The sequence below is a fragment of the Ixodes scapularis genome, unplaced genomic scaffold (assembly GCF_016920785.2).
Source record: "Ixodes scapularis isolate PalLabHiFi unplaced genomic scaffold, ASM1692078v2 PGA_scaffold6__148_contigs__length_123643588, whole genome shotgun sequence".
Classification (NCBI taxonomy): Eukaryota; Metazoa; Arthropoda; class Arachnida; order Ixodida; family Ixodidae; genus Ixodes; species Ixodes scapularis.
In genome coordinates, this window is record NW_024609881.1 from 16,221,399 (window position 1) to 16,365,577 (window position 144,179).

The 144,179-nt window shown below is 48.2% G+C and overlaps 3 protein-coding genes and 1 pseudogene across 3 annotated transcripts; 3 read left to right on the plus strand and 1 right to left on the minus strand.

Annotated features, from left to right (window-relative positions):
• Positions 1-4,638: 4,638 nt before the first annotated feature.
• LOC115327010 lies at positions 4,639-12,774 on the minus strand (the record flags this gene model as incomplete). The annotated part of the gene is made up of 4 exons (XM_042286087.1): positions 12,510-12,774; positions 12,147-12,421; positions 8,542-8,658; positions 4,639-4,688 (listed from the first exon to the last, which is right to left on the minus strand). Coding segments are annotated over exons 1-4 (693 nt in total), but the record flags the coding sequence as incomplete, so codon positions are not given.
• A 3,064-nt stretch (positions 12,775-15,838) lies between these two features.
• On the plus strand, positions 15,839-49,422 carry LOC120843228 (zinc finger protein 664-like). Its single transcript, XM_040502455.2, has 2 exons — positions 15,839-15,932; positions 48,035-49,422. Exons 1-2 carry the CDS (start codon positions 15,839-15,841, stop codon positions 49,420-49,422), a joined length of 1,482 nt encoding a protein of 493 aa, XP_040358389.2.
• A 25,179-nt stretch (positions 49,423-74,601) lies between these two features.
• Positions 74,602-76,321, plus strand: LOC121838435 (solute carrier family 22 member 2-like). The gene is made up of 4 exons (XM_042294706.1): positions 74,602-74,610; positions 75,224-75,520; positions 75,567-75,975; positions 76,098-76,321. The coding sequence occupies exons 1-4, from the start codon at positions 74,602-74,604 to the stop codon at positions 76,319-76,321; spliced, it is 939 nt and encodes a 312-aa protein (XP_042150640.1).
• A 22,965-nt stretch (positions 76,322-99,286) lies between these two features.
• On the plus strand, positions 99,287-101,174 carry LOC115329458 (annotated as a pseudogene).
• The last annotated feature ends 43,005 nt before the right edge of the window (positions 101,175-144,179 follow it).

Genomic DNA, 144,179 nt, shown 5'->3' on the forward strand with positions numbered 1-144,179 from the left:
TGGCCACCATCCCAAGACAGCAGTTTACTGCTGTCCCTAGGGCAATGGTGACCATTATCATTCGGCTAGTGGAAACGGCTGGAATAGGCAGGAGCTTTCTGGAAACCAGCAAGACAGAATTGCGTGAAATTTAGATGTGAAGATATTTGGTTCAACAATATTTTTTTTATCCTGGATGGATGGATTAATTGGGGCATGGCAGTCTGATTTGAGCAAACCCTTGAGATGCTCTGCCCATAGTAAAACTCAACTTCCTTGTTTTCTTTTGTTTTTCTTCAGTGACCTTTTTTTAGCTTTTCCCATGATTTTCCTAGTATACTCTTCGTTTGCTTAACACCTGGCCTACTCATTTTTTTCCTTTGAAGAACTTACAGCAAAATTTATTTAAATTGGCAATTTGAGTGAAAATAAGACAAAAACATTTCTTCAATTTCCTGGCGTGGTATTTTGCTCTAAAACCGGACCTCTGGTTCAAGTCACACTGACATGCAGACATTGAAGTTGATAGAATACTAGCAGGATTCAAATTGTTTTCATCACTGCTATCAGAAGGTATTGTCCGATTCCAAAAAATTGGATAGGTTTAAGGATGAGTTGTCATATATACCCGAGCATTGATCACTTTCAGAAAGAAGGTTTTGCATCTCTTCGTCGGCTAAAACAACATGGCTCTGGCGTGGAGGGTGCAAGAGCCATGCTGTTATAGCGCAAATGCTCACAAGTGACTTCTTTTTTCGTTCTTTGTTAAATAGAGCGCGCTAAACAAGCGCCGAAACCGAAACAAGAGTCACGCTCATGGTCGAGCTTTACAGCCCATTATAGCCGATTCACACGAGCCGAATCGTGATTTTCGTCTGCAGACCTTGTACCGCGTGACCGTAACATCACTGATTCCTGCAGACGTGCGGAATGATAAAGTTGAGTGCCTTTTCACTAGTGGAATTTTGGTAGGAGATTGACATGAAAAGCATTTAGTCTGGCAACGGTTCAATGTTTTCTCGCTTTTGTGTTTTCTGACGATTAAAACAAAAATGGCGGATTGTTGTGTTTTGTGTATTTGCTCGTTCATATCGTCGCGCTATTCTTGGTTCCACACGACAAAGAAACTGCAGCAACATTGTTCAATTGACACGACGCAGGTTCCGGTGTTCCTCCGGGTCCGTGTCAAGAAGCTTCCGACAAAACTCGTCTGGCACGCCACAAAAATTCTTTTACTGAGCAAGACCTTTCTTGTGGCTGTGGTGTAAGTACTTGAGTGTTCAGTTCGGAGCACGAGAAGGCATTTCCAAAAGCCCCCCCTTCCGCAAGCCCAGAACTTCATCGTCACTATGCCGAAGCCTTCTCGAGCAAGACCATGCCCGTGTCACTGTCATGCCTTGGGTTAGTAAAGCCAGTGTTGATTTGCGCGAAGCCTATCACAGTGTTTTGTCTCAATCAGTGCATAACAGCGGCGTACAGTATGATTCTTTATCGCACTAGCAAACATGAATTTCTCTCTTGAACCACGGTGCAATGTTGGATTTTCAAGGCACTCTGGGGTGGCGAACAGGTTCAGTCCATCCTTGCTGGCGTCTGCTTGTCGTCTCCCTCGTGTGGATGCGCTTGGGAGATGAACGAACCGCGGACACGTCATGTGATCAATCCGTCTGTGGATCAGTCCGTCGTGTGAATCGGCCATAAGGGGTGGCACGAGTGACTCGTTATTAGTAGGCAAAGGGTTAACCTTTTGGAGATCCCCTATCCCTTCATTAGCCCTTCCCATCCTCAAGCAATGAAAAACTTCCCCTCGGTTTAGGTATATGTACAGTACTTACATGCTCCACTGTTGCCTCCGCCTGTGCCCTGAGTGTCTCCTCACATCTCCACCTATAGGTCATGGTCCGTCCCTAGTGCCCCTGTCTTTGCCTCAAACAGCAGCCAATTTAGTTTTTAACTGTTAAAAAAAGCTTTCGTTTCTTAATCTCGATTGTTATGCACAGTAGGCTGGTAATTGGAGTGTCTTTCCTGCTCTCCGTTAGGGCCAGAAAGCCGAACCACGCGTCTGGCTCATGTTTGAGTTTGGAAACTTGTTTCTCCACTTTCCAACAGATGGCAGTGCTACCACTATTTGAGTGTTTCTGTTGTTTATTTCATATTCATTAAAAAAAAAAAAAAACTGCAACTCCCCCCCTTCCCCCCCCCCCCCCCGAAACTGAAAAAGAATTAGAGGCCTGCAACATGGGAAAAGATGGCACGTCCTAAATGAGGAGGTCTTTAGTCAAAATGAAGAAATTCAGGAACTTTTGTTTGCATGTGTTTGTAACCCCCTCGTTGTTGCTCTGAACACTTTATTTAAAACAACAGTTTGCACATACATTAAAAGAAACATTCATTTGCCTTCAGATGCAGTTTGTTGCTCTCTACCTCCCTGAATGCTTTCAACAGTATGACATGCTAAAGAACTACTGAACGGACACATCAGATGGCCAAAAATATATGGTACGAGTGACAAACATCTGAGGACAAGTCAATGTTTTTTTGTAATGTTTGTGCAAATGACAAATTTTATACAAATTTCATGGCACGTTTGTGAATAAAAAAAAACAATGAGGAAGCAATGGCAGACTTTTTACACTGTTCATTCTTTGCCAATGTTAGCCTAGTACCTGGCAAAAATTCCACTTCCTCTATCTAGTCTTACAGAATATAGGATTGCAAAAGTTACTCGTTGACTGGAATTGTTAGTTACGTTTTTGAGTAAAATATCACATTTTCGCATCATAAGAGCAATTCTTTAGACCTGCGGAACCGTAGCGCTTCTCCATCTCGCCTGCAAAAAGCCACTAGGACCCTGCGTCTGGTGCCATCGCGCGGCATCACGAACAAGTGGCACGCATTGAATTTTCTGCTTGGCACACCTCCTCATATGCCACCATAGCCATGTGATTTGCAATCCTAAACAAGTGATGGATCAATGAACAAGGCTGAAGCTGAAGCCTCTGAATCGGTAGACGTCTCACGCCACCTCATCTGTGAGAATAAATAAATATGTTATAGTGTAAAACCTTTTATTTTCGCGGCCTCTATTTTTTGCAAATCAGTCACAGAGGATAGAATCGCGGCCACTAAATTTCGCAAATTCCTGATGCCTGCATTAAAACATTCAAAAACCAAAATTTTTGCGCGCCCTTAAATTTTGCGAATTTTTCAATAAGCGAAAATTAAGGGTTTTACAGTAAATGTATGCTAGAGGCTATCGAGCCTCTAGCATACGAATACATTATTATTGGGTGGTTGCATGCACTACCTTGGCAGCATTACCTCGTAATGTTTGACAGGCGCGTCTTTTAGCAGTCGCGTTTGTGTGCACCTTGCCCTTCACAAATCAACACATAAATAAAAATAAACGTTGATCCTTTGATAGTGTAGGATCCTTTATTGCGTGACAGATAGGTGGGTGTCTGTCACCGTCAAAATCCGGAGTCGTTCTGCTTTGCTCGAGCTCCTGTCTCGCGCCTCTGATTTTCCTAGTTGGCCATCTCGTCGTCTTCTCGTCGGCTCGGATTACCTTGCCGCTACAGGGTTCTCCCCCTCGCGTTGAGGCCCCTCAGAGGGGCCTCGAGCGATATCAATTGTAGGAGCGTGTCATGATGGCAGGCCTGGAGCGTTTCCGAGATCAAAACGAACAGTTCGTTGGGCATGCTTGGGAACGGCGGAAGGGAACTGCTTGACGTTGAACTTGTGATATTTGAGCTCGGGCGTTTTGGGATGGCTTCATCAATGTAAGCTGTTTTAAGACGGTCCAAGGAAACGACCACCTCTTTGTTTTTAATGTCAAGAGTAAAATGCTTTGGACCACGGTGAAGAATCTTGAAAGGGCCGTCATATGGATGTTGTAAAGGTTTGCGCACACCATCCCGACGTACAAAGACGTGCGTGGAGGTTTCTAGCTCGGGGCTGACGAATACACGGGGTTGACGTTCTCTTGGGCTACATGGCTTAATCGCCTGCATCGCTGCACAAAGCCTGTATGAGTAATCAAGAGGATCAGGCATTGTTGTCTGTGTGGAAGAACAAAAGAAATCCCCTGGTAATCGCAGAGTAGTCCCATAAACAAGCTCGGCAGCACTGCACGCAAGATCAGCCTTGATCGCTGTGCGAAGTCCAAGCATAATAAGAGGAAGGCTCTCTGACCAAGTCGATGATGAATCGGTCGCCTTCAGAGAAACCTTTAACTGTCGGTGAAATCTTTCCACAATTCCATTGGCTTCCGGGTGGTAGGCAGTCGTGTGAATGTGGTGAATGCCTAGGAGTTTTGATAAGTTGTGGAAGACAGTCGACTGGAACTGTCTGCCCTGATCAGTTGTGACAGTCGACGGTACTCCGTAACGACTAACCCAAGTGGACAAGAATGCTTGGGTGACAGTTTCTGCGGTGATATCCGGGATAGGCATAACTTCGGGCCATCGCGTGAAACGATCGATGCAAGTAAAAATATATCGACAACCTCCAGAAGATGGAAGGGGACCAACTAAATCGAAGTGCACATGGTCAAATCGGTCGTCTGGTGGTGTGAATGCAGCCAAGGGTGTGACGACCAATCTTGGAACGTTGGCAGCTCAAGCATGTTCGTGCCCAGCGTCTGACATCTGCATTCCTCTTCGGCCACACATAGCGCGTTGAGATGAGGCGTTGTGTTGCCTTGATGCCTGGATGAGAGAGCGTGTGAAGGGCATCAAAAGCTACCCGACGGAATGCAGGTGTTAGGTAAAGTCGAGGAGCGGGACGAGAGACATCACAGATCAGGGGTTGTGGGCAATATGGCAGAGACACCTCTTCAAACACTAGAGACGAGGATTCCTGAAGTTGCCTCAGTTCCGCATCCTTGTTCTGCGCCATAGCAAGAGCTGTAAAGTCGATGGAGTGTCTCTCAGGTGTGCAGGTGTTTATCGCAATTCTTGAAAGGGCATCGGCCACTGTGTTTTGTTGGCCTCTTACGAAACGTATGTCATGCGTAAATTCTAAAATATAGGCCATTTGCCGGATCTCACGTGCTGTATACGATGTGCTGCTAGATGCTAAGGCATATGTCAAAGGCTTGTGGTCGGTAAGAATAAAAAAATCTCAACCTTCCAGAAAGTGATGGAAATGTTTGATAGCAAGGTAGATACCAAGGAGCTCACGGCCAAATGTACTATAACGTGTTTCAGTTTGTGATAATGTCTTCGAAAAGAAAGCAACTGGTCGCCAATGTTCTTCAACGAATTGTTGGAGCACCGCTCCCACAGCGGTATCGGAAGCGTCTACCATGAGTGAAGTTGGAGCGTCACACTTAGGATAAGATAGCAGAGTAACCTTCGAAAGTTCTTTTGTGATGCGAGTGAACGCAATTTCGGCGGCGTCATTCCACAGAATTTTATCATTCTTCCTCTTAGAGCCACGGAGAAGTGAGTTTAGTGGTTGGAGAATTGCGGCGCAGTGTGGAATAAATCGCCTATAAAATTGACGAGGCCTAGGAACTCACAAAGTTTCCGCACCGAAGTCGGAGCAGGGTAGTTTTCAATTGCCTGAACTTGAGACCTGAGCGGATGAATACCAAGTTGGTCCAGGTGATGTCCAAGAAAATCCAGCTCAGATACTCCCAGTTCACATTGATTGTAATTCCATATTCGTCCAGTCGAGCAAAAATATGGCGCAAGTGTTCTTCATGGAGCTCCTTGTTTGGGCTAAAGATTAGAATATCGTCGATGTAGGCGAAGCAGAAGGTCAGCCCTCAAAGCAACTGGATCAGCCCTCAAAGCAACCTCTACCCGGTTACCTCCACATTAGGAAAGTCTACTGGCCCTACACTTTCATGCCTTTACTGAATCAGTCTCGCCTTCCGCTGTTCAGTCACATCAGGGTGAAGTTAGTGAAGTTGGGTGAAGCGACCAACAGCAAGACAAGATCACCAATCTTTGGAGCAGAGAGCTCCACAGAGCCGTATTCACACGAATATAACGCAAGTTTTTTTTCTTCAGAATTACGTGCTCCAAAAGCGTTGCATTCAGAATCGAGTTCAGCCATGAGGCGCGCGAGACTGTAGAAAGCCAGAGGAGAAAGCCATCCCTTCAGCTCAATGCAGGAGATCGGGTGGAAAAGGAGGTGGGGGTGTGGGAGGGAATCTATCAGCTAATGGGCCACGTGAAGAGGGGAATAGAAAACAAAAATAATTTTTATCACTTTCGTGTTTGTACAATGCACACTGAAAAGTGCACCACAGAAGTGCAGTGTGCCGCGTGGGAATGCGGGCACTGGCCAATTCAAACCAAGTCAACACAAGCCAAGCCAAGACCAATGACCATGTTTATGCTATCATGCAACGCGAGGTGTTTGTTTATGCGGAGGGTCAAGAACAAGAATGAGTGTGATCGTGTATCAGGTCTAGCAATCATTTTTCTGACTGTCCATTTCTTAGTTTCTGCTCCAGAACAGTCTGGAGTTTGTGTGTTGGTGCTTCTGCTTCGTACCTTGCTTTGCTTGTGAGCAGCCAAGGAGTTTATGCTGAAGAAAAGGGAATTACCAGACAAGCAGCACCATGCAGCTGCATATCTGCGAAGTCGCTAAATGGATTGCAAACGGAAGGACTTGAGCAGCGAGGATGAGTGCAGTCGAAACAAACTGATATTTCTTCGATTTTCATTGCCTCATCATTTCTGCTATGTTCCGAGTGCGGCCTAAGCTCCCGTTATAATAGTAATAATTTTTTTTTTCCTTTTTGAGTGCATCAAAACTTGCTTTCACATTATATTCGTGGAAGTATGACTTCTTCCTTGCTGTTTCATGCTGGCTACGAGACATCCAAGTTTAGTGGGGGAATCTTGTTATTGGCATCTCACTTGTTGTGCTAGTATACCAATTTTCCAATAGCAGTTTTAACACTCGGTAAGAAGCACACTCAATGGGGCTACCCGCCGCGATAATGCGAACGTATACTGTATAAACAGGAAGTTTTCACAAACCAAATCGCACATCGCACAAAAACAAAAAAGGTTGGTGCCGTTGTGGTTTGCGTCAAAGCGCCCATGAAAGAAAATGATTAGCATTAAGTATAATTAGGGTACTTAATTATTTTGAGTATTCAGTGGTGTAACTGACAAATGGTGATTTGGAGCAGCTCTTATAGCAGGAAACAACTAGTTTAGGAGCAAAGATTCCCACTTTTGAAGCAGACAATTTTGATTTTTCATGTCAAAAACTTTTATACAATCTCTTTAAAAGTTAGCCTGTGGAAAAAACTTCAGTTGTTGGAGTGTTGCGAGATATTTAAGGTATCATACCTACAAGGGACCCGGCCACTACAGATATTTGTTTGTTTATTGAACAATCATACACAGTTTTTTTCTCTCCACACATCTCAATTAACTTATTAGGAGTACCGATGGCATCTTTGGTTCATGTTTGACATGAAAAGTATGTTTTTGGCTACTTTGTAGGGTTTGCATCACGGTGAAGTATTTGTCGAGAGTTTGACATCAACAACACTCTTGTGTTGAACGTGTTTCACGCTGCCCTCACTCGTATTCAATCTGCTATTCTTAGAGCAGCATTGCTACCCTAACCGATCACAACCAGTAGCGATATCTACCGTAATATCTCGAACCATCGCCCACACTCCTGCCGCCTGAAATTCACAAAAAAAAAGTGGAGTGGGCCATGTCTCGGTGGGCAAGTACAAAACGTTGAGAAAAAGCTAAACAAAACGCCAATATTTTTGTACATATCTAGCGCGGCTGCACAAGAGATACATTATACTCAAAACTAGTATTAGTTTCATTCTTTTATGCAAAAAATGCTTCCGAAAGAACATTTGACTATAGCAAGGTCCGTCGCTTCCATACGCGCTATGAACATCGCCGATTGACACGCAGTGCGAACGCTTGTTCTGTGAAAGCACGTTTCTTACTACGCTATGTTCTCTTCTTTAGAAGAGAACATAGCGTTGTTTGCTCGTACAATGATCCTGCGACTAAGTGTGGACAAAAGAACACGGGAAATAGGTGAGGGGATGCGTGTGTTAGTGCTCCGTCGATAAACTGGTCAACAAAAGAACTTCAGTACCTGTACTATTTTTCATAGCATTTTTTCCTCGAAATATCTTCCTTTTTGAATTTTTTAGTACCGTTCTTAACTTTTCTTAGTGTATTTTCCTGCTTTGTTTCTTTTCCTTTATTCTTGTTCTTTATCTTGAATTTTTCCGATATTGTCTTCTTCCTTTCCTTCTCCAGCATATTCTCTCTTCTCCTTTTTCTATGATTTTAGTCTCAATTTTATCTTTGTCTGCTTTTATCCTCTTATAAAATGTCAGTTGTAAGTAGCGCTCTGTCCCGTCTACTCCTTCGTGCGTTCGTCCATTGCGCTAACTTCGTGTACCATGCTTTTGATTGTACGAGAACTCGTGCATAAAAGGCTATTTTCAAAGCCACGTGCTCGTGCCCATGGCTTTGTCTGCACTGCAGATGTTTGTGAGGTGAAGTATAAAGGCAACTGAATGTAGGATGGCAACTTAAATGTCACATTTACCTTTGTGCCACTCCAGGAAGGGGTCTTGCGACTGCACTGCAGACTCGCCAGGAGCCCTTGCGTCGTTGAACACGGTGCGCACAAAGTCCGGGCGGTCCCTGGATCCCGGTGGCCGCCCTAGAATTCAGCGCCACGTTATAATCGAGCAAAGCTCGCCAGAAGCTTACAAAGTCGCATCTGTGATGAAGTGCGCGCTGCAGATCCGGCAATCCCCGCTTGCCTCCCACAGCGAGCCGTCCGTGTTTCACAAGAGTTTCGACGGAAATCTAAAAGTTTGCAGCAAAGATGATTGGTACAACCGCAGACGACACAGTGGTCATTGTCGCAAACTTTTGTCGAACGGCGTCGAATGGCAAGTTAGAGCACTTTGGATCTACGGATTGGATTGTTTTGGTTGAATGCAGCCAACAACTTTTATGCTGGATTTAAGTTCTCTTTTGTTTCAGCCGGCTTGATTTGATTTTACCTTGACTATTCTTTCTAAACCAAAAGTGCTTGCTAAATGCATATTTTTTACTTTTAATATTTTTATTTTTTATTATTACCCTAAATCGCGCGGCGCTCTAGAGGAGCCAGGGTGGTAAAGGTGGGTAGGGAGGGGTGGCATATCCTGTGCAGCGGCATCTGAGGTCCCGAGTGAAAGGTTGCAAAAGGGCGCGACAGAACACGAGAGAAAGAAACCAATGTTGCCAGCTGAAGGACGACAGTTGCAATCGTAATCGCGAAAACTGAAAACTCTCAGCAAAATAAACGGTGATAATTTAACGTTGTAAACTAAATTCTGAGCTATTCTAACGCTGATAAAAATCAATAAAGTCATTACGCTGCATTAACTTGCCTTCTGTCGAAATCTCGGAAATCTGGTGGTTGCGTGGTTTCGTATTCCTGTGGCGCACCCACTTGCGCCAATCAAAACCATAGCACAAAGCAGCTTATCTGGTTTGGTTTTGTGTTGACGCGAGGCCATGTACCTGTGCGCTATGCAAAAAGAAAGCTTTGAAAGAAATGCAAACACCTTTCAACTAGTAGGTGGATTGTTAAAGTTCATGACACTGCTCTGATGATATAATTATGTTCGTGAAATTGAAGGCAGTTGGTATGGAGGCAGACCGCAAAGGTCTGCCTTCATGCTCTGCCGCTTGCGGTAGCCAGAATGCATGGGAAAATGGCGGACATTTTCCACTAGACTTAGTATATATGATCTCTAAGAGAGGAGGGGCAGTGAGCTAAGCGAGCGGTCACGGCTGCCGCACTTTGTGTCGATGGCTCGAGAGGGCGCCCCCTAAAGCATGGGCCGGATTAAGCAGGAGGCCAGGGCGGCTTGCATTGCATTCACTGCACGACTAAACACTCTTTGTTGAAGCTTTTTGGCTCAAAATGTTTGCCGTTTCAGGTCTAAACCCCACAAAAGAGATATGACACACAAGTGACGCAATTCGTCTAGCTGTGCTCGCTTTCCGCGTGGTATGACACAGAAAGTGTGTCTTAATTTAGTTTACTTTGCCATTTGGAAGGATAACGGAAAATGAATGACCAAATTTGTTTTTGCTTTCTTTTGTAATGAGCCGCCTTACACTGCCGCCGCTTAGGGGCGTAAATGGGTGGACCGGATGGGTTAACACATGTCCCACTGATACACACGTGACAAAACAAGCCAAATCGCAGCACACACAAATTGACGCTGTCGCACATCTTCAATTTAGACTCATACCGAGCCCGTGTGGAGCCTGCAAGCTCTTCGAAATAGGAAGGGCAGAACTCATGGCGAATGGCTTTTTGCCATCGCGTTGTACGGGCAATACAAATTCCGTAGCAAAGTCGCGATCGAGCGGCGTACATCCATCGGCGGTAGTGTCTGCGTCTGCTGCTCAGTACCTTCCAATGGCGGCCGGCAGGCGGTAGTAGAGGAAGTGACGTCACGTGAGAACTATGTATAGGAAGACTGGCCACCAAGCACAGCGCCACATCACGGCAAGGAACAGCTGAGGTGCGATAGGCCAAGGAGAGTGCGGATATAACGAAATAACTGCCAGTGTAGCGGCCCTGAAGATGGCTTCCTGTCCGTTACAAATTAACCTCTATGATGGGTGACGGAGACCAGCACCGCTACATAGGCCCGGACCTGGGCTAAGATCGAAGAGCTTCCACTCTTCGGTTAAAATAAAGTTTTTCTCTCTCTCTCTCTCTCAAATGGATTAAGGACACACAACATCTCAAGACGTTGGTACACTGCGGTGGCGATTGTTCTCACCTATTGCTTGCCTGGAAAGCAGTATCAGTGGAAAGTTTCTACTGCTTTGAACATAAGCCACCAGCAGTGAACCCACAGCCAGGTTTCGGATAAACAACACCTACTTTGTGTTGCTATTGTTGATATGCATTTGTTGGTTCAATATATGACAGAAACTATATACAAAAGGCATGCAGTCATTCTGTAAGAGTTCAATACATGGCTTGCACCTACGTCATTAAAATTGCATGCTGGAAGGGCTGTCGCCATCACGCCGTACCAAATCGTCATCGCTGCATAGGAAGTTGCCTAGAGTTGCCGTCAGTTTGCCTTGCTGAGCGAAGGTTTTGCTACGTAGAATGGTTGCATGTGCGGTTATTAATTGTGCAAACAGGACTAAGAGCAACAAGCGTCGTGATCGTAACACTGTCAGTGATGCGAAATTTTTCAAACTACCGAAGGTGATCTGTCAAAGAAGCGAAGGAGCATGTGGTTTGCGAAGATTAACAGGGCTGACCTGGTCGCGAACGTGAACACACAGGTGTGCAGCGAGCACTTTCTTACAGGTAAGAAATGCTTCTTGTCGTTCTCCGTTTTCGGGACGCGTTCACCCGGTTGCTGTCGCAAAATTGAATGTAAAACTCGGCGCAGCATTGTCTGCTGCGCCGAGTTTCGTGAACGTGAGCGCGTCAGCGAATGGCGTCTTTTCTTTGTTTTACAGGAGCTCCTAAGTTGTTCGATGACACGAACCCTGATTGGGCGCCGAGTTTGAAGCTCGGTTACACGGACGAAGGAGATCGCACAGCCTCGAGTCGCAGCGCTCGAGGCTGTGCAAGTTACGTTAGGGAAAAAGGCGGCGTCGAATGTCGTGTCCACGCCGACGCAAAGTTTATAGGGATCCTTGCCGTCGCAAAGTTCCACTTTCTTCGCGTATCTCGCTCTCGTAGGCCCAACTACCTTGTCGAAGTAATCTCCGCAAAGCGGCAACGCCCGCTCCTAAGGCGACGGCATATTTAGCCCTAAGGCGCTGGTAAGAATAGATTAAAATGATTTGTTTACAAATTGTGCAAAAAACAACAAACACACGCAAGAAAAACGCAACGCTCTCAAGCTGCATAAAAATGTCACGGTCGGACGAAACACGCCGTCGACTACGTTTTGGAGGTTCTCCGGTCCTCTGGAGGTACGGAGCAATGGCGATCGAGGGCGGGACATCGCGGCGTGACGTCAGGCGCAAGGCATGTATTAGTAGATGGAAGGGCGCCAAAAACAAAATGTGTTGTTAAAGCCTCGCTTACGCACCGACATTTCAGTGGAACGAGATTCAGCTATAAAACTCAGTATTCGACTATTTACCGCCATAATTAAGACATACCATTTTCGTCCACCAGGTGATCAGCTGCTGCTGCAACATGTTTTTCGTGTGCAGCAGAGGTGGCAGCGTCTCTCATCGCGTGTACCGCGCGCACTTGCGCAGCCGCACTCAACCCCGGACTGGCGGCCGGCGTCGCCTCTGTACCCGTGGTGCCCGTAGGACATGTGGCGGCCCGCCTTGGCAGCAATTTCGGTAGGCGTCCGAATGCTCTGGCCAAGTCGGAGATGTCCTGGAGCAACTTCTCTTTTTTCGCGTACTGCTCCTCGGTCCCCGACCTACGTTTCGAGGAAATCAAAAGGAGAGTAAATGCTGCTCGATTTTCCTCCCGCGTTTGACACGAAGCAAAACGGAATTATAACTTACTTGCGCAGATTCGTGCGGTCTTGACTACGGAACTGGGCTATCAAGAGATCGCATCGATCCTGGACGGCGCGGACGGTAAACGTGTTGTCGGCTGCTTCATTTAGTTTTCTTGTAACCGCTGCCCAGCGCGCCCGGTCAGCAAAGGGAATGATGTCCTGAACCGCACTGAGGAGTAGGAGGTCATCTTCGATAAAAAACCGCCTCCTTGAAGCGCGCCGCGGCGGAGAGACGATGTGTACGTCGTCGTCCATCTTACGGAACGCGGATGGATGAATGGATATTGGCTCCCTTCATCTGGGGCGGTAGCTTGCGCCACCTAGCCTTGAATCAATTCGAAAATTTGTTTTCTTTTTCCTTTTATTTCAGATGGTCCTATTTGATCATAGAGTTATTATAATGTACGTATTTGATGGAATCCCACCAAAAAACCACCAAACGGCTGAGAGGTATGGGCAGGCCGGCGCATCGCATTCACACCGGCGATGTAAGCAATCGCGCGATGCGACTAGATCGCATCGCAACAAAAAATATTACATGCATCCTCCCGAGGGAAACCATGGGGTGATGCGGAGCATCGCGGATCGTTACTGTTGCTTCCATCATCACAGAGGAGTGCAACTTCCTATACCAAACCCTGGTAAAGCCCCTCGATATGTTTTCGTTTGTCTTTGCAAGTAGCGCCAAATGCGCGAGCGCACGTGGCCCAGGTCTCGAGCGGCCCTTGGAAGCAAATGGCGGCGCAGCACTGAAATGAGCGGCCCCTGGAAGCGAATGGCGGCGGAGCACCCGCTCGTGGCACGTGTCCTGCGCATTTCCACAACAATGGTTGGCGGTACTTGTGAAACACCTTTATCAAGGGGCTTTAAACCCTGGGAGGCCGCAGCGCCATTTGAATCCCCTGGTATCTGGTCCCCCGGTCATCGGGACGGGTGGTGCACGAAAGCCCACGATGTCAAAAGCCCCGTGTCATTAGCCCCGCGGCAAGCGCCCCGTTCTTTCTGCCCCGTTTGCAAAAGCCCCCGTTTCAGAAGCCCATGACTCAATTCCCCCGTGTTAACAGCCCCGTGTCCTCAACATCCCAGATTGTTCCCGTGTTTTTTTTTCCTTGCCCTCGAAGTTTTTCAACTCTTTTTACCAGTCTTTGTAACGTAGTTCTATAACGTAGCTGGATCCCTGGCCGGCCCCTTGATGCACTTTGCTTAATCCTATATCTAACAACGCTTCAAAATGGCTGTTAGCATTTCATGAAACCTATTTATTCACAGAACATATTTACAACATTTGCATAGCAACAGAGTTGGTACGCTTAGATGCCGCAGTAGCGTTGGATCTTTTGAAGAAACTCGTTCAAGTTTAGGGCGCCGTCCCGCAAGTCGTCCTCCAGCTCCTCGATGGCGTCGTCCTTCTCGTTCCACTTCTTTAGTCGCTTACGAGCTTGTCCGCCATTGGACAGCTGCAGCAGGGATACTCGACTCGTGGCCTCATCCTTCTTTAGAAGATCCACGAAGGCGAACAGGTTTGGATGAGCTTTTCCAACCATGTTGTTTATTTTCCTGCAATTATTAAATGATTTCTTTGGTTATAATTATAGAGGCAGCAATGGAATTGGTTTTAGAACAAATACTGGGGGTTCACCTGTGCCAGGCCTCCTTCAAATTGTTTGTACGGGCGCCACGGTTCTGATGCTGGTTCCATTGCTGAATGTCGAAGTTTCCCATCATCCAAATGTCCTCAAAATAAAAAAATAAAAAGTGGAATTCGCGCGTCCGTAGGCGCCGTAAGTTTCAGGTTGCCCCAAGCTACTCGCACGAAGTTCGGGGGGACAAAAGCGAGACTGATCATCTTTCTCACGAAGCCGGCCACGGAGGTGTCCAAGCGATAGGCCTTCGAGAGTTCAAGCTCCTGAACTTTCCGCCAGATTGCCTGGGAAAAGTGGAAGTGGCAGCCTCGGTGACGGGCGCCAGGAAAAACGAAGAGGATGGCCTGAATTAGCGCCAGTTCGAAGTCCGTTCGGACAAGGTCGAACGAAACGGAAAGGTTAAGGTCAGTTAGAGCTGTCCTAAAATGTTCGAAGGCCTGTACGTAAACGTCGCGGGATTTGCCAGGTAGCAAAAAAATAAGCGACATTGAAGCTACACCGCTCTTTCACGACGCTTATGGTCAACATCTGATAAAACAAAGATGGACACGAGAAAAAGGTTCCATCGACAAAAACCTCGCTCGCCTCAGAAAAATCTGTGAGTGCGTCGCTTGTGCTAAAACAGACGATGCGACCAGCACTGGTTGACACGTCAAAAAGAAGAAACTCTCTTCCGTCCAAGGTTTCAGTGTATGTTCCAGCTAAGTTTACGTCAGCTGTAGTCTTGGGCAGTGCAGGTTGGTTCTGTCTTTTAGCTCGGTAGATCGTACTGCGCACACTCTCAAAGGTCGGAAGCTGAGCCAAGACGTCTTCCTCGACCTGATAAAAAAAAAAAAGAGAGAGAGAGAGAAAGAAAAGATAGGTTCAGAAATATTACACTTAACTATGAAAACTCTTTCGCTGTATGATTCTTAGATCGACATCACTTGCCTTTCCAACCAAGCTCCTCACATGCTGGTAATACATCTCTGGGGCAGCAGCGTGGGGTTCAGCGATGGCCCTTTCCTTCAAGGTACGCTTCAGACGTGCGCTGTTAACGCTCACGTCATTCGGCGCATGTGTGTGCTCCCCTTCAAATTAAAAGAGGCATAAAATATCATCATGTGCACTGGTTACAACGTCATAATACGCAGCTATTATCGAAGAGCACGCGATGAAGTCGGCAAAAGCTTACCTGGATTCTGAAGCACGCGTCCGTCTTCGGTCAGCACTGTCAATCCGCAATTCATGGCACGATACCTGTCACAGCGCCAGACAACAGTCCCATTCTTGTTACGACGTTGAAAACAGTACTTGTACCCGTCTAAGTAGAGGGCATCCTTTCCCTTCTGCGTCTTAACCACTTCCATTTTGGCAAGTGAGTCCACTGCTGGCCTATGTGGCCTTATATACCATCAGCCTCGAAAGAACTGCAAACTCCTGCAATTGTCTACTTCGTCATTCCCCCAAGGGTTTTCCTGGTCTGTTATCCTAATCTTATTGTTCCTTTCTGTTCCTTTCACTTCATGCACCCTCTGCTGTAGCCTCGGAAGAGTCGAGGTCAAGGATCGGAACAACGGCAGTCGTAGCACAGAGGGGAACGGGGGCAGTGAAGACGAGGGTTTCCAAACCGAGGGAAAATGAAACGGGGTCACTGTGCACGCGTGCACAGTGACCCCGTTTCATTTTCCCTCTGTGAAGACGCGCAACAATGACGGACGAAACACCGTCATTGTTCCGAGCTGATTCGGGCAGAAAGTTGTGCGAGGATAGTGAAGACGCGGCTTTTGGCACGTTTACGCTATGTAGGCAAATATGACTGTGCGCGGGGTGAAGACACAGAACAATGACTTTCGAAGTGCGAAGGGAAATATGGGACGGGGCTTTTGGCACGTGGGGAATATGAAACGGGGCCACTGACCGCGGGGCTTTTGAGATTCGGGGCTAATGACACGGGGCTTTTGCGACAGGGGTTCTGCACGCGGGGCAATCGTGCTACACCCATCGGGACACCATTGCTCGGTCATAGGGTGCACGAATAACGACAGAAAGCGTCGAATACCGCCCAAGGACCTCGTAGCTTGCATAGAATTCGGCAAGGCACGTGCGGCTGCAATGTTTTGAAGCTCCACCGCTTTCCGCGTGACTGGAAATGATGAACCATTCATAAATTTTTGCTTGCAATAGGCCCATTTCAACGCAGCCGTTTTTAGTAATGAACAAGCGATACACGAAACGGGAACCTCAATTAACTTTTGTAAACACCCGGAGCTGTTACATATCGTTTTGCTGCGCTGCTTTTATCTTGCGTGTCCGTGTTCTCATATTTCATTGTGGATGAACGACGGAGACGTTCTAGATGTGCTTATATCGAACCGCAGAAAGCGTCAAAGCAGCCACGAATTATTTTACTATTTGATGCAATATTTTGAGTACTAACCTCCAATTTCTATCCCTCACACGTTCGCTGCCGCTGTTCCCCCCGTTGCCGCACTGGCGGATGCCATGACTCGAACAAAGAAACGTACACACTGGGCTCGAAGACGCAGATCGCAACACGCGAGTCGTACCCTGGAGCGACTATCCAGCGCTTCAAAGCGCCCAATCAACGGAAACAACCCAAACAACCCACCAGCGGCACTCCAAGGAGCGCTTTTGTCGGCTCTCTGGTATCGCACAGGGGATCGCTATTCAGGAAAACCGATAGAACTACCTTTTCAACAATTTCTGGCCTCACCCGACGGCGGAAATAAGCTTTCAACTAAGTGTTGTAAATGATGAAATCGAGTCAGTCACCATCGAAATTATCAATATTAAGATAAATTCAGTTACAAAACTGTAAAAGCTGAAACAGCAATTATCACGAGAAAACTGGCACGCACCTTGCGAGCGTACCCCATGTTCATCGGCGGTACAGCGTTCGGTGCGCGCTCCATTCACAAGCTGTTCCGAGCACAGTCGAGAAGATGGTGTTGAGGAAATGTCTTTTCGGTTTACGAACGCAATCCACTGCCGCCAAGACCGGGGTCATGTGGAAAGCGATGGAGCTTAAAGACATTGCAGCCGCTCTCGCCTTGCCGGATTCATTGCAAGCCACATAGGTCCTCGGACAGTATTCGACGCTTTCTGTCGTTATTCGTGCACACTATGACCGAGCAATGGTGTCCCGATGACCGGGGAACTGTTGCCATCGAAGCCCGTTACTCTAATTAAGTTTGCAAGTTCAAAACAGAAAAGAAAGCGCGAACGAAGTTGGGGCACAGCACACACCCAACACCGGCCAAGCCTCTCATCCGGGACTTTGACACTTTCTACACAATCAGAAAAGGGGAAAGCGCCGGTAGCCCTTTCCCCTTTTCTCTCTCGCCCTCTTTCAGCAAAACGGTCTATATTCACACTTGAAGGAGAGGAGACTAGAGGAGGAGAGTTGCGCATGCGCGCGCGGTGTGAGTAGAATCGAACGCACACGAAGTGCACGCAGCTGGTAGAGAGAGAGAGAGCGGAGAGAGTAACGCGCAACTGTTGGAGAGAGGGAAGGAGGAGAGTTGCGCATGCGTAGTGTGAGTGAGGACTACGACGCCGCGGGACATAGACCCGAGCAAGAGATGCTCCGCATCTAAAAAAAAAAAAAAGAATATAGATGATCACACTGGCGCGCGCTATGTGCGAGTCCAACACCTTCGTTGGAGAGTCGCTTCTCGGAAACTCTGCCCCGAACGCCGTTGATTAACTCAGCCGCTCTGTGACTAGATCGTATCGCAAAAAGTTTTTTTACCGCGATGGTCGCTTTTGCGATAAAAGTTATCGCGCTACTAGATCACATCGCCGGCGTAAACGCGCCTGCAGTAACACACTCCGGGCGTCCAAGCGAGCGAAGAAGCGAGAAAAAGAGCGACCGATGAGCGAAAAAAAAAGAGAAAAGTAGGGTGACGTCACGCGACGTCAAATATGTTAATAACCCATTCCGGCCACTAGGACAGGTACAGCCATTAACAACCATGTTTCCTCGGGGCGCTCTTTCTGCACACAAGCGTACGGTTCTTGTTTCCGCCGCCTCTGTGAGGGCTGGTGGTAGGCCCCAGGAAGAAAGAACAAAGAACAAAGAACAGGAGAAGGAAGGTATGTCTGAGTCAGTGGGACGGGCGGAAGCAACTGGAAGAGAAGAACACGGGCTTGGAGAATTTTGAGGCGAAGAGGCGATGGCTTCGGGGCAGGGGCGAGGGCGAGGCTAGTTTATGAGGTGAGGGGCAAGGTTACAGCTGCGGCGAAGAAGTCGGCTGCCGGGGCGCCGGGGCTTGCGAGCAGAGTCGACTTGGCTGGTGTTTACATTTGGGCGATGGGTAGAACTGAGGGCGAGAAGAATGGACGGTGGTTTGAACGGCGAGGGCTCGTTGGCTCTAGAGAACTCGGGTTGCGGGGAGCAATTCGGAAGGAAAGAACGGAGCGGGGGCGGCAGAGGGGATGGAAGAATAACAGAGGGCTACGGTTAACATATATGCTCACACCTCAAAACCTGGCGTTACAATCGCCGCCTCTACTGCTGTCGGGCCGCCCCTATTTGCCCCTAGATGGCACAAGTTGCACTGTAGCGTCAGAGCCCTTTATAAAAGGGCTCCGTTTAGCGTTACAGGAGCTGTGCAACAATTTCAATGCTTTGCTTAAATAAATTGGGAGTGGTGTCTTGACCTTTCTGAAGTAAAAAACAAAAAACGCTTTTGCCTGCATGTCCTAGTTTTTATTTTAAAAATGGACAAAAATTGAGGTTTGCGGCACCTCTCAACTCCTTTACCATCTTCCGAGTCACGTGTGCTGTGATGTCAATGGGGGTCGTGCGGGGTTCCTGTGAAGCTCTCTCTCTAGAGCAGTCAGTGAGGAATGAGAACTCGTCTGCTCGCGTCCGCGTGACCACGTGCTGGCGCAGCGCGAATATGGTACATGAAAGAAGGAAAGTCTCACCCGAATCCGGCCATCCCCGTCTGGCGCTGCCCTGTTCCCCCCTTTCCGGCTTCTGGCGGCCGTTCGCGGTAGCAGATAGAGCTGACGGTTTTGTGGACCTAGGATAGATGGCGCCACTAAAACTCCGTATAATAAAAGTTTTGTCGAATATACCAGATTTTTGCTGTATTTACATTTATGTTGGAACGACAATATTTATAATAAAGTTACCTTTTATAGAGCAGGCAATCGCACAACTTGCTATCTTTCTACAAGACCCGCATTGACGTCATGGCGCGTTGTTCTCATGGCCGTTGCTGCGGGTCGGGGAATATTCTAATTTTTGCCTCGCGATTATGTGGCAGAATCGCAACATTTCGAAGGAAGGAGGTGTGTTTTCTGTCCTTTGTGACAAGATAAACGATGCCAAAAGTAGAAAATGCCAATTCTTTCAACGTTAAAATCGTTGCACAGCTCCTTTAAGGCCCCTATATGTAGCGTCGTAGGCGGCCGGTTCGCCGCCGCTTGCCTGCACCCCGCCCCCTCCCCCCTTTGCTTGCCTTATTTTATTTCTCCACGATTTCCTTATCTTCTGGGGCTTTGATTATATATATATATATATATATATATATCATAAATTACTATGAGCAACTTCAGAGAAGGTGCTCATCAAGTGGGTAAGAGGCAAGGAGCACACATTTACTTTTCATACATATATTTTATTATTTACACAGATCTTGTACATAGAATAGAAGATGTATACAGATAATATATTTATGGAACAACAGAACGGATAGCACGAGAAACACGTAAGAGCACAAGTAAAGAAATATACGTTTATAAAAGACATTGCGCCACCACAGTTTTGATCAGCACAAACTTGAGTGTTTTCTGCAGACAAAAAATATAATTTTGTTTTGTACTCAGCTGATAGATGACCCGCTTCATAATAAAACTACAAAAATAAACAAATGACCTATTCATAGTACTATGGAAATGTTTATATTCTTTATAACAATAGAATAGCATCACCCTTTCTATTTACTCCACCACAACATATATCTGAAACGAACTGTGCTAGCAAAATATATATTCAGCTACCGTGCATTGTTTTCGTCAGGTTTACACATACAACCGAAGCAAAATTTCTGGCTGCCTCAAGTGACTGAGCCAGCTCATTCAAAAGGAACTCTGTGTTTTATTTTTTGTAAATTCTGAGAAGTGGAGGCTTAATTTAAGCTACAGTGAAATTCAGTTGAATGTCTGACATGGTTTTCATCTTTGAGCTGCATATAGTATAGGTTGTTTGCACATGACGTCAATTCGCCATTTCGTTGTTAGTTTGTTTTTTCAAACAAATTTACTACATTGAAGAATTACATCGTAACCGGTTGAGATGATGTCAGCGGTGCTCTACGCATTTGAGGGGGCATGTAAATCCTTGGAATGCTCGAGTTTGGCACACGCCAGACAGCTCACAACAACAAAATGGTGGACGAAATTACGTCAGTGAAAACACCCTATACTATAATAAAATGGGTGCATTCTTTCTATTGCCCCTTACAGCTGACCATCACTTGCCACAATAAGTGGACATCTCTAATATCTGAAAAGTTAAAAAAAAATAAAGCAAAGAACATATCAGGTGTCTACCCCAGACTTGTAAGCCCAGCGAACCGAGGACGCTTTTCCGCTCTCCGAGCACACCGCAGCAAAGCGGTGAAGCTTGTCATGCGCGCACGTGCGATGCGGTAAAGCCCTCCCTGTTCTGTACCCCTTCTTCATTTGCTCTCGGATCTAGCAAATGGCCATACCCCAGTTTTTTTAAGATTATCTGCAATATTTGGGATGGATTTTCACGTGGCATTTTACAGAAAAAACATAACATTGTTTGTTCATCATTTCTTTGTTCTAACCCGTCGTATTGAGTTTACCGCACAACTATGCTAATTTTTCTGGCCTCCTCTTAGCCTTTATTATAAAGAGGCGCAATTGTTTAATACCACTGTTTCATTTGTCATAAATATGTGAAAGTATCTGGGGCTGTGCTGACTAACAGCACTGTTGTTGTGCACATGACTTCGGCACTTGTTCATGCTTTGCATGAAATTCTACTGCATAAGTTGCTCTGAACGGGCAGTTACAGCCCTTTAGTTCTGAACAAAACACAGGAAAGACTGGCGAGCACTAGTTCCAGCCAACAGTGTCACATACTGTACAGACATAAATGTGTTATTGAAGATAGTAAATGTGTGAGACTAGTAAAAATGAAGCGTAAAAATTGTGGATATCAGTATTAGACCAGCTCCAGTAAAGTATTACATATTTCAATAGATATTTCCCAAACATCCAGGTTAAAATGCAGCGCGAGCATTGTGACTTTATTAATTTGGCATTCCTGCACATGAAGTTCAAGCTCCCTAAGTCAGACCTTCATTAAATAATTATGCCATACTATCTCACAGGCTGCAGCAGACTAATGCAAGGCGCCAACAAGTACATATAAGTCGCCTTGGAAAAAGCTTCTCATCTCGTGTTGTAACTGCTTTAAACGACCAGTTCAATATTGCTCGTATAATTTGAGAGACACCAGTGGTACGGCTACCACAGGGTGCTTCAGTATGTCCTATATGAAATCATTAAGTACCAACGAATGCACACAAAAACAAACCTTGCTTCAGGGACTGCTTGGAGAAGCAGACCATTGGGCTCAGTTCTTACTAAAAAATATAGAAACCACGTATAAGCTTTATTTCTTTGTCGCTTCAAAGGCCTCAACAAATCTTTCGAGAAGGCCCGTCTTCTCTTAATGACGCCTCTCCTTGTTTTCTTCGCCCTGCCGAAGCGAGGCAAGAAACTCTGTGAAGAGCTCCTGGCTGGTGTCTTTCCGGGCCTTTTTGGGGCCTTGCTGGTGCTCCAAGACCGACGACGGCACTCGGCCAGCGTCTGTGCCGTCATGGGCCGGAGACTTCATATTCGTTCCAGCCCCTTTGTCTGCAGGGTTTCTGCGAAAACAAATCCTTCATACAAATTCGAGCCCTATCAATGTTATTGAAGTTTGAAACATCTCTTTGTGTAGTACACAAAGGAAAAAAAGTAAACAGCAGTGCTGTTTTACTATACACCGTTGACACCCAAAGGCAAGAACAGAGGCAGATGAGGAGTTTCCTGCATGACGCCTTTGCCATCACCTTGCCTAATATTGTATGCAACTGTCAGACGTTAGTTATCAATAAACTTATTTTGATTTATCTGTAACTTTGCACCATTCCACATTTAGTCCACGCTGCCTTGTTTAAAGTGTGCGGGTAGTCCATCATAAAACAGATAAAGCACAGTGCTCAACTGCTTTTGCACCGTTCCACACTTGCATTTTCGTGCACAGAACAGATGTGAACAAGTGTAGGAAAATCGTACAAGCCGACTGTTAGTACATATTTGCACTTCATTCCACAGGTAACACACTACGGGCAACACAAAATATATCCATGCTTTTTATAACGGAAATAAAACTACGAAGAAACATGAAATCGTACCGTAGGATCAACATGATGTATTTTGTGAGAAGAGGTTAAAGCATTGTTCTCGAATAAATATACTTGTTGACCTCTTAAATGGTTGCTTTAGATTTTACATATTGGCACTGTGAGATAGTGTGATCTGTCATTTTAAGAACAATAGATTTATTCCCTCTGGCTCCAACTTCCTAAAGGGCTTGCCACCATACAGACCCCTACTTCCTCTTTTGGCTCCTTCGCATTTTGTGGTGTGTTGCTCTGCAGTGCACAATTGCAATGTGGTATAGCGTGCTTAACGGCCACCAAAACTGAATGGAGGCCCAAGCATCCTCAAGTGTACGTTCATTAATGAACGCTCTGGTCCCTTATACCCAGGACTGTCAAAGTCAAGTTAGCTCTATTAATGACGTCATTATGGCTACCAGCTGAGATGAATACGCTGGCATCTTCACATCATTCAATATAATTTGCCCAGCAAATGATGTTTGAAATACTCATGTGGACCAAGTATGGCTGAAGTTGACATTCCCATGAGACCCACACTGGACGAGTCTTGTTTAATGACATGAGTTTTGGTTACTATGACCATATTATTACGACACCTCAGATAGGATTTAGGAAGTTCCAGAAGTAGCTCAGAACGGATACACAAGTTACCGACTAGAAGCATGAAGGTTATGATTGATGAAGTAAAATGCTCTTGCAAAATCAATGAATGCACTTCAATTCGTTGCCTCTGCCTTTTTCTGAGTAACGTTTTGCTACAGAAATATCACTTTATGCAAGTTTTCGAAGTCAATCTCTGACAAACATAGAATGTTATGAGAATATGTGAGGATCATATAGTCCACTATCATTTCCTTACGTTTTTGCTAAATAGAAACACATATTATTCGTCAGACAGCAGGTATTGGTTCAGGTACTTGTGACTTATTCGTATGCCGAAAAACATTTTCGCGTATCGCACAAACATTCTCAGATGAATTGGTACAACTGGAAATAATTATACCTGACGATAAAGGCAGTCTTGGGTAAGTTACTTTTAAAAATTAATTCTTTACAGTTACAGTTACTTTGAGTAAAAAAGTAGTGAAGTTACCGTTACAGTTACTGCAAAAAAAGTAACTCGTTACAGTTAGAGTTACTTTTAAAAGTAATGACGTTACTTTTCAGTTACTTTTCTATAACCCTAAAAATTTACGAAACACTAGAAAACGCCCTCACCAAGTTTTATTGCATAAAATTAAAAATCATGCTTTTTAGTTTATATTGAAACTTAGCAGCAGTTGCTCTTTGGAAATAGTGGCTGAAAGTTTCCCTCGTTTGATGGCGAGCACGTCCCTGCCCTTGCTGAACAGGCCCCGCGCAACCAAAGCAACAAGCAAACCCCGCGCAAACAGCAGTAAATTTTGCCTCGACTGTTGCACCATGCCGGAGTAGTGGCGCAAATCGAAATATGAAACATGCGCAGTGCGAAGTAGTGGCGCTAATCAAAATATGAAACATTCGCAGTGCCCTCCGTGCGTATTGTTGTGTTACGGTTGATTCACCCGATTAAAAAGCCTTTGCACAGAAAAAAGAACAACTGCAACAAAGATAGGGCTTTAAGATATACTAAGATGTAAGTGTTCTGCCACAAAGTACAAGCGCGTGCAAAACATAACTAATTTTTTTTTTTATCACATGTACACGTGGCTATATTCGGGTCGTGACTCGCGAAGAAGAACATGTTCACAAGTTTGTTCAAGGCCAACTTGACACTAGCAATGTCAAAACAGGCAATTTGGAAAGTGCAAGAAATAGCTAGATTGTACCCGTTCCATGGTATATTATTCATAAAGAACTGGAAAGTAATGAAAAAAAGTAACATTGTTACTTTCATCGTTACCTCAGAAAAAAGTAATAGAACTACAGTTACAAGTTACATTTTTAAAAAGTAACTCGTTACAGTTACAAGTTACCAAGAAGTAACAAAGTTACAGTAACGTGTTACTAGTAACGCGTTACTATTCAAGATTGGATAAAGGCAGCTTCTTTAATTTACGAACATAGCTTGGGCGTCTAAAAAAGATAAACGTCGGCACGCAATATATTTAAAGCTACAAATGAGTCGCCCTTGTTTTTTGTTGTAACGTAATGAATAAATAATTTTTTTTTTTTCAGTTTTTGAAATAAAACAGTTTTTCTCGAAAGAGGACTTTCGAACAGTCGCGAATTTACTACGGAAATTTGAATTTGCGTGCCCAGCCAGATATTTTTAGAAACCCGCGCTCGCAAGTGCGCACACGTCATGATCCCGAACGTCTGAAGCATCAAGGAGAATTAATGCAGGGATTGGTATTCCACGCGCCACAGGTGTACGCCTTCCCCGTATAAATGTTTCGAAGTAATTAACCAAAATAAAGTGTTGACGAACGCGCGTGCAAGATGCAATTTGTTTTGGGCATTTGCTTTAGGAAAGTTACTATTGTTACGCGGCGCGTGGAACACCAATCCCTGCATTCTTCTTGATGCTTAGGTAATTCAGCAATAGGTCTATTCCCTCTCGAACTTGTAGTACGTCACCCGATCACTTGCAGACGTCGCGTTTCGCTTTTTCGTTCGCTTGTAGGCCCGCACCAACGTTTTCCATTTGTTTGTAACTTGCAGGTGCGTGACGGGCTTGTTTGGAAATGCCTCATTGAGGCATCCGGCTAACTTGCACGACAATTGCTTTTTATTTTTTGCTCCAGGGCCTTTTGATTTTTTTTTTTTTTTACCGACTGTTTTAATTCTTTTTAAACGTTTCCTCCGCTTTCGTCGTCTTCTTTGGTCACGTCCGTGGAGAGTTCTGATGGCGCCACACGGACCTGGACCCCGTCTAGAAAACTTACCGAGGCAGCTGGTTTACTTGTTGCTCGAGTTTGTAACAATACCTGTCACTTACCTTCCGTGACAAAAAGCGGCAAGCCGCCGTCGAGTGCAGGCTCGCCATCCTCCCCATGGACGCGCGACACAACGGCTTTTTTGTTGCCGGCGCGAATCGTTTGAGAGTTCATTTTGTCGTCTGCAACGTCGTCTGCTATCATGCACCCGCCTACACCTCCAAAACGAGCGAGTGCAGAAAGTGTACGCCAAGTGTAGAAATGCCACTACACTTTAGTTAATCGTAAAGCCCCTTTATCCTGGGAAATGTGGCGCCATTCATTGTTGTGGAAATGCTAAAGACATGTGGCGCGCGCCAGCTCTGGAAAGAACATGGCGTCTGAAATCTAGCTCAGTGCTGCGCTGTGCCGTTATGATCTTCCCAAGGGCTGCGCGTTGCACGTGTCTCGTGCATCGACGCACCTTGCGCTACTTTTGAAACATGAAGGGGCATACTTAATCGCAGAGCCGTGATATAGATCGGTAAATCGCAGAGCCGAAAGTGCTCAGTGCAGCACCCCAGGGCTGCACTGCCCCAGGGCTGCGTGCATGCATACGTAATGCGTTCTTTATGCTTCTTTTAGCGGTTCAAAGGGCGTTTCCTCCAAAAATACCCCCCCCCCCCACCCACCCACAGTCGCTGCATTTGGCCAAACCATCGTCGTCTCTGGCCTTGGTCGCTTTCATCATCAACGAAGCAGGGTCTTCTTCAAGGTTGAGGGTTTTCGCAAAGCGTCCCGTCGACAGCTGGACTCGATGATGTTCAAATTAAAATTAACTGGAGGGCTAGTTGGTTAAACATGATGTGAAGAAAAAAGTTAGGAAGAGGAGATGGGGACAGGACAGAGCGCGTGGACTCGATTTCGCATCGCCCCCGCAACGCCAACACAACACGTGTCTGTTGAAAAAACTGTGAGTGCGCAGGCGAGCTGGTGGATGTTGATCATATTGTAAAAAACCCGAGACTGTGGTAAAAGCAAGGAAACGGAGTCGAAGAAGAAAGACAGGGGAAAAGACAGAGCTGAGTTTGAGACGTTCTTTTTCCCTGTCTTTCTTCTTCGACTCCGTTTCCTTGCTTTTACCACAGTCTCGGGTTTTCTACATTATGATCACATGTCTGTTGTCCGCTTTTTTAGTTTCGCTTTACAGCTTACTATACGCCTGATTCACTGATCCTGCACTTGACACCGTGATCGCTGGCTACCCGGGCTGGAGAACTGCCTTAGTTTCTGTTTTTAAATATAATAATTTTTATAGAAACACGCAATACCTTACCCAGGTGTCAAAAACGCACGCAGCGGTTCACGCCGATTCGCAGCAGACGCTCGTTAGGTGACACAAGGACTAGAGGGCGCGAGCCGCCGCGCAATGCAATGGCTTCAGCTTCAGTTGTGTTTCTCAATCGATCGCTCGTTTAGCATTCTCTCAGTATCTTCATCTCGCTCAGCCGCTCAGCATCAACTTAGCATCAACGGCCCCGCATGTAAGTGCAGTTGATTTCACGTACAAAGACTGCTCTACAAAACAAACAGGTACTGTTCGCGAGACTGAATTGACTGAATCGTTAGGTGCGAGACGATAGCTTTGAAACTTGTGCGGCGAGTAAGGAACCGAGTTAACCACCGAAGCGAAGTACCGCGGACATTCGCCCTTCCTTGGCTGTGTTCCAAAATTTACTCGATTCGACTCCGGACTAAAGTTTTCGTACCGTGGCGTTCCAAAACTTACTCGAGCTTACTCGATGACGTCAGAACTCGCGTTCCAGAAGCGGGTTGTTTACTCCGGAGTAATTACTCACGCTACGTTCCTCGATCGGGGGGTAACGTCGGATCGATCAGTGGTCGGATCAAATCGAGTAAATTCGTCACGTGATCTGCTCGTCGTCTGCTTTCCGCGCCGACAGCCGTCAAAGCTCGCTTGCTCCGTTGGTTTTGGTGGCGGACCTTCGAAATGACAAAAATATAGGTGCAGCATGTGTGGTTATTGCGATTTGCTGTTTTGAACGCACGAATTGACTGCATTGCATCCAGACCGTGCACCTCCCCCGGGAAGTTATATTTGTTATTATCAGAGTGCGAGCGTAAACAGGAGCTTCTCCGCATTATCGTCCTGGGCGTTGGAGGGGATGCCGTATTCTCACGTTCAGGGCTGAAAATGTCTGAACGCAGTATGATAAGGTAGTATTTGTGTTTCCTCCAGAGTGTGTGTAATGAGAGGATAATGCTTGTAAAGCTGTGAAGACTTCGATGATTTTATTGTAATCATATTCGCGTCAAAGCGAACGTCAGTTTCATATCATTTTTGAGAAAGCACCCTCGCGCTGTACCAGTACACTGTGTGGAATCGTTTTCTGCAAAACATAATCGGTGCAAATCACAATGCATGGTATATATGCATTTAGGGTGATCGCGCTGATTAATAAAAACACATTTTTTGATATCTAACTGTAAGGAGTAAGTAATTTTTATCTCAATATACAGCTCAAAAGGAAGGTGAGTAAAAGGAGCTGGTGGATCCACCGAAAAAGAAAGAAAGAAAAAAGTGTTTTCATTAATATTATTGTCTCTTCGAGTGCTTTCTTTATGATCAAAAGGATTATCTGCTATTTTCTGCCACCGGTGCTGTGTTTTCTTTTTGCCGTAGCCCAAGACAAAGCCAATCCGCGTAGTATCCAGGTTATTATCCCGGCCGTTCCAAAATCGAGTCGCGGATCGTTTACTCGCGATGTCGCGTGGTATTATACCTCTGACGTAGGAGGCAGGTTACTCTGGTAAAATTTGTAACATAGCCCTAGTTTCCAATGGAGTATGAGTAAAGCTATACGCACCATGTAGTGCACTTCGGCCGGAAATGGCTATACGCACTACGCGAAACTCATGTAAAACCAATGGTTACAACGAGTTTACGAAGCAAAAAAGAAAAAAAAGGTGGCATAGCATAGTTATCTGTTACATACGCAAGTGGACGCTTGTTCGATCCGAAATGTGGGCCTACTTTTTTCCTTTTTTTTCTCGAACATTTTGTTTCGTCGAGGCATCTGGCGATATTTAGACATTTCCTTGCTACAATAAAAAAAAAAAAAAAAAAAAAAAAAATATATATATATATATATATATATATATATATATATATATATATATATTCAAAAAGAAATCGCAGAATTAAATGGTATAGGGCTCCCTTTCCTGAGGTGCAATCGGGGACAGCGGGGCCAACGTTACTGGAGCAAGCTCAGTTTCGTAGCTCGTTTGCAGAGGCGAGTGGCTTAGGTGGCGGTCGCGAGAACTAGCGGCGCTGCAGTCGGATCTTGCTTCCCTCTCTCGCGTGTTGTCTGCTACCACTGTGTTGAGAGCTTCCTTTTCTTTTTCTTCCTTTTTTTTTTTACTTCCATGTGTATAATAGCAAAAAAAGAAAAAAAAAAAGATCATGAAGATGAAGTGTAATACACCACAGAGAACAGAGTCAGCGCATTGTGAGTGTTTTTTCTTTGAGTGTATGCAATTTATTTTTGTGTGCGTCTGTTTCCTTGCACTGTGAAGTGTTAGTATGAATCAACAACTCGCCCAAGCTCAAGTATTGCTATTCAAACTTGGCGGGCTAGACGATCCGGAAGCAAGGCTCGACTGCAGCGCTGCTGGTTCTCGTGACCGCCACTGAGCCCACGTCGCAGGCGGAGCTGCGAAACTGAGCTTGCTCCAGTAATGTTGAGTGGGGCTTGGGATGCCGGCTGAACGCGGGTTGTGAGATGTTGGTTTGTGGAGTTCTTAAAAATAGCGACACAAGGTAGTTCGAAACTTGTCCTGTGGCATAACAATTAGGAAGTGGGTATTCTGCCGGCAGCCGGCACGATAACCCAAGAAAAAAAGTGCCGGCAGTTGTCCCCCATCGGGTGTCGTATAAAACGAATTGTTAACACGGATATTTGAAGCTGAAGAGTAGCTCAGTGGTAAGGTGCTTGTCTCATACGCAGCAGGACTCTAATTCGATCCACAGAGTGTCCTTTTTTTCTCGAAATTTTGTTTTGTTTAGTCGAGGCATTTGGCGATATTTGCAACATTTCTTTTTTAAGATTCACGAAAAAAAAAAAAAAAAAAAAAAACGAATGTTGTTGATGAAACTTTGCTAAACTAAATTGTATGGACTCCCTTTCCGGGGGTGAATGGAGGATAGCGGGGCTTCGGCCGCCGGCGGGCCACCGCGAAGCGGCGTGTACTTGTAGGCCAATAGTGTCAATATTTTTCTAATGAGCAGCCGCAAACTGTCGCTGCAAAGGGGTGTGAATGCAGGCGGAGGTGTGTTAACGAGCTCCCCAGTGATACACGCGCCGTGCGAAACTGCCGGCATTTGTTTCTCCGGGCTATTGTGCCGGCTGCCGGCAAAATAGTCTCACCCTAACAATTAGCCCCCCCCTCCTTTTCCCTTCATGTCAGCCTATAGTAAATACAGCCTATTTTCCTGAAAACAATGACACCACTTTGCTCAAGTTGATTCTATCAGGCGATGAGAACCTTTCTTTAGATTTGGTGGAGGCACTGGGTTTTTCTAGCAAGAATAGAAGAATGGAGATGAAAAGGGTTACACTCGCAAAGAGGAGGTCAGAAGGTTGGTTGAAATCATCTAGGGTAAATTGAGAGGTAAAACTAATTAGCACAGCGTGTGACAGCTGGACAGAGCAAACTTAGGACTCCCTCCTGCATGGCTTGGGCCAAATGCCTCAATCCTGTTTTCCAGCGGGTTTGGCAGTTCGGTGTTGGAGTATCCAGAGGAAAATTGACGACTCACGCTTGGGAGGGGGAGGCGGTTGAGGTGCAGAGTGATGTTTAGAATAGAGTAATTTTGTAGTTTCTTTGACTGATCTGTTAGCTAGGAAAAGACAGAGGGGAAGGAAAATTGGCATAGAAGGGCGAGAGGCGACGAGCCATACTTTTCGTCCTTTTTTGTTACTAGGCTAGGTGGGGCAAGCTGCCACCCTTTATAAAAAGCACAGCCATTAGCATCCATCCATACGCTCAACAAAGATATCCAGCGCTAGCCTCCTGCCTTTAATCACGCTTTTGTGCCTTGTGAGCCCCGAGCGTCCTTGCACACGTGAAGCACCGTGGAAGGCCACCAGTGCTGCTGGGGGCCGGGCATACGATAGAGACGTGCCTTGCCCTTCTCACCCGTTCAGTGACTAAAATAATTTTATTGCCAATAATTAAGGTACTCTAAATGGCTCACAAGACGTCCACTGCAGACATTTGCCACCCACCTTCAGCATCTTTTCCGATTTCAACTTTTGCATCTCGATGCCTTGCCTGTGGCCTGAAATGAAGGCTGCAAACTTTGGCTCTGTTGTCTGGAGCTCATGGTTGTATCCCTCTGCTTACATTTCTGAAAACCAGCGGTGACAGCGTGTCAACGAAATACTCAGAATCTGCATGCTACACATTGCATTTTATTTTTATTTTCATTTTGTGCAAATATATATGTGGCAGGCATTGCTGTCACATCAGCTGCCATTGTGATGACCTTGCTGCTGAGGGTACAACTCTCTGCAATATTTATTTCGCACCACCAAATTCGTCGTTCTCGCAAAGAACAAGTGTGGAATGACCACCGGCATGGTGCGATGATGTCATGGGTTTTTTATCACTGCAAAATTAAGTTATGCATCGGCGAGCGCTCAATCTCGTTCCTGAATGTAGTGCTAGCTAGCGGTCCAGCCAGATGCCAAAGTTTCATAACTAACCCCTATGTAATTAAAAAGTGTCAAGTGATCTGTAATTTTCAATGGGAAAGTGGCCGAATACATAGAGCTAAATGGCGCCAGTAACCGAGAACGGGTTGTCCCATTTTTCCTATCTATATAATCAGAAAATCGCCTATAACCCTTTAATAACATAAGAGTTAGTTCGGAAACTCTGGCATCTGGTTTCAGACTGCTAGCACTAGGGCAGAGACTGAGCGCTCGGAAGTGTATCATTTATTTCTGCGGTGAAAAATAACATAAACTCTTTTGGGGGGCACTCTGTTTGTTAGTACGATAACTAGCTGCAATGATCAGGTTTTGCGTGGTTCGCATTTTAGGTTCGTAAACGTTGAACACTCGTCAACAAAGCTTGGATTATACATTCGGTACACTTACGAATGCACTAACATCTTCTCTCTTGCTCGCATCACACCTGGTGCATTGATACGGGTGCAGCATCTTCCAAAGTATATATCGCTCTATTGCAAACAATGTATGATTGCTCATTATGTGAATAGAAGACGCAAATGAAAAAATAGCAATCTTTTGCGAAAAAATTTTTTTGGGGGGTTTTATGGCATTTAACTATCTTTGAATCTTCCTATTTTTTTATGAAACTAATAAGGACCGGTTATAATTGTGAAATTAGTGAAGTAAACATTTTGAAAAACTGACAACCCAGAACTGCTTAAATTTGAGCCATTTTTGAGTGTACAGTTCTTCAAATGGTCGTCGTTGCTACCAAATTGTCCCCACTCCATTGCAGTCTTCATGTAGCTTCAATTTTTCACAAACAAAATAGTAAACAAATTTTCTTTTTCCCCTCTGTGGAAGAGTGTCGCTACACATCTAGGGTAACATTGAAACACTTTTCTCTCTATGTAATTTTGGGGCATATTCACAAAAAGTGCACAATAATTTAAATTTTTAATATTCCCCTATACAACCAAAGTTGACATGCATATGCTTTAGAATAAATGAATTGCAACTTTCTCTGCTTTGAAAGCAAAGTTTGTACAAATTATGGCTTCCAGCAGCTTTCATATCTCATTCCAGACACATTGAACACTCCATACCATAGCTCAAATGGTGCAAAACAATAGTTCCTTTCAGACATTCAAAGATAACCTTGTAACATATATTTAAAATCTCTCATGATCTGCAGTTCATATCCCAATTTTTGAATGGCATTAATTTATATTTTGTACATGTGCCCGTTGGTAATATAATTAATTTCAGTGTTTTGTTTTCTGCTCTTGTCTGCTCTTTTGTCTGAAAATGAAGACTACATACATCAGAATATATGTTTTTTATATTTATAAAAAAATTAAGAAATGTTTGTTAGCCCTTTGAAAATGGTGTTTTCGCCGTCTTCATCTACCAAAAAAATACCAAGCAAGCACCCACTCAACATTTGAAGATAACCGCGAAAAAAATCGGGGATGGGTTCATGTGAGGTCATCAATTTTATGTATATATGTACTGTACATTTTTTTGTCAGGTGTTCCAAGTTTTGGGGTTGGGCACTTATAGTGTGGAATGGGCTGATGCACAGTATTCTACTTTATTTTAAAATAGGATTGGTCTAGCACACAGTGTTTTTGTTGTTCATTACACTCAGTGGTATACAAGGAGCAAATTTGTTCATTTTACTAGGCTCTTTTAGGTCTGTTGCCATGCCCCACATGTGTGCAAGAACATTTTTTTTGCATGTTCAGAGCATCCAAAACGTAAGGAACAGGCGATATTAAATCTCATACAAGACTTACATCAAGGAGGTCAAGCATTATAAGCTGTGGAAATTTAATTCAATCATATTAAATAATTAAAAAAAATGAATTTTTCCTGGTGCAAAACTCTAAACCTTTTGAGGAAGAGGAACATAGCAGCTTTCCTAAGTAGGTGGATGCAAGGGTCCCACGGTTCAACGTCATCTTAGATTTTGTATCATGCAAGTCGGAACTCCTTTAGCTGTTAATATTTTTACCGTACTGGCAATGCAAAAATGAGAAAGGTTATTTTGAGATACCTTCTAACTCTAAAGGCTGAACCGCATGTAAGTGATTTAGCGAGCAACGAGACGGGCGACAGCGATGAGAGTCAGCGGCGAGCAACGGGGATTTCTGAGTTATTCATCACGTCGCTCGCTTTTTGGATTTCTAAAAAATTTCGCTCTTTGCCTTGGTCACTTTTTTCATCGTCCCATGCGGTCTCCCTCGTTGCGGGATTGACCGAGCGACAGCGAAGCGGGTTGCCATCGCCTGTATTGTCTCTCGCCTAATCACTTACATGTGCTTTATTCTTAGGTCAGGTAGCACATGCTATCACCCATTAATAGGCATGTAGGCATTTAATTTCCTCTTTCATTCGTCATTGTTATCTCGAAATGACCAAATCCTTGGTGTCTCTTGTGTAATATTCTCATAGGCCTCTGACTAGATTGAAGGATGTGCTCACTTTGTTCTTAATTGCCGTCATTGCTCATTGCATTTGGATCCCAGGATCTCAAGTGGTCCCGTGCGTACCTCTTTGTCTTACAAAAAGCCTTACAAACCTGACCCTGGGCATCACCTGGAATGGAATCAATTCAGTACTCAAGTCGTGGTGAGTTTTTTCCCACCTTCTTTTAAAAACAGGACAGTGACTGTGTCTTGACAACACAATACAATTACATACAATACAAAATCCATCTTTATTTACACAGAAGCCTCTGCTATTGCACAGATAATTAAAAACTAACAGAGCACACCAGTATAAGTATAAATTACTGAAGTTCCCCCTTCTTTTACAGCTAATATTAATTCCTCTAACTTGAAAAATATATATGTTGTGGGATGGTCACGGGTGATGGTAACCGAAGGGTTCAGCGGCGGTTTCTAATCGGGAGACGCCAAGCCTACTCCCACACCCCGCAGCTTTCTCTCGAGAACACCGCTACGGGCGGGTCCAAACGTCAGCCGCACAACTGATCGCTTCTCTAAAAAGGAGGAGCACGTACCACAAAAGGACTGGGTCCAACGGTGTTTATTGGAACACCAAAAGACACACTGTCCCCATAACCCCCACGCCGACAAGGTCAGATGAAAGGCTCACCCTGTCGACACCGTCCCGAGAGCGCAGTCCAAAGGGGGCAAAGGAAGTCCTTCGCAACACGTCCGATCTCTATCGCATCCGCGGGAGGAGTCCCCCAAGCCAGGCGGCCCTCCGCCTCACGAACAGGTCGGAGCTCACGGCGAACGAGGCCGAGTGTTCCGACCCGCGGCCGAGCCATCGGGGAAGGGAGACCAGAGGAATCCCCGCAATATAAAACACATTCAATAGTACATAAATCCCCACCACCTTTAGTTCCGACCTGAATGAGAGTTGCACTGGAGAGCACGCAATGTGAATCACTGTTATGGGATGCACGTTAACTACACCTGCTCCTTTTAGTCATGAGTATGAGTGAAGAAGCTATGAAAGCATGAAATGCCTGCTATGCACCCACATTCGTGGCATGAAGCGTTGTTAAGACGTTATGCTTATACTATTTCGCCACAAGTGTGGGCGAAACCGCAGCTACAATCACAAGCATGATGTCCTGGCAATGTTTGCATTTCACGACGGTTCAAGGTTCAAATCATCACAACCCTTACAGCACTGAAGAAGTGGATATCGTACTACTGCACAGAAAGAATGTTGTGAAACCACTGCAAACCAGTGTGCTGTGACTGTGAATGTAATAATAGAACTCCTCATTTTGACGTGCAAACAAGGCAAAATGCAGCACACTGCATGGAGTTTATGAAGTTCCTGCACAGGAACCATAAAGTTACGCAATTGACATCACGGGCAAGAATCTGGACGTGGCAAAACTGTGTGATGCAAAACCCTTGTCTAGCTTCATGAAGCTTAACTTATTTGATTGGAAAAACCACTTTTCGGAACTACGTTCGTTGAAAAAGAAACGTGAGAAAGAGAAGAATGAGGATGCAACATGGCCAGTGGACAACCGAATGCGGGAAGCTCGTACATTTCTTGTAAATAGCTGTAAATAAATTAGTTTTCATTAATTAACGATACTATCTTCATTTTCGTGCAAAACTTTGGTACCGAAACCTCGGAGTAACAGCTAGTTCAAGAGATACTTCGAGGATCCACCTTGGATTCGACAACGACCGAAGCAATGCACTCCGCAGGCCATGGAAAGATTCAACGGAAAACGAACTGCCCTTTGATCTCAGGTGACCAAACTTCTTTCTGGAATCAATTCTTCCATCGAGAGCAACCAGAAAAACCAAGGAAACTTTGGCATCTTATCAGCAAGACTTAAAGCCTTCCAAGCCCAATCAATCAAGGGGGGACAATGTCGTCGAGCCACTCATACCAGACGAAGAAGTAGAACAAAACCTCATACGAACGATTGAATATAATGATTGGATCGTCACATACGTTGCAAAAATCCAAAAAGAATTGAAAGATGTTCGAGCAACGGGATCACAACATTAGAATTCTTCACTTATGAATAACAGTGGAAACGTGACGTTTCCACTGTTTGCTGAGTGACGACGTTTCCACTGGCTGTTTGCTGAGTGAAGCTTCCAAAGCTCGAGCTGCTCAAGTTTGACGGCTAAAACATCTCATGGCAAGAGCTCTGACAGCAGTTCGAACAAGTAATGCACGCAAATGACCAAATAACAACGCTGGACAAGTTTGGGTACCTTAGGTCTGTGGCGAAAGGTGAGGCGGCAATTGCCATCAAGGGTTTGCTTCTCACATCGCGATGCTATGAGGACACTGTGCTTGTGTTGAAAAGCGATTCAGCAACGAGAACTTCATGGTCCAGACGCACATGCGGAAGCTCTTGGATCTGCACCCGGTGAGAGACTTCAACGACGTCCGGGGTCTTAGTAGGCTCTACGACACCCTAGTGTCCCATCTCCGAAGATTGGAGGCACTAGGACAGAAACAGCAGACTTTCGGTGCTATTCTGTTTCCAGTGGTTCAGTGTGCACTGCCCAAAGAAATTCAGACATCAAACGCTTCAAAAGGGGGAATATCCACGAAATCCGATGATTTTCAGGAATGAAGAGCAGACACAAACACGACTGAACGAGGTATCATGCCACTATTCTCACAACTACTTGACTTTGAGAGTTGAAGTCGAGAGCCACGAGAACCTAGCTGCCCAATAAGTTATGGACATGAAACAGCGGCCGCGTGAATTAAGAACAGAGAACAGTGAGAAAAAACGAAGTAATGGAGAATGCCATCAATCCAGAGCTGCGATACTGCATCAATCAAGATCCTATAGCTGTTTTCCATGCAAAAAAAAACAAAAGAAACATATGACAGCTGCCTGCCGTGCTAACATTTTGATCAAAGAAAAGAAGAGAATGCTGCTTTTGGGGGGGGGGGGGGAAGACAATGCTTCCGCGGCCTGAAGCCTAATCACTGCTCTAATGAGTGTAAAAGTAGCATGCAATGCACAAAGTGTTCAAGAAGGCATGCAACAACGATGTAAGATCTGGACTATAAGTCACCCGAGGTAGACTAAAACGCGACAAGTATTCCAGTGAATCTGGAATCCACAAGTGAAGCCGCCAGGCCAAACGTCCTGCTCCAGACCGCAACGATCTGGTGTGCAGGAAAAAACAATGCGAGCCGTTTTCGACAGCAGGAGCCAACGTTCGTTCATTACTGAGAATGTTTCCAAACACTCAAATGCAAACTCTTGGGACATGAGACGCTGACAGTCGGTGTGTTCGGTGGACATCAATTCGAACGAGTACTCAACAGGGTGCTCGTCTCAGCCCAAGATGACAAGATCTACCAGCTCATGGTTTTTCAAACGGACGTGATTTGTGATCCGAAGATACCGATCCCAGAACCCAGCATGAAGGAATTACTTGGGCAATTGAAAATGGTCGACACAGCTAACGATGAGCAACGAGGCGATATTGATCTTCTCATCAGCTCAGAGCATTACTGGGATCTTGTGACGGTAAAAACAGCATTTCGATGGAGTATTAAGGCCCCCTTGAGAACAACGGTTCAAGACATACACTGTACGCAAACGATCATGCTGAGCACGTCTGTGGCAGAGTCTGAAACAGCAAACTGCTTGGAACTGTTTTGAACACTAGAGTCCATTGAAGTGGCCGAAGACGAAGGAAACAACTCGACAAAACAAAGAGTGCTCAACTCCTTTAAAGATACCATCAATGGAGCTGGTTCACGATACGAAGTTGCTCTTCCCTTGAAGTCAAATGTAAATCTTGACAGCTACAGAGAAATAGCAGAAAAACGTCTAGTATAGCTGGCCAACCGTCTTCAAGGAACACCGGACCTGCTTTACGCGTACGACAATGTCTTGAGACAGTACTGCTCAGAAGGAGTGGCAGAACAGGTAACGAGGAACGACATTGAAGATCAGGTGCCGACCCACTGCATGCCACATCAGGCTGGGATTCGAGAGTTAAGCAGTACAACTAAGCTTTGCATTGTATTTGACGCTTCCTTGCACGGACACAAGTCGAAGTCTCTTAACCAAAACATTGAAAGTGGGCCTAACTTGACCGCAGACATCGTTGCGTTGTTGCTCAATTTCAGAACTTACAGGATAGCTTTGGTAGCAGATATTGAAGAAGCATTCCTGCAGATTGCGATACATGAAAATGACTGGACGCGTTGCGATTCCTGTGGTACCAGACTACGCCAGAAGGAAATGAACCAAGACCGAGCGTGCAAGTTTAGGCGCTGTTACATTTGGGGCCGAGACGCATTTCAGGCAAAGCACTTTATTGCGAGGTGCAACACTGGCAGCCTCAGAACAATGACTGTCTGGAACATCAAATCGGGGCTCAACATATACAGATAAGATACACAGTGTGCAGGCACACAGCACTCTGACGTCAGACATAAAAGTGCATATTTCATGGTATGCGGTTATCAGCTATACACGCAAATACGACAGGCGCATGACAAGAGTTCCATTTGGAACAACAGCCAGCCCCTTCCAGCTCGTGGCTACACTCAAGCATCATCTGGAGATCATGGAAGAATACCCAAATATGGCGACGCTGCTGGCAGATTGTTTGTCGATGATCTTCTGATGGGAGCAGAAACTAAAAAGAAAGCACTAAGGCTTTACCTTGACGCGAAATTCATCTTCGGAACTGCTTCCATGACACTTCATAAGTGGGCCTCAAATAACCAGACCATGAACGAGGGCTTTGTGAGTGATTGTTGCAAAGTCACGCACCTGGGATATGTTACGGGTGTCTTGAAGGCGTTAGGATTGACGTGGAACTCAAACACGGATCACCTGAATTTCACCACATCTACGACTATACAACCAGATCCTGGGATGAGTACAAAGAGATTTGTACTCAAGACAACAGCACGTATGTACAACCCGCTTGTATGGTTGTCACAATTCACTGTTAAAGCAAAAGCTCTATTCCAAGAACTCTGGCAACGACACATAGAATGGCATGAAAAGCTGCCACAAGACTTGGATGCAGACTGGCCGGGGTGAGGAGGTTTGTGAAGAAAACCACCCTGCCCATATTTGCTGACGCCAGCCCGAGCACATACGGAGCAGTGGTCTATATGTATCACAGATGCTAAGGGGTTTATTACGTCGACCATCTTGATGAGCAGGTCGCGAACTGCTCCAATCAAGCAGCTTACATTACCGTGGCTAGAGTTGATGGCATGTCTGTAAGCAGCCAGGCTGCAGAGCTATGTCATGAGTAGTTTAAAACAAATGCCAGATGAGTCTTATTTCTGGACTGACTTAACTATCACTCTTTATTGGATTACAGGAGAACCATATCATTGGAAGGCGTTCGTGCAAAACCGCGTTATAAAGATTCAATGCCACACAAGACATCTCTTCGTGGGGACACTGCCCTGAAGTAGAAAATCCTGCAGATCTCATGAGAAGAGGGATCAGTGCTAATCAACTGGTTGACAGTTCTTTCTGGTGGGAAGGGACTTTGTGGATCAAAATGCATGAGAACTCCTGGCCACATCCCCCACTCTTAGGTGACTCGCCACCAAGAGCATTGGAGAAAATAACTACAGTCCTTCAAACAGCGATTAACACTGCGATTCCTGCAGTGTTGAACATTGAACACTACAGCGATGCAACACATCTCTTTCTGGTGACAGCATCGATTCTACGCTATGTCAACAAGCTAAGGCATCTGTGCACTAGCAGCGGTAAACTAACTGCCACTGAGCTTGATCAGGCCGAAAAGTGCTGGTTACGACACGCGCAGCAAGATGACCTTCGCTGTCAAATCAAGTGTACTAAAAGAGGCGAACATATCCCTTTGGACTTACCTCTGCAAAACATTTCTGTGCATGTCAACGACGGCGGTCTCCGTGTAACCGGGAGGCTGCAACGCAGTGAAGGCCGTATAATGAACGACACCCGAGCGTAACCAGTAGACATTGCTTGGGAGAACTGCTTGCCTAACAGTCTCACCGCCAAGTATTACACGGAGGAATGCGAGACACCCTAGTACGACTCGAAGAAAGCTACTGGGTGGTACGAGCACGACAACTGGTAAAAAAGAAAATAAAGGAATGCATAACATGCCTACTCTTCAATGCCCGCTCGTCGACAGAAGTGACAGCTCCGCTTCCAATGGAGACAGAGTGACCCAAGCTCTAACATTCGAGGTCACTGGTGTTGATTTTGCAGGGCTGCTGCTCGTAAAGGGAGAACACAGATTTCACATGACCCATGTGACTTTGTTCACGTGCACCGTCACCAGGGCGATCCACTTAGAGCTCGTTTGAGACATGACAGCTGACTTATTTTTGATGGCACTTAGGCGCTTTATTTCACGAGAGGAATTCCTAGTGCCATTTACAGCGATAATGCCTTATCGTTTAAGAAAGCTAAGAGATCTTCGACTTTCAAGTGCTATTGTGATCTTGAGGCTCTTGATTACTTTTCCAACGCACGAATCGTCTGGAAGTTCATCCCATGGTTGGGCGGACTTTACAAGCACCTCGTCGGATAAACGAAACTCTCATTGAAGAAAGCAATTGGTACCAGATATCTGAATTTCGACAAATCGCAAATAACACTGACCGAAATATAGGCGGTGTTGAACTCGAGACCGCTGACGCAGGTTTACAATGACCCTGAAGAACCAGAGCCACTTTGTCCCTCTTTCTTTTTGACGGGCAGACGACTGACCACGCTGTCAAGCATGGGGAAGAGACAAGTCGACGGTGGTCGCACCGAACTCAGCAAGCTCTGGACTCACCGACAACGAACAACAGAAACTTTCTGGCATCGATGGAGTAGGGAATACTTGGCGGAGTTGAAGAACGTGCAAGGCCAAAAGGAGCGTCGGGGAAAAACCCTTGAAGAAGGGGAATTGGTTCTTAGAGACAGCTCCCGGCCTTGACAGCGATGGAGTATCGCTAGGATACAGAAGGTGTTTCCAGAAAGAGATGGGAAGGTACGATCATGTCTACTCAAAATGCCGGGAGGCTTAACGCTGAAAAGACCTATACAGGTTTTGTACCCTCTACAGATCTCATAAAAAAAACAAAAAAAAAACGCTCTCACTTTGGGGGGAAATTCGTTGCAAAAAAAAGGTGTGAAAGAAAATAACGAAAATGGATAATGGCCAGCGGACAACCGAAAGCTGCAAGCTTATACCTTTCTTGTAAATAGCTCTAAATAAATTAGTTTGCATTAACAATACCGGCTTCATTTTTGAGCAAAAACGTTTGTGCTATTAAATTAATTTTAGTTAAGTAACTGCAGCAGTAGAATAAAACTATCGTATTTTCGCGATTCTAAGCACCCCTCGATTCTAAGCACCCCCTCCCCCCCACACTTTCAAACATAAACACCTGAAAAAAAGTTTGCACGCAAATGTAGACACCCTCCCTCCCAACAAAAAATTTAAGATTGGAGACGCCGGTATCACCGAGTGCTAGAGTCGCGAACGGCCGCTGGCGCTTGGTTTCAACGTCCGTTAATAGGTGGCAGCACATATCACCCTTTTCCGCTTTCGCATCCGTGCAGGTTGTGAAAGGGTGCGTTGCTGCAGAGCCGTATATGTAGAGAGTTTGGCCATTCGTTGGGAAGTATAGGAGACAAGTGAGGAGGCGCCATTGGCCGAAAGCGGGCTGGGCGTGTTCCAGGGCGTCTTCAGAAATTCGAATGTGACCAACCAGAAGCCGGAAATAATACCCTGGCGGTGGTCGCGAGAAACAAACCTGATAACTGCATTAGAGTAACTCTCGATGACTGAAAATATGGTACACGTGATGTTTCAATCACGCTCATCCAAAATGATGATGGAACGGTGTGACTAGCGGAATGATCGACATAATCCGTACGCCAAGCGCCGAGGGCCGGGAATCAGCCGTCCGAGCGGTCACACTCTGTCCGCGCAAAACAGAGTTGAGCGGCGCATTCGTTTCTTACATCTTCCTGCATGATCATAATGAAAACATCACGTGCACCCTATTTTCAACCACGAGGAGTTACTACACTTCACTCTTACACGCTTATTAAAACCATTTACGAACATAGACCTTTGATCAGAACGGTTTCTCGCTACCACCGCTAGGGGATACTTTTCGGCTTCTGGTTGGCCAAGAGTGCATGCCAAGCCCTCTTTCCGAGTCTGGTGCACACCCTGGCTCTGCCCGCGCCTCCCACTGACCAAACTCTCTACATATACGGCTCTGCGTTGCCGTACCCTCTATCGAAGATGTTTTGTCTGTTTGGTCTCCTTGTGCTTGTTGCAGTTGGTTGTTTAGTCCGTTAAGCCTATTCGTCCGCGTTGGCCTCGCGATCGTAATCCGTTCACTGTGTGCACGTGGTTTGCGGAAGTCGTCCATCATGAGTGAAAGAGAACATACACTATGAAGTTCAAGAGAACGGTTATTTCCTACGCGGAAGACAACGGAAATCACGGCAGTGCTGAACAGTTCGTTGTGCGGTGTTCCGCGCAAGCCGAGGCTGGGTAGAGCGGATGATGAAGAGGAACGGTTTCTCTTTGAGACGCCGCACCACTATCTGCCAGAAGCTACCAGTGGACTTCGAGGACAAGCTTGTCAACTTCCAACGTTATGTGATGAAGCTGCGTCGCGAATCTCGCTACAAACTCGGGCAGATCGGCAATGCCGATGAGACCCCTGTGTACGTCGACATGCCAAGGACGTGCACCGTGAACGAAGTAGGCGCCCGAGAAGTAAAAGTGCGTACGACTGGCTATGAGAAGCAAAGGGTGACCGTAATGCTGTGCATCACAGCCGACGGTCGGAAACTTGCACCCTACATCATCCTCAAAAGACTAGTCGATCGTGGTGCAAACTGATGGCAAGCGGGCTACTCACCAATTTTTACTTTATTTATTTCCTTTAGAACATTTATTGTTTCATTTTGATTATAATAAACTTATATTTCTTGTGCAAATTTCGTATTTTCGGGCCATGTTACAAATCTAAGCACCCCGCCCCCCCCTCTTTGAACATTGCGGGTGTGAAAAAAGGGGGGTGCTTAGAATCGAGTAAATACGGTACTGTGCGAGTGTTGTTTGTTATGGTATTACAAACAAAATATTGATCACAGTTTCTTTAAATTGCTTCCTAACTTATCATTTTCGCTTCTCTGACCTACAGTGTAAATTTTATTCCCGATTCACTCTCTGCATCTGATGTTTTATTTAGAAGACACCCCACGGAAGAGCATGAAAAGCTTTGAGAGTGGCTTTGCGTGCTCCTCTGGAGTGAATCGTTGGAATGGGATGCGTGCACCGCCTGGTGTTGCAGGCGAAGAGCCGGACATCCTGGCCCTGCTGTACAAGAGCGGTATCTAACAGGCATTACCCGAGAGGAGGTACTGATAAAAAGCCAGGAGGTGACATCACTCCAAACTCCGACTTTCGGTATTTCAAAAAGAAGGGTCGTAGTGCATTCGCAATTTAGTTAAATAAACATGTTTTACGAAGGCTGCTATTAAATATTATAGAAATGTCGCTTACAAAGCTTCTAAATTTCAGAATTTATGATGTCGCAAATAAAAAGGAGCGAGGAGGTGAGAAAAGGGAAAGAAGAACAGCAAAAATGAAAAACGCATGCGTGCACGGGGATATTTGTTTTTTATTGTATTTTTTGTGTGTCTATGACTACAACTTGCATCATTTTACAACAAAACATACAACTTTTGGGGTGTCAGTGCCCCTTCAAAAACACATGCAAAGAAAAAACAAAAATTTCGAAAACTGCCTGGACGGGAAAAGGATGCGATAAAAGGACTTTACAACAATAAGAAGAATATTTGAGCTATATTTACGATGTGAAACAAATTTGTGGCTGGTGAACGCGAGAGCTGCCACCGGTCACATGGTAGACCTGTGCGCCGCTGCCACTGCTGGAGCCATTCAGTGCCGCCGCTGAAGTCCCCTGAACCCCTATGCCGCCACCACACGTTGAGCGTGGCGCGCTGCTGGTTGAACTAATTGAATTCATTTCTCCACGACACCACCGCTGCCACCATAGGGAACACTCTGGAGCGCCACCGCTATCGATTTCTGAGCTGCGCACAGGTCTATCACGTGGTGGTTGCGCTCGGGACTTTCCTTTGGGCTCTTAAAGGTACCTATTAATCTTCATTCTTTTGTTTCACTTCAAACGAAAATTAATAAGTAAATTTTAGAGACCATAGGAAGCACCACGTTACCATAGTGGCCACTTCTCCGTGGGCTCCTGGGGGTGCCAACTATAAATGGGTTACGTGGCGTAAATGCAGCTTTTAAAATTTCTTTTCTTGTGGTAAATCCGTTTTAAAGCATCCTTTTCTCGTCCAGGCTGCTTAAAACAATTTTCTTTTTGCATGTGTTTTTTAAGACTTGCACTGGCCTGAGCCAGCCAAGCACTCCCTTGGGAAATATTGCCTCGCCAAACTGTACCCACGGTTGCCAGACTGATTTTTGACCAAAGCGTGGCTGCCCATAAATGTGCATAGACTGAAGAGGCAAGACAAGCTAGAAAAGCGGACACATTTCATAAACCTAAAGACCATCTTAACATAAGGAGAGAAGTACAGGTTAGGCATTTGACTGGAAAGCCACGATAAATTTAACTATTGTTCGGTGCGAAGGCAATGCCTTTTGAAGGACACGCAATTGACAGCTGAAAGTAGTGACCCTCGGTGAACTCTGTAATCCAAGGTCTTTACTAAGCTCTTTTCTTTTTTTTTTTATTAGTGGGCCCTCTTGTGACTAAATATTAGACAAACCTGCATGTATTGACACAGTTTGTTCTCAAAACTAGCTGTTCATAGTCTGGACTGCAGGTTTTAATATTCACAAGTAGGGATGCCGCGAACCACCCTACGTTCGATTTCGAAAAGTTTTGATATTTTTGACCGTAGGAAGGTTCGAATTCGAAAAATTCGCAACTTTCCAAAATCGTAGGGTTTCGAATTCGAAAAGTTCGAAGCTTTCACGGTTTCTAAAAGTTTGGGTTCGATTATTTCAAATATTTGTTTACTTGAGCTTCGATAAATTTGAAGATTTCGAACTTCCCTAATTTGAAATTCGAGAGATTCTAATGTTTCGAATTTCTTTGGATCTAAAATTCAAAAAATCGAACGTTTCGAATTTTTCAAGACATAAAGTTCGGTAAATTCGAAGACTTCAAATTTCTTTTTACATAAAGTTTGAAGGTTTCGATTCTCTTTTAGGGCTAAATTCGAAAAAAAAAATAAAAAAAAAACTTTGGAGGTTTTTGATTTGTTTGAAGTCCAAGTGTGCAAAGTTCGAAGTCCGGTTTCCATGTTCCGCCACAGTTTCAGTTTCAAAATAACGTTTTCACGCCTCACTGGTTTTCACTAAATCAGGTTTAGAAAAGTTCGGGAGTGATATTTAGAGACGACGAGTGCGCCGGATGTGCTGGAATATTTGCCAGTGCAGTGACGTGTAACAATAGATCAGTAATAGTGACTGCCAGCCCGGGGTGGTCACTAACGTGCATTACGAAGTAGTGATCCTACAAACGCACTGTTTAACGATACTCATCCAGTTCAAAACGGCCGGGGGCAGGCAGGTGGTTGAGGCTCAGAAAAACCTTGAAGTGATCTGGCAAACTGCCCCTACCCCCTTGCACGCTGGTAGTAATCCGATCGAACGCCGCCCGAGTGACGCTGGCATATAGTAAGTTTAGTTTGTACATGATGCAAAATCCTGAGACTGGGAATGAAACTTGAAAGAAAAAGTGTAAGAAGACAGAAAAAAGGGGACAGGACAACGTCTCAAACTCAACTCAGCTGAAAACTCAGCTCAGGACAACGTCTCAAGCTCAACTCAGCTGAGTTTGAGACCGTTGTCCTGTCCCCTTTTTTCTTTCTTCTTACACTATTTCTTGCGAATTTCATTCCCAGTCTCGGGATTTTGCATCATGATCAACATACACCAGCTCGCCTGCACCTTGGCAATTTTTTTGTTTGCAATTGCTTTGAAGGTTTATTTTCTGGGGCGGAAGAAACGCCGAGCAACAAGCACAGGAGCTGACGCAACTTGAGGTCGAGGAGCTTTCTACCATACCAGTGGCGTCGGAAGAGGAAAAACGGGGGGGGGGGGGGGGGGGGGGGCTCAAGTCTCCCCCCTCCCAGATATTTCGGACTGTTAAGGAAAGCAATACGAGAAAAGAGGGCATGGTCGAGCTTATTTTAATCTTATATTATTTATGCATATGTATAGCTACTGTCGCTCTTCACTGCATAAAAGATCGCATATATGGTTATTGTTAAGGCCGGTTCTCACATGCAGCGAAGCGCTGATGTAACGCTGCTCACGTGCCGGTACTTATTGTGTGCCATGAGCAACAGTTTTCACGGTGCAATACAAAGCTGGTGAACGCTCCCGTCGACACGTGCTTCGCACGAGGTCAGCGCAATGCTTGTAGCGCTCCGCTGCATGTGTGAACAGGCCTTTAGAAACTCGTTGTCAGGAGGCACTACTCGTCACATGCTCGGTGGCTCGAAAGTTCAAAGCTATGTCTCTTCGACCCGAATAACGTTGCCATTGGTAAAAAATATTCAATAAGTAAACATAACCATAAATGCAAAAATAAAAAGCTGTTGAGAAAAAAAACCAAAAAACTCTCGAGAACCCGCCGGAAGTGTTGTATTCTTGCATATTCAGAGGCCCGGAACTATGAAACAAGTTTTTCCTACCAAAATGTGTACAGGCCAAAAAACACGTCCCAAGAACGTAAAATGAGAGAACATTTTTTTTTATGACTCTCAGAATTTGAACAATTTGATAAATCTTCCTCCATGAGTTAATTTATCCTCAAAGTGAAAAAAACAATAAATACATTTTTGTATTCTGCAGATGGTAATGATATGTACTGTCTCTGGTGTTAATTTAAATGCGATACCCCAAACAATGTAGGCGAAAAAAAACCGGCATAATTGCCCGTAGGTACATGTTTGGATATTTATTCGATACTCGTCTTGAACAACAATAATCATATCTGAAGACGACGCTCACCTACGCTATATATAGATCATTCTTAAAAAGTTTAACATCTCTACCATAAATAGCTTTGGCTATAGCGCGCTTCAAATATGGCACAAACGACAATAGTCCAAAACCCGTCGTACTTCCTCGCTCCTTCGGGAATCTATTTTTCTAAAACCAAGCATGCCAGATGATTGAAATAAACGGCATTGTCTTTTGCAAGGAATGCGACACCCCATGTAAAATTGCAAAAAAAGAATATGAATGTTCCTCACTGCTTGAATCCAAATGAAACTGCCCGCCGGTCTTTTGAAGTTCGACGAACTTTGAACTTTTACCCTAAAAGTTCGAAGTTCGTCGAACTTTTGACTTTTCAGGAATCGAGAGTTCGACAATTTTCGAATTCTTTAGATTAAGAAGTTCGAAAGTTCGAAAATTATTGAATTTCTTAGCGTAGGAAGTTCGAAAGTTCGAACACCTTCGAACTTTTAAGTGCAAGAAGTTTGGAAGGTCGAAAATCATCGAATTTTTTAGTCTATCAAGTTCGAAAGATCGACAAGCATCGAATTCTGCAGCGTAATAAGTACGAAAATTCGAAAAGCGTCGAACTTCTTAGCTTAATAAGTTCAAAAATTCGACTTCCGTCGAATTTCTCGATATGGAAAGTTTGAAAATTCGAAATCTTTTGAACCTTTCGAACCGCGTGATTCGATCATCGAAACTTAGATTCGAAAAAAGTTTGCGGCATCCCTATTTACAAAGCACGATTGCCCGAGGAGGGATTGGTCCCCCAAAATCTGTCTACAGCAGAGTGTCCATATCAGCGAGATATGACTGCATCACATGTTGAAATACTTGAATGAAGGCCTTCTTTCTGAAGTGCCATAATCATTCATTGACCAATTAGAAAAAAAGGCATTCCTAACACCCTTCAGAAATACTGTTTTTGTAGTGCTATCTGAATAATGAGGTGTCCAGCCCTCAGAAGTATTCAGATCCAGATTTTTCACTTTTAAAACTAACACTTTTTTGTGCCAAAAAAAAAAATTCTAAGAATACTGGAATCCTTCCCAAAGCAAGAAGATATGTAAAGAGTAATTTAGAAATAAAAAAAAAATTCTACGATTTTTACTTTTTTTAAGACTGGAGACTGCCCTTAATGGTGCCAGTTGCATTTGATTGCTTCTGTGAACCGAATTCCAAAGTGCAGCAAAATATTAGACCACAGCTGTGGCAAAACTGAATGAATGACTACTCTTTTCCAGACTAACTAGCTATCTTGGTTGGGTTTTCGTTGTGTGTAAATACATGATATTTTCTTGTAGGTGATGGAGCCACTATGTTAGGGCACACCAGCTGCCCACTGAAAGTCGCTGAAGACATCTGGTTCGGATGCTGTTTCTGCACCTATGTCACCAGAGATCAGCGTGTAATTGTGAGCCACCTGGCTGCCCATGGTGACGAACAATCCAAGTGTCAGCATCCTCCCATGCCTGGCTTTAAGTCCCAAGTGCTCTGCAACACTCAAAAGCACAAGAGTGAAAAGCCATATAAGTGCAAGCTTTGCCCCCAAAACATTGCTTATAATTCCCTCCTGACCTGTCATAATCAAACACACACTAGTGAAAAGCCATTTAAATGCATGCAATGCCCCAAAACCTTAACTCAGAGTAGGAGTCTGATCTACCACAATCAAGCACACACAGGTGAAAAGCCATTGAAGTGCAAGCTTTGCCCCAAAGTGTTTGCTTATAATTCCCTTCTGAACTACCATAATCATTTGCACACTGCTGAAAAGCCATTTAAGTGCATGCAGTGCCCCAAAGCCTTTGCTCTAAATTCCCATCTGCAAATCCATAATCGAATGCACACTGTTGAAAAGCCATTTAAGAGCAAGCAGTGCCCCAAAGCCTTTGCTCAAAGCTCTCATCTTGAAAGTCATAATCGAACGCACACTAGAGAAAAGCCAGTCAAGTGCAACCAGTGCCCCCAAACCTTTGCTAAGAGAAGCAAACTGATCTACCACAACCGAACGCACACAGGTGATAAGCCATTTAAGTGCAAGCAGTGCTTCAAAGCCTTTGTTCAAAATTCGGATCTGCAAAGACATAGTCAAATGCACACAGGTGATAAGCCATTTAAGTGCAAGCTGTGCCCCCAAACCTTTGCTGATAATAGCAAACTGATCTACCACAACCGAATGCACACAGGTGAAAAGCCATATAAGTGTAAGCAGTGCCCCAAAGCCTTTGCTCAAAGTTTCTCTCTGAGAAATCATAATCGAACACACACTGGTGAAAAGCCATTTAAGTGCGAGCAGTGCCCCAAGCCTTTTCTCACAAGTCTTCTTTGCGAACACATAATCGAACGCACACAGGTGAAAAGCCATATAAGTGCAAGCAGTGCCCCCAAGCCTTTTCTCACAAGACTTCTAAGCCATAGTCTAACACACACAGGTGATAAGCCATTTAAGTGCAAGCAGTGCTGCAAAGCCTTTGCTCGAAATTTCTCCCTGAGAATTCATAATCGAACACACACTGGTGAAAAGCCATTCAAGTGCAAGCAGTGCCCCCAAGCTTTTGCCCAGAGTAGCAATCTGATCCACCACAACCGAATACACACAGGTGAAAAGCCATATAAGTGCAAGCAGTGCCCCCAAGCCTTTGCTCAAAATTCCTATCTGATGCAGCATACTAAAAGGAAACACTGGTAAAAGCCATTAAAGTGCAAGCAGTGCCCCAAGCCTTCTCACAATTTTTTTGCAAAGCCATGATCGGACACTGGTGAAAAGCCATTTAAGTGCAGGCAGTGTCCCCTACCTTTGCCCTAATTTCCTCTCTGCAAAGCCATAATCGAACACACACAGGTGAAAAATCATTTAAGTGCAAGCAGTGCCCGATCCTTTTCTCATAATACCAGTCTGATCCATCATTACTGAAAACAGTGTTTAAGGGGAACGAGGGTCTTTAACTTTTTTATTTTTCTTTTATCGTGCTGAAATTTAGTATACGGATGTATTTCAGTGGTGATTTCAAGTATGCATTTAGTTTTCAGATAGTTTTACTAGATCCTGAGCTATCAATAAATATGTAATTTTAATTAGGCGCTCTTACGGGTTGTAAGCGTAAAATTCTTCAGAAGATATCAGAATTTTTTACAGAATTGCATTCAGCAAGACATGCTTTGTGCAGTGGTACTGTTTCTCTTGTTTTATATGTCATACAACAACTTTAATTAATTAGTTGCAGTTTTAATTAGCTGCTAATGACCCATAAGGAGACCCTAATTAAAATTTTATGATAACTCGGGATTTATTAAAGCTATGTGAAAACTAATTGTGTATTTGAAATCACCACTGAGAAATGCATCCATATACTAAATTTCAGCACGATAAATGAGATGTACAAAAAAGTTAAAAGACGTATTTACATGTGCGGAATGCGAATGCCTTGCTCTTGACCCGTAAGTTGAGCCTGCCCCGTGTGTAATAATTTAGCTTGGGCAAAACTTTATGCCTTTTCAATCAAAGTAGGCATATACCTGAGTGAAAAATAGGTCCCAAAGCCTTTGCTCAGATTAATAGTGAAGCTCGCCAAACTGAAGCGCTTATGCGTAATAAGCCTCGCAAATTCCAGCAGCGTTCCAGGCCATTTCCTTAACAGTCTTGCCTGATCAGGAAGATGCTAACGCATGAGGTTAACAAACCCTAAGGGCATTTGCGTAAAGCCTGCAGCAGGTTGGCCTTTCAAATGCCAGCAATATCCAGGCAGCTTGGTTGGCTACACAGCCATAATGTTTGGCATTGCTCTCCAGCCTTTCGTCCGAATGCCATCATTTGTCATCACAAATGCATTGGTGCGTAGGAAATGATTCTTCTCCAGCTGTGATATAGAGGCTGGGTCAGTGAATAGAAGACATTGTTTAATGATTTTCAGAGCAGCTACTTTGTGTTATGCACCTGAATGTGCATTGGGTCATGCTCTAGCTCTTGTTCCAAACTTCGTTGAACTGGTTCAAGGTAGGCTTATTGATGCTTGTAAAAATGTCTTCATTGTTTTCTTCTGATACTACTCTTTTCTGTGTGGAAGGAAGATATAATCGTGCTAAAAGTTAATGTATGATCAAAATTCAATCTTGATTATTAACAAAAAAAAAAGGTTGGCAGTTTCGACTTTTAGACTTGTTTCTTTCAGCTGCTGCAGATTATGGTACTGAAGTAACGGCTGGTCCGGCATGCTTGTGACTGCTTATGACCTAAGAAACCTGTTTTTAAGCCTCTTGTGAAGGTTTACAACTTTCTGCAGTGCTGTGCAGCCGGTCGTGAGCAGTCACAAGAGGCTTGAAAACCGGTCTTGTCTCATTCGGTCGTAGTCAAACGCAAGTGTGTGAATCAAGTAGTGTGAAGTAACTTTTTGCAAGATTTTCATTTTGACATCCTGTACAGTGCTAAGACCTCACTTTAGCAAGTTACCCCCGTGGGAACTAATTGCCTAGTCAGTGTATGCACTGACTAGGCAAGGACTAGGCAAAAACTCGCTCTTCCCAGCAGGTTTTTCTAGTTACGACGAGGGAAACAGCGCCAAAAGTATGGAGGACAAAGAATGATGCTTTGCTATCAATTGCCACTGTACCCATTTTGAATGCCCCTTTTGCCCCTTCGGGTCTGCGTTGACGAAAGTTGTGGTAAATTTTGAACTGACTAACATGCTTATACTCAGTGTTTTTGCCTTCCCTATTTGCACTATCATCTTCACAGTCATGCGCTTATATGACACCTGCTTTCAGATATCGCTTTCCTTTGTTTTAGGTTTTCCCAATATTTTCTCACTCCGTGTCGATTTTCCCGGCGGTTGTTTCCGTGTTGCCTGGCTGTCTGTATAAGAATTTTCAAACTGTGGTTGTCATTGTTTTCTGCGAAATTCCGTTTGCTTCTTTTGTGTAACACAGGATAGTTTGTTTTTCTGCTTCTCTGATGGCTAACATACTTACAGTTTCTAAATAAGAGTGAAAATCGTCGGGGAAGGTAAAGCATGGAACACATAAGCGGTTAAACTGGGCGCAGTATGTCATTCGCCGCTCGCCGTGCCACACACGCACCACACCACCCATATACAGAAAGGTAGTGTTATTCCTCCTCTTCCTCTTCCTCCTCTTTCCGAATTTTCCTCCTTTTCATCGAGGGCAATCTTCCTCGCCCTCCTGCGCTACGCCCCTCACCGCCAAGTTTGTGAACACACTGTTTACAAACAAGCCCGCGTTTGCCCACACCAGTTGTGGGCACTGCGCAAGCGCATGAAGCAGCTTCGCGTGAGGTGAAGCTTCTGCGCAGCAGTGGCGACAACAGTGCCACCGCAGAGGTGTGACGTCAAAGCCGCGTGTGCCTGCTTGCCGGGCCGTACTTGTTTGCTATTTTATATGGTGGACTAGAGAATTTCTTTTTTTTTTTTAATGTGAAGACAGTTTTGTTTCTTAACGTGAGGACACTAGCATTTGTGCACCTTTATTGTAGTTGTAAAGCACGTTTAGACGTCTCGATCGGCAAATATAATATTGTGAGCAGAGTTCGAATCGCTCGACGAGCTTTCTCCAAATCCACTGATTGCTGACGATTTAAATAAAAAAATACCCATGTTTCTTTTTCAGCATTTTGGGACATCGGCATGCACTGCAAAAATATATTGCATTTACCCGTTTACTGCAGCAAGAGCTGAGAGCAGGCACGAGATAAAATGTACCTCTCCCTCCGTGTAAATAGTTTCGTGGGCCACGGATTGCGTTGCTAAGCGGGAGCTCGTGCCATTGCTTTGAGCATGAATCGGGCACGCGCCCGCATGACTCGCAATCCTTAGAGTACGCTCTACTAAAAGTTTTTATTATCTTGAATGAAGTGCATTTTCAGATTCGGCATCACTCGAGTTAGGCAAATAAGACTCCTTAACGCGTGCAAAACCAGGACTTCTTTGTAATTTTTATCATTACCGATCGTCTTGCCTAACCAGCAGCTTGGTTCACTTTTTACACATTTTATAAGCGTTGAATACTACTTGAAACTGTGCACATTTGCACGGAGGAATATGCGACGTCTGCTATTCACGCGCCTTGTGCATTAAACTATCCATCAAGTACTTATTTCCCGTCATTTAAAATAAAACATAGCGCATTATTGGTTGCCATCTAACGCGTTTCTCAATTATCCCATTTATTAGGAAGGCCCTCTTTCATCCTTACTGTATTTCGAGATTTTTTTTTTTTATGTTCTCACAGGCGAGGTACGCCTTTAAGGTCACTTCCAAAGCATACAAGCTTTGCCACACTCCCGCGGGTGTACCTTATTGCGTGAGCTACAAATGAGGACAGAAATATCCTTCAGCAAAGCCTTCAAAAGACGAGCAATTTTTTTATTGACAATAAATTGTTTTTTTTTTATTACGGAGGACAAATCACATACAAAAATGAACACAACAAAATATTTATGGCTACAAGACAAAATACTGCACATTTGCCACCATCTGGCCTAGTGGCCCTTTCAAGAAACACTCCTGTTCGGCTGCAAAGACATCCGAAACAAAATAACTACTAGACATCTCTTACCATATACAACCTCCTACACACAAAAAATCCTAAGCACAGCAAAACAGCCTTCTTTGTTCAGGATGTCTTCAGATTATACGGTTCTGCTGTGGCTGAAGATCCGAAGCAACCTTTTTTTTCGATCACATATAAATCTATCCAAAAACAGCAATACAAAAAAAAAAAAAAAAAACTTGAAACAAAAGCATTTATCACACATTTGTGGCTGCATTTCTGATTGCAATGCTCCTGCTACTAGATTTCTTCGACGCCACTCACTTCCGTTCCGCTTCGACATTGTGTTTCTTCACAAGAACTTGCATCCTTGTTCGCAGAAACAATGTCGTAACCTTTTTGTGTACTTCGTAGCATGTCGGAAAGGCGTTGGCAGTAAACAACAAGCTCAACACTGTTTCTTTTAGAGCTTCGTTTCACAGAAGGTCAGATTTATTTTTCCTGGAATATGGTAACTTAGTTCCATGTTGCCTCGCCGATTGCGGAAACATGTTGCACAAGAAAATCGCAAGCTGCTCGATCGTTGGTGACTCTTTTCACTGACGGAATATGCTCGCGGTAACACTACAATTATCTTTATTTTAGTGGAATCCTTCTCAACTCGGCCGAGTCAATGCAAGGGAGATAAGAGCGAACGAGTCAGTTTTCAATATCAGATACGCACAAAAAGCAAAAAGACGTGCCAAAGTTATTCGTGCCGGTAATTTAGTTCCGTGTTTGTCTCGTCTCATGCTCTTATTAGTCGTTCTTCATCGGCGAGACCGAAAGATACAGTTAATGCGATCCAGAGTTTTACAATGACTTACCTCGCAAAGTCTACCTCGGAGGCAGTCGAAACTTTTCCGACCGATCCGGTGGAGCCATTGTCTTCGTCGCTGAAGATTTTCTTTTCCCGTCGGAACGGCAAACAGCTTTTTTCTTTCCGCAATGCTGTTTGTACAATGCACAGCGCAGCATGATGGCATCGCGTTGCCGCCAAAATTGTGGGGAAAATTCTGCCTGTGTGGGCAACGGAGCCACCGCCACTCCTTGACTGAAGATGGTGCCGGTTTTTGGCAGACCACCAAATCGCGCGGGATCATGGGAAAGCAGCGGTCACTTGTTGCACCCGATCCAACTGACACGAGGGGAAAGATAACGTTTGAAAGGGAAAGGGCATGGGCGAGGAGAATTTTTTTCGCCCATTTCAGCCAATAATATGCGCTACCATTCATTGTATTGTCGACGATATTTTTTTATGGCGCCACCTCGCGGGCACTCTTCTGTGGCGCAGCTGGTAGGATGCGAGCAGACGACACGCTATGTCAAAGCAAAGAGTGACCATATTAGTTTGCAACTTTGCATCTATGCCGATTAAAAACGGTTTTTGTGTTACAGAAACGTGTATGACGTTTTTGTGAGTAATCTTTCTAATGAATAACAGCGCCTCAAAGTTCCTTTCTATATTAAAAAAAACAACTAAAATGTTCAAAAACAATCTTGTAGCTTCATATTACAGCTTGTGCTGCGTGCTGCAGAGCTATTCACAGCCTCCCTGATTGTTTTTTTACTATCTGTGGAAGCTGTTGTAGAAAAAGGGTTTGCATTCAGCAGAGTAACTGACGCAATTTCTTACCTGTGCACGCCCGCACAGTTGTGATGCAAAGCGCCGCACACTTGTTTTAGCTACAATGAGCTTGCCAATACCTCCGACAGCAACTCTTGAGTGTTAAAACTCAAGAGTTGCTGACGAGCAAATGCTCGTCAGCAACTGACGCCTAGCTCTTCCCGCATCGAATATGTGGCAAAGAAGTTTGTCACATTGCGAAAGAAAAGCAGAAATTTTTATAACTTCCTTAAATTGTCGGACATGGCCTGGCAAATTCAGGTGATTGATTAACTTGTTCTATCCATATTTTATTAAGAATTGTTTAAACATTTTAAATCGCTTGCAAAGAAGCGCATCAGGCATTATGCACATTTCGGTCCGCAAAATTAAACATACAAACGGTAGTAATACATAGAGGTGTACACCTGGTCTTTTGGGACGCTGAAGTGTCACTGACTTACTAGATTTAAATCGCGAGGGAGTCTCGCATGTTTCGCGTCGACCGGATGAATAAGCAAGGATTTAACTAAAACGACTCCGGAGGCTAGTCACCGCTTCCTGCCAATTATTTCGAAGACATGTTTGTTAACTGCTTTACAAAATTGAAAAAGGAATCAACTTGGAACTAGTAAGAGACCAGTACCCACATCACACATTGGAACCAACAGGATGAACGGAGTCGCTTCAACTGAAGTGTTTACTACACACGCCAGAGGTTCTCGAATTTCACTTTTCTATTTTCAGTTTGATAAGACATTCCTTTCTCAGTTTTATTTTGACCCGACTCCTAATAATAATAAAAAAAATTCATCTTATTCGCCTTAATAGATGTGGTAGTGGGGTAAAGCACTGGATATTCTTTTCATTATTCAGCTTTTTTTACGGGGGTAGAAAACAGCACACAACGTTATTAGATTAGCTAAGTTACGGAACTGCTGATAGACGATGCATGCTCGAGCAGTACCCCCCCTCACTCACCACGACTTGCCTCCCATCGTTCGACGCGCCGGACGGCGGTTTTGGTAACTGCAGTGTATTTTATGGGATACAGACGTTATGAAGTGCAGTGTTATAGTATGGCGTTCCACCATACTCTATGGAACACAGTTTGTAAACGACAATCTAGATGGCGCTTCGAACGACCGGAAGTGGACTGAAATGAGTGAGGGGGTTACCCCCTTCCGCAAGAGTTCCACAACTGAGGTAATCTAGTAACGTTGACAGCACACCGCCATCCCAGCGCTTTGACACCTTAGCTTAAAAAGTGTTTGTAAGCACGACTACGCTTACCACGGTTTCAAGCTTCGGCGAAAAACATCCTATTTCAGAGATCACTTCACCAAATAAACACATCGCGTGTAACAGGCTTTGCCGCGCGTTACCCAAACATTGCATGAAGCGAGCTGACGAGCCGACGGATCAAAGATCTGCGCGGTCTGTCCAAGTCTGGCTTACCCGTGATGTCACAAATGATGATGATGATAGCAAGGGGAGCGCCCCCTGTAGTTCGCACACGCCGCCAATAGGGGCCTTACTTTATCTGTATCAACCAGATCAGAGTGCCCCACCCCTGCCCGTTTCGATCTGGATGAGCATCGTACCGGCGTGCGGTCGTGTATCACTACTGCGTGGTGCACGTTAAAGACCCCAGGCTAGCGGTTGTACTGCACTGGCTAAATTGCTCATCTACAGCGTGTGACTCGTCGCAACTTTAATGGCTGACCAACTACACGCTGTATAAATATCCCCACAACCCCAATTACAATGCCGCGCAGAAGTGACGTAGGGACGCCAGCACCGGTTGCTACATTACTGGTGTGCGGTGCCTATTTTAATCGCTCGTGTGCCCTGCTTAAGTCTCAATAAATACTAATACCCCATTCACACGAACGGTATAAAGGTACCTTAAGCATTGGTCCCTATCGTAGAGGGAGATGAAGTTCGTATTCACGCGGCGCACAAAGGTCCCTTTCGCTAAAGGGGGGTTTAGAATAAACAGAGGTCGCAGACCTCCCTTTACAGTTACAGGGAGTGACCTCGCACCTATGAATTCCAAAAAAAAAGTCTAGCATATATGCATCTGCTTTGTTTATTGCATTGTAATAAAAGAAATATTTGCAAAACAAAGATTTTAAAGTAAACGTGAGTACAAACCTGATGGAAGACGGTAGCGACAAATTTATACTCGGACAGCGGGCAGCAGCGGTGGCCTGAACGCGATGGCGGCTGTACGTGCTCTGAGTCAACGTTACTGGAGCAAGCTCAGTTTCGCAGCTCCCTATTTTCGCCTGCAGAGGCGACGGCGAGTGGCCCAGGTGGCGGTCACGAGAACTAGCGGCTAAAGCCCCTCGATATGTTTTATGGCGAATTCCACTTGTCGTTTTGGAGCGCGCCGGGATCGACTTTTCTAGAGCGAGCCTATTTCACTGGGCGATCGGGATTGAAACCGACATGTTTCACTGGTCGTTTTGGATTAGCTCCCAAACCAGATCTTGATCTGGATCCGATGGCAAATTCCACTGGGCATTTTGGAGCGCGCCGGGATCAGTTGACCAGATCCGGAATGGAGCTCACAATCCGAACGGGGTCGCGCCGGCGATGGATCCCCGTGGAACATGACCACTGCTCCGGGATCGGCATTTGCCTTCATGTCATTCGACTGCCGGGGAATTCCCTTTCCGCGGCCGCCGCGGTCGTTTCGAAGACGTTTTCGCAATCGCGGTGCTAACACGTGTTAGACGCACGAGCGGCAGGAATGGCTCAGGAGCTTCTAGCAAAGATTGCCGGAATGCCCGTAGCGCGGCCAAAACCTTCTCTTCTCCCTCCTGGAAAACGAACCGGCTGTCGAGCCAAGAGGTAAAGGCCCTGTCACACTGAGGGGACAGTTGAACAAATCTCTCCGGCAACACGGGGAAGTCGTGTTGCCGGCGACCCTGTCACATCGCGGCAACAACAACAGTCGGGCAACATGTTGCTGCCGCCCGGCAACAGTGTTGCCCGATTTGTTGTCCGACAACCCTTTCACACCGCGCTGACAGCGAGGACAACACGGGGAACACTCCGCCATCTTGATTGTTTACCTTCGTTCGTGTGCGGCGCGGAATCGCTGGAAATGTGACTCTACAAAGTGCGAGTGCGTTCGAAGGGCCGGGAATTACCACAGTACGACATCAACCAGTGGCTGTAAATAGAAAACTTGACACGGAGAGTATTTTCCGCTCTTTATGTTATCGAGATGTTCTTCATTCGCTGACAAAGCAAATAGCCCTAACCGAGGAAAGTGACATCGCTGATATATGTTCGGCATTTACGCCACTGTATGAAGTGTTTCTGTCCGGTTCTTTCATGCAATTCCTATTTCTACTGTGAAATTGCGTTAGCACCGGCAGTACCCCAAACCGTCTTTTGTAACGCGGTGTTGAGCTGAACTGACAGTGCTTCAAAACTGCGACACCGACACCATCGGCCTTCATAACAATCGGCGGAATAAATATTTTTCAACGCTGTCTACTTGTCTACCACCTGCTATGTGATCGATTCATTCCCCCAAAACGTCCTGGGTATTTTTGAAACAAATCAGGTGTCTGGTAACGGCTGGTTCCAAGTTCCAAGCATCAACGTTTTCGAGGTCGCGGCGCTAACACGTGTTCGACGCACGAGTGGCAGGAATGGCTCACGAGCGTCTAGCAAAGATTGCCGGAATGCCCGTAGCGCGGCACAACCTTCTCTTCTCTTCTCCTTCCTGGAAAACGGACCGGCTGTCGAGCCAAGGGGTAAGCAAGCGGCCATTACCCTTTCTTCTGAGGCGAGATCAGGCGAGATGCCCACGAGAAAGGAAGTCACGTGTGCGCGCCGAGGGCTGACCCGGCTTGCTTCCGGTTGAATCCGCCAAAATCGGGGGAGCGACTTTTCTCGGATCCAGATCGAGATCTGGAGCGGGAGCTAATCCAAAACGACCAGTGGAACAAGTTCGTCTCGATCCCGATCGCCCAGTGAAATAGGCTCGCTCCAGAAAAATCGATCCCGGCGCGCTCCAAAACGACCCGTGGAATTCGCCACGAGAAAAGTCGCTCCAACGATTTCGGAGCCCTCGGCGCACACACGTGACTTCCTTTCTCGTGGGGCATCTCGCCTGATTTCGCCTTCTGTGATTTCGCCCATCTCGCCTCAGAAGAAGAAGAAGAAGCACGTCGCGGGCTGGGCTCCTCGATTGTCTCGACATCAGAAGAATTCGTAATGGCCGCTTGCTTACCCATTGGCTCGACAGCCGGTTCGTTTTCCAAGAGGGAGAAGAGAAGGTATTTGCCGCGCTACGGGCATTCGGGCAATCGTTGCTAGAAGCGCCTGAGCCATTCCTGCCACTCGTGCGTCGAACACGTGTTAGCTCCGCGTGGCGAAAACATCTTCGAAACGACCGCGGCGGCCGCGAAAAGGGGATTCCCGGGCAGTTGAATGCCGGGAAGGCATCCGCCGATCCCGGAGCAGTGGTCATGTTCCACTGAGGATCCGTAGGCGGCGCGACCCCGTTCGGATCCTGTGCTCCAATCCGGATCTGGTCAACTGATCCCGGCGCGCTCCAAAACGCCCAGTGGAATTCGCCATTAGTTTGTCTTTGCAAGTAGCGCCAAATGCGCGAGCGCACGTGGCCCAGCTCTCGAGCGGCCCTTGGAAGCAAATGGCGGCGCATCACTGAAATGAGCGGCCCTTGGAAGCGAATGGCGGCGGAGCACCCGCTCGTGGCACGTGTCTTGCGCATTTCCACAACAATGGTTGGCGGTACTTGTGAAAACACATTTATCAAGGGGCTTTACTAGCGGCGCTGCAGTCGGATCTTGCTTCCCTGTCTCGCGCGTCATCTACTACCACCGCGTTGAGGGCTTCTTTTTCTTTTTTTTACTTCCATGTGTATAATAGCAAGAAAAGAAGATGATGAAGATGAGGTTTAATACTGTAGTATTATAAGACCGCGCGCTGGTCAACTATAGTCGGATGCAACCTGAGAACAATCTTTTAGCTCCACCCACAAGCGCAGTGCGCCCATCTGAAGTGCCTCCGCCGCCGAGAAAGTAGTTCGCTAGCAACGTTGCTTTTTCTTCCTCCAGGAAACGTGTCTTAAACTACTACATTATTTATTTAATTCATTCAGGACATTTAAATAAGTTAGAATACGTTTTTGTCAACGAAATAGCTGTTTAGTAAAGAAAGAAAGTCATGTCCAATGTACCGTCTTCCCAATTCATTTTCTGTCCAAGATACTGTCTAACATACCGTCTTCCAGCGCCTTCGATTGAGGGAAAGCCGTTAGGAAAAGCGAAGCACTTATAGTTCCTGCAAATAATAAATATTTAGTGATTTACTTAGTTTTGTGGGCTTTGCGCACGAAGTGTGTGCCTTTATTTTGTTGAATGAATAGAAAACAAGAATAATTATACTTTTCGGGTTTTGACAAATCGGCACCCTCCCAAGTCATCGACACCACCACCGCGCCCCGCTCTCCTTGTCTTGCGTCATGGATCCCACTGAGGTGACATCGGAAAGCGATTCCCCTGGTTCTTCTTGGACGAAACAGCCTGGTGCAGCCTTACCGGCGACACCAAAGCGGCTCTTCAAGAAGCACAATCCAACGAAGCAGACGACGTCCGGCGTAGCTTCTCACCTCTCAGCAGTGCTAAGCCTCGCGCCCGCTTCGAAATTTTTGTTGGCGATAGCGTCGCTGGATTCTCACGTTGTCGCGCAAAAACTGCTGCAAACGCAAGCCGATACCATTAAGATTTCGTGGCGTAACCTCGGGCACGTAAAACACGGTGCAAAAAAGCAGAATAATTGTCACGAGAAACTAGCGTCGCGTTGCTAAGGCCAGCAGCCATGTTGAGCTTTTTTTTTTTCAAAAGGATCGCGATTGGTCCACGGAATCGTGACGTCAAGAAAACGATTGGCTGGCGTTTCTCGGCGTAGGATTACATTTTCCTCTGAGAAGCATTTCCGGTTTTTTCTTAGCTTGCAACCGACTATAGTCTGCGGGGTGTAGTTAGATTTAGGTGCCGTTGGCCTAAAGGCAGGTTCGCCGCGACATCGCTGGATGCGTGAGGTCCGACTCACCGGGCTGCGGTGTGGGTTCCGGGAAACGGCCGGTCATTTCGGAGCGGCGATTCCGCCTCCGACATCAGATCCTGCAGGACGAAACCAAGAGACACGTTCGCTCTGGTTGTGGTCTGAGCGTGTCCTCGAGCGATCGGCCGGATCGCTCGCCTTTTATTGATTTTGTAACAATGGGAACCGCTACCCAATCAGTGCACTCGCGTGATATGATCTGACGTAACTTTCTCTTTTACAGATCACTACATTCTCCCTCTCTTATATGAAATAGCGACAAACATGTTTGTTAATAGACAGTTTTAGTATAGCGTTGCTGGCTCTTACGTACGCAATACACAATAGTATAGCGTACGCTAAAAACGACCCGCTCGGACCAATTTTAGTTGTGCGTTACGTTTCCGAGTGAACGCCTCGCATGATCTTGGTTAAATTTGCCAGAGAATTCCGCGTGCTAATAGCGCCACCATGCTCCTGATAATAAATATTGAAAATGAAAACGTGTCCAATCATTTTATTCCAAGTCAAACCAAGCCGTAGCTGCCTCGTGCAGCGCGCTTTTCTGCGGGGTACAGAGGCTACGAGTACGATTGCGTAGCCAAATTCGATCACGGAGCCTCCGTCACTCGTCCATGGAAACGACACTTTTCATCAATGCTATCGCGGAATGAAATCCATGACCTACTGATGTCCAGTGCATAGCGAGAACTTCGCTGATTTCTTGAAGGGTCGTTCGTCCGTCGGCGATGAACTGAGCGAATAGGCTTAGCGTTGAGCAGATCGCAGCGTTGACGCACAATGCGAGCGTTACTTTCACTGTGTATTCCATCAGCTGCACGGCGATCTGATTCGACCGCGGTACGTCCCGGAGAGGATTGCCGCGCCAAACTTCACGTTATTTCACCGTTGACGTAACACAGAACTTCGAGAACACCACGACGCCCTTGCTGCGCCAATCGAGGTAACCGCCATCTTGAAACTGGCGCTCTCGTTGGGCCCGAGATCCCCCGAGAGCTTCCCGCAAAGCCCGCTAGCCCGCAACGCAACATCCCCAGTGTTGCGTGCGTACGCAATACGCTAGCCCTTCTATTGCGTTCTGGGCATGCGCACTCACGACCCGCAATTTTCTTGCGTACGCAAAGCTATAGCGTGCGGTCCACTAAAACTGTCCAATAACCAGAGCATTAAATTTATGATAATTTTTCCTTTAAATTAATGAGCCAACCATTATTGAAAATAGAGTAGTCAAACTATTCATGAAAAAAACTTTTAAGACGTTATTTTAGACAGTTAAAATTGCTGCGATACTAGCAGTTGTTAGACATTGTATGTTTTGTAACCGATAATTAGACTAAGCAAAAACTAGTGAGCGCTTGGCTGTAAACGCCTTTAGGAGGCACGTTAGTACCCTTTCTCGTTAAATAATCACTTTGACTCGCGTTATGCACGTTACTACAAGTTACTCTAGGACTTCCGTTATGCACTGCAGTAATGCCTTAAAACTAGCGTTATGCACTTAGACAAAGCGAGAGGAAAAATAGATTACATCTGTGGTTCTTGTCCAATTTCGTTAATCATGTCCATAGACGTATTACTGTTATTGACACTAAGAAACGAAAGTACGTAGTCTCAGTCTTCCTGGAAGCCACCGTTGCCGCGTGGAACACCTAGGAACAGCAGGCGGTGCTTGATGTCCAGCTTGAGATTGTTCGCGTGGTTCACCAGGCCCTGGATCCATGGCAGAACGGAGTGGTGCAACTGGTACCACTGAAGACACCGACACAACTAAGGAATCACTCACGTCACTTCGTGACGATTCGAGAGGCGGCACTGCCTGTGGTGTCTCGGGGCGTGATGCCGCAGGGGTGCTTGCGTCGACGGGGTCAAAATACTGCACTGATACGTTGGCTGGAAGAACCTCTACGGGCTCCGGCTGGGCAACAAGAGCGGCCGCTGTTCTTTCATCAGCTGTCGTAGACTCAGGATTTCTTGTTACCGGGTCATTTGATGTGGTCGGTCTCCTTGGAGCTGTGGGCTATCTGGTCGCTACGTAGATTTTTGGGAAATTGAGCGTGTCGGTGACTGAATCGTCGTCATCATCTTCGTCAAAGTAATCTATCTACTCGTTGCAGTTGTTGGGTTTCTGTATTTACTCTGGGTGGTCTGGAAGAAGAAGTTTTCCCAAGGTAGGAGCAGTAAATTTCATAGCTCCAGCGTTTTTCCCTTTTTCCCTGTCTCGGGGGGTTATGGCCCCCCAAAAGCCAACGGCAGAACACGGAAACCCTTCCGCGACTGGACCAAAGCATTCCTTGGTGGCAGGGACAAAACCACCAATACAAAAGACCGGAAAAAAGACGTGGTCAGGCACGGCCGCACCAACAGCCAGGATAAGCCTAATGGCTGTAGCTGACGCAACGACCTCAAAAATGGGGACCAACCCACTCTACACGATGAGGAAAGGCTTCCATGTAACAGAGACCACACCTGTCCTGGACCAGACTCAAAAAGACGACGAAAACATCCAGGAGGCCTCAGAGGAACGCCCTGAATTAACAAATGACAACTCAAGCCACTCATTGGAGGCTACAGTTATTGAGGACCACCAAAACGACTCTTCGGATGCGATGGAGTCCACTGATGAAACCGATGGGTTCACAGTGTTGACACACCGACGAAACAGGACAACAGGAGTTCCTGTCTTGCTGCTGCCAGCAATAGACGGTTCCAAGCTTCAAAACGTGAACCCGCTGCATCTTAGCGTTGATGTAACAAAGGCGGCAGGTGGAAAGATTCTTCACCATAGATTTACTCAGAAAGGAGGCCTACTCGTAGACGTTGCTGAAGAAGCCGCTGTGAAACGGTTACTCAAAGTCACCGAACTCTGCGGCGTCGCCATCAAAGCGTCTCTTCCGAGAGCCTACACACAGAACAAAGGACTTATCAAAGGCATACCTCGATGGTACACCGTGGAACAGCTCGCAGAATACCTTCAGCCGCAAGGCGTGGTTGCGGTCAGAAGACTTTATCGACGAAATGGAATTACCACAGAGACAACTCCGACAGACAGAGTGGTCCTCTCCTTTCGCCCAAACTCAGAACGACCATCAGAGGTGAGCCTTGGCTTCTCAACTCACCGCGTTCATGAGCACACCGATGCACCCCCGAGGTGTTTTAAATGCCAAGCAATGGGACATGTGGCAAAATACTGCACAGGCTCCCTCACATGCAAGAAATGCAGTGGACCGCATCACCACCGCGACTGTCCCAAAGATGTCAGGAAATGCACCAACTGTGGTGACCCTCATCCCGCAGATTACGCAAACTGCAAAGTACGCCTTGCAGCTCTGGCGCGTACGAAGGCGTTTCTGCGCGGCCCAATTCTGCGACCTGGTGAAAAAATACCAACAGAAAGAGCTCCTCCAAGCTCGCATGACGTTGCTGAGACAACACCGACCCCAAGGTTCACGAAGGCAGCAAAAAAGAAAAGAAAACCTCACGGTAGACTACGGAGCACCACTTCTCAACAGATGTCGGACGAAGAGGAAGATTTTCCGTCTCTACCTCAACACCAGATTGACAGCGCGAATCACTCACATGATTCGTCATCTTCACGAGACACCCAACAACAGCATCAGCACAAGGCACGACGCTACAAGAGTTATAGCAGCGCCCTGGAGGGACGCCCAACAGAAACAAATCGGCCTGCAGTAACCATAATTCAAGCAATTTTTGCGACATTCCGTCAGGTTCTCATGAGCATGCCACAAGGACCTCACAGGGAAGCACTTCAAGGCATTCTACAACTGGAGAGCTTGATTCTCTCGTTGTAAAAAGACACTATAACTGCATCTCAATTTAAAGTGACGATGCCTGCAGACCACATAAATTATGTTGTGCCCACAATCCTTCAATGGAACTGTAGGGGACTCCAAGCCAAGATTTCAGAATTATCCTTGTACCTACAGCGGGTTCCGATCCCCATCCTTGCTTTCTCTGAGGCAGGACTTCCCGACAACCGTTCGATAGCAGGTTACGAGACTTACTGCTGCCCTTCAATTTCTACATTTCCTAATGGAAGTGCTGCATTATACGTTCGTCGTGAGTTATCTCGATGTCAAATTCCGACTGATTCTTTAAATACTGCTGATGCCGAATTTGTCGCTGTGAAGGTGTCTTTTAAGAAAACCACCATTACGGTTATGTCCATTTACATCAGGCCAGGCAGAGAATACGACATGATGGACGCCTTTGAAGACTGGTGCAATCAACACAAGCCAAATTTAGTTGTTTGCGGTGACTTTAACGCGCACCATACGCTTTGGGGAAGTGATTCAATTGACAGCCGAGGTCGAAGGTTAGAAGAAATATTCACAGCTACTCAACTGTCTATAGCTAATACAGGCGGCCCAACCTTTTTCAGGCCACCTTCCACATTTTCAGCTCTCGATGTTACAGCTTATGGTCCCACTCTTAAGCTTTCTTGGAAAATTGCTTCGGATACTATGGGCAGTGACCATTTTCCTATCTGGATAACTCTGCCGGAATGCAGCAAGCCAAACACAAAATCGTACCGAGTGACTAATTGGGACGAGTTCCGAAATTCTGTGAGTAAATCGACAGCTCCCATTGTCACGACTATACTTTGCGCCTTGATGTTAAACACCAAAGTTGTCCGTCTACCAGACCACTTCCCGTCACCGGATTTAAAACTACTTAATCTCACCGCTGCGCGTCGAAGAGCCCAGCGTCGTCTACGACGCCACCCAACTTCTTCTAATCGCACGACATTTAATCGTATTTCGGCCACACTTCGACGATATGCCAATCATTTAAGACGGTCGCAATGGTGGAACTTCTGCGAGGAACTGAGTGCGCACACACCGGGGACTAAAGTATGGAAAATCATACGATCCCTCACCGGTGACAGATGCCCCATTCAACCTTTTGAAACACTTGCCCTCGCTATGTCTAAGACAATAAAAGAGCTTGCAGAAGATTTTGCTCGCACATACGAGGGGAAACCAACAGTATCACCAGTGCCGCCCACGGCAAATATTTCCAGCAATCCACTTGACGACGCCTTCACTACCTCAGAGTTCACAACTGCCTTACGTCAATGTCGTCGGCGCAGTGCTACAGGGCGGGATGGCATATCTTACCAAGCACTTCAGAACTTACCCCTAGAAGGGTTAACAGGACTGTTACAATTCTTTAACTCTATCTGGATGACTGGAAAAATTCCGGAAGAGTGGAAAATGTCAATTATCGTCCCAATTCTCAAGCCAGGGAAGCCGTCGTACGATCCGTGCTCTTACAGACCTGTGGCCCTAACATCATGTGTTGCAAAACTAATGGAACGTATGATTCAGAACAGGATGACATGGTTCCTCGAGAAACATCAATTGTTACCGAATGAGATGACAGGGTTCCGCCAGGGTCTCTGTGCAACAGATAGTATCCTTGACTTAATCAGCAGCATAGAGGATGCAAGGGCTCGGCGACAAACTACGCTTGCAATCTTTTTTGACGTTGAGAAAGCTTTCGACACCGTAAATGTTGGGAGCATACTTAGGCGGCTTACTTTTATGGGCATCACTGGCCGTATTCAGACATTTCTGGCAAATTTTTTATCCGGTCGGCAGTTTCAGGTTCGACTGGGAACTACGTTGAGCAGCATACATGGGAAAACTAGAGGCCTTCCCCAAGGTAGCATTCTCAGTCCAATACTCTTCAACCTCGCCATGGCTGGCCTGCCACAAGAGATTCCACGTGGACCGATAGGAGTCAACTGTTCTATCTATGCGGATGACGTATGCCTATGGGCCAGTCACTTGAGACGCGACATACTCCGCCGATCATTGCAACCAGCAATAACCTCTGTTCAACTGTACTTGGCTACGGTCGGACTTGAAATTTCGGTAAGCAAGACAGCTTACATGTTCTTCCCACATATTCAAAGGCGGTCATGTCCTAACATTGACTTATACCTGGGAGCTACGACGATTCGGCGAGTCACAACATACCGCTTCCTTGGAGCAACCCTTGATACAAGACTTCAGGGAAAACCCCAGGCGGACGCCATAGCAACCGCATCAACCAAATTTACCAACGCAGTCTGTCGACTAGGAGGTCAATCGTGGGGGAACTCCCCCTCCTCAATGCTTCGATTGCACGACAGCACTGTGATGGGACGCATGCTGCACGCTCTGCCATACGCCAAACCTTCAAACACCCAAATGCTTCGTCTTGAACGTATTCAACGCCAAGGCATTCGTAAGGCGCTTGGCGTCCCTCGGGCGACATCAAACGAAAAGGTGTACTGTGAGAGTGACACACTACCACTACCACTCCGCATTACAAAAAATCTCATGCAACAGCTCATACGACTGCATAAATCAATACCTGGAACTGACCTTATAAGACGCCTAACAGAAAGAAAAGAGTCAAGGTTCAACCGTCTTTTGAGGACAGTATATTTCTTGGACCCACTATTACGTAGCACAAAACCGCCTGCCTATGTAGACTATCCCCCCTGGCGCCAGCACACGTTCCTGTTCCAGGAGCATTTACCAGGGATCCGCAGATAGAAACACACCCCAGAAATCGTCCTTCGAAGAGTTGCTGAAGAGGCTATCGCACTGCTATACCCGGGAGCACTTAGAATATACACCGACGGCTCTGTACACCGAGGTCGACGGAGCGCAACAGCTGCCTTTGTCATTCCTGCAATGAACATTAGATGGAGCGGCAAATTCGACAAATTAGTTTCATCAACAACAGCTGAAATGGAAGCCATGAAAAAGGCTCTATCTACAATCGTCACAAGAAACGTTGCGTGGTATAAACAACAGGCTGTTCTTATAACAGACTCCCGTACAGCACTCCGTAGGCTTGCGACACCTGGATCCCGTGACGAACAAGTTGCCACAATCATCAAACTCCTCGAAGTTCTCTCGGAGAGAAGCCTCACCGTACAGTTCCAATGGGTACCATCACACGTTGGAATCCCTGGAAATACTGAAGCTGACCAGCTGGCTGGGGAAGCACACAACCAAACCCCCAGCATTAAAAGCCCAACGAATTTCAAAGACTCGCTTTGTCTTGTGAAAGTCCACATCGAAAATCTTGCTCCGTCCAGCCAAATGGCACATCAGCCCTGCGTTACCAAAGGATTTTCCCGCGCTAATAACACCCTCCTAATGCGACTACGAACGAATAGCGCGTTTACCAAATATTTTCTACATAAAATCGGCATCATGGACAGCCCTATTTGTACTACATGTGACGAAGAGGAAACTATTGAACACGTTGTCCTGTGTTGTGACATTTATGAAATACAGCGACAAGAATTCCTCCAAGAACTATCCAAATTTGGCATTACGACACCGAAAATAGATGACGTATTATACCCGACTGGAACTACACGCCGGCGTCGTGCACTTCAGCAACTGCTGTTAAACTTCCTGAGCGCCACCGGCCTGTCAGAGAGGCTGTGACAGAGGACACCAACCCAGAAATGACAATATTTGTCTTTGTTGGAGCAAGAAGTGCCCATCTATGTGCGTGTGTGTGTGTGTGTGTGGACGTGTACATATGTGTGTGTACAAGTGAGCGCGTGCCAGTGATTCACAACATCATCCATAGTCACTCTTACTTCCTTTCCCCTCGCTCCCTTTAATTTTTTTGTGAGAAACAGTTCTGCGTCCCAGCAAGAACAACTTCTCCCCCCTTTTTTTTTGCCTGTACGACACCCCCCCCCCCCCCCCCCCCCCCCCGTATTTACTCTGATTGCGTGTGGCGCACTCGCTTGATCTTGGAGAGGTGCAGGAGTGAGTTTATTAGCGTTCCACTTCCGTCCGTCGTTAAACTGATACGTGGCAGGGCCAACTTGCTTTTCAATCACTTGCGGACCTGTGTATTTCCTGTGCAACTTGTCGCTGTGTTGTGGACGAAAAATTCGGACGGCTTGGCCGGCTATGAACTTCGGCCGTCTCACAGCTTGTCTTGCGTCCGAGTAAATCTTCATTTTTGTCTGGTACTTCTTGACTCGCTCGTGGAGCTGAGGCGTGCCTCTCTGGCACCTTGGGTGTCGGAAGACCCTGTAGATCCAGTCTTGATCTATGTACTCGTCCGTGAAGAAGAACAGCAGAAGTCTGACCCGTTGCTGGGTGATTAGTACGCCTGTACGCTCCTAAGTAGTCGCGAACCGCTTCAGGAAGTGGTTGTCCTGGAGCCGTTGCAAGTTATAAACATGACTTTAGTACTGGATTGAACCATTAAACTTCTCCATTTGCTTGCGGATGACACAAGGAAGACTTGAGGTGTCTGATACCTTGCTGTTTCAAAAATTTTTTGAGCTCCCTCCCTAGAGACGAACTGAACGCCATTGTCCGTGACGAGCTCTCGGGGCAAACCTTCCCTGGCAAAGATGTTTTGTAGAAAAGTAATTACGGTAGCTGGTTGTCGCCGCTGATGTGTGTTGAACTTCAGTCCACTTCGAGTGATAATCAATCAGGACCAAGAAATATCTTTGACTTGGTGGAGCTCTGTTGATGGGACCCACGATATCCAAACCGAGCTTGTCCCATGGTCGCTCTGGGAACTCGACCGGCTGTAGAGGAGCAGGCGCTGCTTTAACCGGCTTGTCTGTTTCGTTGCAAACGGTACAATGCTGTACTTTAAGCTTGATTTCGGCGTCCATGCGTGGTCACTAGTAGCGGTCTCTGATGACGCTGATGGTTCGTGCAATTAATTGATGCGTCTCGTGTGCAAGATTGATGATATTGCCGCGCGCGCAGCTGGCCAAGTAGGCAGCGCGCGCGTGGCCTGACGGTTATAGCGCTTGCCTCCCACCCAGAAGGCCAGGGTTCGATTCCTGGCCGCGGCTACGCATTTTTGTTGACAGTGTATTTTGATGTTCTGGTGAATTCGAGAACCGTCTTGCTGATTCGAGGCTAGAATGTTCTACGCGCCGAACGATCCAGAAACCCACGAGGGTACATAAGGGGGATTCCGCAAGGAGAGCGGAGTCAGTTTCGCCTCAGCGTTCGACTCAGCTGTTACGCCGACTTCGACGCCCGCGACGCTCTGTTATTATCTTTTGTGCCCTTTTATTTTTGGGCACAAGTTCGCCCCATTAAACGTTTCAGTTTCTCCAGTTATTCTTTGTTTTCTCGCCTGTTTATTTGTGACATTTTGGTGGAGGTGCGGGGTAGCGCATGCCCGTGCAGCGTTCCCCTCCAAGAGCCCGCAGTGCAAGTCTGGTTCCAAGCCCAGTGTGGAGACCACTCCCCGCGGAACCCGAAACTCGGACCAGCCGGCGCATCAAGGGAGAGGATCCTGAATACGGTTCGTTACTGGACAAGCCCAAGACGAAAAAGACGACGATGGCCAACCAGTCGCAGACCCCGGCCGCTCCTGCCTTCATCTACCTGCCCGTCGCACCCCGGACTCCGACGCCATTCCACGGGGACGCCCACGAAGGCGCCGAGGACTGGCTTCAACAGTACGAGCGGGTGGCCCAGCACAACCGATGGACGGACGACCAGCGCCTGCAGAACCTTTACTTCGCGCTCGAAGGAACGGCCAGGCACTGGTTCGAGAATCGGGAGACTTCGTTGATCTCGTGGACCCCCTGCAAGAATGAGTTGAGGCGAACTTTCACTAACCAGTATCGACGGGATAGGGCCGAGGACCTTCTTCGAATGAGAACCCAGGGCGCAAACGAGACCATCACCAGTTTCGTCGAGGATGTCCTGCGCCTGGTCACTCGCGCCGACCCTCAAGCCACCGACGAAAAGAAGTTGGGGATCCTGATGCGAGGCGTGCGAGATGACATCTTCAGAGGCCTCGTCCGCAACCCGCCGACCACCATCGAAACGTTTGTAACAGAGGCGACCAACATTGAACGGGCCCTGCAAGCACGAGCCGCTCACTTCCATCGAGCTCCTGCCGTCGCTGCACCCACGCCGTCAAGCTGCAGCCCCAATATTCCGGGGATCCGAGAAATAGTCCGGGACACCGTCCGTGAAGAACTGAAGAAGCTGATACCTGCCGCCGAACGTCCAGCTTCACTCTCGATCGCCGAGATTGTTCGAGAAGAGGTCCAGCAAGCGCTCCAGCCAGACGTTCTCGCCGACGCCGCACCGGAACCACCAGCTGTGACCTATGCCGCCGTTGTTCGTCGTCCGCAGCCTCCTATTGCTCGGCGGTACCCAGCTGCACCCCGACGAGAAGTCTTCTCGCCGCAATACGCGCCGCGCCAAGAGCAGCGTGGACTTCGAAAGACCGACGTGTGGCGCACGGATGACGGACGCCCGGTGTGCTTCCACTGCGGGGAGGCTGACCACGTTTACCGGAGGTGCCCCTACCGCCAGCTCGGCCTGCGAGGATTAGCTCCAAACGACCGTCGACCTCGTTTTGGAGAACGACCAAGGGACATCGAGGAATACCTCCGTCGCCCTCCGTCACCAGCGCCCACCGCACCACGAGGTTCCCGTTCTCCATCCCCCCGACGTTCCACGTCGCCTTTCCGTCGGTCGCGCCATGACAGCCCGTCCCCCCTATCTCGTCGGGAAAACTGAGTGCGGCAACGCCTGGAGGTGCCGTTGCCGAAGCCGACACGAGTAAAAAGCCTCCAAGAACGCCGGAGCGCTCCCACTCTCCCGACGCCACGCATCGCTACGACGCATCTGCAACGGTGTCCAACAACCTAAACGTCGTCATCGACGGCCACGACGCGTCGGCACTCGTGGACACCGGAGCAGACTACTCAGTCTTGGGTGGGAGGCTCTCCCGCCGCCTTCGAAAAGTCATGACGCCGTGGGAAGGACCCCAGATACGAACCGCCGGAGGACATCTCATCACACCAGTCGGGAGATGCACTGCTCGCGTCGAGATCCACGGTGAAACGTGCCCTGTCAAGTTCGTCGTTCTGCAAGACTGTTCGAGGGACGTTATCCTCGGAATGGACTTTCTTTGCGAGTATGGCGCCGTCATCGACCTCGGAACAAACCGGCTGACGCTACGAAAAACTGCTCCACCAGCGGAGGAACCCCAAGCGACGTCACTCGCGGTTCGAGTCCTCGCAAACCACGTAAGCCTACCACCGCGTTCGAGTGTTTTCGTACTTGTCGGGATCGACGAAGCTTCCTGTGGCGAAGTTCTTCTCGAGGGAAGCCTCCAATTGCTCCTGGGAAGAGGCATAGGCGTCGCAAGGGGAGTAGCCGAACTTCAGGATGGGCGGACTGTGGCCCTCGTGACGAACTTCCGAAACGAAACGCAGCACCTCACGAAAGGTGCAGCCGTGGGCCACGTCGATGAACTCCGAAACCCCGCCGAAATCACCGCGGTTACTGACAAATCCTTGCCGCCCCAGCAAGACAGTACGTCGCCAGCGAAGCTCGACATTCACCCTAAGCTTCCGGACCCTAAACGACGTCATCTGGTTAACCTCCTCGCCGAATACCGCGACTGCTTTGCGACGTCGTCGAAGGTGCGCCAGACCGCCGTTGCCAAACATTGCATCGTTACCGATGACGACGCGCGCCCTGTGCATCGATCGCCGTACAGAGTCTCCGCTAAGGAAAGCGAGGTGATCCAGCAGCAAGTTCAAGACATGCTGAATGACGACATAATCCAACCTTCAAGTAGTCCATGGGCCTCTCCAGTCGTGCTGGTTAAGAAGAAGGACAAAACTCTTCGGTTCTGCGTGGACTACCGGCAGCTCAACACGGTTACGAAGAAGGACGTCTACCCACTCCCCCGCATCGACGACACTCTAGACCGGCTGCGCCACTCTCGATACTTTTCATCGATGGACCTGAAGAGCGGCCACTGGCAAATCGAGGTCGACGAACGGGACCGAGAGAAGACAGCCTTCGTCACGCCGGATGGACTGTACGAGTTCAAGGTGATGCCCTTCGGACTATGCACGGCGCCAGCAACTTTCCAGCATGTCATGGACACCGTACTGGCAGGCTGAAGTGGCAGAGTTGTCTCGTTTACCTTGACGACGTCGTAGTAATTTCAGCTCACTTCGACGAGCACTTGCGACGACTCCGTGCGGTTCTCCATGCCATACAGACCGCCGGGCTCACTCTCAAGCCGTCAAAGTGCCGGTTCGCCTATGACGAACTGAAGTTCCTAGGCCACGCGGTTAGTAACGAAGGCGTCCGCCCAGGCTCCGAGAAGACTCGCGCCGTCGCGGCATCTAGCGCCGAGAGACAAGAAGGCCGCGCGAAGACTCCTCGGACTTTGTGCCTACTATCGACGCTTCGTTCGGGATTTCGCAAGGATTTCCGCACGGCTCACAAACCTCACGAAGGACGCCGAGAAGTTCGAATGGGCCGAGAAACAGCAGCAGGCATTCGACGAGCTGAAGCGAAGACTCCAGACTCCTCCTGTTTTAGGACACTTTGATCGGGATGCGGAAACCAAGATTCACACGGACGCTAGTAATCCAGGACTTGGAGCGGTACTGGTTCAAGTGCAAGAAGGCGCCGAGCGAGTCATCGCCTACGCAATTCGGACGCTGTCGAAATCGAAGAGAAAGTACTCCACGACTGAAAAGGAGTGTCTTGCGGTCGTCTGGGCAATCACGAAGTTCCGCCCGTACTTGTACGGGAGCCCGTTCCGTGTAGTCACGGACCATCACTCGCTCTGCTGGCTTGCTAACCTGAAGGACCCGTCAGGACGCCTCGCTCGATGGAGCCTCCGACTACAAGAGTTCAACATGACAGTGGTCTACAAGTCCGGCCGCAAGCACAGGGACGCCGACTTCTTGTCCAGAGCCCCCGTCGAAACCCCTTACGGCTGCAGCGACGACAATGACGACGAGAGCTTCCTAGGAGCAGTAAACGCCGACGACATGGCACGACGTCAACGGGACGATCCTGAGCTGCGCGTATTAATCGAGCACCTGGAAGGGGGTGAGGGTACCGTGCCACGTGCCTCCTCACGAGTACTGCCGACCTTCGCCATTCGACAAGGTGTACTCTACAAAAAGAACTTCGGTGATAACAGCACACCGTGGTTGCTGGTAATCCCGACCGACCTTCGGGAGGAGATCTTTCAGGCATGTCACGACGACCCGACGTCGGGACACCTCGGTTACAGCTGCACACTGGCCCGTATTCGTGAAAAGTATTACTGGCCAAAGCTCCCCAAAGCCGTCCACCTCTACACCCGATCGTGCCACAAATGCGAGCGACGTAAGAAACCGCCAACGAAGCCAGCAGGTCTCCTGCAGCCGATTGCCCCCCCAACCGCACCGTTCCAGCAGATCGGAATGGACCTACTTGGCCCCTTTCCGCCGTCAACGTCGGGAAACCGCTGGATAATCGTCGCCACAGATTATCTCACGCGGTACGCCGAAACGAAAGTCCTCCCTTCAGGGATTGCTGTGGAAGTCGCCAAGTTTTTCATCAAGTCCATCGTCCTCCGGCACGGCGCTCCCGAAGTCCTGATCTCAGACCGTGGATCGTCATTGATGGCCCAGCTGACGCAAGAAGTCCTTCGTCTCAGCCACACCAGCCATCGCCGCACCACGGCGTACCACCCGCAGACCAACGGGCTAACGGAGAGGGGGGGATGGGGGGTACGTAAGTAAGTTAACAGATCTAAAGCATGAAACAGGTACCTTTTATTGCTACTTGGACATGGCTACGCGGCTCAGACAAACACGTAACTTTGCGTCCTAGGCCAACCGGGTGAGACTCCACGGCACAGCCACCGATGCCAGTCGAAAATCAGGATATGCGCTATGATAATCCCGCCGCGGGGCACCCGAGACACGTAGTTCGGGAAGGTGTGGGGAAGAGGGAAAGGAGGTGACCGAGATGATCTCGTGCGGATTGCTGTCGTAGTTCCGGAAGCAGGGTGCAAATTAGTCGCGTCCGGACTGGAATAAAAAAAACGTGCCAACTAAAAAAAAAAAAAATTTGTTGAAGGGCTTACGGACTTCAGAAGTGGCTTCGCGGACCCCCTAGGGTCCGCGGACCCCCATTGGGAACCACTGTTCTGGTGAACTCGAGAACCGTCTTGCTGATTCGAGGTTAGAATGTTCTACGCGCCGAACCTTCTACGCCGAACGATCCAGAAACCCACGAGGGTACATAAGGGAATCCGCAAGGTGAGCGGAGGGAGGCGCTGCGTATTTTCGAAACGTTATATTGGTATGTTGAGAGCATCGTAGTGCCGTAAGTCAGAAACGTTGAAGAGCTTCCGACACGACGCCCGTATCCCCCAGGCTATCAGCACCCTGCTGTTCTTCGAGGTGACTCCGCAAGACCACTGTATACTCTTCTGCATGCTTAACATCTGCGTACCCCTGGTGCTGGGTACGGTGGTGCTCGGCCTTATAGGCACAACCTCGATGCACTGGTCGGCAATGCAGCTTGTGCTATCGCCCACCCTACCGCTGCTGCTGACCTACCACTTAAGGGACGAGTCTCCGCGCTGGCTTATCACTTCGTGGAAGTTCAAAGATGCCGAGCGGGTTATCCCCTGGGCGGCTAGGAAGAACGGACTCCCGGACCTGGACAAGGTACGCTCAGCGTACTTCAGGGTAGAGTTCCTGTATATACATACAGGAATTCTGCTTCAGGGTCAAGGAGAGCGCCGTCTCGCGTGACGGGTTCACCGCCAGGCCCACCTTTTTCAACATCGTTAGCTTGCCCCTGTTGCGTTCCCAAACGCTCATCGTTTTTGGTGGTTGGTGGGCCATCTTCAACTGCTACTACAGCATAGCTCAGTACAAATCGTTCGGAGGCGGTGCCGTCTCCTTCTACATAATGATCGGGATCGCCAACATGGTCACTCAGACCGTCAACTACTTTGTCCTGAGGAGCTACTGCCGCCGGAAGCCAATGTCGGCCTACTTTCTGGGGCTGTCCGAGCTGATGACGTCACTGGCAGCATTGGTGGCTCTGGGGTTGGAGCTGCCGTTTGCGAAAGTCGCGGTCCCGACCGTCTTCCTGTGGAAGTGGCGTTCAGAACCATGTTTGTGTTCACCGTCGAGCTCTATCCGAGAGCGGTACGCAGCGCTGGCATGTGCGGCGCTTTCCTGTTTGGGCGCCTAGGCGGCATCTCAGCGTCACTTTTCAGCGCCCTGCGACTTCTAGATCCTCCGATGGACAGGTCGATCCCCATACTCGTCAACGCGGTCGTGTTCTTTACATTAGGTTTGCTGGTCCTCTCATTGCCAGAGACGTTGGCGATGAGTGCAACCCACAAGGGCCAGGAGGCTGCGCAAGAGGACAAGTGGAGGTTGAACTCGCCGCTGAAGCGGAAGAAAAAGAGCAGACAGGTTTCCAGGAAATGCATTGCTCGAAAACTTGGCCGATAGGCACTCCAGCAAGTCCCCGGGGTGTGTGGAACGTGGGGATGTGCTCAGAAAACTAGTCGTCGGTCTTCCTTCAACCAGTTCAATCAAAATGAATGGCGAACGGTATCGGACCCAACTGGTCACACTGACTCAGTGGCTAAGAGGCGTAGGGTCTTTTCTGCCACTCAAAGTGCCTGACAATGGAAGCCCGACAAAGATCGTCCTTTTCATTGTCTGAACGGATTTAAGGAAGGCCAACGACTGGCGTTCTGAGCTCAGTGAGGGCCAATATACATTTAAAGGGGTATTCACGCGGCGGATCATTTTCGATCAGGGTTGTGCGTGACGTCAGTAATCGGTGGAAACTGAGCGACTCGCTCCCCGACTCAAGCTTTCACACGAACGGCGGGGAGCCGAGAGGGGCGTCTGTGTTATCGGACGCATTTAGCAGTCGTACCTTCGACAAACAGGGCTCGGTGCGCGATGACGAGAAAAGAAAAAAACGGAGGAGTACACGAAACGGCGATACGCGATCATAGCAGTAGCGTTGTTTGATCCAAAATGTGGCGAACTGTTTCCTACTATAACAAAGGTGCTTCTTGAATGGGTGAACGCAAAACACAAAATATGTAGAATCAAAAACGAGTTATATGAGGGGCTGCTTGGGGGAAGGCATACGTGAATATCTAATACCCCATTCACACGATGATAAAGGCACCTTTAGCTAGGAGACCTTTATTCTCTGCGGTGAATAAATTCACGACCGTCCGCGCGTGGAGTGTGCTCGCGACCCAAGACCACAGGCTGATACGCCAATTGCAACCTGTGTTAAAGGTACCCTTATGCTGCCCGTGTGACTGGGGTGTAAGACTTTTTTGGGTGCCTCGGACAACATGCGTAGCAGCACCAGCCAAAATAAATTAGGTGATCACGATGCCTCCGCCGGATTCTTGCTGAGCAAAATCCCTAAAGTTGCCGGACACGCAAACAAAATACCGCCAGTTGCAAAGAGATCCCACGCAAGGTGCGAGTGTTTCTGCACCCTGCATAAATTCTCCCCCATCTGCCTGGGATGTCCACGTCGCGCGGCTCCGCGCGAAAGCGTGACGTTGTTACCCAGTGCCTAAGCAAAAGGAGGAATTTCTTTTCTGTGTGAATGCCCCATAAGGGTCGTGTAAGCGCACATGAAAACCGGCCATATTCACGTATAAATCGCTAATATTTTAGGAACTATATTGTGCGAAACCTTATTTCCCTTCGATGAACATAAAGCGTGTACGTTAATATAGAGGTCATTTTTGTCTTCATTTTTTAATTAGAAACCTTCTCATGAATCTGGCGGCCTAGGTTATATGCGTGAGCAGGTACAGCTTTCTGTTGCTCTCCCACCATCCGTCAATCGCCTATACTTGTACACACGTGTCTGGAAAATAATTGTATTTGTTTATTTTGTTGCGTAGACAGATAAGGATACTAGCCATAAAACGCGGCAATGGCCTAGGAGCCCTGTACGACTTCGTTGCAATCCAGGCTCGCTGCGCAACCCCCTCGCGGTTCAAACATCTCAAAAGTTGTGCGCGTGCAAAGCGAGGTTGTCGACCTGCGTCCTCCGATACTCTACCTACGGGAAGTTAGTTTTTTTTTTTTTTTTTGCTGTTTGAACAGATTGAGATTATACAGTCAGAAATTGAGGAAGAGGAGGGGATGTGAGGTCCTTCAGAGTGCCGAATGCTGATTCGAATGATAGGTGTGAGGCAAAGGCAATTTGCACACATTCGAACAGGGAGTCGAGGCAAAGGCAGCTATAGCTTTATTTCTACACACAATCGTTCCATTACAGTAGCCTAGAATGGGATATCGGACTCACCGCAACCGCTTGCTGAGGCGGTTCGTGTCAAAATCGAGTGATGGCGCTCCTGTCAACTCTGCTGAAGCTTTCCCGCGGGCTTCTGCGATCGCGTGCGTATCAGCTCATGTGTGTGTGTCTGTGTTTCTTTTTTGTAATGGCAAATTCCACTGGTCGTTTTGGAGCACGCCGGGATCGAATTTGTCGGAGCGAGCCTATTTCACTGGGCGATCGGAATCGAGACCGACGTGTTTCACTGGTCGTTTTGGATTAGCTCCCGCTCCAGATCTCGATCTGGATCCGAGAAAAGTCGCTCCGACGATTTCGGGGGATTCAACCAAAAGCCAGACGGGCCAGCCCTCGGCGCACACACGTGACTTCCTTTCTCGTGGGGCATCTCGCCTGGGGGGCTATGTTGCACGTTTTGGACTCCCAGGCGACTAGGGAGAAGGAAGTGACGTAGGTGTGAATGAACGTATCTTAGCAGCATCACGCAACGCGTCATCAGCGACTCCACCAATCAACATCCAAAGAGCGTTGTTGACGTCACCTCCTTCTCCCTAGTCTCCCGGGAGTCCAAAACGTGCAACATATCCCCCCAGATCTCGCCCATCTCGCCTCAGGAGAAAAACAAACACGTCACGGGCTCCTAGATTGTCTCGACATCAGAAGAATTTGTAATGGCCTCTTGCTCACCCCTTGGCTCGACAGCCGGTTTGTTTTCCACGAAGGAAAAGAGAAGGTATTTGCCGCGCTACGGGCATTCCGGCAATCTTTGCTAGAAGCGCCTGAGCCATTCCTGCCGCTCGTGCGTCGAACACGTGTTAGCGCCGCGATTGCGAAAACGTCTTCGAAACGACCGCGGCGGCGGCTTCAGAAAGGAGATTCCCGGGCAGTTGAATGACGGGAAGGCATCCGCCGACTTCGGAGCAGTGGTCAGGTTCCACTGGGGGATCCGTAGGCGGTGCGATCCCGTTCGGATCGTATGCTCCAGTCCGAATCTGGCCAACTGAACCCGGCGCGCTCCAAAACGCCCAATGGAATTCGCCATAAGATAGCTGGGAAGATTCGGAAGAATCGCAGTAACTGCGTCAGCCGAAGGCAATGGTTTTCCACGTTGAACGCGCACCTTTTAACCCTTGATGACGTGCACGTAATCTCTAATTACGTACTGTGGTTTAAAATGTACTTCACACACAGCAGAGGTCTCATCCAATGTCTTGGCCGCTCGATGCAAGTTCTTATCCCACAGTTATCGCCACCCCTCTTCTTCGGGTACACAAAAAAAGTGCACTTTTTGTGCGTCCTTCACGCGAGCGTAAACCCTGTTCTACAGCCAGGCGCAGAACAGTAGTTTCGCCGGCGTTTGGGAATTCTTGCATTTTAGTCGAAGAACCAAACCGACAACAGTAGTCACAGTGACCTCACGGCAAAGACAGGCAGACGAGCACACGCGAACTGCCGTCACTCGCTTAACGCCACCACCGAAGCCAAACGGAAACACCGCGGCCGGGCGTAGCCGGGACGCAGGACGCTTCAGGACGGTGGATAAATGACGGCTGTTCCCTTTGAATCGGGAAGCGACAGGAGGAGTCTACAGCAGCGCCCCCGTCGGTCTCCTAGACAACCGACATAGAACACCTCACCTCGAAGCATGAACGAGAGAGGCAGGTGAGCTCACTGTAGGCCGCTGTAATTTCAACCATAGCTGGGCGCTTTGTCGTCGCCCCGGGCTTCCATCTCCTCCTGTAATCCTCTTCCTCAGTTTCTCACTGCATGGAAGGAAGTAGCTCTAGTTTTCTAAGCAACACAGACGTACCTCCCGGTATTCTTCTAGTTCCTACTTTGGTGTCCAAATGAACCTGGGTACAACTCATGTGCTACTTGAGGTAGAAGAATAATGCTTTGGAATTTTGAGCTTACATATAGACGCTTTAAACTCGCGTCAAATTGAGCCGCCATTGCTGACCTTCTCTTGTCTTACCGAGATGCCGAGCCACTGAAGCGGGCGTTGACCGTCCTCCACAAAGGACTATGCTGGGGACAAGGACACAGTAGCGCCTTAAGTGGCAATAACCTGTCCTGCTGTGGCAACGATGAAGTAAAGCGAACGGAATAAGAGGAACCAAACGCAGTAGGTTGGTTATTACGACGCCCATGCACAGGTGTCTAAATGCGCCTATATAATGCGTGGAACTACCGGCTATTGCTAAGGAGGGGTGGTATCCTTAAAACCTTCATTGAGGAAAGTAGAATTATTCTTTCTCTCAATCTAGTTATCTCTTTATTCTTATTCCCAAAAAGACACTGTATTCCTGAAGAAAAACAAAGTTTGTAAGTGCTTCAATAGGACACGCCAGTCGCAAAATAAACCGTGTCCCCCCCCCCCCCCCCCCCCCCCCCCCCCCAAAAAAAGCGCAACTTTTACCTTGCTACCTAATCATTTTGAGTTCAAAACCAAATATAGGTGCCCCAGGCTCGTTTCGTTTGTTTACTTGGGAGTTGAAGGTGGGGAGGGGGCATTACCTATTATGTTTTCTAAAATGAAAAACAAAAATCCAAAAACAAAATATAGAAGACTTTCCGGGGGTCCTGGAGTCTGTGAAGCTCGGTGCTTCATTTCACTAGTTTTGAAGAACTCATCACAGTTTCTAGTCCACATTCTTGCGCAGTTGAAAGTACTCCATATAAGCGATAGGACCATAGTTTTTGACAATAAAATAAATGAATATGTGGCTGGGAATACGATCCATGTAGTAACTAAACAGCAGCAGCCGAGGGAATGAACGAAATCGAGGTAATTCCGTGACCCTACTATGCTCCGCTAACTCCTAAGTTGAGGCTGCATTAAGAGCTACGTACCCGCCGGACCAATCAGCCGCCTCCCTTCTATCACGTGACCCCGTGTCTCTGGGCTTGGGTATGGGCGGTAGCGTGAAGATGGGGCGAAAGAGAAGCGTATGACTGGTCCAATGAGGAAGTAGCTTCCACCGCATTCTCTGCTTAGGGCTCTACTAAGTATAGTAGCCCCGCTGACCGACCTCTTTGCACTAGTCTAGCTTAATGCGCACATTGGCGTTGGATTGCGTTTGAGTAAGGAGCAGCGTCCTTTCGGCCAGAAACGATTGCTTGCGCTACAATGTGCTCCGTCGCGCAACGTCTCGCAACGCGGGGCCGGAAGGGAGTAGAGACCGGCTCAACTTTGGACGCGGCAGTAGCAGTGACTTTAGCAGCAGCGGGAGCGGGTTGCGTTAGACCAATCAGAAGCCGAGAAAGGAGAGGAGGGTCACGTGTTCGCTCGCGCTTTTCGACGATGCGTATTCGGTTCTCCGTTCGTGGAACCTCTTTTTTCGTTTTCGGGAGCAGTGGGGAATGCGCGAGCAAGTTTGTCGAAGACTGCGATGGTTCAAGCCGGGCAGAATGTCGGGGAAGCGAGCCGGATGTTCCCAAGATCGACCACATTGACGCCGCCACCGGGCGCCTCCATGTTGCCGTGAATTTCGCTTAAAGAAATTGTCCGGTAAAATGTTGTCTTTCAGAAAACAATTAAATCATCTTGTCGTTGTTTTTAGAAATATTATCCGTACAATATCCGTGTTTTAACTACTCCGCCGCTCAAATAATTCAATTTTAAACAGAGCCCACCCAAACAGCACCAAAATGTGACCTTAAATCGGCCACTGGCCAAGAACTGGCCAGTGGCCAAGAACTGGCCACTGGCCAGTTTTTGGCCGCCAGAAACATAGGCACTGCCGGCAAGTATGTGGCTAGAAGTGTTGATTTTCATTTTGGCCGCAGATACACCCATAATCTAAACTTTTATCGCGTTGACGAAGTTTTGGCATGACGACGGGCAGCGAGAGAAGCACCATGAGCGAGTGGTTGGTAGCGTTGAGGTAAATGCATCGCGCGTACACTGTTCGCGGAAACTTGCCAAGCCCGTTTTTTTTTTTCTTTAGATTTCAAAGGGAATTATTTGGCTTAGCCACAACTGCCGTGTGATATGTTTATTTGGAACATAACCAGAAGTCGTAAAATACGGTGCCCATCGTTGTTCTCTGAAAATAAAATACGAAAACAGCGCAGATGTCATCTTCAGGCTAACAATACCGCTCAGTCGCTCCGTGATACTTTGTGCGCGAATACGACATAAGTGATTTTTCCACTAGTACTCCCCATATTCAATTCCCACCTGGCTAGTAGGTTTGATTAAAGAATTTTGATTCGAGGGGAAAATCGAGCTAAAGTCATTGACAGAGTGACAACGAGAGGGCGTGTCTTTCGAACGCCCTGCTTCCAGCACGCGCCCCGTGTCTTTCGCCGAGCTTTGGCTGAGTGCGCGCGCTGTAGGTGCACAAGGCAGCATTACAAAATTAAAAAAAAAAAAAAAATAAAATCTATGTAGCCAGGCACGAGTGTTCTCAATGAAAATAAATATACCCGCTGCATTTTAACAGAAAAACAAGCCGTATATCTTTGCAGCAAAGCCGACTTGCCGACCTGCGGAAACTGCGTTTGGCCGTTCCGAGAACACTGGTGTGATTTCGATCACTTCTAGAGGAGATTTATCATAAAAAGGGCGAAACAGCATCCAGCCAACTGAAAGATAATATGATCGGCAGCAATAATAAAAAAATTGAACGAAATGAAGAATGATTTTTTTTTTTTCAATAAAGCGGGTTCAGAATATAAGTAAATCTAATTTTTGTCGATATTTGAGATTTTATATAAAATATTCCGTGAAAATAAAATGAACGAAACTTATCCCCGTCGATACCCCATGTATAGGACTATATACCCTTATAGTATTTGGTAAGCGACAATATAATAACTCAGGATTTACAAGGCTCTGAATATATCACCGGATTGTCAAAGAGACGATATTGGCATTTTTTACCTCAATAAAAAAATAATAAGTATTTTTCTTTTGGGCTAAAAAATAGTCGGCGTGGCATAAAAGCACATAAAAAATTACTGCGATTTTTGTAAGCTTTCCCTATTCCCACCAGCGTTCAGAACTGGGTAGAAAAATCACGGAGTAAAAAAAAAAAAAAGATTTTCACCATGCTCTACGTAAGTATCTTTTGTGAAGCAAAACATTTTTTTTTTTCATTTGAAAAACAGTTTTGTTTTTTTACTGAAGGGGACAATTACATGTTTCTTTAAATCGAAAGACAAACCCCGTCAGGCGTGTTCGATTTCAATTCGATTTCACTGCATGCGTTTGGCGGAGCTGTGAGGTCGAGGGTTAGACCGGCCCGTTCGCTCTGTCGTCTGCTCTTTTGGTCCGCCGTGTGGATGCTTATTGGAGCCGGGCCGCCTGCGGGCCGCGCATCACGTGATCAATCGGTCCGCGGCCCGGTCCGTCGTGTGGATACACGTTTAAGGAGCATCGCTCCTAATAAAAACTAAAAAAAAACAAAACGAGACGCGGGTCAGTCAGTCAGTCAAACATTTATTATTTGGCCGAAAAAAAGAAAGTGGAAGGATAGAATGCAGCAGTGGCCGGACGCCTGGCTGCTAGGCCGTGGGGGAAGTCAGATATGCGCTTGCAGTCCCGCCTCGAACACGAAGTCGAGGAGGGTCCGCAGCGCACGCTTACGTGCGCCCTCTGTTCCTGGAGGGTGCGTCCAGCTTTCGAGCTGGATGATATCGAGTGGCCGGTGGCGGGATCGTATTGCTCCCAGGTCCGGGCAGGACCAGGCAAGGTGGGCGAAGGCAGCCCGGGCTTCGAGTTTGCAGCGCTGGCACAAGCCCGAGGACTTGTTTTGGCTCCATGTTGCTATTCGTGCTGGGTCGACCGTTGTGTCCGTTCTGATGCGCAAAGGGAGGACTCTCGCTCGACGACCCAACCCCGACGGAAGAGGGTCCGGGTCCTCGGGCAGAAGTTCCTCGAGCCGAATGCGACATTCGTTTCTGATGAGAGTGCGGTGCTCGTCCGGGTCCAGTTCCGCGTGATCGTTGAGGGCGGTGGACTGGCGGTTGTAGGTTCGGAGACAAGACGCGCGATCACGCTGCCTCGCGTATCCGTGTTCTGATTGATGTGAGGGACTAGTCTCCTCGCCCGAGAGGAAGAGTGCGGCACGGGCGATTCAATGAGCCTCTTCAATTCCAGGAATCCCGGCGTGGCCAGGTACCCATTCGATCTTGACGTGAACTCCCTGGCCACGAAGTTGCGAAGCGAGGTTTTTAATTTTTCGCACTAGCTTGGAAGGGCTGGCTCTAGCCTTGCACTCTTTGATTGCTTCCTGTGAATCTGAAAAGATGGGAAGGTTCGCAGGGAGGGCGGATGTGGAGGAGGACATAGCTTCCTGGGCTGATGCTAAAGCCAGGCAAATGACGAGGAGTTCTCTTTGTTTGGTCGAGGAGGAGGGAGGGACGACGTCGTGTTATGCAGCCTTGCTCATGGTGAAGAACGCCGCAATTGTCTTCCTTGGTTGTGGACCTTCGAAACAGGCGACGTCAGTGTATACGGCAGCGAAAAAGCCGGGGTCCCAGCTGCTGACCGTTTTTATGTGTGCGCGACCTCGACGGGCGACTTGTTCAGCATCACCCTTTCGGGGCAGTGGGCGGGTGGTGGTTATGTCAGCCAGATCTTCCCATGGAGGGAGTGTGGCTGGATAGCGCGGAAGTTTGGTGGTCGGCTTGTCCAAAAGGGATAAAATGCCTCGGCCTGAGGGGGTGAGTTGTAGTCGCTTTTCGTGAGCGCTTATTCTCGTCTCGACGACATCCCGAAGGTCGTTTATTTCAGATGTTGCTCTCAGAGTGCTGAGGGAGGGTGCAGCGTGGAAGTCCGGTGATTACGCGCCGAGCACGGTTGTTGAGTTTCTAATTTGGTCCAATCTGCCTTAGAGAGCCAAAAATGCCGTGCTCCATAGCAAACTCGCGACACCACGAGCGCTTTGTACAGTCGTTTGGCGATGGTATCGGAAGCACCCCCTTCAGAGCTGCAAATTCGGCGGGTGACGTTGAGTGCCTTGTTACAAGTTTCTATTGTCTCTTCAAGCCAGGAATCGGCAGCAGCGTCCTCTCGAATTGCTATGCCACAGAAGGGGAAGGACTAATGCGTCTTCCGGCCAAGACGAGATGAAGTCGCTCCCCTACTTGAGCATCACGATACTTTTTGGACGCGACACAGACGTAAGTGGTCTTCTCGGGGGAGGCACGAAGTCCCACCCGGAAAAGATGTGCCTCGACGACGTCCAGTGCATGTCGTAGTACCTTTCCCTGTTTTTCTAAACTGCAGGAGTGAGAAGCCCAGATAGTCAGGTCGTCGGCATATAGGGTGAAGCCGATATCGGAAATCTCGGCTAAGGCGTGCGGCAGGGCAGCCATCATGATATTAAAAAGTGTCGGGGATAGAACGGAGCCTTGAGGCACTCCCAGCCGATTCGGTCTGGGCTGGGTTTGTTCTGCTTCTCGGCCAGTAGCTACTGAAAACGCGCGGTTGGCCAAAAAGCTACGAGTAAAATTGAGTGCTCGGCCAGAGATGCCAAGACTGACCGCAGCTGTCATGATGGAGGAGTGCGGGACGGAGTCGAAAGCTCGACTGACATCTACGGTGACGAAGGTACAGGCGTGATTCTGCCGTCGACCTTTGGTGCGGATGATGTGGTGGGAAATGAGAGCCAGACTGTCCTGCGTGCCTAGGCCGGTCCGAAAGCCGGTCTGTACAGGGTGAAATGCGTTGCTGTTTTCGAGGTACCAATCTAGTCTGGCGAGAACCATTCGCTCCATGGTCTTGCGCACGCAGGAAGTGAGCGAGATTGGGCGGAAGTTTTTAATGGTGTTGCAGGCCTTGTACCCCTTGGGGATGGGCACGACGATCGAGTGCTTCCATGCTTGGGGGAGCTCTCCAGATACCCAGATTGCGTTAATCCAGTCAAGGAGCTGCAAGCGGGTCTCGTCAGGGAGGTTCCGAAGCGTGGCAGGGGTGACGTTGTCCGGCCCGGGTGCGGATCGCGTCTTGCTTTCGTGAATCGCCCAGTTTAATTCCCCAAGGGAAAACGGCCGGTCCATACCGTGGTTGGGCACAACGATTTCGGGGGAGTAGACGGGGCCTTTTAATAGGGGCTGAGTGGCTGGCTGTGGGAAGAACGCGTCTCCGGCCAGATTCGCAAGTTCAGGTCCCGTCAGGCCCAGCTGGAGGGCGAGAGTTTGGGATGCCGTCTTGCTCTTCTTTTTGCCCATGAGAGCTCGACTTGTGGCCCAAAGCTGCCTAATTGATGTTCTCTCGGATAGCGACGAACTGTAATCGAGCCATCGGGTCGTTCCAAGGCGTTTCGCGTATTCCTTGGCCACGACGGTGGCTCAGGTGATGGCTTGTTGAGCCGCAGGGGTTTTTCGGCCTCTGCAATAACGTTGAAGCAGTTGAAGGCGTTTTGCCCAGAGGCAAGCCAGGTGAAGATCGGGTGTGGGAGTGTCCTCGTTCGTGTTGACGGAAATAGTAGCAGTTTTTAGTGCGTTCTGGATTGAGGATGTAAAGTCGATTTCTTCAGAGTTTGGTCTGTTGACCAGCTCTTGGCGAAATCGATCCCAGTGAGTAATGTGAACCTTGCGTTTGGCACCGAGTGTGTGGCAGGGCTTTCGGGTGGGGGAAAATTGTATTTCGATTGGAAAGTGGTCGCTGCCCCAGGTATTGGGCAGACATTTCCAGACGTGATGTTGGTAGAAGACTTTGGAGGTCCACGTAAGATCGGGAGAAGTGTCCCCCTGGCCTACGCAGGCTGCCATGCGGGTCTTGGTCCCGGCCACGTTCATGAGATGGAGATTACACACCGTCATTCTTTCCATTAGCTGCTCCGCCTCTTTCGTTTGTCGTGTATATCCCCAGGCTGGATGATGCAGGTTGAAATCGCCTCCATACAACTTCTGTTCTTGGGGGTAGATTTGATGAATGTAAGAGATCCAATCGTGATCGCTCGTCCGCTTTGCCCCAGGACGAAGATATGCCGAGACGAAGATCACGTTATTGTTCTTAATGGTCCTGGCACGAACCGCGACTATTTCTTGACTGTCGTTGCAGTGTTGGGCGAGATCAATTTGATGTTGCGGCCAGTCGGTACGAACGTACACTAGCGCGTAGCCTGGTTTCACGCAAAGGGTAGAACGAGGGCCACTTTGATAATTTGGGATAGAGGGACACGCATAGGGAGGTAAAGCCTCCAATTTTAATGGCAACAGAATTGGATTCTTGGATTAGAAGTACGTCAGGGCGTTGATCAGGACGTTCGAGGAATCGGGTGCGGAGCTCCGCCGCTCGGTGACCGAGTCCGCGGCAATTCCATTGAAGATCATTTGGCGACGGACTGGGGGAGGTTAATGACGGACCGGATTCGGTTGAAAAAACTTTGGTGTTGCTGCTGCTGCTGTTGTTGCTGTTGTAACCGTTGTTAAACTCTGGCTCGGCAAGGAGGGCCGCGTCCATACGAGCGTTCAGAGCTGTCGAAACTCTTTCAATTTCGTCTTTCAGAGACCTGAACATATTGCGGATTTCTTGCATGTCGGTGACTCTTGATTCCCAAGGTAATTTAGGATTTGTTTGGTCGAGATGAGGCTGGGTTGCTCACGTGTTGTGTGCTGCAATGGTTCTTTCCAGGATCTGCGAAGAGGGGAGCTGCGGGTATTCAAAAAGAGATGTAGGTGGGGGCCGCTTATCCTGTTGCAGTAGCTGTTGATGTTGTTTGTGCTGTTCCTTATACCTTTGTACTTCGCGCATTTTTTTGTTAGTTTGTAGCCAGGTAGGGCATAGACAGTCTCTGGCCAGGTGGCCCGTTTTTTTTAACCCTTGGCAACAGGGTGTCTCAGACGGACAATTAGGGCCTTGGCCAGGCGTGGCTGAAGTAGGGTGGGTTGTGCCGCTACGCGGGCAAACGGCTGGGTAAGGACATATGTCCTGCTAGTGTCCGACGCGGTGACATTTGCCGCAGGTAACCGCTTTTGGCTTGTGTGGGTAAACTCTCATGAAGCGTCGTCCATATAATACGGAGCGCGGGAGCTTCAGGCCGTCGAATGTGAGGACGGCCGTGTTGGATTTCCCTAATCGTCGTGCAGAGACTAGGCGTATTTTGTCACTTTCAAGGTCCGAGTTTAGTGTCTAGTCTTTCGGGTCTTCTTCCAGTGGGAAGATGTCGTAAATGACCCTCTTCGTGTATGCGGCGCCGTACGTCCGGAAGACCTGGGCAGGGACTTGCTGGGAGTTGAGGGAAAAATGGGTAACTTGCTCCACGGCTTCTGCCACGTTCTTGCAGTTCGTACGAAGCGAGATTATGTTACTCCTCTCGATCAGGTGTAGTGTAAAGTCCTTTAAGATTGGAGTAAGCTGCATTTGGAGCAGATGTAAGACTGGTTTGATAGATGTTTGGGAGTGCGTAAGACGTATTTTGTACTCGAACTCCCAGCGATTGGGCTGCTTTGCTCTCGCCGGCGGGTTGCCCCCGGTGTTGAGGGAGTCAGGGGGAACTAAAGATTCCTTTCGCCTTCATTTCTTTGTGTACGTAACTATGTTCCAGTCTTCGCCGTTTGTGTCTGGGTCGAGTTGCACCGGCTGTGCGTCATCTGGTGTGGACTCATCTGTGGGGTATGCCTCCATAGAGGTGTCTAGCACTGTTGCCTGAACGAGCGGCACATTTGCTGTCGTTTTGTCGTGCCCGCCAGAGAGGGTGGTCACCCTCTTCTGAGTCTTGCGTTTTTTGTCTAACGATTGTTCGGTCAGACGCTTTGATGGTGTCTCTTTTAGACGGACTTGAATGTAAAATCGTTCTCCAATAGCGGATTGGACGGATTGGATTTGCAGATCTTGGGGTAGATCCGCGAGGGCGTTACGCACGAGCTGCGAGGTTTGATTTAGTTGTTCTGTGGAGGGGGGAGAACCGCCTCTAAACTTGATGTTGCCCACCTGAAAGCCCGGCGGGCCAGTGAAGTTTAGGGTGGTGATTTCGGGCTGCTTGCTGGGCAGAGCCGGGGTCGCCACGGGGGCGACTATGGTGGTGAGGTGAGCCTGGGTGGTCTCCATGTCCTCCGTTGAGGGCACGGAACCCGAAATGTTGTTAGGATGTAGCATTTTGAACGAAGCTGAGTGGAGTGCTGCGAGGACACGTCTTCCTCAGCGAACCATCATCTTCTTCCTCCACGAGACGCGTGCCGTGCGCCACTTCTGGGAGCGCCACCTAGCCTAGCTACTTGCAATTACTCTGCTTGACCATGCCATCGGGTGGCGAGCGATTTAACTAACCTCCTTTCACGCTACGCGATAAATAGCGGCTTCGAGTTTGTTCTTTGAAAGCGGCTTTTGGTTTCGCAGGTTTGTTTGCCATTCCTCCTTGTTGTGCGGTTGACGAAGGAATTGTGACTCGAGGAATAGCAAAGGAGACGTGAAGTGCGCAAAGCAACTGGGTATTGGTTATCTCCGTTTAGCATCGCAGTGCTGACGACGAGAAGACTGAGTGACTGCTTTTAAAACGCAAGTTTCCTTGCCTGCGGGGGAAATCTTGCTTCGGAAATAACAACAGTTCGCGGAAAGCTCGTGTTTCGCTTTTATTTGCTGCTCCTCTCGTCCCGTACAAAAAAAAACGTAGCGTCCTCGTTAAACCTTATGGAGCTCGATTTGCTCGATTAGGGGCCGCCATAATGAGATGCAGGCGACGGAGGAACTTTGCTCCCCTGCTTCAGGGACGAAAGTTTCTCCCTTTCTAGAGGGACATAGGTTACAAGACCGTTTTTCCCCTTGGGGAGGACTACCCATACCTTTTTTTTTCTAACTGTGCAATGCCAAGAAGCTGAGATTCTGTTTTCTAACCTCAATGGCACTACTTTGCTTCCTTCCGTTTGAAAGACACTGCCGTCGGTCTTTCCTTATTCTTACTTGTGTAATCAAATTACAAATGATTGCCAATTTAGCGTGGAGGCATTCAACTTAAGGAGGAGACAAACCGAGAGGATATACGAGAATTGAGGGTCGCAGTGTTCAAAAATAAGTAGCGTTATTTGAAAGGAGATACACAATTATATGCTCGCCCTAGGCACAGAGAGGTCAATCAAGCAATTCAACTTTTCTTCTAATCTCCATTCCTGTGACTTGGCGGCGCAAGGCTTGCGAATACACGCCAAGATGCTCGAAAAGTATAACGAGCCTACAGAGATTTTATGTAAATTTGGGGAAGTGTTTCTGCAAAGACGCATATCATCCCCTTCGTTGCACGTAATTATAACTTTTTATCCGGTTTTGTTGGTATTCATTTCTTTGATTCTTTTGTGTAGAATAATCAGGAACTTCTTCTGTATTTTATACTGACTGTGGAATAAAAATGAGCGCAAAAGAACAAGCACTGCATATTTCTTGTTTATGTGTCACTCGTGTTGCTTTGCTCGGTTTCTGCTGCTTTGCTGCTGGTCTCGCGTTTCAATGCTGGTTCTTGTGCGTTTCAGCGCACATGAACCAGCATTGAAACGCGAAAACTAGCTCCAAAGCAGCAGAAGACTAGCAAAGGAGCACACAAACCGGGGAAGAAAAAAAAGAAAAAGCTAGTTTAAGTTCGTAAGGTAGGTGGCGCAATCTACCAGCCACCCATCCATGCACAATGGCGCTGCCCTGCGGTTTCGGTTTTGGTTTCACTGCACCGCCATGTTGATTTTTGTACAGCCCTTCAGGCACCAGGGGATTCAAATAGCGCTGCGTACTCCAAGAGTTTAAAGCCCCTTCATGTTGCAAACGTAGCGCAAGTTGCGTCGATGCACGAGGCACGTGTGTCGTGCAGCCTATGGGAAGATCATGGCGGCACAGCACAGCACTAAGCGAGATATCAGACGCCATGATCTTCCCAGAATTGGCGCGCGGCACGTGTCTCGATCATTTCCAGAACAGTGAATGGCGCCACTTTTACCGGGATAGAGGAGCTTTACTAGGGTTTGCCACTTCGCGTCCTATGGGTGGCATTGGAAGTTGCACTCGTCTGGTTGTCTCGGCAGCGCAGGCATGGCGATTCAGCCTCCCACGTGCATCCACGCTTTGATGGACGTGGACATTCAGGAACTGTTGATGTATTCAGATTCATATGAAAGTGATAACGATGATTCAGTTCAGCTAAGTGACTTGTCCAGCGACTACAGAGAGAAAAAGCCGCTGCCGCCGAAGAATCCGAGGAAGAAAAAAAACCTTGACGAGCGGAATTTGTGTTGGAAGAAGAAAGAATTCAACCCTCAAGAGCACACTTTTGAGCCATAATCTTTAAGAATCTCCAATGGCATCACGCCGGCGTCTAGTGAGCTCGAGGTGTGAAAGTTTGTTTACGCCGGACACTGCAGAAAAAACCGCGGCAACGAGTGAAAAGTGGTAAAAAAAAAATAAATAAGAAAAACGGCAGTGAAAGGGCAAACAAAGGTCGTAGAAGAGCTTTGTTTGAAGCACAGTTCCATGTTGTGACGTCATCACTTACGTGTTCAGTTGTGGAAGTCAGAAAACGAATTTCTATTCCGCGCTATTGATCAATTGGCATGCGAGTAAAAGCAGCGTCGCGTTGAAATGGAATTCATTGGGAACGTAAAACCGTTTTCCTGAGATTTCAGATAAAGCTTCAAATCTGCAGCGTAAGTTTTTTGTTTTTTGTGTGGGTTAAGTTTTTTGTTTAAGTGTTTTTGTGGCTCGAGTTTTGTGGCTCAGGAACATTAGAAATATTCGGGCTTCAAACGGCTTTGCGGTCACTGTTCGTGTCTTTTTTATACACCAATTATGATCCACTAAAGGCATTTATATTATGGAAACAAAACGCAAATAGAACGTGTACGTCATACATAAAGTTCAATATCATCATCGTTGATGAAAGAAAACGCAAGGAGGTTTGCACGAGCGCACGCGAGGGCTCGTTCTTCGTGTCTCAACTATCTCGACGGCCGTTCCATCGGCTGCAATCTACGAATACTTGGCGAAAAAGACGGTAGCGTTAAAGCCACCGAAGTTCCACTTCCAAACGAATGGCGAGCCTGAAGGCCAACAAGCTCGCCAACCGAAACACCGAGTTGGCCAACATCCGCAGCGCGTCGCCAAGAGTTCCTCCCACTGAAGAGGACATCCACGTCTACGGCTATGGCCAGTTCCAGAGGATGGCGCTGCTCTGCTTTATTGTCTCGTTCTTTATGAATGTAGTCCACAGCAAGACGCTCCTCGTCATGTCGCGTCCTGTGGCCCATTGGTGCAAGCCCCCCGACGAGTACGCCGGCTTGTCCGCGGTCGAGTGGAAGAACACGAGCATCCCCAAGGACGTGGACGGACGATTCAGCAGCTGCACCCGCTACGAACCGCCGATGCCAACGCCCGCGGAAAACAAGACAGAGGTCAGCTGCGACCGCTGGGACCACGACAGCGAGGTTGGCGCCACCACCGTGAGGGATTTCAGCCTCGTCTGCGACAGGAAGTGGCAACTCCGAACGCTCCGGTTCGTGTACGTATTCGGCGGATCGGTACTCTTGCCCGTCGTGGGCTCAGCGGCCGTCAACTATGGGCGCAGGGCGGTCCTCGGCCTAACCCTGTTCGGCCTGGTCGTGTCCGGGGTGGTCACGTCCCAGGTGAAGACAGGTGAAGAACAGAGAAATGAAACATGCACGACACGCCAAGCGGCTTCTCGCAACTGAATTTATATACAAGAGGAAGAAGAGAATGTGCTGAAGTACACGCTATGCCAATGCGTGACACCATACCATACAATACCATCGAATTAATATGTTTTGTTCCATATCCTATATAAACGCAAGGTTTGTGGTTTAAGCAGTGTGATGGATGGGCGTCTAATGCAGAGGTCCCCCGAACTATTATTACAAGGCGCTTCCAGGAAATTCGCGAGTCGTCTAGCTTCCAAATATTGTCGTGCCGCCAAAGGGCCTATGCATTATTTTGACTTTAAAACTTTGCTATTTAGTACTTCCGCTTAATTCAAACAAATTTCAAAATTTGGGGTGTCCCGCTATGTTTTTTTATTATATTTATAAGCGCTTAATTCGAACGGCTTTTACGTGTAATTAATACTTTGTATCCCCGAGGCCTCGTTGAGTGCTCTTATTTCCGGGCTCCGGTGCACTCCAGAGAGGGAACGCCCACAAAACTTGTTTCCGGGGGTGTTGCTTCTTCGTATTCTCTGTAAGAAGCGCACTAAACGGGGCTAAAGCAGGGCACACATGAACTAAGAATACTCACACCACGCAGAAATTCACATAGCAACTTGCGCGGACGCTGTGAACTGGCGGTACGGAATAGGTCCACGTTACAGCGTCCTCGCAAGTAGCTATTAAAACTGCCACTCGGTGCCCATTTTCATCGCTCATGTTGGCCTGATGAACAAACCAAAATTTCGTTCTTAGTTGTCATGCTGGGTCCAAACAGTCCACGATAAACAACATTTTTGAGGGATAAATTAATTTGTGTCTTACATTTCGCAAAGGTTTTATAGGTGGCACAGCTGCTCATGACCAGCAGGCCTGTCTAGAGGAAATCATCAGCTATCTGCTTTGTATGTGTAGCCATTCATATTGCAAATCATAATATTAGTTTCCAAAATATTTAGATGAATTGCTATTAACTGAAACAAAAATCGTGGCTTCCTGGAATTGGAATTACTGAGAGTCTACCGTATGGCAATTATGTTGCGTAATAGCAAAGCAAATAACGGGAATATTTCGCGATTTGCAGCCGCGGGGTGGCGGCATTGGGAACTAAGCCAAGAGAGATTTGCCGTTACATGCTCGATCAAATGCTATACATCATAAATATTGTCGTTCCAACATGCGTAAATGCGTCAAAAAATTTATATTACCGACAAAATGTACAATATTCAGTTTTAGTGGCGCAATTTGCCTGAGATGAAAAAACAAATCTTCCTTCGTTGAACATTCCTATTAATTCCTCTTGAGTCTTCCTTTGACTATTCTTCCCCGTTGCTACTATGCCAGTCGGACTTCCTTCCGGAAAGGCAAGCTCTTCGCCTCCCCCCTCCCTTCTTTTTCCCCTTCTCCACATCACTTAGAGCAACCTTCAAGGTCCCCATGTGAATCGCAGGCAGAGGACGCGCGGGCTGGAGGCTCTGGAAAAGAATTTAAAGTGGATTCTCCGTGTCCTCAGTGCATCCGGAAATACGTCACTGAGCACGTGACTCGGAAGACGATGCAAGAGTTGAGAGTGGTTTGGAGACGCCGAAAACATCAGTTGTTTGACTTTTCTCTTGTTAAAAACTAACGCGCGAAGGCAAATTTGTTTTCATCTTTTTAATCCAGACATGACAGGGAACAACTATCACAATTATTCGACCGAAATATTCAATAGAATAAGTGTGGTAGTTGCTTTCTGTCATGTTCGGATTAAATTATAATTTTTCTTCGCGCATTGGTTCATATAAAAACAGAAAAGTCAAACAATTTACGCAATACGTTCAATGCGGGTTAAGTAAAACACCAAGGATTACTTCTCACTAGTGTTTAGCGTTAGGACATAAATATTGTGAAGTTTCTTTTTTAATCTTCCTCACCTGTAAAACGGCATGAGAAGGCGACCGTAGCGCAGGCTCCAATTGTATCCATGTCTCGCACTTGATGTCATCGAACCATACCAATAGTCATTCCTTGTTGTTCTTGCCGAGTAAAACAAATTCGGTTGTGCGAAATATGTGGTGCACGAGGTACACGCGCAGCAGTGCAAGTCATGTTTACAACTGGAACATGTGACATGCTCGTCCTTATCAATGGCTGAACGGGTTCAAGGAGGACTAAGAATGTACCTTCTCGAAAAATCCCGCAAGGCCTCTCGTCATTCGCATATTGCATCGCGCGGGGAATTTTGGAACCCTTCCGATGTACGTTCGGGCCGGCTCGAGCGTTTTTGTACGTCCCGGTAGGAGCTCAATTCCTCTAGCTTACCACTGCGAGTTCAAAACAGACATAAAAAAAGACTAACAGATCAAAAAGCCGAAACGTACCCTAATTAGTTATCGTTTTGTTTTTTTCTTGGTTTTTGTTTGCATCCGGAGATCGCAAAATGCTGAACCGAGAAAAGACGAAGTGTTAGCATAGGATCAGAAGTGTCTCATCCAGCTCCACTAAAACGATTTTTTTTGGTCCTACTTCGGCGCCACTTCTAGCGCCGAAGTTCACTCGGAACATCGGAAGTTTTAACGACCTCTCTCACCGCACTTTGCCGAAAACCGGGTAAGCGACCTTCGGCAAATACGGCTTCCAGCGATGAAGGAAGACCGCTGCTGCGGCCACCGGTACTGGGCCCAACAGCCGAATGTGAAGCACTATTCACGCAGCCGAATCCCGACGACATCGTGATTTTGCACCGAGGCGATGGAACAATCGCAACTGCAGTCGAATGCGGTTCATCGGTCAACCAAGCGGGTGCCTCGAACATGGAGACAGATGCCATAACACCGCTGAGCCTAACCAGCGACTGTGAAGCCCGAAGATTACGCGAATCTTCAGTAGCAAAAAAGCGTAAAGGGGAAGACTTGACGCAGGCAGACATGTTTCTCGACGCAAAAGGAGAAATAATGGACGACAACGGTTGCAACGACGACGACGACTGCAACAATGGTGAATGGGAAGTTCCGAACTATCACAAAAAGAAAGCTCAGCGCAAAAACAAGCCAAATCGACCCCAGCAGCAACAAGACGGACCGAGGTACACGGTCATCGTCAAGCCCACCACGGCCATGAAAATCACCAACGTGGACTCATGGCTTCTGTGGAGCACCTTCCGGAAGCTCTTAAAGTCGCCATGCGAATCCGACCAGTTAGGTTACACCGTCAATAACAGAAATAACTTCATCGCAATTACCGTGCAGACGGAACATTACGCAGAAGACCTTATGGCACTCAAAGACCTGCCCACGGAGGACCCTAACAAGACGACCCAGGTCACAGTATACAGGTCAACAACCGGCAGTCAGCCACGAGGAATTATACACAGCGTTTCACTTGGCGACGCAGCACGAGGCATTGTTGACAATGCCATAGCGGACTACCATTACATTATTCATTCTCGACCCCTAGGCAAGAATGGGACGTATTTAATCACATTTGAAGGAAGGGGTATCCCGAGGAGCATCCGACTATTTGGAAAATACCATACTGTGTTTCCCTACAAACCAACTGCGGTCATCTGCCTACAGTGCCATGAACTAGGTCACATGACCACGGTATGCACAGGCAAGCAACGGTGCAAGTCGTGCGGCGAGATCCACCCGACCAACCAGCCATGCCAGGGCAAGTACTGCCCGAACTGCAGAAAGACAGGTCACACGGTATTCGAAGCAGAAGCGTGTCGGGCCCGGAACCGGGCGAACGACTAACTCCAGAAACGGGCGGCGGCCGGTCGACATAACTATAACAGCGGAGTGGTTACCGCTGCGAAGGGCAGGACCTCTGCCCGGGCGACATTCAAACCGGACGACTTCCCCTCCCTCCCAACCCAGCGGCTGCACCACCAACCAAAGCGCGATACAGAAACGTCGTACAGCCAAGTCCTAGCTCCGAAAGCTGTGAACACGGACGTGTCCCATATCGGGCCGCCCACCAACATTAGCAGCAGAATGGCCGTGGAACTTGCTGAACTTAAGGAAAGTAGCCGCAAACTACTTGAGAAAATTCAACAACTGGAAGTAAAGTACGAGAAACAGCTCCGACAAGAACAAGAAGAGGCCCGCAAAGCCCAAGCCAAGACGAAGGCCGAATCCGACCGGAAACGTAGGAAAAAAGCGGAACACCAAATTCGAGTAGAACAGCAGAAAGCTGATGAAGCACGTCGACGTGCCCAGCGCTGTGCCGTCACCTACGAACAAGTCATTGAACGGAAAAGAAAGGAAGCCGAAGCAGCAACTGCTAAGGCCACATCAGCACACGGCGCGCGCGCAAGTGCCCCAACACAACAGGATCGAAAACAGCCCTTCCTGCCAAATGCACCTTTATCACAGGACAGCACACCGATATCGGGGTGCCTTCCAGGCACGCCCCTCAGCGGCAAACATCTCCTACAACTCGTGGAGAGTAGACTTCAAAAATGGCAACAACAGCTCCAGCAACAGCTACAGCAACAGCAACAGGTCATGATGCAGCAGATGCAGCAACAACTGCAGCTGATGTTCACCCAGCCTGGACAAGGACCGGCAGCACCGGCCCAGTAACCCAGACATGGACCAACACCATAGACGAAATAAAAACGAGAAGACGTTTACAGCTCTCCAGTGGAACTGCCGGGGACTGCGGGGCAAGAAGTCTGAACTTAAATTACGACTCAATGAGCGGAAGACGCCCGTGGATGTCATCCTACTCCAGGAAACGCACGAGGCAGAGATAAAGCTTACCGGGTATGTCAAGTACGACGAACCGAGCATCACGCTGACCGTTAAAGGCAAAACGAAAGTGCAACCGCAATCCGCAATCTTGGTTCGCAAGGACCTCTTGCCCCAACAGCAAGTGGACACAGGAGAGTGGTGTACCGACTCACAAGAAGTGGTGTCCCTTCTGGTGGAGAGCGAATGCGACGGCCCGATCCTGGTAGTGTCAGTGTACTACCGACCTAGGACATCAACGGCAAGGAAAACGAGATAAGAAATCGACCATGGCTGGATAGAGAAGCTAGTACAAGAGTACGGTAAGAAAAGGAAGCACACGATCTTGATCGGAGGGGACTTTAATGCCGAACATGAAGAATGGGGCTACGCCAAATCGTCGATCAGGGGTACTGAGCTGCTCCGCAGAGCCACCAGAACAGGACTGGTCCTAATCAACGAACAGGGTGCTAAGACACGGACCACGCCCAATATCAAACAGCAAGACACAACGCCGGACCTGACTTGGACCGACTCGCGTACTGCGAGAAAGACCGAATGGAACGTTTTCGAAGACACGTGGGGCAGCGACCACCACCCCATAGAGACGTCGATTCTTGGCAAAACAAAGCGACGCAAGAAAAAGAGAACGGTCAAGACCACAGTATGGGACGACTTCCGTGCCGCTCTAGAATAGTCTACGGGTACAACCTTTGACGACCTGACAAAACGAATGAGGAAAGCGGCCAAGACTGCCACGGTCGAGACCCTAGTCGAAATAGGAGCGCCGATCCCGGACACCAGGCTACTGTCCCTCTGGCGCAAAAGAACAAACTACTTGCGACGCTACCGTCGCACTCGGAAAAAACGGGACATCCGAAAAGCAAACAGGTACGCAAAGGAGGCGCAACGACACGCCAACAACCTGTGCAGGGACGACTGGACCAAGTTGGGCGAAGGATTCAACGAACGAACTTCACTGAGACGTATGTGGGCCGTATGCAATGTGATGCTGGGCAAGAGCAAGGGGGGAACACGGCACCGAACCTGGCTTTAGCGGAAAATAAGGAAGTCAAGCAAATATTAGATGAGATAGGGGACGTCTTTTTCCCACAGCCCGCTACCAGCCCAAACCCGGTAATCTACAACCATGAAGAATCGAAAAACGAGGAGTATGAAGCGGATTTTACACAGTGGGAAATGGAGGCAGCGATCGAAAAGGGCAACGAGCGAAGCGCGGCGGGGCCAGACGGGATCACTAATTCCATGCTCAAGAACCTCCCGGAGGCGATCAAGAGAGACCTGTTGAAATTAATCAATGACCACTGGCGCGAGGGCACCATCCCAGATAGCTGGAAACTGTCCTGGGTGTGCCCCATCTCGAAACCAGGGAAGAAGCCCGACTGCGCGAGCAACATGCGCCCCATCTCGCTCACTTCTGTCCTGTGAAAACTGATGGAGCGCATGGTGCTTGCACGGATCGACTGGATAATCGAGCAGAAGAGGGAGCTGCTACACCCTGCTCAGACAGAATTCCGCAAAAATCTAGGAACACAGGACAGTCTAGTACTGATTCGAGAGTACTTAATGAACCGGCCGACGCAATGCCACCGCCAACTCCTGGTGGCAGTGGACATCAAGAAAGCCTTCGACACCCTGCCTCACACCACAGTCATCGACACGACTCGCAAGCTAGGGGTGCGAGGCAGGCCACTGAACTTCATTAAGTCTTTTCTAAGCGGACGCAAATACCTGGTGAAAACTGGCAAGCACAGGGGTAGTACAGAGAAATCCAACGAGATCGGCGTGCCGCAAGGATCAGTGTTGTCGCCGATGCTATTCAACCTGGCGATAAAGCCTCTCTTATGGAGACTCGCTGCCGTTCCGGACCTAGCATTCACGGTCTATGCGGACGACATCACTGTGTGGACGATGGGAAGTGACAGCGCGCCTCTTCCTGAGACGACGATCCAACGGGCCCTCGACGTGGTGAGCGATTTCTTGACAGAGAGCGGCCTTCGTCCATCGCCCGAGAAGACCAGATATATGTATGGCCTTTGGGAAAGACTGGGACAAGGTTGACGCTGACCTGCGCTTTAACGGGCAGCAGATCCAAAAGGCGACAGAGCACTCCATCCTAGGAGTGAACATTCACTCGGGCGGCGACCCAACCATCTGGATTGAGCGAATGCGAACTACCTGGAAGAAAGGGCTCTCGATCGTACGTCGACTAGCGACACGAGTCGGGGGTCTGGGAGAAGGGTTAGTGAGGACCGTAGTACAAGCCGCCCTGGTATCCAAAATATCCTACGGCCTTCGTTTCTACAAACTCAACACCAATCAACGGGCCAAACTGGAAACACGAATGAATGACGCGCGACGCTGCATCTCGGGCCTGCCGAAGTGTACGCGCCTGGAATTACTACACGAAGCCGTCCCTATGCTCTCCTTGGAAGAGATCCAACGGCATCAGGAGTGGATGTATGCTGCCAAACTAACACATACCCGTCAGGGCAGGGCCATAGCAGAACTCATGCCCTCATGGAGCTCTCTGTGTGCAACGACAACTCCACCACCGATACCGGATCCCATTCCACCGTGGCAGAAGACAACGGTCACCCCAGCCAGGCCGATCCCGAGAAGGATGAACTCGGCGACAAACACCGGCAGAAGGCGCAAATTTGCTCGACGGCACGAGCAGAAGAACGGAGGTGACGACGAGCTTTATGCGTACGCTGACGCAGCATTCAAAGACGGAGTGGCGGCCACGGCGGCGTGGCATTATGAGGAGACAACGAAAAGCACGGAGCTGCAGCGATGCGAATCGGCGCAGGAAGCGGAAGTCAGAGCCGTACTTGAAGCCATCAAAGACGCGGGTGCGACATCGAGCGACAAATTCCGCACACTGCGCGTCTTCACGGACTCCCAGGCCACCGTGAGAGCGCTCAGGACGCAAGTCATAGCACACGGAGCAGTCGGAGAAATATTCCGGTTGGCGCAGAACCTGGAACGGCGCGACCTAAACCCGCTCACCATCAGGGTGGAGTGGATTCCCGGTCACGCGGGCATCGCCGGCAACGAGAGGGCGCACCGGGCGGCGATCGAAGAGCTTAATCGTATCGACCTTCGACGCCAGGACCCGGGGCCATCCCCCTCTGTGGAACCGCCACCGCCCGCCTTCAACTTGTACGACCCCGAGGGAACCATCCTCAACATCAAATTAGCATACAAGAAAAATGAGCGGACCAAACTCAACGCCAGAGGCGAGCCCCCCGAAGCGACCATTCCTTCGGGAACTTTCCGACGGCACGAGACAGTCACCCTCCGAAGGCTAAGGGCCCAAGCCGGCATCACGCCAGCCCGCACCCAACGATGGGAGCGAGCGGCCCGTGAGAGGAAGACGAAACTCGCCAACACTTCAACGGCAGTAGATCACGATTATAGTCTATTGTCAAAGAAGCAAAGGAAAGAAGAAGAAGCCTGCTCCGAAGGCTGCATCTACTGCAGAAATCGAGACGTCAAGTGCGACGAATGTCATCTGATCTGGCACTGTCCGATTTTTAATGAAGAAAGGGCGAAAGCCCTGAAGACGCTAGAACAACACCGCCCTACGTGCTTCGAAGCCTGGTGTAAACCAGTGGGAGACAAAGACATGCGTGTCGCGGTCCTGTCCAGTCTGCTCGGATTTCTGAGTGAGACCGGCTTGGACATTCATATCTAGGGGGTCTATACTCCAAGCGGCGGGACCACAGCTATACTATTACTTGTAAATTGCCAATGTCCCGCCTATCCGTCCATTTTTAAACTTGCTCCAACAAATTGACTGGTGAAATTTTCACCTATCAATAAACGTCTTCAACAACAACAACAATGCTGAACCAGCATGAACCCATCCTTCTATTCAGTTGTTCTCCTTCACGCTCCGTACATCGAATTGCCGTAGTACGTCGAAAAGACGATGAGAGGGGCTGCGTATTTTTGGAATGGTCTATTGGTATGTTGAGAGCATCGAAGTGCCGTACCTCAGGAACGCAGAAGAGCTTCCTACACGGTGTCCGTATCCCCTCAGGCTATCAGCACCGTGCTGCTCTTCGAGGTGACTCCGCAAGACCACCGGATGCTCTTACGCACGCTTAAAGCGGCGGTCCCACGGCCCCAACCCCAATACCGTTCGCAGCTGCGCTAATGCTCCTGTTTGCGGTGCAAACGTCGCGTCTGTGCGCGTGCAACGTGTTTCCTTCTTTTAGGGGCGAAGCTCCTTATAGAACTTTTCTTTAAAGGCGCCGCCATCTTGAGAATTGCGGCGCCGACGACGCCGTCTAGCGGCTTAGAAAAAGAAATACCGGCTAGTTCTGGCAGCACAGCTATCTGGGTAGGCAACGATGTGGGTACGGGGGGGACTTGGCTAGACTTGGCTATGGTGGGCTGCAATAACTTGGTTGGAGCTTGTGCGGTTGAGTCCAGCTGGCTACTCACAGGCCACCACCTTGCCTCCTCTAGAGAACGAGGACGAAGACGGTGGGGTGTTTTGATTGAGTTTCCACAGCGAAGTGTATATGAGCAGTTTAATGTATGTAGTCTATGCAGGTAAGCTCTCGGCATTTGATAGCTCCATCTTAGTGGTGGCATGTAGACTTTTTCATACCTTTCAGATACCATGGGGCTTGCAGTGATAACCTAATTGGACCACCTGCGCCGGGAATTAAAATCGGTTCTCTTGTCGTAGACGAAGTGGTCGTGAGCTTAAACGTGACATTGAGCCTGATACGAATCTCTCGCGATTCAAGCTCGCAATCGATTGACTTCATAAATAAGGATTTTTGGGGAAAATGCGAAGCTCGATAACATGGCACCCACACTCGCGCAGCAGCTTCTTGTGCTGATAGCAAACATTCTGTTATTGTTCTTATGCTCTTAAAATTATTGATCCATGCGATGACCATGTGGTGGTAGCCAGACAACCGTAGATTTTCGGAAATTGCAGCACGGTAAAAAGGAGCACTCGGAACTAACTCATGCACGACGTTCGTTTTTAAGCCTTTTCGCCCATACCCTTGGCGGTTGCGTACCCTGTGTTAGTGGGCAATCTAAAAATGCACCAGGTCGAGGGTACGTCAGTTACTGGCTGGTTTGAGGTTATGCGAAAAAGGTCTATTATAGACAATTGCAAGCATTGCGCCACAAGTGGTGCCCCCTGCGTGCAAGCGCGTGCAACGCGCGGGTGAACGTAGCTTTGGCAAGCTCGTAATCGCACGGGCGTGCCTGCTCGAGCAGAGACATGGCGGCGGCCAGTCGCCCAGCTTGCAATCGTCTAGAGGGGCTAGCTATGTCCGTCAGAGCCGTATATGTAGAGAGTTTGGCCATTCGTTGGGAAGTATAGGAGACAAATGAGGAGGCGCCATTTGCCGAAAGCGGGCTGGGCGTGTTCCAGGGCGTCGTCAGAAATTCGAATGTGACCAACCAGAAGCCGGAAATAATACCTGGTGGTGGTCGCGAGAAACAAACCTGATAACTGCATTGGAGTAACTCTGGATGGCTGAAAATATGGTACACGTGATGTTTCAATCACGCTCATCTGAAATGATGGTGGAAGAGTGCGACTAGCGGAACGATCGATATAATCCGTACGCCAAGCGCCGAGGGCCGGGAATCTGCCGTCCGAGCGGTCGCACTCTGTCCGCGCAAAACAGAGTTGAGCAGCGCATTCGTTTCTTACATCTTTTTGCATGATCATGATCAAAGCAACACGTGCACCCTATTTTCAACCACAAAGAGTTACTCCATTTCACTCTTACGCACTTATTAAAGCCATAAACGAACGTAGACCTTCGATCAGAACTGTTTCTCGCTACCACCGCTAGGGGATTCTTTTCGGCTTCTGGTTGGTTAAGAGAGCATGCCAAGCCCTCTTTCCGAGTCTGCCGCACGCCCTAGCTCTGCCCGCGCCTCCCATTGACCAAACTCTCTACATATACGGCTCTGATGTCCGTATGTCCGTCCGCCGTCGGGTGCTCGTGCTCCTGCTCGTGAGCTCACGTGCTCATGAGCACGTGAGCGCGTTAGCTCACGAGCAGGAGCACGTGCACCCGACGGCGGACGGACATACAGACATGGCTAGCCCCTAAGGAGCTTCGCCTATAAAAAAATAGAACAACCGCATCTCCAAGTGGTGAATGATGTTGATTGGGGCGAAGCTCTGGTGGTGCTTGTCTGCGTAAACGGTGAGCCGCAGCATGCCGAGCCTTTCGTTCGTTTTCATCCATGTCAGAAAGAGGATGTGTGGTATGGAACGTGGTTATATACGCATTTGAGTATTTGACCGCAGCGTGACATGGATGAAAACGAACGAAAGGCTCGGCATGCAGCGGCTCAGCGTCTACGCAGACAAGCAGCACCAGAGCTTCGCCCAATCAACATCATTCACCACGTGGAGAGGCGTTTGTTTTTTGCTGATAAATTGACAATTCATCATCACTGTTCTAGTGTAGAATGTTTTAGGCATTTTTCAAAAATTAACGTACAATACGAAAACAAAAAGTGCTTTTTATATTTTTAAAAGCCACTGACACGCCAAAATTTTTTTTCGTGCTAGGCGTTTAAATGGCATATCAGGACATTACAAAAAAATTGTTTCACTATTGGGCAGGAGATCGAACTATAGGGGGCGCTCTGACCCGTTTGTTTTCCCCACACTCGGTGTTTACTCAACACAAGGCCTGTGCACATGCCGACAGGCCTTATGGGCATGTCCATGCCATCTTCTACAATAGAGCGCGGGGCGCAGTTTAATGTAAAAAAATACTAACAATCGACGAAGCGACGTTAAGTGCCGGATCTATCCTCAGAGAATGCGAGCTTGACCCACTTCGGCTTTTGTGCTGAGCTGGGACCGTGCATGCTGCATTGTTCATGCAGGCCGTAGTAGAAACAAAACAGCCCCTCCTCCCCCTCGCCGGAGAACACGAACTCCAGCCGAACGCTGACGCCGCGTTCGGTTATGTCGGCCGAACGCTGCGTCATTGTATTTGTTGTCCCCATCCTTGTAGTTGTTAGGTTAACCGCTTGGGGCGTCACGGTCTGTCCTCCTCCCCAATAGAGTTGCGTAGTTTTTTTTTTTTTTTTTTATAAAAAAATAGAAATACAAGGCCCAATTCAAAGTTCCCGCCAGTGCACTGTTACATTACAGTGTACCGCAAGGTGTCGGGGCGGTCAGAAGGGAGGCATCGACCTACGTCACTAAGGGCCGGTTGCACCAACGTCGCTTACCTTAAAGGGCAACTCCGCTTAATTTCAAAAATTTTGAGATAGTGGCCAATTTTGCTTTTTGAAGCACTCAAAAACAATCCCCAATCCTTTGTTTCGCGAAAAATAAAATATTTTTCGTGTAATTTTACTCTAGCCATGATCACAAAACGAAACCGAAACGGTGGCAAAGCCGGACAACATTGTATATTCGGCATCACTAAGCATGTACACCCACGTGATATACAAGGGGAAGAAGGAGCTCCCCTCTTATCAGGATCCTCCTTTGTGCCTCCTGGATTAGCACAGGCGTCGCTATTCTCCTCCCAGAAGATTATAGAAGATTAACCTGTCACTCAAAATTCTTACAAAAGCAGCTTCCCTCTCCTCCTTTTACTTGGTGTTCAAAAGTATGCGATGTAACACAAGCCGCGCTCAACGAGGCGATAGGCTTATCAGTAGTATCAATAGTCGAGCGCCGGGCCGGCCGAGCGCGTCACTCAAGTCTTTCACGGCGTTGGCGCCACCCGTGCTCTCCCCGAAAAAAAAAAAATGAAAAAAAAAAAAAGAAGCTGTACATGTTTGATGACGTCGCGGACGTGCCGGGAGAAGGAATTTGGAGGAAGCGGAAATGCAGCCGGACAGTGTTGTATGGCCCGCACGCCTCATCCAAAACCAGCGGATTCGTGCTTGTCAAACTTTGACAGCGATTTTAATGGACTTCTAGGCGGAATTCCGTCGTAATATTTGCCATGGGGGTTTTGTAGATGATAACAAAGAAAACTGTATAGTTTTGCACTACTAAAAAAGAAGCGGAGTTGCCCTTTAACCCAAAGCGGCTCTTTCTTAAGTCGGCTTAGCGTGCTAAACCGAGCTCGGATAAGGACGAGTTTAAATTCCGGTTGCACCAACGTAAACCCGGCTTTACAGACGCGCCCTATAGTTAAACGCTGGATTTGCGTAGGGAATGTATGGACAAACAGAGCGAACTAGGGAACGCTCAGAGGGACGAATACGATTGGCGGAGAGGAATCACTTGATGTAAACAAAACAAAAAAAAAAAAAAAACTGCTGTAGTAGTTGTTGTTTGCTTTTCGTTGTATTTCTTCGGTGAGTAACAAATTAAAGGTCCCCAAATTCAACCATTTATTCGCTTAACTTTTAATATCAGAAGTCAAAGCTTTAAATAAACACGAATGCTCTTTACATCTGTGACTGTGTGTTTAATATCGGTTGATAACAGAATATTTTGACAGTGGCAGTAGTTTTCGTGCTTACATTTTGAGGTGAAGGAGCCATCGGGGGCCCCAAATCTCACCGAACGCGGGAAGGACACTCTACTCGCTACATCGCTGAAGACAAAACACCATCGAGAATAAGTAGGCAGGTAAGATGACTACTAAAATCAAGTCATGCCTGAGACCGATGAAGTTCAAATCAGTGATGAACTCGCCACGGCAGCTGCGAAAATGCCCGGAAATCCTCGAATAGAAGTCGTCGAGAGGTCAGGTCACGAGACCTTGCATCGACGGTACTCGTTGCTATAGCAAGGTGACAGAACTGCATTGTACCGTCGTTGAACATCCGCTGCAGCCTCAAAAGGACTTCAGTTTCACACTGTCGAGTTCAGAAAAAAAAAAAAAAAACTCCCACTAGTACATCACATCGTGCCGATAAGAACGGTCGTCTCTTCGCTTCGCCTGCCCCAGCCTGCCCCGATACAGCAATGTACGAATCTAACATAGTAGTCGTTACGATTTGTCGTCGCCACGAATGAGAGATATAAAGCAAAATATTCCTCAAAAATCGCGATCACCAAAAAAGTTACGGTTTTGGAACGGTACAGTTTTCTGAAGCCAAGATTTTACTCGCGAGATTAGGAAAATTCACTGAAGATTGTCTCAAAACTCAGAAAACGAAAGAAATTGAATTTTCGCTATCTTATTACTTAAAAGCGCCGCAATCTAATGCAAACGGCAGAGGTGTCGACAATCAGCTGATCGCCGAGATCATGTGCTGCCACTATTCAACGTGCTGATCTGGGGTGCTATGTTGCGCTTTTTGCACTCCCAGGAGACTTGGAAGAGGGAAGTGACGTCAACGACACAGCAAATGCAGATTGGATGTTGCCAGAAGAAAACGAAATCAACATCCAATCTGCGTTTGCTGTGTCGTTGACCTCACTTCCCTCTCCCTAGTCTCCTGGGAGTGCAAAAAGCGCAACATAGCCCCCCGGGTTGAAGGATACGCGCTGCAAGTGTAAATAAACAAGGTGGTAAATAACATTACGTTACAGTTATGCGCAAATTCTTAAGTACATACGAATAAGCTCGTTGACAGAAGAACCAACGGAAAAACAGACGTGAGCCCCGTGAGCCCCACAGACCCACAGCTCCGTACGTATCTCGGTTAGGGCTAACACGCCCTGAGAGTGGAGAGCCAACTTGAAAACAGGGGTCGATAAACATTTCACGCTACAATATTTTGCATCCTTGTCACAATCGAAGGTCATTCTGTCGAGACTTTCACGCTGATGTAGACTAAAACACTTTGCACAACCAATTTCGTCCACCGCGTCGACCGCGACAAACCAGCCGCCATGTTTTTAATCCAGGATTAAGAAACAACCAAAAGCAAAGCGCCCAATGTTGAGCGCTCAAGTTAAGCGTAGTTTAGTGCTAGGTTTAGCGATAAGCGATTTTGGTGCAACCGAACGAAAGCGAAACTAAGCTTAGGTTCCCGGCTAAGCTCCGCTTTGTGCTAAGCGGCGTTGGTGCAACCGGCCCTAAAAGTTGGTTCGCCGGAAGTCACGTGAGTTTCACTCCTTGTGCTCTCCGCGACCATGCCTAAGACTTTTTTTTTTATTCTGCTCTTTGTACGAGCGATCGTAGAAAACGAAGTTTCAGTTCCACTACCTCTTTCTTTATCGCTGCACCGTTGGTTAGTTTGTGCGCTGTAAAAGTTGAGGATGAAGAGTCAGTGGATCGACGTGATGGAGGCCAATGATGAAAGCGTTGCGAGTACAAGCCAGTGTACGAGTACATGCCGTCAGTCCGATGATACAGAGCTATACTGGGCACAAAACAAGCTATCAAGTTTTGGAAAAAAAAATTAGAACGCTCGCAGAAATTAGGATTGCTAGCATACGAAACGCCCGATCGCATTGCTGAAGATTCAGAGCCCGAGGTCGTTGAATCATCGGATACACTCCAGACTGAAGATGCCTGCCGTCTAAAGAATACGAACTGGTGAGTGTACCAAGTACAAGTAAACATCAAGCATAAAGTACGTGTTTTGTTTAGAACGTGAGGAGAACTTGTTTACTAGGTGCACATGCAGCCGATGCTTCGTGATGCCTGAATTCAAGCCTTTTGAGTGCCGTTGCTGCAGGGAGATGCACAGGAAACTTAAAGACATTCAGTTGAGGTCTCACATCGAGACCCGTGAGTTTTAGTAAACAAAGCCTAGGGTTGTAACCTTCATCACTAATGTGCATCGAGCATATCCATCGCCGACCCACGGATTGTAATAGCTGTCCTGCGGGAACCGCAGTCAGCCACCGGTGCATCTCTTGTATGTCTCTCGGAAATGCATGCAGTGTGATCTCTTCTTCAGTTATTAATGGCGAATTCCACTGGTCGTTTTGGAGCGCGCCGGGATCGACTTTTCTGGAGCGAGCCTATTTCACTGAGCGATCGGGATCGAGACCAACGTGTTTCACTGGTCGTTTTGGATTAGCTCCCGCTCCAAATCTTGATCTGTATCCGAGAAAAGTCGCTTCCACGATTCAACCGAAAGCCAGCCGGGCCAGCACTCGGCGCACACACGTGACTTTCTTTCTCGTGGGGCATCTCGCCTGATCTCGCCCAGATCTCGCCTCAGAAGAAGAAGCACGTCGCGGGCTGGGCTCCTATACTCGGCGACAACTTTTCTTGGCAATGCAGTGGAAGGTAGAGGCCCGCGTCCCCTCTCCCATTTTGAGTGTACGCAGGCTATCCTCCTCCCCCATTTCCGGGGAGAGGGGACGCGGGCCTGTACCTTCCACTGCATTGCCAAGAAAAGTTGTCGCGGAGTATAGATTGTCTCAACATCAGAAGAATTGCTTACCCCTTGGCTCGACAGCCGGTTCGTTTTCCAGGAAGAAGAGAAGGTATTTGCCGCGCTACGGGCATTCCGGCAACCTTTGCTAGAAGCGCCTGAGCCATTCCTGCCGCTCGTGCGTCGAACACGTGTTTACCGCCGCGATTGCGAAAACTAGGGACGCCGCGAACCACCCTAGGTTCGAGTTCGAAAGGTTTCGATATTTTCGAACCGAACGGATATTCGATTTCGAAAAGTTTCGATACTTTCGACCGTAGGGAGGTTCGAATTCGAAAAATTCGCAACTTTACAAAATCGTGGGGTTTCGAATTCGAAAAATTCGAAGCTTTCACGGTTTCTAAATGTTCGGGTTCGATTATTTTGAATATTTGTTTGCTTGAGGTTCGATAAATTCGAAGATCTCGAACTTGCCTAATTCGAAATTCGAGAAATTCGAATGTTTCTAATTTCTTTGGGTCTAAAATTCGAAAAATCGAACGTTCCGAATTTTTAAAGACATAAAGTTCGATAAATTCGAAGATTTCGAATTTCTTTCTACATAAAGGTCCAAAAGTTCGAAGGTTTCGATTATTTTTTAAAGCTAAATTCGAAAAAAACAAAAAAACTTCGAAGGTTTCCGATTTGTTTGAAGTCCAAGTGCGCAAAGTTCGAAGTCCGGTTTTCATGATCCGCCACAGTTTCAGTTTGAAATAACTTTTTCACGCCTCACTGGTTTTCACGAAATCAGGTTTAGAAAAGTTCGGGTGTGATATTTAGACTGCGCGAAGTTGGTCAGGCAATTAAATGAGACGACGAGTACCCCGGATGTGCTGGAATATTTGCCAGTGCAGTGACGTGTAACAATAGATCAGTAATTGTGACCGCCAGCCCGGGGTGGTCATTAACGTGCATTACGAAGTAGTGATCCTACGAACGCACTGTTTAACGATACTCATCCAGTTCAAAACGGCCAGGGGCAGGCAGGTGGTTGAGGTTCAAAAAAACCTTGAAGTGATCTGGCAAACTGCCCCCCTACCCCCTTGCACGCTGGTAGTAATCCGATCGAACGCCGCCCGAGGGACGCTGGCATATAGTAAGTTTAGTTTGTACATGATGAAAATCCTGAGACTGGGAATGAAATTTGAAAGAAAAAGTGTAAGAAGACAGAAAAAAGGGGACAGGACAACGTCTCAAACTCAACTCAGCTGAAAACTCAGCTCAGCACAACGTCTCAAGCTCAACTCAGCTGAGTTTGAGACCGTTGTCCTGTCCCTTTTTTTCTTTCTTCTTACACTATTTCTTGCGAATTTCATTCCCAGTATCGGGATTTTGCATCATGATCAACATACACCAGCTCGCCTGCACCTGGACAATTTTTTTGTTTGTAATTGCTTTGGAGGTTTATTTTCTGGGGCGGAAGGAACGCTGAGCAAAGAGCACAGAAGCTGACGCAACTTGAGGTCGAGGAGCGTTCTACCATATCAGTGGCGTCGGAAGAGGAAAAACCGGAAAGGGGGGGGGGGGGGGGGGGGAGAGCACCAATCCCTCCCTCCCCCCCCCCCCCCCCCCCTCCCAGATATTTCAGACTGTTAAGGAAAACAATACGGGGAAAGAGGGCATGGTCGAGCTTATTTTAATCTGAAATTATTTATGCATATGTATAGCTACTGTCGCTCTTCACTGCATAAAATATCGCGTAGATGGTCATTGTTGAGGCCGGTTCTCACATGCCGCGAAGCACTGAAGTAACGCTGCTCACGTGCCGTCAGGTACTTATCGTATGCCATGAGCAACAGTTTTGATGGTGCGATACAAAGCTGGTGAACGCTTTCGTCGGCACGTGCTTAGCACGAGGTCAGCGCTATGCTTGTAGCGCTTCGCTGCATGTGTGAACAGGCCTTTAGAAATTCGTTGTCAGGAGGCACTACTCGTCACATGCTCGGTGGCTGGAAAGTTCAAAGCTATGTCTTTTCGACCTAAATAGTGCCATTGGTAAAAAATAATTAATAAATAAACATAACAATAAATGCAAAAATAAAAAGCTGGAGAGAAAAAAAAACTATCAAGAACCCGCCGGAAGTGTTGTATTCTTGCATGTCCAGAGGCCCAGAACTATGAAACAAGTTTCTCCTACCAAAATGTGTACAGGCCAAAAGAAACACGTCCCAAGAACGTAAAATGAGAAGAAAAAAAAAATTATGACGCGCTGAACTTTAGCAATTTTAGAAATCTTACCCCATGAGGTTTAATTTATTCCTCAACGCGAAAAAAACAAATAAATACATTATTTTGTATTCTGCAGATGGTAATGATACGTACTGTCTCTGGTGTTAATTTAAATGCGACACCCAAAACAATGTAGGCGAAAACAAAAATACCAAGTTTAGGGCATAATTGTCCGTAGGTACATGTTTGGATATTTATTCGAAACTCGTCTCGAACAACAATAATCATATCTTAAAACGACACTTACCTAAGCTATATATAGATCATTCTTAAAAAGTTTAACATCTCTACTATAAATAGCTTCGGCTGTAGCACGCTTCAAATATGGCACAAACGACAATTGTCGAAAACCCGTCGTCCTTCCTCGCTCCTTCGGGAATCTATTTTTCTAAAACCAAGCATGCCAGATGATTGAAATAAACGGCATTGTATTTCGCAAGGAATGCAACACCCCACGTAAAATTGCAAAAAAAAAAAAAAAAAAAAAAAATTACGGATGCACTTTACTTGAATCAAATGAAACCGCCCGCCGGTCTTTTGAAGTTCGACGAACTTCGAACTTTTACCCTAAAAGTTAGAAGTTCGTCGAACTTTTGACTTTTCAGGAATCGAAAGTTCGACAATTTTCGAATTCTTGAGATTAATAAGTTTGAAAGTTCGAAAATTATCGAATTTCTTAGCGTAGGAAGTCGAAAGTTCGAAAAGCTTCGACCTTTTTAGTGCAAAAAAGTTGAAAGTTTGAAACTCATCGAATTGTTTAGTCTATCAAGTTCGAAAGTTCGAAAAGCATCGAATTTTGCAGCGTAATAAGTTCGAAAATTCGAAAAACGTCGACCTTCTTATGGCCAATTCAACTGGGCGTTTTGGAGCGCGCCGGGATCAGTTGACCAGATCCGGACTGGAGCACACGATCCGAACGGGGTCGCGCCGCCTACGGATCCCCAGTGGAACAAGACCACTGCTCCGGAATCGGCGGATGCCTTCCCGTCGTTCAACTGCCAGGGAATCCCCATTCCGCGGCCGCCGCGGTCGTTTCGAAGACGTTGTCGCTAGGGATGCCGCGAACTTTTTTCAATTCGAAGTTTCGATGATCGAATCAAGCGGTTCGAAAGGTTCGAAAGATTTCGAATTTTCGAACTTTCCAAATTGAGAAATTCGACGGAAGTCGAATTTTCGAACTTATTAAACTAATGGCGAATTCCACGGGTCGTTTTGGAGCGCGCCGGGATCGACTTTTCTGGAGCAAGCCTATTTCACTGGGCGATCGGGATTGAGACGGACGTGTTCCACTGGTCGTTTTGGATTAGCTTCCGCTCCAGATTTCGATCTGGATCCGAGAAAAGTCGCTCCGACGATTTTCGGGGATTCAACCGGAAGCCAGCCGGGCCAGCCCAAGGCGCAAAAACGTGACTTCCTTTCTCGCGGGGCATCTGGCCTGATCTCGCCTCAGAATTCGTAATGGCCGCTTGCTTACCACGTGGCTCGACAGCCGGTTCGTTTTCCAGGAAGGAGAAAGAAGGTTTTGGCCGCGCTTCGGGCATTCAGGCAATCTTTGCTAGAAGCTCCCGAGCCATTCCTGCCGCTCGTGAGTCGAACACGTGTTAAGGCCGGTTCAGACACTTGCGTTTGAGTGCGTTTGACTGCGTTGCGTCGAGAACCGAAAGCGAGGCACCGGCACATCTATGCTTCGTATGAAACGTGGAATCCAATTCAAGGAATCGTCTTGGCACGCGATATAAGCAGCAGCGATGTCCTGGTTTCTCGCAGCCGCAGCGCAGTCAAACGCAGTCAAACGCAACTGTCTCAACGAGGCTTTAGCGCCGCGATTGTGAAAACATCTTCGAAACGACCGCGGCGGCCGCGGAAATGGGATTCCCTGACAGTTGAATGACGGGAAGGCATCCGGCGATCCCGGAGGAGTGGTCATGTTCCACTGGGGATCCGTAGGCGGCGCGACCCTGTTCGGATCGTGTGCTCCATTCCGGATCTGGTCAACTGATCCCGGCGCGCTCCAAAACGCCCAGTGGAATTCGCCATTAGAGTGTAGGCAGTGTAGGTGCGAATGTGGCCAATGCGTGGTGCTGCCCGACTTCGATCCAGAATTGCTTTGAAAATCGGCAGCAAACTTTCCAACCTGCAGGGTGCCGGCTGCATTATAACTAACGGAAGTGTTTCCCAGTAGCTCTGTGAGAAAGAAGAGACGCCTTTTCGAACGGCCACGTTTTTCATGTCTTTCGGGAAAAAAATTATCGGCCGCTGGCTGAGGAAACGTTATGGCGTCTGCTAACGTTAAAGAAGACTACCGGATAATCCTGCCACGTCTGACATCAGGTAACCTGAGCCTCAATTCCATTTTTTTGCATGAGGGCCTCTCGGCGCGCCCGCATCGAGCTCCTGATTTTCGAGACGCCCTACGTGGCATCATCAAATTGAAGGACGTTGTGAGCCTCGGACAGTTCCAGATGTCTCACGTCTGGACGCTGACGTTTGTCAACGCCATTACCAAGGCAAATCTCGTAGCTCAACGAGAGCTTCGTGTGGAAGGCCGGAAGTGCTTTATCATTGACCCGGACAAGCAAAAAGGAAGCCTAAAGCATCTTTGGCTTCCACAGCATCTAGAGGATCGACGAGTTATCGAAGCTCTCGCCTCGTTCGGCAAAGTGCGATCGATCAAGAGAGAAGAATGGAGGTGCAGCGAGCTTTAGCACATGGAAACTCGAAATCGAGATGTAGTACTGGTACTAGGAGATGGTGTCAGTGCCAGTCAGATACCACATCTCCTTCACGTCTACGGATGCCAGAGTCTTGTCCTTATTTGTGGGCGACCTCCGCTATGCTTGCGCTGCAACAAAGTGGGACATATTCGACGCTACTGTAGAACACCGAGGTGCTCCAACTGCCGGCAGTATGGTCACCTAACTGAGGAGTGTGTGAATGGCACCACCTATGCTGACATCTTAGGACAAAGTCAAACACACGAAGATGACAGAGCGGCAGAACTCCTAATGGATGTCAGTGAGGTAGCTGACGTCAGCGGGGATTTGCCACCCGTCGGATCGGCCCATCCTCCAGAAGGCGCACGGCCCAATGATACAGGCACCCAATCGTCACAAAACACCGACAAGAATGAAGAATTTCCAGTGTTGGAACCTGCAGCGTCCCCAAACACCAACACCACACAGAATGTACACATGGAACCTGATGCGACTCCTGCACCGACTGTCTCCAAAGCTCCGACTACACCTCAGCACGCAGTTAGCGAGAACGGCCTTCCCGCGAGCAGCAGCCAACCACTTAAGCGACCGGCACCGGTTGACATAGAGGCACCTTCGTATTCAAGCGAGTCCTCAACTATACGCAACTTCGTTGGCAACGAAGACGTCGCCAAAAAGAAAGCATGTGGGTCTTGTGCCAAGCCGAACGCGAAGCCAGGAGCTGCCTGAAATGTGGCGAGTGGCGTTCAAGTCGCTGAAATGCGACCTTTGAGGACGGATAGCAAGCTAAAAATATTCCCCTAAATTTCACAACACTAAATGTCCGAGGTCTAAAATATCGTGCGAGGCAGGTGCAACTTTGTCGGTTCTTGCAACTTGAGCGGCCGGACTTTGTTGCGATTCAGGAGACAAAGATAGAGTCGGAAGAGGCCACAACAAGGGCGCTCGAGCCTTCTCTACACAGGTATGAAGTTTGTGTGTGTCACGCTGTGGGGCTATCGGCTAGTTGTTTTTTGCTTCTCCTCAAAGTCATAAACTACACCTCGCTCTCGTACACGGTTGAGACTGAGGGTCGTTTTATCCGCTGTGACATTGACTTAGAGGGAATTTACTGGCGGCTCATTTGTGTTTATGGCCATAATAACTGTTCTAATCGGCTTTCATTTCTCCAAAATTTAGATGCTTTTCTTGACACCTACGAAAGTATTGTTCTGTTTGGCGACTTTAACTGTGTATGCGAAGCCCACGACCGCTCGACGATCAGTCTGAGGCGCGACAACAGTAGTATTGCTCTCGAGAATCTTGTGCGCCAACACTGTCTAAGTGACGGCGGTGCCTCTCGAACGTTCATCAATCGCTTCACGCACTTGGAAAGTTTTTGCCACGCACGCCTTGATAAAATATACGTGTCTAGTTGCCTTTTGGAACATACATTTGAATATTTGGTAACGCCGGTACCCTTCGCTGACCATCGTGTTGTAACTCTCAGGCCAGGTGAGAAACGTAAACAAACGTCTAGACCCAAATGGGCGCTGTGGAAGTTAAACGACAATAACTTTAATGAGCGACTAATTACCTGCTTATGGCCATTCGTACTAATACCGATCTTTCCATTTTTGCAGAGTGGGATAGTTTTAAGCAAGAAGCTAAAACATTGCAATTGAGTGTGCGTGTATTCAGGCATATCACGAAAAAGCTGACAGGCGTGCACTAACACACAGCCTTCACGAACTGTATGAGCTGGACTGCGAAAAATCAGGTAGTTCTCATGAGGAAATTTGCTTTCCGAAATCTGAGCGCCAACGCCACGAGCTTAAGCGTTACCGAGGGGCGGCCGTGCGATCAAATGTCAACGCCTTGTATCGGCTGAACGACCTACTAAAAAGACTTCAGATGTCGAGCGCGGACACGCCTTTGCAAAAGAAATTCCGGAGTTGCTATATAACGGCGCTTACTCAAGAAATACCGAAAGCATTATGACCGCATTCATACAACACTGTCAAAACATATTTGGTCAGGTCTCCCCCTCATCAAACGAAGAGCGTATGCCTGTCGTTTCACCGCTGCCCAGCTTGAGTGACGAGGACTCCGAATTATTCGTTTTTTTCTCAAGGAGAAATGCCAGGCCATGGAGTCCCTTCTTAGCTCGAAGACACCTGGACCAGCTGGCCTTTCAGCAGAATTTTATAAGCAACACGTAAACATGACATGTCCATTGCTCCTTGAACTTTTTACAGCTTCACTGGAGTATGGCAGGTTACCTCCATCGTTTTATAAGAGTCACACCGTGTTAATACCAAAAAGCTCCGACTCTGACAAGTTAAGGACGGTTGAAGGGCATCGCCCAATAGCGCTCTGCAATGTCGAATACAAAATATTTGCCGAAATTCTTACTAAACGCTTACAATCTGCCATTTCAAAAGTGGTTTGAGCTCATCAAACATGCGGGATTAAAGGCCGCACAATCCAGACAAACATTCATGTTGCGCGATCTGTTTTTCATTGCTGCGAGAGTTATTATAAATATGTTATTCCGAAGCATTAAATAGATTAATAGTAAACGGTGCTCTTTCCACACCAATTCACCTTCATTCATCTGTAAAACAAGGATGTCCCCTATTTCCCCTTCTGTTTGCATTATATTTGGAACCTCTTTGTCTAAGTATACTGAAAGTATAAACGCAAAAGGTTATAAACTGTTATCCCATGAAGTTAAAGTTCTGGCTCACGCCAATGATGTAGCTTTTTCTGTGTTGATAAGCGAAGTATCGACGCTGAATTACAATTAACCCAGCCATTTTGTAAGGCAGCTTGAGCGCTAGTTAATACCTCTAAGTGCTGTGGACTTTGATATGGGACTTGGGGGACAACGCCCTCGGATTATGCAGGAATGGCGTGGTCTGGCGTGCCAACTACTTACCTTGGCGCGCCTCTAGAATGTGTTCGAAATAGCGCACGCTAATGGACAGAAAGTGTCACAAAACTTAAGCGCCGAGCGGACATGCTGAAGCCTAATCAGCTTTCGGTGTTTGGCCGTCCTACTGCATGTAACATTTTCCTAGTCGCCAAGCTGTGGTAGGTGCTTCAGTTTATTCACCGTGCCCGAGGACACATTCAGCGTTTTCGTAGGATATCTGCGACCTTCATATGGGCCTCTTCATGGGAGCCAATGCGGCTTAACAATCTGTTTCGGTCTATCGAAGCGGGAGGACTAGGCTTAACCCACATATTTGAACGTAAGATTGTTTCATGTTCCTCAGAACGTCTTCCCACCCGTCCATTAAGACCTTCCTCCAAACTCACTTGATGGATCCCCTCCCTGACTTCGTTGTTTCATCCGTCCATGTGGCACTGCCTCGACCTCTTGGCTTTCTCAAAGAAGTGGAAGCTTTTGAGTTTTTGGAAGTGCGACTTTCTTTAGATTATTTATTTACTTTTTCCAGAAAGGAGCTCTACCATAACCTAATATATTTGCTATTTCCAGGCCCTTTATACCGCAGCCACTACCCAGATAGTACAGACCAAGATGTTTTCAAACGAGTTTGCAGAATGCGTGTTCCCCCAACTGCAAAACCATTTTTTGCAGCTTCATACTAACACAATTCCCGTAAAACCATGGTTACGTGACAAAGGAATTTTTGTACCGTGGTTGGTCAACTGTTGTTTATGCAACACGCTAAAGTTTATTGAGCATTGCTTTATTTTTTGCACAGATGCATACCTTTTCTGGGATGTACTTCAAAGGACTGTAAAAAAAGACTTGTATATCAACGCATACTCTATTCGTTTTCTTCTTGTAGAAGATACAGAAACATTTCCCTCTGATTGTTTAAAAATTTTGCTTGGTATGCATAGTCTCTGGAAGGCTCGCATGATAGACAGAAACGCTGACCCACCAAGGACTACCAAATCAATATTTATCGAAACATGCAACCACGTAAAAAGTGTCCTTGATTAACTCGGGGAAAAGCCAAAAAGAAAAGTGCCTTTTCTTTCCAGATTTCTGATACAGCCGAGTCAGCACTGCGTACGCAAGGAGGTATGCGAATTTGTCGGAATTGTAAAAGTGTTGGTGCAAATGTATCTGAATAAGCTTGTATAATGTCAGTGCATTCTTGTATCAAAACTTCAACTATGACCCATGTGCCCACCGTCTATGCTTTCACGCAATGAAGAAAAAAATGTGAGTAGCTCAGTGGAAAGGTGTCCCGCTTCATGCGCCGTGGGTCTCAGGTTCAAATCAAAACAGGCGAACTTTTTTTTTTTTTTTTTGGAAACATTTGGCGATTTTTATTTATTTTTGACAATATTCATTGCCGTCCGAAACTTCCAGCAATTTTTTCCCCGAGTAGTTGTTCCGGCTGCCGGCAAAATATCTCCACCTTATTTCATAACAGGGCACAAGAGGAGGTTCTTGAAACGGAACGCCATTCGTCGGAGAATGAAGAAAATTATAATCCCTGGAGAAGGGGAACAAGAGGGACAAAGGACAAACACAAATCTCCAACACCACTAGGTGACTGGTGCGCGACCGAATAAGTCCGCCTGATCCGGGTATCGAACCCGGGACCTCTTCATTCATAGTGGCGCGCTCTACCAACTGAGCTAACCCGGGGTTAGAAGTCAGTAGAGTAAACAGGTTTTATCAGTGGCCACCAGTCTAACACCAACAAGGGTGAAAGGCTTGCATTTTAAGGTTATGATTATAATGCAATTAAATGCAAAGGTGCAAGCGAGCTGGACAAGAATGACGAAAATATTCCCCGGAGAAGGGGAAGAAGAGGGACAAAGGACAAACACAAATCTCCAAACACAGCTAGGTGACTGGTGCGCGACTGAAAAAATCTGCCTGGTCCGGGCACCGAACCCGTGACCCCTCCATTTCCAGTGGAGCGCTCTACTAACTCAGCTAACCATGGGTTCTTCCGAAGAAATCACACGACCGGGTCGTGAGGCTTCGGAAGCCACCGGGAGGTACTGCTATCATTTGATCATTATATTATTCCAGGCTAGCTTTTACATTGGAACATATTAGGTAGCAGTGTCAGTGCGATATTGTCATATACACAGAATTGCGTGAATCATTTCGCGATTTCTATTATTTCGACTGAGCAATGCAAATGGGCATATGACTAAGGTCTCGTCATGCAGAACTCATTGATATTTCATCGTGAACCGTGCACCTTTGAATAACAGATAAATTAAACCGAAAAAGACAACTTGTAACGTTTAATGCCAATATGCAGTCTAATCAGCCGCATTCTACAATATAATGTTCAGCAGTGTGTTTTGTATTTCAACATTTCAAGGAAAACGCAATGTGATAATTATTTTGGTTGATGTTTTGGTGAAAATTCCTCTGGGGCGACGCTGCACTCGATTACATGATCACATTTCAGTACGTCCTCGCCTTCAACGAGGCACCTTTTGCTCTCTCCGATGTGGTTGATGATCCTTGCAAGTGACAGTGACACTGAAAAGGAATGCGTGTGCTTTGTGAATACGGTTTCTCCGACCTAGGAAGAGCACAAACATCTCCACATCGCGTCAGTCACGCACGACCTGGCGCGCGAAGCCGGGGCGACGCGGCCGATCGCGAGCGGCTACACGTGGGTTGGTTTTTGCTTCCAACGAGAATTCGGCGACATTTAAAGCAAGGTGAGAAAAGCAGGGACTATGCTGCCCCTACGCAGATGGTTTTCGAGCAGATAAAGATTATTCACATACCTATCACGAGCCTCAAGTCCCCGTCCTCCATGGCTGAACGAATAGTAGCGGCGGGATTGTTATCCCCGCAGAATAGTTCCGACGGCGGCCGGTAGCCAGCGCCACCGTTCGATCTTCTCTAGAGTCCCTAGGGGAGCCAGAGTTGCGCGTCTGTTTTCCACGTGCCGCCGGGCCGCTACTCGCCGAGATCCGGTCACGTGAGGAGCCGGATCAAGTGTCGTGCAGGAAAGAAGGCGTCGTGCGCGCCCCGGCGTACGTTCCTCTTAGGGATGGACAAAATACATGGAAATATGTATCGAAATACAGATACAAAATATTTCGTCAAAAATGTATTTAATTACAAATCTAATTACATTTCAAAAAAAAAAAACACTTAAATACAAGATACAAATACAACCAAATGTATTTGGTCTCCTCCAAATACTTTTCCAAATACATTCCTCAACATTTGCGTCAGTGACTTCAGGGCACCTGCAACGGGTTTTTGGGTATCTCATTTTAATTTTGCATCGCACACTCGGGAGTTAGTCTGCGATAGGAACGTAATCGAAATATAATCACAAAAAATGTAATCAGCTTGGACGTAATAGGTGAAAAAAGTACAAAGCTTCAAGCAGCTTTTTTTTTTTTTGTCGATTTCATTTTGGTATAGACCAACAAAGAACCGACTCGACCAAGACGCGCAGCACTAGCCAGAAAATGTTTCATTGTTGCAACTCGCACCAGTTACGAAAACCTGGACGACCCGCGCATTTAGAGTGTTCCAGGCAAAGTATGGATGGAAATCAGGCTGGAAAGCATCATAAGTCGTCACAGGCACTTATTTAGCCAGCGTGCCTGTGAACGTCAATTTCGTCACTATTCTTGCCCTGGACTAGCACCGTAATCACAAAGTCACTAAACGCTTGTGCTTGATTGAGAGACACTGCATTCGGTGCAGAACGCAGTTTTCTTCCTGCTCTGGACAGTGCCTTTAAAATAAAGCCGGAGGAGAAAAAGAAAAAAGCCCCATGGCCGAATAAACGATGGAGACTATATCTTAAAACCACATGCATAAAAACAAAATGTATTTTCGCCCACCAAATTCTATTTAATTACAATTGTAATTGAAATACCCACGTTTTAGTATCTAAATACACACGTCAAATACATTACCCAATTTGTAATTAAATACAAATGCAAAATACACAAAGTATTTGAAATACGTATTTCAAATACTTGTATTTTAAATACTGCTCATCCCTGGTTCCCCTGCTTTTGAGAGCGCCGCGCGCTTCGAATGCGCGGCGCCGCTATTCGCCGAATTCAGTCACGTGAGGAGCAGACTCCGCATGCCGTGCAGGAAAGCCGGCGCTCCGGGGGTGAACGCGCAACTCTCCCCACCGGAGCGCCGCCGCGCGGCCTTTACCGAAGTTAGGGAGTTAGAACCCCAGCGAAACGAAACCACTCCGCGTTCACTGTTACTCAGTGAAGCCGGAGCGTCGCGGTTGCGCTGGGCGTTGTGTCTCATGGGGGCAAGGTTTCATAGTTTGTCAACGCGCCGTTGTTTTGTGGGGCAGCGACTACGATAGACCCGCGCCGTACGACGCAAGGAGTTTGGTCTCCCGGTGGTGTCTGCCGGCTGCACCGGCACGGTTGACAACTTCTACGTCGCTGCTTTGCGCGCTGCGTTCGTTTTCTGTGCCAGCAACGACTAGATACGTTAACGCCAATGGGGCGAACGGAAATATCATCCTACAGCCGCGGGTACGCAGTGCCAATTTCGTTGGAAGGATGCTCTTCAAAGACGTTTCGTCCCCATCGTACGAGATGATATTTCCGGACCAGTATGGCATGCAGTCTGTACTTGGATGAAAAAACATTCGGACGGCACAAGAATTGACAAATGTGAACTAGGGAAAACTACAATCAAACTTGGCATCACTGGACAATCGACGTTTGGGTATGGCAGTTCAGGTGGTGTGCTTTCTTTTTGATCGTGGAAATTCTCACGATCAAGCTCGATATGTGAAGCACGAAATGTGAAGAAAGCCCGATATGTAGAGAAACGCGATTTCCACGTCCTTTCGGATGCGGAGATCGCCTGTCTTTAAATAACGGGTTGCATCACGATCATCTGGTGTGCCAGTTGGTTGATCATTACGTGGAAATGACAGCGCAAATACGAAAAGGAAGGATAGACGAGGGAGACAGGATAGAGTGCTAGCCAACAACTGACGATTAATGATAAAGAGAAAGAGGAAAAGAAACTAAGATTGCTATCAAAACTCGCATAATGAATTTCCCGCAAATACGCATGCTATAGTTAGGGTACTCCCATACACTTCCTAGAAAAAATGAATTGCTAAGGTTAGTAACCTTTAAGCTACGCGCTTAAGGTTTTTGAAAACGATCAAGTCCTGGGAAGTCGTGCATAGAAACTCCGATAGAAAAAGGAAAGAGGGTTTTTCATTATGCGAGTTTTGATAGCATTCTTAGTTTATTTTCCTCTTTCTCTTTATCATTATAAACGTCAGTTGTTAGTCAGCGCTCTATCCTGTCTCCCTCGTCTATTCTTTCTTCTAGTATTTGCGCTGTTATTTTCACATTCCGGGTCGCGGGTATGCAGTACGTAGGTGACTCCAAGACCAAACGTCAGAATTGTTTTTGATCAAGTTAATGCAAGATAACTGGTGCATTTCATTCAGGTAATAAAGAAGTTTTAATAAAAAATCAAATAAATCAGTTTTTTTCAAAGTTTAAATCAGATATAAATTATGTATATTGCCACGTGCGTCTCCGAGCAAGCGCTCTGGTTGGAGAAAGAAGAAAGAGCTGTTTCGAACGGACGCGTTTTCATGTTCTCCGCTGAAAATCAACAATCGGCCTCAGGCCAAAGAAACCCTTCACCTTCTGATTCATGCGCCAACAAATACTTGCAAAAGATGCACCCGGACAACCACGCAGCCGTACCCGCGGTCCCAGGAAAAATACAAAGCTCAGGCGACAAGCCAAAATGAGTACTGAATCCTTCTTCCCCGATTTTCCCCCGGGATATTGTGCATCAATTCTTTTTCTTCGTGGCGACATGTCGGGCAGGCCCTACCTTGCAATTGATTTTCGCGACGGACTCAGAGACGCCATCGATCTCCGTGAAGTGTTGTCCATTGGGCAGTTCCAAATAAGGCACGTTTGGTTGGCGACGCTAGTGAGTTCTGAAGCCGCGGAAAAGCGGAAAGCAGCAAAAGAACTGACGGTGAAGGGTAAAATGGGCATGGTCATCGACCCCAATTCAAAGGACGTTAAGCTCAAGCTGCTCTGACTTCCGTCGTACCCAGAAGGTAAAAACGCTGCTGAAGCATAGTCGCCATTTGGAACCGTTTGAAGCTTCACGAGAGAAAAGTGGCGTATGCCACGGACGGAAAACATGCAAATATGTTTCAAAGGCCAGGGGTAGTCATAATTGAATAAGTTTACTCTGGCTTAACATAACACAAACATAACAACAACATAGACGTTTCGCCACTTATCGGGTGGCATTATCAGAATGCACTGGTCCTGTGGTGGGGAGAGTGAAAACCAGTCCACTCTAATCCAACAGGTCCCCGTAAACGACCGGTAGGGGGCTGCGGTTTGTGTTGCACGCCTTGGGGTCACGGCGGATAAACCACGATTTCACGAGCTTCCTGGGGCCCAACGCTGCTCACGAGCCAAGGTCACCGCATTTTGAAAGTCAAACGTATGCCCAGTCGTCCAGCTGTGGTTGACGAGCTCGGATTTACTTCTCGTGGCATGCGTGGCCTTCACCACATCTCTTCAGTGCTCCTTAAAGACCAGTTCTGTTAGACCGAAGCGAGTATAAAGAGAAAATGTATAAGATTCTAAGTGACCCTTTGCACTTTGTAAAATTGAACGTTAATCCTACTGCGTGATCAGAAAAACAACTTGTGGATTATTTGCGCAGGCTTAAGACGAAGGGAAGGCTCGATGAGATTCTTTATCGCCGCCTTTTTTTGTCTGATGGGTTTACCTAAGATCTACGGGTTACCAAAGGTGCACAGGGAAGGCTGTCCACTACGTCCGATTGTTTCGTTTGGTGGATCGCCTACCTGCGACCTCTCGAAAGTTCTGGTGGAATTGCTGAGGCCGTTGACTGAGGAGAACGCGCTGTCTGTTGTGAACTCTCGGGATTTAGTAACAGCTGTCCGTACTCAGAAGCTTGAGAGTGACGACGTAATGGCTTCCTTTGATGTCGTGTCTTTGTTCACGAATGTACCAATCGGGTTGGCTGTTGATGTGTGGAAAAACGTTTGCTAGATAATTGCACGTTGGGATCCTGCACGCCCTTACTGGTAGAGGATATCGTGATCTTGTTGCGGTTTTGTTTAAACCAGACTTACTTTACTTTTGACAACATGGTTTACCATCAGATTGAAGGTTGTCCGAAGGGGAGCCCGGTGTCCGTTACAGGGGCCAATTTGGTTATTGAGTATGTGAAGAAGACGGTCATGAACTCATTGTCTTTCTCCTTGAAAATGTACTGCCAGCATGTTGATGACACTTTTGTAATTCTGAAAAAGGTGATCTTGCGTGCTTTCCACTTGGCGCTGAATAGTATTCATACGGCTATCCAGCTCACGTGTGAAACTGAGAGGGACGGTGTGCTGCCGTTTTTGGACGTAATATTGCACCGGGTGGGTGGTGCTCCCGTAGAGACAAGGGTGCCGTAAACCTTGTGACGTTGGAAATTTTTTGTGTTTTGATTCCCATCACCCGGCGCAGGGATGGGCAAAATACATGAAAATATGTATCGAAATACAAATACAAAATACTTCGTCAAAAATGTATTTAATTACAAATCTAGTTACATTTTCAAAAAAAAAAAAGCATTTAAATACAAGATACAAATACAACCAAATGTATTTGGTCTCCTCCAAATACTTTTCCAAATACATTCCTCAAAATTTGCGTCAGCGACTTCAAGGCACCTGCAACGGGTTTCTGGGTATCTTATTTTAATTTTGCATCGCACACTTGGGATTTCGTGTGCAAGGCTCTAGTAACGTAATAGAAATATTATCACAAAAAGATGTACTCAGCTTGGACGTAATAGGTGAAAAAAGTAAAGAGCTTCAAGCCGATTACATTTTGGTATAGACCAACAAAGAACCAAGCGACCAAGACGCGTAGCACTAGTAGAGAATTTTTTATGGTTGCAACTCGCATCAGTTACAAAAATCTAGACGGCCCGCGCATTTAGAATGTCTCCAGGCAAAAATATAGATGGAAGACAGGCTGGAAAACATTACAAGTTGTCACAGGCACTTATTTAGCCAGTCTGCCAGTGAACGTCGATTTCGTCACTATTCTTGCCCTGGACTAGCACCGTAATCACAGTGATCACACTAGCACCGTAATCACTAAACGCTTGTGCTTGATTGAGAGACACTGCATTCGGTGCAGAGCGCAGTTTTCTTACTGCTCTGGACAGTGACAATAAATTTGAGGGATGTATTTTCGCGCACAAAATTGTATTTAATTACAGTTTTATTTGAAATACCCACGTTTTGGTATTTAAATACACATGTCAAATACATTACCCAATTTGTAATTAAATACAAATGCAAAATATACAAAGTATTTCAAATACGTATTTTAAATACTTGTATTTGAAATACTGCCCATCCCTGACCCGGCGGAACACAAGCGCGCCGTGGTACGGCCACTGTTGTCGCGTTGCGATGTGTTGTCTTCTAACGATGATCTTCGGTCCCGAGAACTGACAAGGATCTCCACATCCTTGGGCAGGCGCAATTATCCAGGATCCTGCATAAGTGACACGCGTAAGCGCATGCAACAGGGCAGAGTGGACACTGGAGGAAAAAGGAAGCCGGTAGTGTGTATTTCCTGTGTCCGGGGAACCTCGGACTCGAATAGAAGAGCTTTGACCCCTTTGGGCATCCGGACTGTATTCAAGCCTATGTGTACACTTTGGCGAACGCGTTTTCTATGCCGAAAGACATTACCCCCGCCAACGCCCGGACAAGTGTGGTTTACTAGGTGAACTGTGTTGACTGCGACGCCACGTACATAGGAAGAACCGGCAGACGGAGAAGCACCCGGCTTAAGGGGTCTCCAAGCAGGACACTACAAAACGCACGGCTCCGACAAATCGTGAAAATTGAAGCGGACGCGCCCGCTTCGCGCCCGCTTCAATTTTCACGATTTGTCGGAGTCGTGCGTTTTGTAGTGTCCTGTTCGGACACCCCTTTAAACGGCAACTCCGCTTCATTTTTTATATTAAGAAAACTATGCAGCCCTCTTCAGTATCATATAGGAAGACCACGTGTCAAATATTACGGTCTATATCCGTCTATATATTCAATAAACTGGCCAGCAAACCTTCAAGTGAGCCAAGTCGCCGAAATCTGCCAACTAGCGTGCGAGGTGAGGCGCAATCAACAGCGCAGTCAATGCCACGGAGTTGGAGCAGCCAACATTGAGCCACTACGTCAGAGGCATGTCTACGTTATTTTCACGTTTTGTTTGTATTCACTTCTCAGAGCGAAATTGAACAATGACGTCATGAGTTTCTCCTCCCGGTGTTGGCTCGACGGCGTTCACGTGATCACCGTAACACGGATGCGCTAGTTTGCGCTACCCTGCGCGCTTCTCTGGAGCTGAGAGCTTGGAGCAGTCTGTTTCGTCTCGCCTCTACTTTAGCTTGAAAAGGACGTTTTGTTTACGATACGAGCGCGTGCCGCATCTCCGATGCCTCGCTGCGATGAATATCGAAAGATTATAGGCTCACGATGTTGTGTTGCTGCCTCCTCAAATTATTAGTTGACCAGCCCGGGAGTTGTTTTTCACCAGTTTCCACACGATATTGTAGCAAACTACATTGGCGAAAATTGCCGAGCAGACGACACTTGCGCTTTGCTCTACGCTCGCCCGCCGTCGCATAAAGGATCTGTGACGACCCCTGTAGAGGCACAGACGCGCTGTGGTGGGCCCACGCTGAGGTGAAGAGAGACGAGGCAAAAACGATATTTACTGTTTAATTATAATCTGAGTCGGTGCTGGTGCCGCCCGCAGCTCACCGACCGTCGTGGCGTTCTGAAGGAGTGCTGTCCCGGGTTGTCCGTCACTGTGCTGGTGCGTGGGATAGTTGGCGTCGGGGTTCACAGGGTTCAGGGGCTTCGAGCGCTGACGCTATCGGGTGGCCTTGCGATGGAGGCGATCCGGGCTTCACAGGGCTCGGGGGGTTCGGGGGCTTAGGGCGCTGACGCAAGTGGGTGGTCGTTGTGTTTCTCTGGTCGGGCTCACAGGGTTCTTGAAGCGCTGACGCTGGCGAATGGCCTTGCGGTTGAGGCGATCCGGGCTTCTCAGAGCTCTGAAACCTGGTGCGCTGACGCCAGCGGGAGGCCTTTCCGTAGTGCTTCTCTGGTGCGTTGTTTCCTGCGCTCTCTCCAGCGCGCTTCCTGGCACTTTTCCAACACCAACTAGAGGAGAAGGCCAGCACACGCCTCCGGTGACGTCACGGCAGCAGGCTGACGAGCGGCGCGCTATAGAGCTGAGCTGAAGGCTACGCGCGTAGCTTTTACGTCGTAGAAACGCAGGTTTTCGATCTATTTATTTTTTATGAGGTAACATGAGAGCTGTGAACGCCGAGTGATTTAAAGAACCAATTTTAGAACGCAGGAAAATTGTTATAACCTACAATTATTGTAGTGAAATACAAGAAAGTGGTATCTTGAGACAGATGTGTTATTTTTTAAGCGATAAACTGGGTGGTGTAATTATCTCTGAACGACATGGGAGTTGTATAAAAAAAAAAAGAATCCCTATGAAATGACAATAATCGAAGTAGTAGGACCAGATAAAATTACCTAAAGTAACAATTGAATAAATGTTGCAGAGGCATTCATTTCATTTAATTTTATTCAGCTCAGAGGCATCCAAAGACGCATTACATCAGGGGGGATTCAAAAATAGACAAAAAAGTAATTGAACATAAAAAATAAACACCAACAAAAAAATGTCACACACACAAAAAAAAAACGCTTATTAGCATGTTATTGTTATGATGCAGTTTTACAAATCAAGGTTCAGTTACACAAATTGATGCCCTTCTTTTTAAATGAAATGGGATATCTCTCAGTTACAATATCGTCAGGTAGTTGGTTCTAGTCAGTGTTGCAAAGTACTAAGGAAGAAAAGAGGAAAGTGTAAGTACGGCACTGAAATGGTTCAATCTTGCAGGAATCATCTAATATGGATACTATGAAATTGGCAGCCCAGCACTAAGTAGATTGAAAATTGGAATCTGAGTAATATACATCTTAAAAAAAAAGAAAAAAAAAAAACACAATCGGGCTATTTTTCGTCTTCTTTGTAGATTAGGAACATTTATGCTAGCTTTTAAAGCGGAGACACTAGTTTCGGATGAATAATCACTGCATATAAATCTGGCTGCTTTGTTCTGAAAATTCGAGCCTCGAGATTAGATAACTTATGTGCGGAATCCAAATTATGCTTGTATATTCTAATGTTGAGAGGATAAATGTTTTGTATGCGGATAGTTTCGTCTTAATCCTTACTGAAAAATCTCATTTTTATGAGAAATTTCTGTGTCCAATAATCACATATGAATCATACAAGATATATAAGAACATATAAGAGCCCTATAAGAACCATATAAGAACTAGATTAAAACTATATAAGAAACTTGTAAGAAGGTTCTTATATATCTTATATAGTTCTCATATAGTTCTTATATGGTTATTATATATCTTGTATCATCCATGTGTTTATTGAACACAAACATTTTCTCATACAAATGGCTTTTTCACAAATTAAGTGTTTTTAGTGCACTATTTGTTATTTGCTCAATCGATCATAATGAATCTGTAAAATACATGCCCAAATACTTGTACGACAATGAGTGTTCTAGTGCTTGGGAAAGTAACGAGTACTGGGTTAGTGTTTTAGTGGAGGACTTAATTACGGACATTTCTTTGCATTTACATGTGTTAATGTTCATCTACCATCGGGAACGCTATGATTATATTGTATCTAAATCGTCTTGGAGAATACTGTGATCAATATAGGTGTATTAATTTTCCGGGAAAAAACTCAAGCATCAGCGAAAAGTCTAATTGTCGATTTAATTGATGATAGGTCATCGATATATATTAGAAACAATAGAGGCCCGAGTACTCTACCCTTAGGGACACCTGATGCAACAGCAACGGGACGCGAAATGCCAGACAAGTATAAAAGTAATAACATTCTAAAATTGTGATATGCTGCTTTGAAAAATGTATTGCACATATTTTGACAAACATTTCTTAGACCTGTGATAAACCTGTATAGGTTCAGCAATTCAATACACTCTGCCTGTTCAACTTGTGGGGACCCTCTCCCTGGCTCCTCCGCGCTCCGTGACCTTGCCGGTCCCCGCCGCCGTACCGTCGGGCGCTCCTTCGTTCCCCGTGACCTTCCCGTTTCCTGTCGCCGTCCTGTCGCGGAACGTCCGAGCTCTCCGGGAGGAACGGGGCAAGCGCCCCCTCACCCAGCGCTGACGTCGGAGGGTCGGCTCGCAGCACGGTTCCCGATTGGACGGTCGGCGGGACAAGGACTTGGGAAGGTCTTAAAAGGGGAACGGAGACAAAGGAAGAGAGCTTGGGCTGCCGACTTCGAAAGGGACCGGTCAGGGAGGTCATTGGGACGACAGCGACGAGCGGCTCTTCAACGACGTGAGTTTGAGTAAACTCTTTTGAACACGCACTGTGTCGGTGACTTCTTGGGGAGCGAGCGAGGCACGTCCCGATCGGGCGTCGATCAGGTAGCGACCCACATAATCTGGCGCCCACGTGGGAGCCCGATCGGTTGGCCGTTGCTTTCGCTCCTCCCTGAGAGGTCGCGCACTTTGCGTTTTCGCGGATTTTGGAGGTTAGCGTGCTCGAATTTCGCGAATTGTGTTTGAGTCGGTAGAAAGTGACAATGGTCGACACCAGGTCGACCACCGGCGCGAGTAAGGACGGTTCGTCGGAGGACGAGCCTGGGCGAGATAGCGCGGGGGCTGCTCCGATTAGCGGAGACTCGGGCTCACGCGCGCCCCCTGAGACTGGGACTTCGCCCCCAGCTTCCCCAGCGACGGAAGGCGTGCTAGACGCCGGTGAACTGATGCGCGCAATGACGCGGATGATGGACGCGATGTCGCGGCAGATGGGGACAGCCCCAAGCGTCGCGAGTGCCGCGCCTTTGCCGATACCCCGCCCGCGGTTGAGCGTGCCTACGCCGACGTACTCGGGGTACTCCGACGGGAAATCGGTGCACGATTTCCTGCAGGATTTAGACGCGTACGTAACCGCTTTGGGGGCATCGGACGCAACAGCCCTGCTGCAGATCGTGCCGATTGCACTGACGGGCGACGCCGCGCGTTGGAGACGGCTGCAAACGCCGTTCCAATCAATGGCGGACTTCCGGGCGCGGTTTCGGGAGGAATTCCTTCCTCCCGACTACGAGATGCGGATTCGCGACGAGCTGGCGAGCCGCACTCAGCACCCGGATGAGAGCCTCGTGGAGTTCGTCCGTGCACTCCAGGAGCTCTACTCGCGGGCCGAACCCTCCGCGCCTAACGCGGAGAAAGTAGCGAGGGCGATCCGCCAGTGCCACCCCAGATTTAAGGCGTATCTTCGAGGACGCGATTTCGCAGACCTCGAAGCACTGGCGAGAGGGGCGCGCACGGTTCAAGCGGGCTTGCTCGCTGAGCTGCAGTATATCGGCCCCCTCCAAGAGCCGAGGAGTCCTTGGAGCCGGGTTGCGCGTGGACGGGACGCGCCGCGGACGGTTACGTCGAGTCGCAGACGGCGTACGTGGCCGTCGCGGATCGCGGGAATGGCGGAGCCATTCCACCTCGGGCCCTCGACCCATTCGGCTTCGAGCAAAGGCGCAGGGTAGCCAGCGCCATAGCCTCCTCTATGGAGGCTATGCCAGCGCACACTCAGCCGGGGCGCAACCCCGTAGGGGGGGCGGCGCGGTCGAATACCGCGGAGACGTGACGCGTTACGACGCTCGCGGCAGCGACAACAGCGCTCGGCGAGGCGGCGCGCCGCGTGCCGTTAGCGACAGATCAACTGTAGCACGCGACGACCGCGCCCAAGTCAGGTGCTTCAGGTGCCACCAGCCTGGGCACATCAGGCGGCAATGCACGTGGGCAGCGGCCGAATCCGGATACTCGGAAAACGCGCGGGGCCGGCGCCAGCAATCGGGTTGCCCGAATCAAGGTTGCCGGCCGCTGCCGAGGCCCCGGGTCAGTTCGCCGACGGGGCGGAAGTCGCGGGCAGCGATCGGGTAGCGTTCGCGCCGTCGGCATGTCGGGCTCAGGACTCGACACCTGAAAGGGGTCCGTACGTGCGGGTAGAGATCGGTGGTGAAGATTATCTAGCATTAGTCGACACCGGCTCAACCCTCTCTCTCGTCGGAGACTCCGTGTACACGGACTGCCGCAAAAGAAACCTGTGCATGCGCGAAGTTGCAACTCCGTTGCGTTTAGCGGCGGGATCGGCCGAGGCGCAATGCGCAGTTCGCCTTCACCTCGGCCTCGACGGCAAGCGAAGGAGGCAGCGCTTTGTTTACCTGCCGGGCATGTCAATCCCAGTTATTTTGGGACAGGACTTCGTTTGCCGAGAGGGGATCATTCTAGACCTAAAGAATAACGGGTACCACTACAACCCGCTGACCCCTCTCATCCCCTTTGTAGCCCCACCTAGTTTGGGGAAGGGATCGGAATGTTCGCTCGCTAGGCTGCGCGAGGAGCAGGTGTTAGCTGCGCGGGCCGTACCACATAACGTTGAACAGATCGTGGCTTCTTTCGACGGGCCGGCCGAACAAAGGCGATCGTTAGCGGACGCTTTGTCTAGACACGCAGCTATGTTTACTGAGAGGCCGGGAGTCACGCATGTTTTACAACATGAGATAGACACGGGAGACGCTAGGCCGTGGGATTGTAACCCCAGACCGCTGAGTGTGCACAAGCGAGCTCTCCTAGATAAGGCTCTCGATGAAATGTTGGACACGGGAGCCGTACGGCCGTCGCAAAGCCCGTGGGCATTTCCGGTAGTGCTAGCGCCGAAGAAAGACGGGACAGCCCGTCTTTGCGTAGACTACCGCCGACTCAATGAGATGACCAAAAGGGACGCGTATCCTTTTCCATCTATTGAGTCCATCATGTACTCGCTGGGTAGCGCGAAGGTCTTTACCACGCTGGACTGCAGCAGAGGCTTCCTGCAGATCCAGGTAGCACCAGACGACGTCCAAAAGACAGCGTTCACTTGTCACAGGGGGTTGTTTGAGTTTACCCGCCTGCCGTTCGGATTATCGAATTCGCCGTCTAGTTTTCAGCGGCTGATGGACATCGTGCTGGGGGACGCGAAGTTTAACTTTGCCATGGCTTACATGTACGATGTCGTAGTATTCTCGAACTCGTTCGAAGAGCACCTAACTCATCTCGAGATCGTTCTGAGTAGAATGTGGGAGGCTGGGTTGACGATCAACCCAGATAAGGTACAGTTCGCAGCCTCGAGGGTTAATCTCTTAGGCTTTATCGTTGACAACGGTACGTTGAAGCCGAACGACGATAAATTGGGGGCCATCCTCAATTATCCAGCGCCGTGTGACGTAAAGAGCCTTCAGAGGTTTCTAGGGATGGTCTGTTTTTATCGGCAGTTCATTCCGGGATGCGCGGAGCTAGCACAGCCATTGAACCAATTGCTGCGGAAAAACTCAAGGTGGATCTGGGGGAGGGAGCACGACGCGGCTTTCGCGTCTCTCGCGAAGGCAATAGCTGATACAGCGAGCTTACATTTACCAGATCTAAACCGGCATTTCGTCGTACAGATGGACGCGAGCGACTACGGTGTCGGAGCGGTGTTGTTACAGGAGCACGATGGGCAGTTGCGCCCTGTGGCTTTCGCGAGCCGAACGCTTACACCACCCGAGCGCAACTACAGCGTAACGGAGAAGGAGGGGCTGGCCGTCATGTTCGCTTTGAAAAAGTTCGATCTCTATCTATACTCTTTTTCACCTCAACTTGTGCACCGGCGAATTCTCCTCAAAGAGAATTGTATCAGTGCGCCAACCAACCAGAGTGCCGGGTGTCCTCACCCGCACTCCCACTGGGAGGAGTCAGAGTGCATGTTGACAGTTGATTCAGCCAGCGGGTTGCAAGCAGGTTTGTGGCGTGCGTATTCGTAGCGGTCGCTCAGGTCGCTCGCGAAAGAGCGGGAGTCTGTGCTATCAAACCGCACTGGCCGGCATCTCAACAGTTGCAAGGAAATGTGATGCATAGAAAACATGATTTGCAGCTATCGTCGCGCTTCGTCGCCATCGCTTTCAATCGGGCATGCGGACCGCGTTTGCAACTTCGCTGCCGCGCAACATTCGCGCTTTTTATGTTGCCTGGTATGTGACATGCCCTTACGTTACGGTCGCGGTTTTGTTGAAAAAGTTTATATTGTTTGCTTCTTGAACTGGTAGCTTGCGATTTCAGTCTCTCCAGCGTCAAATACCACGCCCGCGAACGGCTCTCTGCTGCACCGCGATAGGCATGCGAGATGTCCGACAGCATTTGGAAATGACTGGTAAAGTGCCAGATTGCTGTAACAGGCGGATTACTCAGCAGATTCTCAAAATAGTGTAAAACGTGTTTTCTGCAGCTGAAGTCGACTGCATCAAAGCCGGGAATGTGGAGTGGTGAGAATTGTGGTCTAATATGAGCACTTATACAATACTGTTGGTCTAATATGAGCAGTTATAGTAATATAATCAGTCAACAAGAAAACTGCAAGTATATCTACAAGGTTTATTGTTGGTAACAAGGAGCATACCACATTCATAGTAGCTCTGGTTCATGTTCTGTGTTCATTGCAGGCCACTGTCCACAGCTCCTCTAGCCCCTGCTTTTTTGCTGCGATGACATGTAGCATTCGAAGTCGAAAAATTGTATGATCAAATGGTGGATATAGACAGCATTGGTTGTTCTCTTTCCCCCCTCCCCCATGGTAAAACCCCCTAAAACGAACAATTTCGGTATTGTACTGTACTGCCCAAAACAGTTTCCTGTTACAATGCTTGCATTGTTTGTTCCCAGTTCTCTTACCTTCGAGAAAACAGATGCAGCTGTACTACATCTGGGCACTATAACTGACCGCCCCACATCCACTTATTTTAGTACGGAACTATGTCACTTCATTGCAGGTCTAATCCTTTGAATCACTATAAAATATTTCTGGGACAGCACCAGCATGCATTTGTGTATAGCGAATGTACTTGTGGCAGCTTTTGTTTGCAGTGCCACAGCCCTGCATCTTTGCGACTCATAACCTTCTTGAAGTTCGTATTTTGTACATCCCTAGGATGAACACAGGACAAACACTAAAAGGCCCTTTCGTGTTTGTCCTGTGTCCTAGGTTTACAATGTGATGTAAGCTCATGAGCCAAAAACTGGTAACACAAGCAAATTCTGTAGACCTGCACTGTTCAATTAGACCTCGGGCACTTCCTGTGTACTCTGCATTCAACGAACTGCATTTCTGGCGTCTTTGGGGCCAGGGGTGTTCTAAAATTGAATTCTGCTGTGCAAGTCTATTCTGTAACCTTTGCTGTACCCTTATTATGCTGTTATATTGTGTACGACAAGTGTGTATGATGTTTGTGATTGGGAGGGGGAGGGGGGGCGGCGCCTCGTGAGGCAATTCTGTTTGCCTTTTGTGTCAGCTCTTGGGCAACGACTGTTTGTATGTTGTTGCCTAAATAAAGATTCAATCTAAGAGGAACTAGCAGATGCGTGCACACAAGCCGGTGTAAGCTGAAGACATGCTAAATCCCGCAATATTAGCCTGGGAGACGAGAAGGGAATGGAACGACGTCTTGAACATGGCTCGGTGTTTAATATTTCTGTGCAACATAACGGAGCCGACTCGTCGTGTTGCTGCAACAGTTCTCGAAGTGGCAGGGCTTCAATCAAGATGACGAGAGTTAGTCCACACAGGCAGGCCGCCTTGTTTTCAGAGAACGCTTCACGTAGGCTTCCGAAGCCGCCTCGTCGTGTTGCTGCAGCCGTTCTCGGAGAGGCAGGGTTGCATACCAGATGTCGGGAGTCAGCCCACACAGACAAGGCCGCCTTGCTTTCAGAGAAGGCTTCACGTAGGCTTCCGAAGCCGCCTCGTCGTGTTGCTGCAGCCGTTCTCGGAGAGGCAGGGTTGCATACCAGATGTCGGGAGTCAGCCCACACAGACAGGCCGCCTTGCTTTCAGAGAACGCTTCAAGTGGGCCTCCGAAGCCGCCTCGTCGTGTTGCTGCAGCAGTTCTCGGAGAGGCAGGGTTGCATACCAGGTGTCGAGAGTCAGCCCACACAGGCAGGCCGCCTTGCTTTCAGAGAAGGCTTCACGTAGGCTTCCGAAACCGCCTCGTCGTGTTGCTGCAGCCGCTCTCGGAGAGGCAGGGTTGCATACCAGATGTCGAGAGTCAGCCCACACAGGCAGGCCGCCTTGCTTTCAGAGAACTCTTCAGGTGGGCCTCCGAAGCCGCCTCGTCGTGTTGCTGCAGCAGTTCTCGGAGAGGCAGGGTTGCATACCAGATGTCGAGAGTCAGCCAACACAGGCAGGCCGCCTTGTTTTCGGAGAACTCTTCAAGTGGGCCTCCGAAGCCTCAATGGGATTCAGCTCACAATGATAAGGGGGCAGCCTAAGAACCGTGCACCCAACAGTTTCAGCACGTGTGTCCACTCGGTAGCTGAGGAACTTGTGTCGCACTTGGGAGACTAAAGAAATTAGTTCCACCTTGAGCATGTCTTTGTCCCAGTCAATTCCCTTTGAGCTTAGCCATTCTTGGATGACACTCTTGGTTGAAGATTTCGTGGGGACACACTCCACGCGTCTTGAGTGGTAGGAAGCGTTATCCATTACAATAACGCTTCCTGGCTCTACCTTGGTCAGGAACAAGTCAAACCAATGTTCAAACCTGTTGCCATCCATCTCGTCGTGGTAATCGCCCGACTTCACTCCATGAAAAATGTCGAGGCAACCTTCCACAAAGCCTTGGTCACCCCCAACGTGAGTGACAATCAGTCTGCTGCCTTTGCCAGATGGATTTTTGAGACCGGTGCTGAGGCCGCGATTTCCTGCGTCTCTGGCAGAACGCACCGTCGTGTCGACCCAGATCTTGTTGATGGTGTGTCCGGCGTTGACCCACGTTTCGTCGAGATAATAGATCGCCTTACCCTCTGCTCGAAACTTCAGGATTGAGCGGAGGTACTTCGCACGCCACACAAGGATGTCGTCCTTCTCAATGAGAAGAGAGTTGCGACTCCTCTTCTGCAGCTCGAACCCAATGTCATGCAAAAGACGGTACACAGTCGATGGACTCGGTTCCACGGCGACCTCATCATCCTTCAGCGCTTCAATGAGGGCTTCGCGTATCTTCGTGACGGTCGGGGTTTCGTTCCTTCGAAAGAAGCCGTGCACGCAGGACCGCAACGCAGACAGCACAAAAGAGTCGTACTGGACCAGGCGACGACGGGTGCCAACCGACTTTGGGCGCTTACCAGTTGGAGTTCGAAGGAGCCCGGAATTCGTGATGGCTTCCTTCTTTATGGCAACAACTGTCCGTGCTCCGACGCCAGTATACTCAGACGTCAGCTGGTATAAGTCGTTCCTCAACCTGTCCGGGTATTGTTCTCGCAGCTTGGCGTACACGGAAAGAACCATCTGCTTGCAATCGCTCGAGAGCTTGCGTCCTTGCCGATGCTTCTTCCACAAATTTATAGGTGTCGTGGCGGCTGGCTTACGTCTCGACGGCGGTGGAGATGGAGCCATGGACACTACCTCAACGATATCCACAAAGGAAATACGCTGAATAATAAAACAGAACGATAAAGTTGTAAAAAATATCTGAACACGCAGAAGAAGAACGCAATCGGGCCGAGCGCGTCGAGCATTCGATTCCCCGACTACAACAACAACATGACGTCACCGAGTTAACCGGACGCGTTCGTAAATTCAACAGAAGTAAAGAAATAGACACTCAGGCTGCAAGTCTTGCGCCGTTTAAGTGGACAGTTTGACGGTACAATTGTTTTATTCGAGAGAAGATGTTAGCCAAGTCGGGAGTGCTGTATTTATTAAGAAAGCAATTCTGTTTGTGAACGACTCACTCTTCCGTGAACAAACGAACGCAGTCAGTAGGGCCTCAGTCACCACGCAGCGACTGCGTGCGATTCGTATTTTAAAAAGAATCACACCAATAAATTTGGACATATGAAAAATTATAGCTCAAAACGTGCTACATAATAAGCCCTATTTAAGATGATTGGATTATCACGATTACGACGCTCGTATAGAACTTTTTCTTTGTAGACACTTTTTTGTTTATATTTGATTCAAAAATGGCGGAGGAGCGCTTCGTGGTGGTGCGACGGTGACTGGCCAATGCGCGGCCTGTAGAGGTGGAGCCTCCGGTGCACAAGTTGGGGTGAAAAAGAGTATAGACGGTACGACTTTTGTCATACAGACGGATCACGCTGCGCTAACATGGATCCAGAGGTTGAAGGAGCCAGCGGGAAGGCTGGCTCGCTGGGCTCTGACCCTGCAGCGCTACTCCTACACTGTCGAATACCGAAAGGGCTCGAGCAACAAGGTTGCGGACGCGCTCTCTCGGGCGCCCCAGGACGGTGGTCGGGAGGAGGAGACGCGACCGTTGGGGGGCGAAGAGCGCGGGAGAGGAGGGAGAATACCTCCGTGCGCGGGGGAGAAGCCCCCCGCGATCGCGGGAAAGCGAGAGAATGGCTGGGAGGAGGGGAAGCAGCCGGAGTTCGTAGCAGCGGTGGGTCACTCTACGAGGGAGCAAAGGATCGTGGCTTGGGGGGAAGTGGTAAGCAAGGCAGAGCTTGTCGAGGCCCAGGGAGCAGATGGATTTTGTCAGCGGGTGTTGGGAAAACTTGCGGAAATTGCGGTTGACACCGGGAACACTGACGGACGAATCGGCGCGCCGTTTGATTCGTATCTGCTGGGCGAAGATGGGTTATTGCTCCGCTATATCCCCGCGATCGACGAAGAGGAGGGGAATGACCCTCCCTTCAGGGTGGTGATTCCTAGGAAGCTACGCAGGAAGTTTATCAGATACTTCCACGACTCGGCTCTGGCCGGTCATGGCAGCGGCAGCAAGACTTTTCAAAAGTTATGTCGCGTCGCGACCTGGCCGGGAATGAGGCAGGACGTATTTCGGTACTGTCGTAGCTGTCCAGCTTGCCAGAAGGCGAAACCGAGAGGCGGGAAACCTCCGGGGTTGATGCAGCCGGTGATTAGTCACTACCCGTGGGAGATAGTCGCGTGCGACATCGTTGGCCCGCTGCCGAGGAGTCCTCGGGGAAATCAGTACCTTTTGGTGGTCACTGACCATTTCTCGAAGTGGGTGGAGCTGTACCCCCTGAGAAAACTGGTCTCGGAGCGAATCTGGGAAAAGTTGTTAGACACATTCCTGCGTTTCGGAACGCCCAAGTGTCTAGTGAGCGATAATGCTAGTTATTTCACTAGTAAAGTCTTCGTGGACTCCTGCTTGGCCCTCAATATTAAGCACAAGAGGACGACACCGTACCATCCTCAGGCCAATATCACTGAGAGAGTGAATCGCAACCTGAAGAGCATGCTGATCGCGCTGACGGAGAGACACCGGGACTGGGACGAACACATCGTCGAGATGGGTTTCGCCATTCGGACGTCAGTGAACCGATCAACCGGGTTTACACCAGCGTTCCTGAACCTGGGTAAGGAGCTCCCGTCTCCACTAGAGAACGGGTTAAGAAACAGCGACGGGGCATCGGGTCGCCCACTCTCTACGTACGCGGCCGGGCTCAAAAGCCGCTTGACGGGCGCGTTGCACGACGCTAGAGAGAACCTCGATGCCGCAAGGATCGAGCAGGCGGCGCAGTACGACAAGAACCATCGCCACCTGGAGTACAACGTCGGAGACCTGGTTCTGAGGAGAATGCACCCACTGAGTAATGCAGCTTGCGGATTCGCAGCATCGCTGGCTCCGAAGTGGGATGGGCCCTACGAGGTAAGTACGCGAGTGTCGCGGCTTACGTACAGACTCACTCGGCCGAACACAACCGAGGAGTCTGGCCCTGTTCCTGTGACCGATTTAAAGGTGTACTACCTTCGCGACCAGGACGGCGATGGACGAGAAGCGGCTGATGAGGACGGGGAAAGCCCCGTCTCGGCCGGACGGCAGACGCAGTCCGGAGCACGGATGGAGCGCGCTGGCCGGACGGTGCATGACACTGTCGGCGAGCTCACTTCTAACAGGAGTTTCTGCCGTCACTACAATCTGCGGCGCAGGGTTTAATCCATTTCTGTGTTTTTAACTGTATTTCCCCCCCACAGAATGCCTTTCTGGAACGACGCCGGACGCCGAGCACGTGCCGGCGCTGGACGGGGACGACCCCTCCCAGGAGGCCCGCCAGGCCAGAACAGGGGCGCTAATGCTCCCCCAAGTACCCGGGGTGGGCGCCCCGGGTCGAGGCGGCCCGACTCCCGAGGTCGGCGACCATGGAGGTGGCCCCACGATCGGGCGTCGGACGCTGGGTCCGGACAGCGCCGGGCGGGCTCCGCGGATTCCGCGAGCCACCGCGCTGGCACACCGCAGAGTGGGTCGGGCCCGCCTGCGCGGGGAGGACCAGGCTCGAGCAGGCCTCTTCGCCCCGCACGACTTCCTTCCAGGAGAAGAGAGGGACCGTCACCGCAGGGGGGACGGGCCTGGAGCCGGCGGCCATGCCACACCGTGGCAACCTGGACGACCTGGGACGGGCAGCGGGACCTCCATTTCGTGTCCCGCCAGCGTTGGCGGGACCAGCCGAGACCGGTCCACGACACGCCCGGTGTCGAGGTCCCGCCGCCCTTCCTGGGGCACACGCTGCCCGCCTTCGAGTTGGCCCCGGACCTGCAGGACCCCTGCTGGCTCTGCCGGGTGCCGGTGGTTCACCGCGAGACCCACGAGGCCAGCCCACGCCACCAGGAGCTGCTGAGGGCGGTGGGCCCCCCCACGTGCGTCGAGGCGGTGCTGCGGCTCCTCCAGAGGGACCGGCCCGACCTCCTGGCCCCGGCGGCCCGGGAGCTTCCTGAGGAGGGGGCCACTTCTGCAGCCTCCACCGCCGCTGCCTCTACCGCTGCGACCGCCGCCACCGCGGTCTCGGACACGCTGCCGCCCCCGCTGGTGCCACTCGCCGGCCCGGCCGAACCCCTCCCGCCTCCGCCTCCGCCCGCCGAGGACACGGTGATGGCGGAGCTGGAGGAGTTCCTGGCCGGGGACCGTCCACCCTCCGCCGACTCAGGCCCCCCGGGGTCCGAGCCTTGAGGGAGGGGAGGTGTGGGGACCCTTTCCCTGGCTCCTCCGCGCTCCGTGACCTTGCCGGTCCCCGCCGCCGTACCGTCGGGCGCTCCTTCGTTCCCCGTGACCTTCCCGTTTCCTGTCGCCGTCCTGTCGCGGAACGTCCGAGCTCTCCGGGAGGAACGGGGCAAGCGCCCCCTCACCCAGCGCTGACGTCGGAGGATCGGCTCGCAGCACGGTTCCCGATTGGACGGTCGGCGGGACAAGGACTTGGGAAGGTCTTAAAAGGGGAACGGAGACAAAGGAAGAGAGCTTGGGCTGCCGACTTCGAAAAGGACCGGTCAGGGAGGTCATTGGGACGACAGCGACGAGCGGCTCTTCAACGACGTGAGTTTGAGTAAACTCTTTTGAACACGCACTGTGTCGGTGACTTCTTGGGGAGCGAGCGAGGCACGTCCCGATCGGGCGTCGATCAGGTAGCGACCCACAAACTATAGACCTTTTCATTGCAGTAGTTGCCTCACCGGCGGGTAGGGGGCGCTGGCGCAATCGCCACCATTAGGTTGCTTCAATTTGGTCGGTTTCGGTTTTAACGTGCACGCAATTGTGATGCTGTTTCATGCCACTTTCGATTAGTTTTGCGATATAAATTTTTTTCTTGTAGCACACAGCGAATGAAACAATAGTATTGAGCCACTTGGCAAGCCAAGAAGTGGTTTCGAGCCTAAATTGCGATCTTTTTTTTAGGAACACTATATGCGTCTGATTCCGTCCATCGTTAACTTCGGCCAGGTTCGGCGGTGAAACAACAGCGCTGATGCACAAGGAGGAGCACCATTGTCCACGGCCGTACCCACGGACACTAATTTCCAGAAGAAAAAAAAATAAAGCAGGACAAGCTCCGCATGCAGCGTGCGCTCGTTGCCTGCAGCCGTGCCTTGACTGTGCGTGCACCGAGCGGTACGGAAGGTAGATAGCTCGCGCTCAAGTCAGAAATTGAACTAATCATTTTATATTGCGACAGACTATATTACACCAGTGTTTAGTTTAAAAGCAGGTCGACAACATGATTAACAATCTGCTGAATCACCAAAAAGAGATGAACTGACAAGTTTACTGTTCGATGTTTGGTTTCCGTACACCAACCTTTTCTAACTTCGAGACTGGAAAAGTCTTTTATAATGACTACAAAAGTTTCATATAATCCTGTAGATAATATAAAAAAGTGATATTGTCCCTGCCTGTTTTATTTAAAGAAATTAAGCGCGTGAGAAATATTTTGATAGACCAGCGTAGGCTGACCAGAAAATTTCTTTAACTATAGTACTCATTGACAGCATTTCAAAATATTGGCCTTATGAAATAAACTTTTTGTTATATGGACATTTGCTTACGACGTTCTCAAGGTATGAGAATGGTGAGATAAGTGAATGCCAGACTTCAAATAAAGTCTGATATTCATCTTCCATAAAATTTGCCGAATGAAATTGAAGAGCGCAAAAGAAATGTTCTCCGATAAGTTTGGCTGAAGTCGAACGCCAGGCGCCCCCCAATGGACCTTTGTAGAAAGCTGTTCACTGATTTGAAACGATGCGCCTTGCACATTTTGACGTCATCAGCTACTGAAAGTAACTCCCTATTCGCCGTGGACAACCGGCTGCACTCAGGTGATTTTCATGCAGAAGGATTCTTTTCGGCGTCACATTTTGTAAATCATTGGCTCTATCAAGTGGTCTGTGAACGTTTCTTACGCGGGGAGTCCAAATATTTGTGTTGAAATAAATTAATTGAAACTGCATGGTTATATTAAAATTACTTAGGCAACTGAAAGACTATGGACACGGGACCAAGCACTACTCGGTAGAATTCATAAATATACCGATAAAGCGAATGCTTATATCACACACGCGATTAAGAACGTAAAACGGATATAGGTGTGATATTGCAAACAAACAAGTTGCCTAATGTTAAGGTACCATTGTTTATAGCATAAAAAATAATTCAAACTAAACGTTTGTTCCCGCGTCTTGTCCACAAGTTCCCTAGTGTAATCAAAAGAAACTGCTTTCAAACTGTTGTGACTACAAAACACCATGCTTTCAGGAAAAACATGTGGCTAATTACGCTGAGTGTTTTTGTTTTCTCCCTTTACACCAATGCGCACTCATATATTGTGGGGATTGTGATCCCTCAACATTCTGTCGCGTCAGCGTTTTGGCGCGCCGTGGCGGCCGCGCTGGCGTAGCGAGAGGCGGCGCTGCTTACCACTGTGAGTGGCTTCCTCCTCTACCCCCTTGGGGCGATTTCCGTAACGAACCCCCGTACAAAGGAGATCGACGTGTCGCTCCTTGATTGGCCACTTCGCCCCCGCCGTTATCTTAAAACCAGCGGACAGCGGTCTCGCTCCTCTCTTCTTCCTGGGATTCGGCGGCGGCGACAACGGGGACCTTTCCGGCGCACCGGTGAGCGTTTGCCCCGTACTTTGTACCATTTGTGAACGACCGTTCGGCCGTGGGCGATCTCCACACCGACGGCGTTCACCAGCTTATAGCCGCTGTGTTGTTGTTATTTTGTTTCATTGTAAATAAACAGTTTATCACCGTTACCAACGTGACTGGTGTCTGTTTGCGCTCAACGAGCAGCATGCCACGCGAGTACGAACCCGCTTCGCGGTAGAGCGTCTCGCCGCGAACGTGGTACTCCCAAAGGCAGTGGCCCCAAGGAGGACCACAATTTGGCGCCCAACAAAAGGGCTCACGACCAGAATCCTGGTACGTCTGTGTGTGGCGACTGCTGCCGAGTGACGAGTCCTCGCGCAACCAGCGCTTACTGTGACAATGCAGACCGACTTCTCGGATTTGCTCACGCTGGCGACCGCGGCCGACGCAATCGCGCGGCCCCCACTTCAACGGGAAGCCGAAATGCCTACCCTCCAACGAGAAGCGCCCTATGGCGCACCCCTGGAGCCGAGCGTGGTTCCGACGCCATTGCGGACGGGCGCCATCGCTCCCGGATCTTCCCTGAACGCACGTGCTCCGCTGCCGGCACAAAGCGAAGCCTACCGGTCTCCCCACGGAGGAACCGCTGCGGCGCCTCATCACACCTTGCTCGAAAACGCGGCACGTGTGATTGAGAGTCTGACAGGTGCGTTGCGAACGACAACACTCGCACCACAGGCCCAACCACCTCCGGTCCGAATTCCCGTCCCGACTTATCGGGGTTACGCAGACAGAGCGAGCGCTACGGACTTCCTTGACGATTTACGGAAGTACCAACGCGCGATGGGAATGTCCGATCGTGAAATACTTGAGCGCATTCTGCCAATCGCGCTCGTCGGCAAAGCCGCCCGCTGGTTCCGACTTGTCGGTGACCAACCCGGAACGCTCGATCAGTTCCGAGAGGCGTTCCGCCGCGAATTCCTTCCCGCCGACTACGAGAGAAGGATGCGACGGGAGCTCGAACTGCGAACCCAGCATCCGGACGAGTCCCTGCTGGAGTTCGTACGAGCCATGCAAGAGCTCTTCGAGCTCGCAGAACCCTCAGCTCTCATGCAGAGCGAGTGGAACGCGTCATACGCCAAAGCCATCCGACTTTCGCTGCGTATCTTCGAGGCAGCCGTTTCCGCGACCTGAACGAGCTCGCCTCCGAGGCCCGGCGCCTTCAGGGTGACATTCTCGCTGCCCGTGCGTACCGGCCTCCGCCTCCAGCGTCAGCGGCCCTCGAACCGCGCTGCGCGTGGAGCGGGGACACGCCATCTCGAACACCGAGGCGCTACGATTCCGCAAACTATGCGGAAGATCGGGGCCGAGACACGTACGCAATCTCAGATCGTGCGCTCGACCCGTACTCCTACGGTAGACGAACAAGCCGGCCGACGCCGCAGTTCAGAACCACCGACTCGCGCCCCAACGAGGCAGCGAGGCAGGAGGAAACGAGGATCCCTCAATCTCAGCGAGCCAATGCACGCTACGACAGAGCCGGCGAAAACCAAAACGCACGGCGGAACCCCCAGCGAGGCGACGACAGAAGATGTTTTCGGTGCAATCGCCCCGGTCATCTCGTTCGCCAGTGCCCGGAGCGGCCGAACACGGAATCGCACCGTGCGGGAAACGAGCAAAGCCACCGGTAAACGGCCCTTGGACGGACGGACCGGTGGCTAACAAAGAATCGGAGGGTCCCATGGCCACTCTTTTACCGACCGCCTACAGAATAGGCTTCCCGACCGGCACGCCGGCCCCGTTCATTTCTGTAACGATCGCCGGCAAGGCATTCAAGGCACTCCTCGACACCGGAGCAAGCGCTTCGATGTTCGGCGACGAAGTGTTGACTCACCTCCGACAGAATTCTGTCCGACTCCGAGAATGCAACAC

Coding starts and splice junctions, on each gene's coding strand:
- LOC120843228 (XM_040502455.2), top strand. CDS start 15,839: ATGACGGACGAAACACCGTCATTGTTCCGAGCTGATTCGGGCAGAAAG. Junction 15,933..48,034: donor TTTTGGCACGTTTACGCTAT/GTAGGCAAATAT, acceptor ATTTTCTTGTAG/GTGATGGAGCCACTATGTTA.
- LOC121838435 (XM_042294706.1), top strand. Junction 75,521..75,566: donor GACTCCCGGACCTGGACAAG/GTACGCTCAGCG, acceptor ATATACATACAG/GAATTCTGCTTCAGGGTCAA. Junction 75,976..76,097: donor GAAGTGGCGTTCAGAACCAT/GTTTGTGTTCAC, acceptor TGCGACTTCTAG/ATCCTCCGATGGACAGGTCG.